Source organism: Wolffia australiana, chromosome 1, assembly GCF_029677425.1.
Source record: "Wolffia australiana isolate 7733 chromosome 1, ASM2967742v1".
NCBI lineage: Eukaryota > Viridiplantae > Streptophyta > Magnoliopsida > Alismatales > Araceae > Wolffia > Wolffia australiana.
In genome coordinates, this window is record NC_135835.1 from 11,358,413 (window position 1) to 11,487,157 (window position 128,745).

The 128,745-nt window shown below is 42.5% G+C and overlaps 4 protein-coding genes across 8 annotated transcripts; 1 reads left to right on the forward strand and 3 right to left on the reverse strand.

Moving 5' to 3' along the window:
* Positions 1-2,041: 2,041 nt before the first annotated feature.
* On the reverse strand, positions 2,042-74,536 carry LOC144706455 (Rab3 GTPase-activating protein catalytic protein). Of its 5 annotated transcripts, none has more exons than XM_078579441.1 (24): positions 74,169-74,536; positions 73,846-73,943; positions 69,148-69,191; positions 68,098-68,161; positions 60,841-60,955; positions 60,685-60,755; positions 48,029-48,126; positions 39,433-39,604; positions 37,805-38,027; positions 34,312-34,438; positions 31,729-31,838; positions 31,560-31,628; positions 30,132-30,257; positions 29,911-30,044; positions 28,912-28,986; positions 28,786-28,826; positions 14,112-14,180; positions 8,302-8,401; positions 8,148-8,219; positions 4,244-4,283; positions 3,643-3,794; positions 2,912-3,089; positions 2,611-2,822; positions 2,042-2,443 (listed from the first exon to the last, which is right to left on the reverse strand). In XM_078579441.1, exons 2-24 carry the CDS (start codon positions 73,897-73,899, stop codon positions 2,147-2,149), a joined length of 2,643 nt encoding a protein of 880 aa, XP_078435567.1. In that variant the 5' UTR covers positions 73,900-73,943; positions 74,169-74,536; the 3' UTR covers positions 2,042-2,146. The 5 variants fall into 5 exon arrangements, with proteins under 5 accessions (XP_078435567.1, XP_078435543.1, XP_078435551.1 ...); XM_078579417.1 differs by having other exon boundaries at positions 3,643-3,911; XM_078579425.1 differs by having other exon boundaries at positions 3,643-3,911; positions 74,132-74,536.
* Positions 74,537-80,652: 6,116 nt separating this feature from the next.
* On the reverse strand, positions 80,653-85,246 carry LOC144706483 (uncharacterized). The gene is made up of 4 exons (XM_078579462.1): positions 84,716-85,246; positions 83,551-84,033; positions 81,803-82,315; positions 80,653-80,890 (listed from the first exon to the last, which is right to left on the reverse strand). The coding sequence occupies exons 1-4, from the start codon at positions 85,175-85,177 to the stop codon at positions 80,807-80,809; spliced, it is 1,542 nt and encodes a 513-aa protein (XP_078435588.1). The 5' UTR covers positions 85,178-85,246; the 3' UTR covers positions 80,653-80,806.
* Positions 85,247-90,891: 5,645 nt separating this feature from the next.
* LOC144706499 (Glutaredoxin family protein) lies at positions 90,892-92,369 on the reverse strand. Its single transcript, XM_078579486.1, has 2 exons — positions 91,480-92,369; positions 90,892-91,143 (listed from the first exon to the last, which is right to left on the reverse strand). The coding sequence occupies exon 1, from the start codon at positions 92,259-92,261 to the stop codon at positions 91,554-91,556; it is 708 nt and encodes a 235-aa protein (XP_078435612.1). The 5' UTR covers positions 92,262-92,369; the 3' UTR covers positions 90,892-91,143; positions 91,480-91,553.
* Positions 92,370-93,124: 755 nt separating this feature from the next.
* On the forward strand, positions 93,125-95,677 carry LOC144706491 (uncharacterized). Its single transcript, XM_078579474.1, has 2 exons — positions 93,125-95,079; positions 95,151-95,677. The coding sequence occupies exons 1-2, from the start codon at positions 94,144-94,146 to the stop codon at positions 95,592-95,594; spliced, it is 1,380 nt and encodes a 459-aa protein (XP_078435600.1). The 5' UTR covers positions 93,125-94,143; the 3' UTR covers positions 95,595-95,677.
* Positions 95,678-128,745: the final 33,068 nt, after the last annotated feature.

Below are 128,745 nucleotides of genomic sequence, written 5' to 3' on the forward strand. Positions count from 1 at the left end.
TTATTTCATCAGATCGTCTGCTTCGATGTTGGTCAAGACCTAAATAATTCAAGATGATCCATTTATCGTCAGCATGACAGTTGACATGAGCTACGATTATCACTGGTGGGACATCCATCTGCAGCAAAATCAAATGAAATTACGTCATTTTCTTGAGCTGCGGGTATATTGACGGTAATAGTGCTCTCTGGCGTGAGGGCCGGACAGATGGCAAAGAGAAGCTATCTCCCATTCGCCCAAGGCTATTTTCCAATGGCTTTCAAGCTTGAAGTGGAAAGTTGAAATCTCTAGTGACGAACACAATCGATAGTCATCGACCCGTTACTCGATTTTTTGAGATTGGTGGAGACGGCTGTTCTACTGGCATCAACGATGATTCCAACTATTCATGAGTCATTGATTTTGGAGAAAGATGCAGTGGCGGGACTGGCCTACAGCCACTGTAGAGCGAACAGCACGCTGAGTATCGTTTTATTCTCTTTACGGTGCAGTCCATACGCATATCAGAGCTTTGCTTTGGTGCCCATGCATCATGAAATTCAGTCAAACGCATGCAAGCAGGAGGCTCGACTTCTCACTCCGAAGGAACCAAATGAACGAAATCTAGAAGGAAGAGAACTATATGTGGTTGTTACTGATAGTTATCCCGAAAACATGAGTTGGTTTCCACTTTATAGAACTGTAACTGCTATAATTTGGTCTACTTAAGATTGAATCCTGGGGCCTAGATTTCATATTACCTAGATTGAACCTTGACCGCTAGCTTTTATCTATATTTTATCCTGTCTACATTTAATCCCATCCACTAGTCTCATAAGAAGTATAGGGTATGTGCTCATTCCTAATGGTGGATGAAGTCGTTGGTGACACTGAACTGTGAGTAAGACCCCATTACACCAATAAAATTAGAGATTCTAATCCCAGAGAAATAAAGAAACGGCCCAGCATTTATTCAACCCATGCGATTCGACGGATATAGATAAATATATAGGATATAGATATAGATAAATAGATAGTTATAGATAAAGATAAATATATAGATATAGATATTGATATAGATATAGATAAATATGTAAATATAGATATAGGTTTAGATGTATATTTATTTATATCTATCCACTGGGTTTTCCAAAATTGATATCAGAAGTAACCATGGTTATCCAGTCTAGGGTGGCAGCAATCTGGGACGATAGACATCCTAGGAAATTCATCAGCATGAGTATATCTGAGATGTATCAGTTCCAAATCACATGTCAGAAATTCTTGACTACTGAATACTATAAAGAAACCCGGGAAAAAAGATTTTTCTTAAAAGAAATAGATTAGGAGATATTGAGAGAGCTACAGTGATACTAATGTAGGTCTAGGCGTATGTACAGTGATACAGAAATACAAAGCAATGGAGATAATGATGAGGATGAGGTGCTGCACATGGACTAAAGAACAGTGGCAGGGAGCTGCCATATCTCTGCCATCATTCATTCATATTTATGTCATCTTTGCCTGCAGATAGAATCTACCTTGTCACGACAGCCATTCAAAGAACAGAGAGCTCTCCCGGCATCCCTTCTTCTTGGACTTGACGGCGCTGACAATAGAACGTGACTTGTGCGATGATCTTAGCCAGATCCTTTGACCGATTGTTCCCTCAAAAGTCTGTAAGCTTCTGTGGGTTTTCTGACCAGACAGCCTCCTGTTCCTTCCTATCTCCACGACATATATATTCATGAATATATGAGCATGAAGTTATATGAAATATCCACTTAGACTTAGTCAGAGTTTCATCCAGAACACCCCATTAAAAAATTTAGTTTCTTTGTTTATTAGTCCCATTAACCCGTCAAAAAAAACATGTAGAATATGTTGGAGGGTTTATACTCATTGCATTACAAAACGTATTCTAAATACTTACATTTGGTTGACTCATTACATTCTATGCAAGTTAATCTTGGTTTAAGACTGGCTCACCTTGTTTTTTAGAAGTTTTCTTTATTTATTGTTGGCTAATTGGGATTCATCATCCAACTCAGGCACAATGATCTAAATGAAGAAAATGGAATGAACTGATTATCACTGACAGGAACCAAGAGGTAATACAAATTTACAATTTTCATAATTATAACACTAGGGATTATAAATAAGACCTTCAATCCCATGATGTCACAGAGAGCGCCACCTTTAAATCGTTAGACGTGCCTCGGACATACATTCTGTGTGTCTCAACATCCGGTTTGGAGTAAGTGACAGCACTGCTTCCATAAGTCGCATGCGTTGCACCACCATAAGCAAGGAATATCAACTCCCTTGTCAGGGGCTCATGGCCATTGAGAAGGTTACCCATACTCAATACCTTCCTCCATGACTGGTTGGCAGACGGCGGGGGGAACAGGCCAAGGACCGCTTCCCTCTCAGTAGTTCTTACCAGTTGCTCACTCTTGAACGACTGTAAAATCAGGCAAAGTTCAAGTAAAATAACTACTTCAAGATGATAAATATTTTGACTATCAAGTAGTAGAGTTGAATCTGAGACGACCCTATCTGGATGCTTTGATCAGGCTCCATAACTAATAAAATGAATAGAGAGTGTACATTTATTTGAGAAGCCTGTACCTCATCGTAGCATATACTTGAGAAGCCTGTTCCCATCTTGGGGAGGTAGAAGTCATAAAAGTCACAGAAAATCGCCTCGCTAAGGCGTCTGGACTCCCTGAGCTTCATGTGGATTGATGTGGAGAACAACAACATCTTCTCTACATGCTCAAAAACAGAAGATAAACGGAGGAGATCGCTGATGAGTTCATCCTTGTCATTCATCTTGTTTCCTGTGGGGCAGAACGAGGGGTCAAGATTCTGTCATTACTCAAAGTAAGTTACGTAGTAAAAGAAAAAGGTCCACGGCATAACCAGATACCTCTTAACGTCTTCAAGCCTGTTGATACTGTCTTATAGAGTTGTTCGATCTTAGAAGTCATTTGTTTAAAATCCCCACCATGAGTCAGACTTAGAGTATCCAGTGAGGCTTTGAATGCAGTACATATCATCTGCTCTAGGAGCACGCGTGGCCTCAGAGTCTCCAGATAGTGAATTATCTGAAATTAGAAAGGTATTGATAACTTATTTGTCCATAGCACAAGGGGTACATGGGGTAAATATCAACTAGAGTTCACTGTCCCCCGACAATTATGTCATCCGCATCCAGTAACCAGCCTTGTCATCATCATCATCATCACAATCACATTTGACAAAAAAGCATTTTTCAAGTTAAACGAGATGACAATACTTAAGAGGATGAGTCTGGATGTTGACTGGATGAAAATTTGAGAGAGGAGAGTCTGAAGAGAGAGGAAGAAAGAGATAAGAGTGATGTGAGAGAGAGAGAGAGAAAGAGTGCCAACTTGCGATAAAGATTCTTCACAGAAATGAGTGATAGAGAAAGACAGACAGTGGAGATAGAGTACAGTGATATGAGGGCAGCTATGATGACAAGGAAGATTTCATCATCGTTACCCTGACTGAAGAATGATGGTGATGATGCCTTCTTAATTGTCTTCTTTATCCCAGAGTGGACTAATGATGAGTAATATGATGATTCACCATCCTTATGTGGGACAGCAAACTCAAAAGATTTAAATTTGGAAAAACCTTTTCCCCTTCACGTATCGGATCCAGAAGAGGCTTCTGTTGTGATGCAGGCAGAGGTGGGGATTCATCCCAAAGAAGTTTCCACGAATTTTCAGGTTCCGACATTCGTGCTGAAAGTCTGCCTTGAGGAGGCCAGTCATCTTTTGAGCTACCTGTCATTAACGAACAATTATCTTCATTTTGAATGCTCTCCCAGTCAGCAGGGGAGTGCCATCGAATGAAATCTTCAAAGATGGCTTCTGGGTTTGCGGCTTTAAAAGCAGACATATCTTGAAATATTTCAAACAAAAAATCACACCATCAGCCATTACTGTTCATAAAAAGCAAGAGAGTATTACTGAAAGTTAATGAGGAGACAAAATAGCAACGAATGGTATGGAAACCATTTTTCCTGAAAACTATTTCATTAATGCCAACAACTACTGAGACACCAATACGACATAAGAAACAAAGTGAGCCAATCGCTTAACGTTAAGATAAAAGATTGGAAATGGTTCTTATTACATTTCAAAAATGATCCTAAATCTTTTTTTTGAAGAATGATCCTAAATATAAGAAAATGAAATGACCAATAAAAGATAAATTATGGGTTTCCCTTAACCTGAAGCCAACATCTCCTTTTCCAATTGGCCAGAAAAGATCTGCAAAGATAAACAAAGAACGGGTGAATGAATAACCAAAATAGTAAGCTGACTAGTAAAAAAATCGGATTCCTCACTGAAAAAATGAGTGGTAATTGACGTGGCACTGATCCAGAAGCCTCTTCTGGATCTGATAGGCACGTGCAAGTCAGGTTGAACGCATATGATGATTTCACCTCTTTTTTGAACTATGATAGGTACATAAAAGAACCTTATCATTGTCAAAAATATGAGCGCGACATGTGCACTACAAAATCTATTTATTCTGAATGGAAACAATTAGAACAGTTGTTTCCTTATAAAATTGGTATTATCTCAACCCATTGCTGAAGAATCAACATGCTTCCATTTTGGAGCTCAGCCATGTTTTCTCAATTTGTGCATTATCCTCACATATCCAAGTTTCTGTTTTTTTACAACAAAGTCGCATGGTTGAGTATTTGAATTTCATCTGTAGATTGTAATTTGTGCAATAAACCCTGTGGAGCCTATATTGTATTCTAAACCATCTTATACTGATCTTCTAAGAACTAGGGCATTTACGTAATACTCTATCAGAGCTCACAATCACAGTTATCCAGGTTTGATCATTCAATTTTTATGGTTTATTCCAATCCTGCATGAGTCAGTCCTGAGACCAAAATATCTCGTTATCGAACAAGGAAACTGCCACACATTCTTCTGATTCTTGTACCTAACACCTGATCTCACCATTGAACAAGACAATTGTCCTCATTTGATCTCAGACGTAAGCTCCATCACACTGGTACCAGATTTGATGCACTTTCTGCGTGATGCTTTCACACCCTCTCCTCCCCATACCATCTGGGGTGTGGTTTGAAACTATCACCAGGTGGTCAGAAGAGCCTTCCAGTGTGTATGATATGATCCTGTGTGGTGGTCATATCGATTTCACGCTGTAACTAGAATTGTACGAGGCAAGTGAGAGGGAGAGATGGAGAGAGGTTCCCGGGGAGGAAGGGAAGAACAGGAATGGTCGGGAAAAGGCCAAACAGGGGAGGTAGGGATTGGCCGGGGACGAGCCGTCTGAAATCGCGATGATGTAGAGACAATCACGAGGATGGGGATCATAGAGGGAGACGGAGCATGGATGTGAGAAGAGAAGTGAGGGGAGGGAAAACCAACAGTCACTTAAGAAACAACTTCCAGAAGGAGGGCTGTGCTATTTAAAGGAAACATGGAAGGCGAGGGGCCTAGATGCCCTTAACGGTCAAAGGATGAGAATTCCCCCAATGAGGGCCGGGGATCCTATCATTGTATGTACAGAACCTCCTCTGGTTGAACCTTTGACAAAATCTTCAGGATTGCAGAATCAAAGATGGGTTTGAGTTTGATATGCAGGCCCCAGAACTTGTTTGAGCAGAGTCATAAAAACAAGGTGAATTTGAAGAGAAGGGGGGGGAGGTGGAGGGAAACTCAAAGCAGAGGACAATCAAGCCAATATGATCCAAGATTGTATGAGCAACAAAACACCAATAATTGTATATCATTGGGTCACATTTTGAAAAAAACTGTCATATTCTACCTAATTTTGCATGCTCCATTATCTTAGTCTCAAACTGGGATGAGATTTTCCTCGAGGATGTTGAAGGTGCTAATCCCAATCTAGGCTTGCTGCTCCTCAATAATCCTCGATAATCCCCTCCTGTGCTTGAGAATTCTACCCAGCGGCAACTAAGGTTTCAGAAGAAGCCAAAACCTACACTAAGTTCTTGTCTGAGATGGTTTAAATACCAGCCAATAAAACACATGGGCAGGGCCCACTCACTTGAGGGACTTAATCCCACAAAAGAATAATTCATTTAAAAAACAAATCATGTGGGCTATTAATACACACATGACCCACTAATCGAGAGTACAAAGAATAGTATCCAGGTAAAACTGGAGTTCGGAAAGAAGATAGAGAACAGAGAGTGAAAGATTGAGAGGAGATTGACATGGAAACTTGCCACTGGTACCCTCCTCTATGCCATTATTGGATTTTATCTTCCTATCTTGATCCTTGACGAAATGGTCCCAAATTCTTAGGTCCTCTTCTCCACTCAAATAAGAACCGGAAAATTTTCTGTGGGATCTGGTCCAGTGCCTAGCTTTCTGAGGGGAAGCAGCAACGGTATCTCCCCAAATAGTATACCTATGTCCGTCTCTTGGGGGATTGCTTAAGATGGATTCTACAACGCATAAATATTCAACATCCTAATGTGCTGGAAAATATCTTATAACAGGTCAATCTATAGATGACATGTTCCACAGGCCTTCCATGTCCTGGCCGGAAAAATGGGTGTCAGGGTAAAGTGAAATGGCATGTTTTGACAATTTATGGCTGTGCTCCTGAGATGTGATGAATTTATTGATACTGATGAATAAATAAAAGATTCAAGCTATACTTAGCATAAGAACAAGGTAAAAAGGTATGGAGAGAGACATTCACAAGTGATTCATGCACAAGAGAATACAGTATAGGCTTTATTTGATGAGACTTCATTCCTGGAGACGAGATATGCCAGTTATGAAGTATAAAGATACTACTCAGGGATAAGTGAAGAAATATAAAGATAGTAAAGTTGGACTGTTATCCTCCCACCCTCAAAATGTTCTCCAACATCAGTTTGGATAGAATAGCTTGAAACTGGAGTGGAAGAAGCTTCTTAACAAAACTGAAGTGCATATCAGCATTTTAATGCGGCAACCCGTAAATGGTCATGAGAAATATTGATGGCCAATACTCATATGAGGCATGCTAGATTAGTTTCTTGTGACCCAAAGTTCATGAAGGATAGCTTCACAAAAACCTTGGGCCACAGCAAACAACTGTCTAAGTACTAGAGTGTGCAACATCAGGTCGATCATTGCTGCTTGAGGTGATAAGATTACTGCCCAGATAAGAGCAATAGCCACTGGACCTACAATAAACGAGAGATCCAGCATACTCATCATCTGTCTGATACTGTGGTCTTTCTCCGCCATTGCCTATACATGGTATTTAAAGACTTCCTTTCTTTTGTCATGTTGACATTGCAACCCTGCGACTTCCTCTGTGCTGTTTAGCAACACCCTCTTGCACTTCACCCATCAGCATACCATTAACTTCTGTCCACTTGTAAAGCCTTCCAACTGTGTGTTGGGGTGCAAATGAGGCAATATGGAAGGAGGAAATTACAAAGGAAAATAAAGGAGGGGAGCATCACGTGCAGAAGCACGTGACAGTTAAATAAATGGTAACCAACTTCCCGTGTGGGTTGGACGGATAAGCAAAGGGCAGACGATGAAAGAAAGGGAGGATTTCCTGGCTTTCAAGAGGAGGCACATGGGAGCACGGCTGCATTCTGCTGGAGCTCTGCGAGTGGAGACTCTAAAAGGAAGATCTCCGGCGATCGAGAAAAGTGGAGGATTGTCGTTCCAGGCGGTGATCTAAATCAGCGAATCAAGTAATGATTTTCTTCTTGAAAGTAATATTTGAATTTCAGAACGATAACATTACTTTTCGTGTTTTGCAATCTACAGAGACACCAGCGGAGTTTTGCACAAGGAGCATAGTGCACATATTATATCTACGATCCAGCTGGACGGAGAATATTATGTATTATCTTGAGGTCCTATCTCTCCATGTATTAAAGGAACCTCGATCCAATAGCTCACCTCAGTGTCAAACTGTGGTTATCTATAGTTGGATTCTCTTGAAAGTTCAAGTCTGATCCTTCTCTAAAAAATACAATATTAAAAGAGCGAAGTACGCTGTTTTCAAATGGTTATCAAACCCTTGCAAATGCCTGAAATGGCAGCAAAAATTTTACCACAATAAAAGAAAAATATTACAAATCCAAATTTCAAAGATAAACTCACAAATTCATCGCCTAATGCTTCGACTGCTTGAAGCCGCTCTTCGTGCATGTCTTCAGTCATAATAGGAGGATCCTAAACTTTCTTAAAAAATAAGTTCGGGTAAAATCATAAACCATAGTGATATTACAATTGTGAAAAGGTTTTAACCACAGACCTGCATGTGGGGAGCATGCATGCTTTGAGGTGATTGCAAAAGCATCATGTTTCCCACAATGCTAGATGATCCCATTCTAAGATGAGCCAAAGAGGGCAGGCTGAAAAAAGTCAATGAAAGCCCTCAGGAGAAAGGTCATAAATATTTTCCTCTTCCATTTTCATATCGTAAAATTATAGCATATCAAGAGTGGCAAGCATACTGGAGCGTAAAAATTTCCTTTTATTTAAGTACATATTTAGTCAGTTTTTCCTTTTACAGTGGTAATTTTTATGGAAAAGTGGGGGAAGATCACCCAAGATCAGTGGTCCTCCTTATAAGATTAATTAATAGAAAGTTATAAAGTTACCCTATGACCCAAGGGTTGACCACACCATATGCTTACCTCCCTTTAAACCAAACTGAGGGCAAGCTCTCCACATCGTACACTATGCTGACCAGCAGCATTGATGGCGAGGACGCCAACATCTCATCGACAAACGCGTCACCACGGTCAACCTGAGTCAACACGCATGCTTTGGACCACGGTCAACCGGAGTTAACCGAAGTCAACCTGCCACGGTCAACCGGCGTCAACCCTAAAGCCGACACGCCACAACCGCCAACTTGCACGCTCCACCCGCGCACGCCTCTACGCGCGTCATGACACGACGCCAAAGGCAGATTCACAACTGCCCTTTGGCGTGACACAGCGCACGTCTTTATTTTCTCGTCTTTACTTTCTCGTCAATTTCTCTTTCCTCCAAGGACTATATAAAGGCCATTGTTTTCAAGAAACTTTTAGGCAGTCATAATTTCAAGAATTGAGTTTCAGTTTAACTCTTCTTGGAGGACTGCCCAGCCTCCCCTACCCCTCCTAACCCTAGCTGTCGCCGCCGCCGCCGCCGCCGCCGCTGCCGCCGCCACCGTCGCTGCCACCGCCTCCACCGCCAGCGAAGTCGGCCTTCCACCCTCTCTCCTTTCTCTCTCTCTTTCTCCCTCTCCCTCTCACCCTCTCTCTCGCCCAAGGCCGCCCAGCCCAGGTAGCCCCGCTAGGGCCACCCAAGCCGCCCCAGCCAAGGCCGCCCTAGGCCGCCCAGGCAGCCCCGCCAGGGCCGCCCAGGCCACCCCCAGCCAAGACCGCCCCAGGGCCGCCCAGGCAGCCCCGCCAGGGCCGCCCCGGCCGTCCATCCAAGGCCGCCCAGGGCCGCCCAGGACCGCCCCTGGTCGCCCGCGCACGCCGCGCGCCGACCGCTTGTCCGCGCCGCACATGCAGCCGCCCGCCACGTCACACGCCGGCCACCAACGTCGTCGAGGCTGTCCAATGGTTCACCATCGACGCGGTCGACGCTTCGAGCCACGCGCGCTACGCGCGCTCCGGGTGCGCTCCGCCTCACTCCGCGCACGCGCCGGCGCTCCGCACGCTCCGCGCACCCTACGCGCGCTTCGCGTGCGCGGGTATTCGCCCATGCCTGACTCTGCGACAACATCATCTAGTCTCAACCAGGGCCATTCAACGCCAGGAGCGCCCAGGATCGTCTCGTCTAGTGGGTCGTTCAACGCCCTGATTTGCCCAGCCTCATCACGATCGGAATTTCCCGCATCCTCTTCACGCAATACGGTGCCAAGGTACGCCTGAACTCTGTGGTGTCGAAGTGTTCTCCGTTCCGTGTTTTCTCGAGAAGTTTCCACCGCCGTCAGAATTAGATTTGGATTGGGATTTTCTACTTCTTCTCCCTCTTTCTCGAGTGTTTCCTCGCGACGTGAATTCGGGTATTGATTTCGATGCTTAGGCATCGTCGCGGTCGGCGAAGACAGTACTCCCGCCCTCGATAAGGGTCGGAGCTGCACCACCAGATTTTCATCGGTTTTAAAGTCCGAAATCGATCGTGTGAATTTCTGTGGATTGTTTTATCCCTCCCTATAAACCCGTCTATCACCCTTTACCCGTCGTCAACCCATCCGTCTCCTCAGTCGCCCTATTCTATAGTCGTCCTACGTCAAACATCTTTCTTCCTTTTAAGATATCCTTGTTGAGGTACAGCCATGTTGCCCATAGCAAAGCAAACAGCCATTTCCGTTCATCCCGCCCACTGGGTACTCCAGCCCTAGAGAGCCCAGGACACCTCTATGGAAACATCCACCCCTGTCATGGATTTGCTGACCCACGCTGTTCGAGCAATCGGGCATTCAAAGACAAGATGGGAACAGTGTTCTTCACCTTCCGTGCACATAACGCACTCAAGCCCTGGGAGAACTAGATGCCCCTCTGCCTGAGATGCCAGGCCGCACCCAGTCCAGCCATGGTCTGAAGTTGTCCCTCACGACCTTGATTTTCATATTCTCCTTCGATCCCATGAGTCACCCCATCCATTTGGTCAAAAAGGCCAGGTTCGTTTCACATCGATGTAGCACCCCTAGCCCCCCTGGTTGATTGGTCTACGTATTACGTCTCAATATAAGAGGGTCATTCCCGTTCCCTCCAACCCTGAGCCTTTCCATAGAAGTCTTCGCATCAAACCTTCCATGTGCTCGCCAACACTGATCAATTGCTTGGAGACTAATGGAGCCCAGAAGCCTATTTCTTGAGGCCCATTAGCAAGTGGTCATCAAGGTGGAGATTCTTCTACAAGCTGACAAGATCTCCAGAAAAGTACCTAGAAATCAACAAGCTTCATTGGCAGATTTTTCTCTGACAGAATAGTAGATTCATCCTCAGACAAGGGTTAAGTTCCACCAGGCCAGGGTCAAACAGGTGGCAGAACCTATGTGGCTCTGACAGAGAAAGAATGGAGGTTGCAAAAGGCGAAAGGCCTATGCTTTGATTGTGATGAGAAACTTAATCTGGGCCACCACTAACAGTGCAAGTTATGGCTCTATTTGGTCCAGAGCGGCGCAGAATACTGCCCCTTGTTTGAGGACAAGGGGGATTTGCCACTGAACTGTACGATGAGCATTCAGTGACAGCTCAAGTCATGTTGAATACCATGTTAGGTCTCGCCTCATAGGGCATACTGAAGATGATGAGCAAACTCCGAGGACAACAAATTTCCATTCTCATTGATGGGGGTGTGATGCACAATTTCATCTGCAAATGGCTGCTCAATGACTTGGGCATTGAGTTGGTTGACTTCAATCCCTATGACATCACTCTCGGCCATGGCCTCGTCCTACAGTGCCATCGGCTATGTTGTGACCTGTAGTTAATGTCAGTCAGAGAGTTGTGTTTTACACTGTTCCGTTTATTCCTTTTCTTTATTTTTTCATCTTTGTCCTTTCTGGTTTGTTATCATGTAATGGACCCAATAATGTTCAGGCCCACTTGTAAACCCAACAAGTATGAGGAGAACCATCGAAGTAGTTAAGTTGTTTTTTGTTCAAACCTTAGTTGTCTGCTAAGTTCGCCACTAAGCAGGCGAGGAAGGAGGCCAGACGGTCGACATGGTATCAGAGCAACTAGGTGGATTCTTCGCCTGACCATACCTCCTCTTGGCAGTCTGGGACTGGCTAGCCAGACCTTGAGACACTACAACCCGTGTCCATTTCTTTATCTTGACAAGTCAGTGTTGACAATCAAGAGGATTTGAAGTCGGACCACTCCTCTTCAACGGAACCCCCATCAGTCAAAGCCTGTAACGGAAAGACTTGTCGCTCTGTTACACCTACAACTTGGTGAAGACCAAGCTTGGTGAAAGTGAAACTGAAAGGGTTTGACAGTTAGCTGAAACCTACGACGGAACAGAGCGCCCACCAAGATCACAGAAGATTGAAGCCAAAGCCAGAGGAAGGTTGCTGATCAAGATGGCCAAAGGCCATTGCAGAAGGCACATCTTCAGCATGCCCAAAGGTGGTTTGGGAAGAACGGGAGATAATGACTCAGGTAGTCTTCCCTGTCGTTCCTGAGGTTGTGAAGTTTAATGGCTTCAATTTGATGGATTGGAGCCAATATGTGGAATTATTTCTGGAAAGTGAAGGATTAGTTCATCATCTCACGAAGGAGGTAGATCCAAGCAGCTTGAAGTATAGAACATGGAAAAAGGAAGATGCTAGTGTCCATGCATGATTGCTGGGCAGCATGGCAGGAAACCGATTCCAAAAATACCTGTCTCTAAGGACCACGAAGGGGACCTGGGATCAACTACACAGAAACAACGTGAAGAAAAGTCACGCCAGGAGAATTTTCAAATTAGTGACTAGAGTTTTTTTTTTTGAACTATAACAAGGGATGAACACCAGACGAATTGGTGAACCTCCCCTCAGGACCTCATAGGCCCTTTACATGCTTATCAGTCACCATCAAAACCTCCCTTCACATCCTGTCGCTCGCAAGGACCATGCTGTCTTAAGTCCTTCTGTTTCATGTATAGCTCCATCGATAGGAGCCCTTTTACCTCTGAACAACACCTCGTTTCTATGTAGCCAGATGCCCACAACACCACTAGTGCTCGGCCCCCTTCCTTGTTTCGTCTGTCCACGTAATTCTATGCCGAATCCAAAAAGGTCTGTTCAGATGTCACCTTCATCCTTGAGAACAACTAGCTAGCCAAACTGTGCGAGCACAGGAGCATTCAAAGAAAAGATGGTTGCAATCTTCTTCCCCATTCAAACATAGCACGCATTGCGACGAAGTATCTGGGTATAACTTTTTGCTAAAGACTCTTATCATTAATCTTTTCCTTGCTAGCAGCTACCCAAAAAACCGCACCTTCTATGGGACTTTTTGGCGCCATATGTACCTGCATGCGCTGACTAGTGTCGTCTTCCTCTTGTCCCACTCGGATCATCGTATAAGCCTTATGGACCGAGAAGGGGCCATTTGTCCATATCCAACTATCTCGTTCTCCATCTTCTGGTCGTAGCTGAAATAGGGATTGTTGCATATCTATTAGTGAATAGAGCTACCACACTCATTCAAGGGGAGATGTCAGTCTCCGAGTTTGCAGATGAACTTTAGGTGTTTTGGGGAGAGATTGATCATTTGAGGCCTACCAAGAACCTAGAAGAATCGCAATCTACCTTACAGGATTGAAATTATGGGACTAGGGCTTCCAAAGTCAGATCCTCAACCTGGAGTGTGTTCCAGAATTGGAAAAAGCCATCCAATTAGTACTGGATAAAGAGGACACCGGATCAGGACTTATGGCTAAGGCAATTTCTCAGACGTACATGAAGGCGCACCTGTAAAAAGTTAGAGAAGGCCAGGAGAAGGTCCAGAGCTGAAGTCTCCAGGGGGTAAATTTCATTACAGGTCAAACCTACATTGTTCTTGTTGCAAAAGAAGGAATCACACCAAAGACACATGATGGTTCCTACATGGGCGAGCTTCCAGGCCAGCACAGGCATACGTCACTGACTCTAAGGAAGGCGAATCATATGTGGAAGAAGCACAAGGGAATGACCCCCCCAAGGTCACTGCTGAAGATTCTATCAACCTGAAATAAAAGTTTGAAAAACTCAAGACAATGATAAGATCCACTTCCATGGCCAGAATTTTTGAACTATCTAACTATTCAAATCATATTTTGTCTGAATGGATGATCGATACTGGTGCAACAGACCATATGACCCCCTACCGTACCAGATTATATAATTAGACTCCTTTGAAAGGAGGTAAATGTATATTCACTGCATGGCAAAGTCTACCTGTCACTAGTACTGGAGATGTGAAAAATATCAAGCCTGGGTCTTATTAAACATGTTCTACATGTACCTGGTCTTAGAGCACAGCTCATATCTCTGCTGAAATATGTTAAAGATTTAAAGCTTGTTTTTTTCTGTGGCGCCTGATGGGATTTTTGTTAATGATAAGGCAAAGAACCAGAGGACTTCACCTTTTAAATTGAAAAATGGGCTCGTCTATGTGAGCGACATCACCGGTAGGAGTCGGACGGCTTGCAATGCTGCAGAAGACATGAAGTGGTGCAGACGAGTGGAACAGATTAATCTTATGCATTTTCGACTTGGGCATCTTTCCTTTGAACCTTTGAAACTCATATTTCCAATCTCTTTCAAAGGTGTAGACATTTCTAATCTCAGTTGTGAGACATGCCAATATTCTAAACATAAACACACATCTTTCAATGGAAGGCGTCAACGGAATGACATGCCATTTGCACTTATCCACTGCGATGTGTGGAGGCCATCCTCCACTACAGCCTTAACCGGAGAAAGATGATTTTTTTATATTTGTTGATGATTGTACTCTGTTGACGTGGGTATATCTCTAAAATCAAAATCTGACATCTCTGCAGTAGTACAGGATTTTTTACGAATGGTGAAGACTCAATTTGATATTCCCATAAAAAAAACTGCATTGAGACAATGCAAGGGACTTCATTAATGAGACACTCTCTTCTTATTTATTTTTTTTGAATAATATAGAAGATCACCCAACTTGGTGACCCTCCGGACACATGGACGTGGACGGGTCTAGGCCAAAAAGCATAAGCCCATCCTTCCCCCCATATCCACCACCTCATCCAGGACCAAACCAACAAAAAATCAGCCTCTCTACATCATTTATAGCCCTTTCCACTGACATTGCCGCCCCCTTGAAGACGACCTTGTTGCGGTGAGACCATATCGCCCAAAGCACCGCGAATCTCATCCCCCGCTCCTTGTCAATCCCATGCTGGTGCCGCGGCAGTGTGGCCCATAACTGCGAGCTCGACGTAACCTCTGCCAACCCCTGGCTAGCCCATAGTGCCCGAGCAAGCCGACAATGGAAGAAAAGATACTCGCACTCCTCCTCTTCCTCCTCCGTACACACAAGGCATAGTGAAGATTCAGCCGGAAAAAACCTTCGCAGTCTCACACGGGCCATTGTCCGCTTCCTGGCGAGCAGCCATGCAAACACCCTGACCTTTCAAGGAATCTTTTGCCTCCATATTGAGCAACATGCCCTTAAGATGATTGGGTCCTCATAGTGGTGTGGTCTCAAACTCTGGTACACACCTCGGCTGGAGAACGGACCCGATGCCCAATGGAGGGGATGAACCCTCCATTGGCCTCCAGTTGTTCAAAGTTTGCTGAAGGCTTAAAAACTCCTCCAACCGCTGACTAGATAAGATGGCCACAAAAGTTGGACACCACACTCCATCCCAACACTCATCTACCAAGGCATGCCGGTGACGGGCAAGGGCATATAGTCGAGGGAACAGATCACAGAGTCGTCCATGCGACGACCAATTGTCCATCCAAAACCTAAAACCGGCGCCATTCCCCAGTTGGGTGCGGAAAAACTCCCTGACTAGTGGCCACACCTTCCTCAGCCCTCTCCAAAAAACCGACTCCCCCCTCACATTACGCATCAACTTCTCCCAATCCAAATTGGATCGATATCTGTCCCTCACCACCTCCTTTATCAAGTCATCCTCTGGTCACACAATCCGTCTAACCCATTTCGTCAATAGCGCCACATTCAGTGTATTTAGGTCAGGCACCCCAAGTCCCCCCTGTATAGTTGGCGTGCAGATGTCATTCCATGAAACCAGCGCCATGACACGTCCTTCCCCTGCATTTGCCCCCTTCCAAAAAAATCTCCGCATGATCCCGCTCAGGCGTTTCTAAACACCCACTGGGATTTTAAACACGGATAGATAACAACAGATAGGGGTAGCCCCAGGTATCTCATTGGCAGTGAACCCACTGGCGTTTCAAGCGCACTGGCACACTGGGTCTCCTCCTCCGTCGTGAGGCCGAAACCCAGAAATTCCGATTTTCCTCTGTTGATGTGCAGTCCCGAACAATCTGCGAACACCCGCAAGAGTGCCAACAAATTCTTGGCCTCCTCTACCGATCCCTTGATGAAGAACAATGTATCATCGACATACTGTAACAAAGGGATGCCCAATGGCTGGCTCGGCGTCTGAAAACCTCTAATACAACCCGTTCCACATAACAAAGAAGTACTTATGGCTAGTACATCAGCTGCCAGAACAAAAAGCATCGGTGCTAGTGGACACCCTTGTCTGTGCCCTCTCTGCGGACTGATCCACCCCCCTTTTGGGCGTCCATTTACCAACACGGCAAACGACTGAGACGTCACGCATCGCTTCACCCATTTGATCCATTCCTCCGTGAAACCCCTCTTTTGTAACGCTGCCCATAGGAACCGCCAATCCAAAGAATCACATGCCTTCGCAAAATCTACCTTCCACATGAACCCCTCGGTTCCATTCTTCTTCCACGAAGCAATAATCTCCCCTGCCAGGACTGCACAATCAACCAGCTGTCTCCCCGGAACAAAAGCAGACTGAAACAGCCCAACCAAGTCCCCAAGTACCCCTTGTAATCGATTAGCCAGTACCTTTGCCACAATAAGATATATGGAGTTGGATAACGATATGGGCCGGTAGTCGCCTACATTCTCTGCTCCTTGCCGCTTCGGTAGTAAGAATAAGAAGGATTTGTTTATCCTTTCCATATTAGCTTGAGGGTTCCTGAGCTCCCCCAATGTGGCCAACACATCATCTTTGACCTCACTCCAGAACTCCTTGTAGAAACACACCGGTATGCCGTCCGGTCCTGGGGCGCCTTCGCCATTCAGCCCTGCCATAGCTGCCCGAACCTCCTCCATATCAAAAGGCCGCACCAGACCATCTCTCTGCCCTTGCGTTAACTGAGACGCCCCTTGTCCCATTATAAGATGGTTAACTGAATGACACCATTATATGATGGTAATTAGGATATAGTTTGTTGGCCATGATGTTGATATAATCCTAATGGTAAACTATGAAGGATGAAAGAAGAGAGACAAAGGTCATTGGACCATGAGCTTCATTGGACTAAGAAGGATGTTGAACATTAGCATTAGGGTGAAGAGGATGGGTCATCACGCCACTCAAGTGATGACTCTGCAACTCCATCATAGAAAGAAAGATAAGACTTTGAGGGGGAGGATCACATGTAGGCATAAGTGGCCATTACCAATCTAATAATAGGTGGGAAGGAACCGAAAGAATTCTCTTTTGGTGGGGTTTGTTGACTAGAGTTTCTGAGGAGACCTGGAGGTTGTATGTGACTGGTCAGCTTGACAGGAGGATTTCTTTGAAAGGAGCTTCTACTGGAGGGAGTGTGACATTGTGTGATTTGTTTGTGTTGTTTCTTGAATCTCTGAAGTGTTTCTTGGATCTTGGATCTTGGATCGCATCTGATGTCAAAGTTCACATTCCCTCATTTGATTATAAATGTGATCTATTCATCTGAGACAGTGCAGCAGCCACAAATAGTAAGGGTTTCTATGAGAAAGAATCAAGCTACTGATCCATGTTTGACCTATAGAATTAAGGTTACATGATTCTGGGGTGGGCTTTGGAGGATATTTACTGAACTGATTGCCATAAAGATATGTGAAGCTTCAGCCTCTTGAACCACCTGCTAGAGCCCCAGCTGCCAGCTAGATGATGAACAAAAAAAAGAAGGCCAGTATTTAATTTGGAGTACATTAGGGTTGGGTCTTGGTGGTCCAATATGTCTTTAGCTGAGAACAGGTGTTTGATGGCCACGTAATGACTGTATTTGTTGAGGCGATCTACCACATTTAGGATAGTGCCAAATCTGCTTGAAAGCGGTAAGCCCCCCACAAAACCCAAGGAGATTTCCTCCCAAATTCTCGGAGGTCTTGTGGAGGCTCAGCCGCCAAATATGGTGGTTGATATTACGTTTCAGGGGCAGGTCTTGTGGAGCCTCAAATGTCAGGGGAAAAGTCGCCTGCAGCTGGTTGCATAATCACATTACATTTCATTTTGATCGTCTGGAAACTCCTGGGACAAAATGGAATTCAGATTTAGGCCACCAAGATCCTGGCCAGTTGTGCGCAGACTGTATTGAGAGAGACATGAATGGGTTGCAATGGAGGGTGTGACAAACTACATCCACACTGAAGCTGAGCATCAAGCGATCATAGTTGGTATTCACCCACCCAAGGCTCCGCAGCCACTGGACCCCAAGGATCTCTTTGATACCTATGTGCTCCGATGGTAAGAATTCCTGAATAATAGAAAGACCTTGCACTGTTAAGTGTCGATGTCCTGGCCTCCTTCCTCTCCCACTTAACAGTGAACTTAGCAGACAACTATGGTTTGAACAAAAAAAAACAACCTAACTACTGTGATGGTTCTCCTCATATTTATGGGGTTTACAAGTGGGCCTGAAAATTATTGGGCCCATTACATCATAACTTACCAAAAAGGACGTAGAGCAAAAATAAAAGAAAATAAATAAACGGAGGAAAAACACAACTCTCCGACTGACACCCCCCTTCAAGCTGGTGAACAAATACTTCTGGTTCCCAGCTTGCTCATCAGTTGATCAAAGAAGGATCTGGCCAATCCTTAAGTGAGAATATCAGCAACTTGACTAGCCCATTTTTGATGCTTTACCTGCACATGCCCTTGGTCAATCTTTTCTCTGATCCAGTGCTTGTTCAGCTCAATATGTTTCGTTGTGTCGTGTAGTACAGGATTATGAGTAATATCGATTGCTGCTTTACTGCCACGATACATAATAGTAGGATTTTTCTGTCTTAATCCAAGCTTTGAAAGAATACTTCTGATCCATAGTGCTTCACTATGCCATTGACGAGAGCCCGGTATTCAGCTTCAGCACTGGATAACACGATTGCAGGTTGTTTTTTACTCCTCTCTGTAATCACGTTTCCACCAAGGAATGAACAGTAGCTGCTGGTAGACCGTCTGTCCACTACTAAGCCTCTGAAGTCTGCATCAGTATACTTCTCAACATGAGTACCACCCTGTCTCGTGAAGATAATGCCATGACCTGATGATCCTTTCAAATATGCCAAAACACGATATGCTGCTCTCAAATGTGAGTGTCTGGGACTGTCCATGAACTGACTCAACAACCTATTTGCAAAAGCTATATCAGGTCGTGTATGGTTCAAGTACATAAGTTTCCCTATCAGCCTCTGTTATTGCCCTTTGTCCATTGTTGTTTCTTCGTCACAGAGACTTAGCCTTACATTTGGGTCAGTGGGTATAGGAGATGGTTTGTACTCACTCATCTTGGTTTCTTCTAGAAGATTAAGGATATGTTTATGCTGTGAGATGAATATTCCCAGAGAAGAGTAAGCTACTTCAATGCCCAGAAATTCCTAAGTCCTCCTAGTGACTTAATCTCAAATACCTCAGACAGTTTAGCACTTAAAGTATATTTTACATCCTCATCATCACCTGTAATAATGATGTGATTTACATATACCAACAAGACTGATACCTTGCCTGAATTGGAGTGTTTCCGTTATGATCCACTAAGCCCACTAGGGGCATTATAGTCTTTCGCACTTCTTCTGCATTTTCCTTTAAATTTTTAGCCCTCCTTGTTGGAGGGCAGGACATGAGTTGCTAGTTGTTATTTCCCTTCAGTAGTCTCTCCCTCTCTCTATGACGTCCACTTCGTCAAGCCCCGCCTCTCTGGTGACGCCCACTTGCCACTCCCCTGCCGCTCTCGTCCCCTCAGCATCATCCACACCGCCAGGGTTAACCCGTTTCTACGAATCTGGCTGGGATCCTATCAATGGTATCAGAGCCATAATGCATCGCTGTCGTCGCACCGGCGCTGCCACTCCTGCCCATATGTCGTCTTCCTCCTCGTCCCCTCTGGCTCCGGCCAGCTCCAGCACCGCCCCGCCACAGACACTGGAAGATTTGGCAACCAAGGTAGCCGGCCTCAAGGTAGCTCAAGCCGCCACCCTGCAAGCCCTCAAGGAAGGCCTCGAGCGCCACTAGAAGGCCTTTTCGGAGCAGCTCAGAGACATGGTAGCGGCCGACTGCAACCAACTGGCGGTCGTCAACGCTCAGCTAGAGTCGGCGATGGTAGTGCACCCCCGACCTCTACCATCGGCATCCCCACTGCCTACGCCTCTACTCTCGGAGGCTTACCCTGCCAATGAGGCATTGCCTCTCCTCATCCTCGATCCCGCAACTGCCACATCTGCACCGTTCTCTGCGTCCTGCCACCTGCAGCCATCGCCGTTGTGCGGTCCATAGCTGCCGCCTTCGTGCCGTCGTCAGCTGGTGGCGCAATGTCAGCATCCACCGCGACAACGGCCGCCGCCCTAGCTGATGCCAGCGGAGACGGTGTCGCCGCGATGGCTGCCGTCGTGGACATCACCAGCGGAGCCGCTACCACCCTGACGAGTGCCGCTCGGGCCTCATCCTGCGGGTCTTTCGACCAGGGGGAGAGTCGTCGCCGCCCCGGCGACCACCACCCTGAATGTTGGTGGTGAAGCCGCCACCGCCCCGCCGGGTGCGGCCCAGGGCTTGCCCTGGGGGCTGTTCGACCAGGGGTTAGCCGCTGCCGCCCAGACGACCTATGCCCTGGGCGTTGCCATTGCTCTGGAAGTAGCCCATATATTTAATACTTCGTGAGAACTTCCCAAACCATACTCTTGGAGACTGCTTGAGTCCATAAAGCGATTTCTTCAGTTTATAGACTTTCTGTCTTGACTCCTCATAATACCCAGGAGGTAGCATCATATAGATCTCTACGCGTAGGTCTCCGTGGAGAAAAGCGCTCTTCATGTCATACTGTGACAGTGGCCATCCTAGGCTTGCTGCCAAAGAAATAAGAATTCGTACGGTGTTGAGTTTTGCAACAGGTGCAAAGGTTTCCCCATAATCAATCCCATAGGATTGTGCGTAGACTTTAGCTACTAGTCTGGCTTTATATCTCACCAAGTTCCCATCTGCTATATACTTCACTCTAAATTCCCATCTACATTCCACTGGCGTTTACCCGGTGATGCTGAGACAATCTCCCACCTTTCAATTTTTATTAATGCCTCCAATTCCTCATCCATAGCCTTCTTTCAATTCAGATCCTTAACTGCATCATAAGTTGAAGTTTCCCAAACTTTTTGCTCTAACAAGGAACCCAACTGCCACAGTCAGCGAATGTTGGGACAGGGCTCGGGTCCCAACCCTCTCTGAGACATTATCAGACCTTCGGTTTGAAGAGTTGTTGGGAATGCAGGAGATCCTCCTATCTCTCAGCCCATCAGCAGATTATTGAGATGGATGGGTATGGTAGGGGCCACCTTTCTCGGTGATGGATGCATACTTGAAGATTCGAGGGGTGGCGAGAGATGACCCAGAAGTCAGGCAGGCATGTCACATAATGCTGAAACTAAAGATTCCTCTTAAAGTGAGAATTTTCGGCTGGTTGTTGAGGAGACGGAAACTCGTCAAACGGGTCTATCGGTGGAGGTGGGCACCAGCGGAGCCCGTCGACTGCCCCTTGTGCGCTAGGGGCGAGGAAGACTGCTCACACCTTTCCTTCACATGTCATCTCGCTCAAGGAGTATGAGCCTCGCAACAGATTTCAGGGGTGAATATCTCCTCACACGACGATTCTTGGGCATCAGTCACGACGGGCGGATACCGGAGCAGAATGGAGTGGGGTGAATTCTCGCAGTACTGTGGGCGGTATGGTTGCACCGAAGCGAAGTGGTGTTCAAGGGAGGAAAGGCTTTAGTCGAGAGTGCCATATTTGACGTTGAGACGCTAATATCTTTTTGGGGGCTAGGGGGATAAAAGCAGGATGTGCGGTCATAACTGTAAAATGATGTGTACATAACTTTGTTTTTTAATAGTATCAGGTGGGCCACCGGTTTCGACGGGTCTGCCCTATTTTCTTCCAAAAATAACAAATAAAAAAAATAATATGTTCTCGGTATAGAGACTGAATTGAGTGCTGCAATAAAGGACCGATAGTCCAATCCCAATTGGTCATAAGCTGCCACATTGGAGAGTGGATATCTGATACCCTGGGTGCACTGACTCTTGCCCCTCCACAAAACAATTGGCCACCCAACATCATCATCTTCATTGACTCCTTGTGGTTGAGGCTCGACTTCATCTCACATTTCACTTACGTTCTCACCCTCTCCATCTAGGACACTTACACTGACTGGTTGTGATTGTTCATCGGTCACTGGTGTCTTCCAACTTCCACGTTCAGAATCCAACACTGGTTCTGACAAGGTCTGCAGGTCATTTAGTGATACATAATGCTCAGGTTGTAGTGCGACATCCTGAGATCCTGATACTTGATGATGGACTCTTTCAGCTGCCTGATCCGTTGCCTTGAAGAAGCTTTCACTTTCATGAAATGTCACATCGGCAAATACAAAGAATTTTCTTGACTTGGGGTGATGCATCTGTATTCCTTTTGGGTTTTTAAATAACCCAAGAAAATATATTTCAAAGACCTGGAACTAAATTTATCTCCAGGATTGTGAACATGCGCAAAGGATGTACACCCAAATGTCCTCAGTGTAAGATAAGTCTTCCAGCGAAGGTGAGGGTAGAATTTCATTATCAGGTCTACAGGGCTTTCATAACCCAACAATCTTGATGGCAACCTGTTAATGATATGTACCACAGTTAGACTAGCCTCTCCCCAGAATCTCTTGGGTACCTCATAATGAATCAGTAATGATCGAGCAGTGGTGGTAAAATGGCCTATCCTCCTTTCAGCTACCCCTTTTTGCTGTGGGGTATTACACACATGTTGACTCATGAATCACACCCTGAACATTAAAATAAGAAGAGAGTGGGGAGAAGTAAGAACGAACAAGAGAGAGAGAGAGAGAGAGAGAAGAGTGTGGGGAGGAATGTGAGAGAAGAAGGGAAGGGGAATTTTTTTCCTTGGATTTGTGTCAAATTTTGTGGTGATTGATCAATTTGGTGATGCTTCCGACGTCGTCGAGAGGGCGACCGCCCTCTGGTCAACGGCCTGTCGCGACATTCTCCCATTATCTTCGGCGAATTGTGAAGGTCGGGAATGGCAGAGTGGTTTCGAAAACGGCGGAGGGGAGTAGCTCGGCGGACAGCGGCGGAGATCGGAGGCTCTCCTTGAAATCGCATTGATCGCTGGGAGATCGGCGGAGGTCGACGCTCTAAGGAAGGGGGTCGGCGGTGAGCGGTGGCGGAGATCGGGAAGAAGATCGGGAGCGGTGGAGTAGATCGAGAGTGGTGGAGGGGGGAAGCTCGGCGGAGATCAGAGGCTCTGTGAAATCGCGTTTTGACCTCTGGGTGATCGGAGGAGGTTGACGACCGAGGAAAGGATAAAAGCTTGAGGAGGATCGGGGTCGGCGGAGGTGATAGAGGAAAAAAAAAAAGAAAAAAAAAGAAAAAAAATAAAAAAAAAAGGAAAAAAAAAAAGCAAGCTTGAGGAAGACCATCGGAGGAGCGCCGGAGAAAGGACGTCGGTGGAGGACCGTTGGAGGAGGATCGGAGGAGGAAAGGACCGTTGGAGGAGGTACAAAGAAGGGCAGCATAGACATGCCGGGGCAAGAGAAGGAGTGGACGGAGGTGAGAAAGCGCTGGGGAAGGCGGTCAGGATGGGCGGAACATGGCAACGGGCGTGGACAGCTATGGCGAAGGAGGAGTGAGGCGGTGGAAGGTAGGGGACGAGAGACGTGGAGTAAATGCTTCAGGTGTCTAGGGTGGGGGCATCATGCACGTGATTGCCGAAGTTCGCTCGTCTGCAGGCGAAGTCGGGGGGTGGGACATCGACAAGCGCAATGCCCCGATGTGGCCGTTGACCATAGAAAGACAAACAAATTAATGGTCGCGAGGCAGGTGAGTCTCACCCAAGCCACGTGCATTGTTGGGCAGATTGAAGCCGGTGAAGTGAGAGAGGAGGAAGTGCGAGAGGCATTGGTGAGGAAATTGCCGGAGATGGAGGGGTCGGAAGTAAAGAGATTGGAGACGGGAGAGATAGTGGTCCGACAAGTTCCGGCATCTGAATGCATTGTAGTGTGTGGGTGGAGGCAGGTGATTGGGGAAGCAAGAGTCATATGGCAGCGCATAATCTGGACAGGGAAGGTCAAGGATAGAGCGTCGAGGCCGGTATTATTGACGTCAAGGGAGTACCAGCTGTATATCGTTCTACCCGGAATATGGAGGCATTAGTCCGATCTTTTGGGAGGCTGTGAGGGGTCGTTACGTTGGGCCTAGAGTCGAGTGACCCAGATCTGGCAGTGTTGGATGTGGCAGTGAAGGAGGATGCGGTGGCGTCGGCGCGGGTTCTGCTGCAAGGTTGAAAATGCACATATAATGTTAGAGTCCTGGAGCGTCAACCACCAGCCCCACCTGATATAGAGGGTCAGGAGCCCCATAATGGGGCGGTCGGAGGCGGGAGGCGAGAGAGGTTGTCTGCAAGGGAAAGGGAGATGGTGATGGATGCGAAGGATGGCGAAGGTGAGGTGGAAGAATGGGAGGGTGGAACCAAGAAGGTGATGGCAAAGGGGAAGAATGTAGCGGAGAGCTCGCGGGTATCGGAGGATATGAATGGAAGTGATGGCATGATGGAGACACAGAGTTCGGGAGCGATCGACCAGAAAGGGGCCAAGACAAAGGGCACAATGCGATTGTCAAGAGGGAGGCGGTTAATAAGGGGTAATTTATTGGGCCGTTGCATTGGTTATGAGAGGCAGCAACTTTATATCAAGAACGTTGACGGAGAGAAGATATGGCTGGAGGTGGGAAAAGGTGGGAGGATGCAGTTCCCCCGAGAATGGATGGCAGTAAGAGTGGGAAAGACAAGGCGCGACAAGACGGAGAGGAAAGCAAACAAATTGAGAAGCAGGGCAATGGAGGAGAGTGTGATAGAGGAGACACTCGAGCCGGAGAGGGAGGCGGTGGTGACCGAGATCGACAATGCGACACGAGATAGAAATGTGGGTGTGCTCTGAGGCTTCGCGGAGACTCAAAAGCACGGAAGGGGTCTGTGCCGGTCTCCATGAGATGCATATCATGGAATGTGCGGGGGCTCCGGGATGCCAAGAGGAGAGGGATTGTGGGCAAATACTTAAGGGAGTGGGGTGCCACAGTGGTGTGCTTGCAGGAGACGATGTTGGAGGATTGTGGGGTAGGGGACTGGCGTGGGGTTGGAGGGAGTCTGCTGGAGGGTTTCGATTCAGTGAATGCAATTGGGCGATCAGGGGGGTGCTGGTTGCTTGGAACGAGGCGGTCTTAAGGAAGGAGGAGGCATGGCGTGGTCAATTCACGGCGGCAGTAAGGTTGACACGGAATGATGGTTTGGGGGTGGTTATAGCTTCAGTTTATGGACTTGTGAGCGCCAGTCTGAGGGAGGGGCTATGGTTGGAGCTGGCGGAACTTGTGGATAAATTTCGAGGGATGCCACTGTTGATTGGGGGGGATTTCAATGTGACCCTATGGGCAAATGATAGGCCTAATGGAGGGGGGGGGCGAGACCAAGGGTCGGAGGAGTTCTGGGCTTTTTTGGCGGAAGCAGGGTTGCAAGAGATGGGGCCAATTGACTGTTGTTTCACATGGAGGAGTTCGGGGAGAGCGGCTTCTAAGTCTCGGCTGGATAGGTTCTTATGCTCAGTGGAGTTGTTAGAGAGATTCCCAGGGGCAGATGTAAGAGCCTTGCCTAGGCGTATATCGGACCATATACCGATCATGTCGCAGTCTCATGAGGGCCATGGGCGGACCACATACTTTAAATTTGACAAGTCATGGTTACGAGAAGGGGGTTTCAAAGAGGAGGTAAAGGACATATGGCGGACAAATTCGGAGCAAGAGCCAGGGGTGAGCAGATTGGCAACTCGCATAGATGGGTCTAGAGATCACTTGAAAAGTTACAGAAGGAGGATAAGGGAGACGAGATGTAAAGTGAGAGTCGAGGCCCTCACAAGAATTAGAGAATTGGATGAGTTGGAGGACGGTCGGACATTAATGGGTGTGGAGATTCAGGAGCGAAAGAAGTGGAGATGTGTGGTGGCAGAGGAGGATAGGAAGGAGGAAATGGATTGGAGACAAAGATCCCGACAGCTATGGCTAAAGGAAGGGGATGCAAACACGAGGTTTTTCCACCTTGCAGCAAATGGCCGAAGATGAGTGAATCAGATATTATCAGTACAGGTCGGATCGCAAAGGGTTATAGGGACACAAGCAGTGGGTTGAGCAATCGCGGAGCGCTTTAGATCGATGTCACGGCAGGGGGGTCGGAACAGTTGGCGGTGGACGGGACAAGGGGCATCTCAGTTAGCGCAAGGGCAAAGAGATGGTCTGGTGCGGCCTTTTGATATGGAGGAGGTTCAGGCAGCTATGGCAGGGTTGAATGGCGAAGGCGCCCCAGGACCGGATGGCATACAGGTATTTTTCTACAAGGAGTTCTGGAGTGAGGTCAAAGATGATGTGTTGGCCACATTGGGGGAGCTCAGGAACCCTCAAGCTAATATGGAAAGGATAAACAAATCCTTCTTATTCTTACTACCGAAGCGGCAAGGAGCAGAGAATGTAGGCGACTACCGGCCCATATCGTTATCCAACTCCATATATCTTATTGTGGCAAAGGTACTGGCTAATCGATTACAAGGGGTACTTGGGGACTTGGTTGGGCTGTTTCAGTCTGCTTTTGTTCCGGGGAGACAGCTGGTTGATTGTGCAGTCCTGGCAGGGGAGATTATTGCTTCGTGGAAGAAGAATGGAACCGAGGGGTTCATGTGGAAGGTAGATTTTGCGAAGGCATGTGATTCTTTGGATTGGCGGTTCCTATGGGCAGCGTTACAAAAGAGGGGTTTCACGGAGGAATGGATCAAATGGGTGAAGCGATGCGTGACGTCTCAGTCGTTTGCCGTGTTGGTAAATGGACGCCCAAAAGGGGGGTGGATCAGTCCGCAGAGAGGGCACAGACAAGGGTGTCCACTAGCACCGATGCTTTTTGTTCTGGCAGCTGATGTACTAGCCATAAGTACTTCTTTGTTATGTGGAACGGGTTGTATTAGAGGTTTTCAGACGCCGAGCCAGCCATTGGGCATCCCTTTGTTACAGTATGTCGATGATACATTGTTCTTCATCAAGGGATCGGTAGAGGAGGCCAAGAATTTGTTGGCACTCTTGCGGGTGTTCGCAGATTGTTCGGGACTGCACATCAACAGAGGAAAATCGGAATTTCTGGGTTTCGGCCTCACGACGGAGGAGGAGACCCAGTGTGCCAGTGCGCTTGAAACGCCAGTGGGTTCACTGCCAATGAGATACCTGGGGCTACCCCTATCTGTTGATAGCCTACAATAAGCAGACTGGCAACCAGTGGTGGAGAAGGTGGAGAGACGATTGGAGGGGTGGAAGCAAAGAGTCTTGTCGCGAGGGGGGAGAATAGTGCTGCTGCGATCGGTATTATCAGCAATTCCAACTTTTTATCTATCTGTGTTTAAAATCCCGGTGGGTGTTGAGAAACGCCTGAGCGGGATCATGCGGAGATTTTTTTGGAAGGGGGCAAATGCGGGGGAAGGACGTGTCATGGCGCTGGTTTCATGGAATGACATCTGCACGTCAACTAAACAGGGGGGACTTGGGGTGCCTGACCTAAATACACTAAATGTGGCATTATTGACGAAATAGGTTAGACGGATCGTGGGACCAGAGGATGACTTGATTAAGGAGGTGGTGAGGGACAGATACGGATCCAATTTGGATTGGGAGAAGTTGATGCGTAATGTGAGGGGGGAGTCGGCTTTTTGGAGAGGCCTGAGGAAGGTATGGCCAGTGGTCAAGGAGTTTTTCCGGGCCCAATTGGGGAATGGCGCCGGCTTTAGGTTTTGGACGGATAATTGGTCGTCGCATGGACGACTCCGTGATCTGTTCCCTCATCTTTATTCTCTTGCCCGTCACCGGCATGCCTTGGTGGAAGAGTGTTGGGATGGAGTGTGGTGTCCAACTTTTGCGGCCATCTTATCTAGTCAACGGGTGGAGGATTTCTTAAGCCTTCAGCAAACTCTGAGCAACTGGAGACCAATGGAGGGACGACAGATGGGTGGGCATGGGCATCGGGTCCGTTTTCCAGCCGAGGTGCTTACCAGATTTTGAGACCACACCACTATGAGGACCCAATCATCTTAAGGGCATGTCGCTCAATCTGGAGGCAAAAGATTCCCTTAAAGGTTAGGGTGTTTGTATGGTTGCTCGCCAGGAAGCGGACAATGACCCCTGTGAGACGGCGAAGGTTCTTTCCGGCTGAATCTTCACTATGCCTTGTGAGTACGGAAGAGGAAGAGGAGTGCGAGCATCTGTTCTTCCAATGTCGGCTTGCTCGGGCGCTATGGGCTAGCCAGGGACTGGCAGAGGTTACGTCGAGCTCGCAGCTATGGGCCACACTACCGCGGCGCAAGCAGGGGACTGACAAGGAACGGGGGCTGAGATTCGTGGTGCTTTGGGCGATATGGTCTCACCGCAACGAGGTTGTTTTCAAGGGGGCGGAAATGTCAGTGGAAAGGGCTAAAAATGATGTAGAGAGACTGGTTTTTTGTTGGTTTGGTCCTGGATTAGGTGGTGGATATGGGCGGAAGGATGGGCTTATGCTTTTTGGCCTAGACCCGTCCACATCCATGTGTACGGAGGGTCACCAAGTTGGGTGATCTTCTATATTAATCAGAAAAAATATATATATATATAATGGTGTCATTCAGCACAAAAAGAAAATTCTTATAAAAAGAAACTTTATAGGAACCACCTTTCATTATCCTTGTGAATGTCCATTCCTTTCAGTTGAATCTGAAAAAATTCATTCAAAAGTTAAAAAAGTTTATCTAATAAGCATGATTACGAGAGAAATAACACGAACAAGTAATAACAGCACCTTCTCAATGTCTGGAACATTGCTAATGCTGCCGACATCAAGCTTATCGCCCTTCTTTTCTATGCATATGGCAAGCTAAATGATGCAATACAAGTATTAGAATAATTCAGGAGGTTAAAGCTAAGTTCACAAGTGTCTTCTGCAAATATACCTGTACATATGATAAAAAGAGGGAGGGAAAAGCCAAAATTATTGTTATACATTCATGATGTGGTACACAACACCCCCATGCAATACATAGAGGAAAATAGGACCATTGTATTCCCATGTATAGGGCCATGCTTAGTTCAGCCCGATACAATCATGCATGTACCACTTACATGAATAGATGAGACAGTCATTTTTGCCCTATTTTTCTTGTTCAACCTGTGTTCTGCCCACTCTCCCCTCTCTCCTTGTCAACTATCAATTATGCTATTAAGTTTCACATGAAGACCACTTCATTCTGGAAATAGCCCGAAGCAAGTGGAAAGCTATTGCCATTGTCACTCTGTTCACATTTAATACCACCATGGCTCCCCCATTCACAAAAAAAAAAAAAATTAAACAGGAAGAAGACATCGTAAGAAGCTCAGCATCATGGAGGTGTGCCTAATGAGACAACTTCTTTTGAAGAAGTAGAGGTTAGAAGAAGAAACTGGAACACACTACAGAGGAAATTTGTGGAAAAAAAACATAATGGTTTAACCTTTTGTCGCATGCTCCTAAAATTATTCTACCGTCTCTTTCTAGGCATACCAAGCGAAATCAAGTTTTCCCAGAAATAAAATGAAATTTATAATAAAGATCATGCGCCAAAAGGCATTCTGGACCACAAATGAAGTAACGAGATTCTGAGTGATTAATTTCGGAGGTAAGAACAATATTCTCTTAGCTCGAACAGAGAAGGGTCCACACGGATCCCTGCATGTTCACCTAGCAATAAAACTCACCTTTTTGGAAGTCATTCATAAAATAAAGTATAGTTTTCAATTAAAAAAAAAACTAGAAAATCATTACCATTTGTAATTTTTGGTGTATTAGGCAAGCTGACAGGTCAATTTTTCGTCCAGCCAAGGTTCTTGGCAATGCTTGTGACTCTTCCCAGTACCAGCGAACTTCACGGACAAATTCAATCCATAGCAGTGCAATCGCTGGCAAGTAGAAGAATTGGAAACATTAGTGTTTTTTCATGAAGAAGATAGGAAGACATAAGAACTATAGAAAATGAATTTAAGTACCTTGAATGTTACAATTTCCAAACCAGAGAGCATTGAGACAAAATTGCCCAAATAATGATTCAAGGGGTGCTCCTTTGATGGCAGAAACAGTGAAATAATCCTCCTGCTTCTCAGGAGCTTGATGTACTGAAAATTTTATCTCAAATGAGCTCCTTGTAACCTATATGAACCTGTTCTTAGTCTTTTAACTGATCAAGGGGGTATTTTCTTCATTTGGCTGATTAGGGCATTTTTGTCTTTTTACCAGTAGAGGTATTTTGGTCATTTTACCTCTTACATTAATTTTCCCTCTAAATATATGTAGCCTTCCTTTGGTCCGAAAAAGTCATTTGAAACTGACTGTTCACTCTTCCTGGCAACGTTTTTCCCATCATCCTCCTAGTCTACTGCAACATCAGTGATGGCCCCTCTTACCCTCATCCAGGTGGCTATCTTAACACAGTCTCTCCTTCCATTGGCATTCTCTGTCCCGAATCAGGGATCCATTTCTATTTGTCAATATTCTAAGGTACATCTAGATAGGATCCCAAGCATGATCTTATCGGAAGTCATAAAGAGTAAGAAATTTGAGAAAACACATAAGGTATTGGAATCTCAAACCAATTAATGATTCAGTGCAACAAAACCAGAACTGAAGAGATTTTGTCATAAACATTTACCTCGGGGTGTTGACTTCAACATTCACCCTAAACACCTAATGATGCCTACACATGACCCACACGCACAGTGCATTGATTCTGGAACTCTGGCATATAACCTTGACTCTGATACTATGCTAGAATCTGAGAGCTGTCCACTGAACTAAAAGCTATTGATAATTAAAAGCATGCCTCTTCTCTTAGCATTTAGACACCATGCTGATCTAGTTGCCGGAGAATCCTCTTCTTGCAGGGAGTGCATCAGTGGCATGTTGAAGGCTTCCAGCTTAGCCAGTTCCCAGCTTGATTTATTCGTAGCCTTCACTAGCAAAAGCTGCTTTTTCGGACAGCTTAATATATACATATATATATATATATATATATGTATGTATTTGTAGCCTTCACTATCTGCTTGATGCCTTTTATCATTTTACATTTAAATATTTATATTCTTGTTATTCTACGTTTCCATATGATATCCAAGTGCCAAGTGATCTTCATTACCGTAATTAATCAATACCCCAGGTTATTGAAGGGTTTACATATGGGTCATTGTTGTCGGCCTGTATGACTAGTCCAAAAATAAAAGGAGGACAGACAGAATAAGGAAAAGATACTTAAGGAAAATTCAAATAAAAGATATGCTCCACTGTTTACAATAAGTCATTGGCCCAATAAATTCAAGTATTACGGACTGAAAATATAACCCAAATATATTTAGGCAAAAATAAGTGAGTCATTTAGGTGAACAAATAATAAAAAATTACTCATATTTAGGTAACAACCTCACCTTCACGAAAAATTTCTTTCATTAAACGATCCAAAACTGATGGAGCTGGCAGATAAGCTGGTTTTCCATCTGAAAGTATTGAACAACAAGTTTATATCACAATAAAGTGATGAAAAACAAAAATCTTGATTCAATGAAAGAAAAGGCTAATAGAAACACTCTTGTAAACCTGTCGTCAGATCTTCAACAAACTTGGCATCCAACGAGGCATCTAATGCCTTAATGAGAGAAGCCAATTGGGAAGAAAATCCAATCATATGGCCCAAAGAGTCATCAGTCCTTCAGATAGAATTGAGATAAAAACTAATCAAATAATTCTTCCTGCTAATCAAATGGTACCACCGTTGAGCTACAAATGAAGAGGCATAAATTAACACATTTGGTACAATTCAAATCAAGCAACCTCATCTGCTAGCTCTCACTGGTCACTGAAGTGTTGAATTTGACAGATTTTTTTTTTTTAATTAACTAATACCCTTACGAAGATCAAAACATAAAACCACAGAATACAGGGTAATTATGGCTATCGAGTGTTTTATAATGAAAACTACGACAAGGATTACCCCCCTCAAACAGCCAACGTTTGGACCTTCTCCTTGTATTTTTCCTCTTCTACTGATTCCATCTTTTTCCTCACATTGACGTATGGTTCTACAACCTTACTTCATCAACTGAAGAAACCTCCCGCTGAGAGATTAACATCACAGAATCATTATAATTTTTTATATAACAAACTGCCAACAAGAAACATCACATTTGCTCTAATTTGACCTACAATCAGGGGGAGGAGAGAGAGAGCGGGTTCTCCTTGCCACCCTTTATGCCTCATCTTTTTCTCTTGTTCTATTATGCATCTAATATGTTAACTTCCAACATTTTATCAGAACTAGTTTCAGTCTGCATGCTCTTCAGATCATAAGATAAGTGAGATACAACCTTCAACTGTGTGACTACCAATACAGACTGAGGTGAATTTAATCCCAATACGAACCTGGATCTTGGCTCGTATCGGAAGGAGGGTAGAGGACGAGGCGAGGTAGAAGTTCCTGGGGTAGAGAGGAGAAAGGGGAATGATCTGAGGACAGGTAACGAATGGGGCAGGGATCGACCAGGGACGAGCCGCCTGAAGACGCGATGAGGTAGAGACAATCACGACGGCCGGGGATCGTTGAGGGAGAGAGGGAGATCAGACCTAGACGAGGAGAGGGGAGACAAGAACACTACTTTCTTCTTCTTCTAGGCTGCTCTCCTAAAGGGAGGGCATTCCTATTTAAAAGAAATACAATGATAGATAAATGACTGAAAGGCACCATTGGTAGAAGCCATCCTTCCCCCAAACAGCACCTTGTTCCTGTGAAACCATAGGGCCTAAAGTGTCACCAGTACCTGCCCCCCTTCTTCCTTTCTTCCACAACTGCAACTCTAGATAAGCCCCAAAAAGCTTCTTCCGAATCCACGCCCACCATTGATATCTTTTGGTTTGCCCAAATCGTGCGAGCAAAAGGATAAGGATTATCTAGAGTTGAATGAAATTATCTACCTGTGGATCAAAGAACAATCCAATCAGCTGTATCCATGCCATGCTATCTTCCACTGCCAGTCTTCTTTCTGCAGTCTTCATCATCCAACAATATTCCTCTGGCAGCTGCCAACAACTCTCACTGATACACCTTGATGGACCCAACTTCAACTAAGCTTCCCATAGAATTCTATTACCCAACTTGAGGTGTGTTATGAGGTTTTCTGTGTAATTTGTCTTCAAGGTGTCTATCACCATGAAAGGATAAGATAAGGGAATGGAGTTTGTTTTTTCCCTTCATTTCTCTGCTCAACTCCTAAAACATTGGAATCCTCTTGCCTCCCTGCCCTCTTCTTCCCCCCCTCAATAATTTTCTCTCATTGCCCTATCTTGATTCCACTATCTATCTCTAATTGTCTATGGACTTCTACACATTTTCAGCCAGAGAATGTCCTCGTGTTTGTAGATAGAGGCACAACTTTGTATGCTAAAAGCTTGATGAAGTTTGTAAAAGAAGACTGTGTGGACTGAAGGCCAAGGATTGCAAAAGTTCCAGGGCTGTGGTTGGTTCTCAAAGTTGATTTTTTTTCTGTGGCTTATCAGATTATTCTCCCCGGAGATCTTATTCTGCGGCAACCATCCTTAATCAATCTTCTCCTCCATGACCAATTGTTGTACATTTTTTCTTCTGGCTATCACTTCCCTTCTGGGATTGATTGGTCATTCAATCCATTCTCTTTTGATGGGCATGTCTCCACAATTGTGACCATTTTCTTCTTATATCTTTCTTCCCAATCGTTCCTTCCTATCATTTGCCGTCCTGTGTCAGGATCACTACATCTGGTGCTCTGGCAACATAATACAATAAGAGAGAAAATTTTGTCATTCATAATAATCCTTGACAAATCGATTAAATCCAAGCAACCACTCATATATGGGGGTGATTACAGAAAGGGAAAAATAATAAAATAAAAAAAGATAAACAAGAGACAGACAGGTAACCAATGGATAAAAATAAGAAAATAAAGAAGGAAAAAGAGGAAATGTGTTGTGCAGAAGGGCGGAGATATGGTCCAATAAAAGTTTTTTGTTAGGTGACAGAACCCTAAGACATGACATGAGAAACCTAAATCACCATTTTTTTTCTAGATAGCTCCTAGCCCTAAAATATTTCCACATCAAAATGCAATAACAAAACTTATAAGACCAGATGCAGATGAAAAAAGTTCTTACAAATTAGGCTGTAAAATCGGGGTAATAGACCACTTCTCTGCATCCAAGACTAAGGCATTTTCTATTTCCGCCATTTCAAGGGAATCGCTGACAGTGCGTTCAGACCAAATGGTGCATAATTTGAAACCTGTTAAAACCAATATGAGAATAAAAACTTTACGCGTAATGGAGCAAAATAAACAAGAATCAATATGGGAAGGGACATATTTGATAAGTGCGAATAAACAAACGGGAAGGGTTCCAAGAAATCCTGTTTGATATGTGAATAATGTGGATCTCCCAAGGATCTGTTCAAATTAACAATTCTTGAGTGATAATTTTTCCAGTCGAACGAATTTTGAAATATCCAAAAGTAAATCCAAGAACGGAATTGAGTTTGATAGGAAGAGAGAGATCGATAAATTTCAGATAATGCCCTATAGTAGGATGTGTTACGATCTACTCCCTCTAGGGGCATTATTGTCTTTCCGTTCTGTCTTGCATTCCCCTTTAAACATGTAGCCCTCCTTGTTGGAGGGGAGGATATGAATTTTACAAGTTAGTGTTTCCTCTATGTAGCTCCTCTCTCTCTCTCTCTCTCTCAACAACGTGCACTCCGTCGAGCCCCATTTCCTCCGGCGGCACCCACTCCTCTCGTCTGTCACCCTCGTCCCCTTGGCGTCATCAATTTCACCAGGGCCAGCCCCCTTCACAATACAATCCCCAGCTGGGATTGCATCAGGACGTCACCAGATCGGCACTCTTCTTGCTGATCTTGGAGAATCTTCACAGCTCCAGCAACTCAAGACCAATCAGGTAAAAAATGTCTGATCTCGTCTTGTGGGGTATTCCCCACATATTTATATAGGAACGGTGCACATGCTTAATTGGGTCGTATGCCTGCTCCCCTCCTGATGTGTGACCTCCTTGAGTACCTCTTGGGAAGGTTCGTATCAGTGAGAATGAAGCCTTATTCAGCAACCTAAAGTGTGGCCTTCAAAGCAGAAAATATTGCGAGAATTTTGAAAAATTAAACATGAAAAACAGGGGTCAGGGGTCAGATTGATGTGATTTTTTGATAGTTTCGAAAAGTTGTGATATATTGCTGGTCACTTAGAACTTTGAGTTTCCAAAACTAGTGATGGATAGCCACCTTTAGAAGATAATACATTTTCAAAATACGAGGCAGTTTTCTTTAGGATTGAACAATAAACCATCGCTTAAATTCCAAAGAAGATAAAATAATATTGTATATTCTGGTCAGTTGCATTGTTGTCTGATAAGCGCCCTTTGCGCACTTATATGTCAAGAAAGAGAAAGGCAAACAGCCTTACACATGTGGAGTAAGCTGCACGTGCAAGAATTTGAATAAAGGCGGGTCTCCGGATGGCGGGAAAGAGATATACATAGAGAAGAGGCTGGCAAGAGGGGGGGGCATCGATCATTCTGCAGAAACTCACGGTCACTTCAGGAGATTCTCCCGCGCCAGGACCGCCGATCCGGCCGTCCAAATTCGTCAATCTCGTATCTATCACTCCGAGATAATATCCTCAATCTCTACTCTTCATCTTGTATTTCTCTCTCTAACTGGATTTTTCTGTAACCGTTCTTGATATAACCTCGCATACTGTGAGTATTCCTGTTGAATCTGCAGTTACTGTCGTACCACTGATTTCAGTCGTGGAATCCTCAAGTGGATTATATTCCGTGATTGTTGCATTGGTTAGGGTTCCTAACATTGTCCTTGTCAGGAGACCTTCTGTCACGTCAACTGTTGAGAAGGTCTGCTAGAGCGCATGTTATATATCAGTATGTTACAGATTATGTGACATACTGAAAAGATAATCTATCACATGTTACCTGTTACACGTTACTACACAGAAGAGAGGAAATATGTTTTCAGAAATATAGATGACCTTTTTTCTCTTGACAATGCAATACTATTGTGGAGTATAAGGGCATGTCGACTTGTGATTTTTCTGAACAGTCCCTGAATTCTTGAAGAAGGTTTAAGTTTTGAGTTAATGAATCCCTTCCATTATATATGTGAAACCATTCAATCTGCGTATTGAAGTGTCAATGAATCATTTGAATGAACTAATGAATCATGGTTGGAACCTATGACTTAGTTTTCATGAGATGAATCCAACTAAAGCAACTTGCAACATCAATAGCAAAAAACCCCATCGAAAGTTAGTTTGTAGAAGGAAATTTGAGCTTATCTTTGTACAGAGATCAAGCAAACACATAAGTTTGGAACATGAAAGATATTGGTAAGCATTCCATTACGTTTAACTTGAATGCCACCAATACCCCCCAACTGGTAGTAAGGTACCATCAGTGGCTTGGACTTTCTTAGTGCAACAAAAGGGTTTATAAGATTTAAATAGTAATTTAAACATTGGGCCCTACCAACTTTGCTGTGATAATAAGTCCACAATTAGTCTGGCCCATGATCTGGTTCAGTATGACAGGACCATGCATGTTGAGATTGACAGCCATTCATCAAAGAAAAGCAAGAGGCCCTGATCCTTTAGGTTGTCTACATCCCCACAAAGCAACAATTGGCAGGTCTCCTCAGTAAAGGTCTTTCCATAGACCAGCATACATTTCTGGTATCCAAGGTGGGAATGCTGGAATGAAAGATATGTGTTCCTCACCTTGAGAGAAGCGTTATCAGTTACATGTTTACTACAAATGTTTCTGGAGAATATATTCTCCCTCTTTCAGAAAAATTGATGATGTCTTTTCATTGGTTTGTTCAAGTGTCTTCTTTCCTCTCTCTCCCATCAATATCACAAAAGGTCACTTGACACTCATAAATCAGGAAGTCCCCGTTTGTCCATCAAGTCACCTTCTCAGAAACTTTTATAAGAACTCATTCAAGTTTCCATTACAAAATTTTCAGATTGTAACACCATAAAATACAAATGCCCATGTAGAGTAAATGACGGTGAAAGAAGAATCAAAGTTGAAAGGCAATATGATCTCAAGTTGGTCCTGTCACAGGAAGAAGGCAAGGACCAAAAGCAGGCCAAATCAGGAGGCCCAGCCCACAAACAGAGGGTCTTAAGGCCTTCCTCAAGCCTGGGAGAAACACAACCCATATTTTTTCGTTCACTCTCTCACTGGTCGTGACTCCTTCCTCTTTCTCAGTATACAAATGACGCAATTATCTGCAAAGCAGCAACCTTCCCTCAGCAATCCATCATCATCCCCCTTGCAATTCCACCTGCAGTCTCTTATCTTCCCTAATACTCCTTTTTGAACCTTGTGAAAATGACTTCTGCTCGGGGTTGTATTCAAAAGGCCAAATATTGCCATTTACAAATTTGGGACAAGCCCTTCACAATATATAAAAGAATAGACATTGAAACAGCTATCAGGAACAATTCTAAAACGTCATGTTTTCAAACAAACACCTAGAATAGGATCATGGGTGGGTCCCATAATAAAACAAATTGATTCATCCAACTAAAAAGAATTATCAGTGATAGGGAAGAAAAATATGCACCCTTAATCGGATCCTCGGCAGAGTACCAACTTGACCAAGGACAATCATCATCCCATACGCTTTTAGCATTTGTCAAACCAGTACTTTTCCCAGATGAAGTTATCTCCTCTTCTTGAATGACGTCTATATCATCATCAGCATCAAATTCAGGTGTCATATATGTTAGTTTCATCATTAGCTTAACATTAAATAAGCTTGCTGAGAAATCCGTCATCTGTATGCCCTGCGTAAGTGAGAATAAATGAAAATATTGATTATTAAAATCTTGAAATAATAAGCAGTTGTGAGCACCTTTTAAATCATATTTCAAGAAAAAGAAATAATAAGCAGTTACCAAAGTTCTGGGTCTTTCCTTTACACGTAAGAAATATAAATTATAGGGTGTTTTTTCAAAAACAATACATTGGAAATAGAAGAGCGTGCACACATACCACGATATAAAAATCAGTTCCCCAAAGTTTATTGATTTGTAAAATCAAAGGAAAATAGAAGAGCATCTCCCCCTTAAATACCCAATAACAAATACAAATGATCCTCCAACCCCCAAGAAAACCTAGAGGTAGACTAAAAAACCCTAATTCAATTTATTATTTCAAAAACACTAATAGTTCATCTTGTAAGTACTAAAACAACACCATGAAAACAAGAAGTGTATGAAGTGTGGCATATAAGAGAGAGAACCGCAGGTTTTCAAGGGGAAGGGGGCCTTTTCTTTATAGGTAGTTAACTTTGTGAGTGTCTCGTGAGAGCCTTGCAAAGTTGGACTACCAGAAAGTGCTCAACTGGAAAGCAGTCAAAAATCTCGCCATGAGACTCAGTATATAGTCTGGACAAGCGGTCTGCAGCCTTTTGTTCATATTTTGTTATTATTCATGTTCAGGGATATATTAATGTAGGAGATGTTGTTTTGGTACCCTAAAGTTTCCCAGATGCTGAATATGCAAGCTATTAGAATTCAGAATCTGTGTTTTCCTCTAAGGGCTTTTGAATTTAACCCTCCTGTTCTGAACATTAAGTTGTAACCCTTTTTAACCTCTACTTTTTACCATTCTAAACGATTTTGGTTTTTAAGATTCAAATCCGCTAGGTAATCCATATAAAGGGGTCTCTCCCTATAGAATAACAATTTTTTTTGGGCAAACGACCCTGTGCGCCTGTGCTACTATTCTTCTCTCTCTTCTCCCTCTCCCCTGGCTCGTTCTCTCTTGATTGTTGATGCTCTAACTGAGCTCATCTGCAACATCTTACAGAAGACAGCACAAGGGAGGTGTGTTCAACAACAGAAGCTTATAGTAAACAATGGCTGGTCTAACTGCCTATGAGCACAGATTACCACGAGAGGTTAAAATGAGTGAAAGAACTTCGAGTTCACAAGGAAGGGTTGTTAACCGGGACATTCCTTTGCAGGCAAGAGCTAGATAACTCTAAGAACCTGTGTTTTATGTTTAGGACAATATATCTTTGACTGCATTCTGACTCAAAAGGTATAATAGAAAACCATTGTAAATAATATTAAGAAAATAATTATTTATATTTTGCAGAACTAAAATCTTCCTCTGTGAGGAAGAAAAACTTATTTCGGTCAAGAGGAATTCAATTTTTTTTCAACATTTACAAGTGAAACTTACAAATTTAGACAAAAAAAGCTGGTATAGTCCTTCCAAATGCATGAGCCTTATGGGGACTTGGCTTCTCATGCAATCGGCATCAAATCTTCGAGTAAAATTTGTCCCCATGTTTTGAATCCCAAAGAATGCTTCTCGTGTTGGATCATGAACAGGAACAAAAGCCGGACAAATGCTGCAATTTGAGGCAGAAAAAATTATACATTCCCATCACGGTCAATCACAAGGGCATTTAAGAAACTTAAATCCTGATAATTTATAAAAATGGAAAGGTTTTCTGAAAGAAATAAGATATGGCAGAAATACTCAGTCAGATTATTGAAACTTATCATACCATGCCAATGGCTCTACCCAGATACATCGTCAGCATGTGTGTTATGCTCAGTAGGGGAAGAAGACTGACAACACCTATTTTTCAAATGCCCTTTTCCTCGCACGATTTGGGCCAGCCAAGAAATGTCAATGGTAAAAGTGGATTCGGAATAAGCTTTTTGGGGATTATCTAGAGTTTCAGGTGTGGAAGAAATGAAGATGACGGGTGGGTACTGGCAGCACTTTGGGCCATATGGTGCATGGGAATGAGGTGCTGTTCAGGGAAGGACGGCTTCAACAGATAGGGCTATCCATGAATTGGAGGGACTTAAGGTAGCCTGGTTTCCTCGGATCCTGGATGGAGAGAGAAGGGTTTGAACATGTTTGGACGGACCAAGAATGTCCCGCAAGGATCTACTGGGAGGGTCATCAACTCATCGAATGATCGTCCTTTTTAATGTTTCAAAACAAATCATACCCTGTCAAAGTATTGTATGTTTTAATTCTTAATTTCTCAAGTAATTTTTTTTTCAAAAACTGATTAGACCCCGAAGGCAACCTGTCAAGACTCAAGTTGATGAAGCTAATGAGACATGGAACATCGAAATCCCAACCCTCAAAAAATGTACGCACTGGTTCAACTGTCAAAGAGGATGCAGCCCTCTCTTAAAAAAATAGCCCATCCTTTGATTCAACAGGCCTAATCTTCTCGAACAACACCTTATGATAAATTTAACAACCACTGGAATAATTATAAAGCAAAAGTCTGACTACTCTCAGTAGTAAAATTAAGTGAGCCATAAGTTCTGGAATATCTAATGTTTCTTTTAGCATGCCCAGATCATGGACTTCAAGATTTCTAACTCCAGGAACTGGCTGTAATCCATCACATGCGTGAAGAAACCCAGAGGAGAAGGATGGGTTGAGAAGAAACTGGAAAATTCACATTAGGTCTCTTGGTTCCATAACGAGAGTACATATAGTGAGTAGACAAGGAGAGAGAGCAACGCAGGGGTACAAACGGGATAAAGAAACTACATATTCAACAGTCCCCCTCAAACTGGTGAGTGGATATCATCCATGCCCAGTTTGCCACACAATTCTTGGAAACGCGGAGCGAACAGGCCTTTGGTAAATATATCAGCCAATTGCTCGGCGGAGGGAACATGTGAAATGTAAAATTGTCGGGACTCGAGTTTCTCTTTGATGAAGTGACGATCCACTTCGACATGTTTAGTACGATCATGTTGTACCGGATCGTGGGCGATGCTGATAGCTGACTTGTTATCACAAAACAGTTGAGTAGGTTGATCACACGACAACTTCAACTCTGTGAGAAGATTGGTGATCCATAATGCCTCGCATATGCCTTGAGCCAGGGCACGAAACTCGGCTTCAACACTAGAGCGAGAGACAACAGTTTGCTTCTTGCTTCGCCATGCAATAATATTCCCCCCAAGGAAGGTGCAGTAATCCGTGGTAGAGCGGCAGTCAACATGAGAGCCTGCATAATTCACATCTGTATAGACATCTAACTGAAGGCCACCTCGACGCTTGAATTGGAGACCGAGACCAACGGTACCTTTGAGATAATGAAGTACACGGTTGACAGCATGCATATGACAGGCCTTTGGTGAATGCATAAATTGACTTAAGACGCCAACAGCATAAGTAATGTCAGGACGCGTGTGAGTGAGATAGAGTAGCTTCCCCACCAAGCATTCATACCGTCCTTGATCAACAGCCTCCTCGTGATCCCCTAGAGAGAGCCGATGGTTCGCCTCAATGGGAGTAGGAAGAGGTTGGGAGTCTGCCTTGCCAAGTTCTTGAAGAAGATCAATAATGTATTTCCGTTGGCAAAGGAAAATCCCACAAGAATAGTAGGCGACTTCAATGCCAAGAAAGTACCGCAGTACACCAAGATGTTTAATGTCAAACTCACCAGCGAGATAAGTCGCCAAGTGAGTCATTTCCCATAACAATAATGTCATCCACGTACACAAGAAGGATGGTGACTCCCCCGGACGGGGAATGACGGTAGAAAAGTGTATGATCACCATTGCACTGAGACTGGCCAAATAAGGTCATAGAGTGCGTGAAACGGACGAACCAAGGCCGAGGAGATTGCTTCAAGCCATAGAGAGCCTTCTTGAGACGACACACCAAGGGAGGTGCCGAAGGGGGAGCCACATAACCAGGAGGCAAAGCCATATAGACTTCCTCATGGAGATCACCATGAAGAAAGGCGTTCTTAACGTCGAACTGCTGAAGGGGCCAATTGTGATGAGCCTCAAGGGCGAGAAGAAGACGAACCGTGTTCATCTTAGCCACGGGAGCAAATGTCTCCAAATTATCAACACCGAATTGTTGAGTATAGCCCTTAGCCACAAGGCGTGCCTTGTACCTCTCAAGAGTGCCGTCGGACTGATATTTGACGGTGTAGACCCATCGACATCCAACGAGGTGCTTGCCAGACGGTAAAGACACCAGATCCCACGTCCGGTTCTTATCCAAAGCAGCTAATTCCTCGTCCATAGCGTGTCGCCAGCTAGGGGAGGCCAATGCTTCAGCCACAGTCTTCGGAATGGCGATGAAATCTAGACGGGTAAGAAGAGCACGGTAGGACGGAGAGAGGCGAGAGGAAGAAAGATAATTGGCTAACGGGTATAAAGGAGTGGAGGTGCATTGGCGAGGGGCTTTGCGGAGAGCTATAGGAAGATCATCACCCGAGGGAGGAGGGATCGGATCAGGGATGGATGATGATGGAGGTGGCAGGGCAGGAACAGGCAAGGGGGGGCGCGGACAGCGGTGGTACGTGGTGCCATCAAATTTAGAGGGAGGAACCAAGGGAGGAGAAGAAGTTGAAGATGGTATAGGAGGTGGAGATAAGGAGAAAGATGGAAGGGGTACAAGGAAGTCCAGGGAGTCAGCACAGGAAGGAGAAGTAGAAGGAGAGGAAGACGAAGAAGAAACATAAAAAGGAGTGGATTCGTCAAAGGTGACATCTTTGTTGACAATGAAGTGGTTGGTAGAAGGATGATAGCACTTATACCCTTTTTGATGAGATGAGTAACCCACAAAGACACATTTGAGCGCCTTAGCGTCAAGCTTGTCGCGAGTAGGATGACGATTAGGGACGTAGCAGGTGCACCAAAAAATGCGGGGAATGAGGTTAGTTTTCAAGGAAACTATGGGGTAGGCATGATGGAGGGCATCAATAGGGGAAACATGAGAGAGGACACGAGAGGGGAGACGGTTGATGAGATGGACGGCAGTGAGAGAGGCCTCCCCCCAGAAAAATTTAGGCATGTCCATGTGGAGAAGGGAACGAGTGGTGTCAAATATATGTCGAAACTTTCGTTCCGCGAGCCCATTTTGTTGAGGAGTGTATGGGCAAGAAGTTTCATGAACGATGCCATTGGAGGTAAAGAAGTTGGAGAGGGTGGAGTTAACGTAATCACGGGCATTATCGGAGCGGAAGCGTTGGAAGGAGGTAGCAAATTGAGTTTGGATTAAAGTGTGGAAAGAGATGAGAGTTTGGGAAAGGTCACCAAATAGCGAGCACCCAAAAGGTATGCCCATGTAACGCGAGTAAAATCATCCACAAAAATCACCAAATAGCGAGCACCCAAAACACTCGGAATAGGAGCAGGCCCCCATAGATCAATGTGAATGAGAGTGAAAGGAGACGTCGAACGTGAAGACGGATCTGAGGAAGGATATGTGGTGCGAGTGTGTTTAGCTAACCGACATGGTTCACAAACAAATCCGTCCACAGGACGTCCATGAAATAAACGAGGAAACATAAGTTTCAAGGTAGAAAAAGAAGGGTGGCCCAAGCGACGGTGAATAAGCCAAAGAGGATCCGACGCCTCCATGGAGAGAGCTACGCCGAGAGTAGGGACCGAAGGAGTGGCGGGTGGAGGACGATGGAGAATGTAGTGACCGCCATGCCCCTTAGCAAGTGTAGTCGTCTGCCCCGACACCTTATCGCGATAGAAGCAGGAATTAGGAGTGAAATAGACATTGTGACCAAGATCTCGGACAAGTTGATGAAGGGATAAGAGATTCAGGGTAAGACGAGGAACATGAAGGACATGGCTAAGGGTAAGGGTGGAATTCAATTGGACACTTCCCACACCGGCCACAAGAAGGAGAGCACCGGATGCAGTACGGACGTGATGAGGCCAAAGAGAAGGAGTGTAGGTAAGGAAACATTGGGAGAAAGGAGACATATGGGCGGTGGCACTGGAATCAACTATCCACTATACATAGGAAGAGGAAGAAGAGGTACCTTGATGAACGAATGAAGTAGAGTCCATGAATTTGGATTGAAGAAGCTGGCGAAGTTGGTCGATTTCATGTCGAAGCTGGGCGACCTTTGAGGATGTGGCTTCTGCAATCGGCGGAGCAGTGGACTGAGGTATCTCAGTGATAGACGTAGGAGGAGGCATGAACTGCCCGGACTGGGGAGGAAGATGAGAGACCAAGTGGCTTTGATGGGCATTCTTCCGTTGGAGCTTGTAGCATGTCTCCTTGGTATGACCACGCTTCTTGCAATAGTTGCAGAAAATAGAGGAATTACCCGGAGCACCATGGCCTGTAGACCCCGATTGTTGGACCGGGGATTTCATGTTTGGTGTCAGCACCTTAGGAGAGGACATAAATGGCAACACCGCTGGAACAGATGTAGGTCGTGAGCTCCCGAGCTGCTTAGCAGCCATCACCGAGGCGGGTTCGGAATGGAAGAGGCCAAGGCGAGTTTCCTTCATCTGAACTTCCACCAAGGCTTCCTTCAGGGTAGGAACCTTCTCCGATGAAGTAATTGACCGCGTAAGGACTCGTATTCAGGATTCAGTCCCATGAGGAATTTGAACACCCGAAGCTGTAGAACATATCCACGGTCAACCGAATGTGGGTCGGGAGGCATGTAGTGGTCCAACTCCGCCCAAAGAGACGACAACTCCAAATGATAGGCCCGAACAGAGCAGGGACCTTGGGTCAAGTTCGTGGAGCGAGTAACAAGGTCATAGATAATGGCCATGTTATTCCGCTTAGAGTGGGATTCTTGAGCAGCGTCCCAGATCTCCTTCGCTGAATATAAGGACAGGAATTCGGCAGCATATGAGGAGCTGATACTGTCGAGCAGCCACCGGTGAACTACACCTTCAACATCAAGCCATTGCTCATAGTGCGGAGCAGTAGGAGACGGCGGAGCTTCCACAAGATGCTTCATGAGCTTCCCTTTCAACGTAATTTGAACATACCGACGCCATTGAAGGAGGTTCAACCCCGTGAATCGGAATTCAGTAGGCATACGTGGCAACGAGTAGTGGATGGAGCTCAATTCGGACGAGTGAGACAGTACTCCCGGAGGAGTGACAGTAGAAGTAATAGAATTAGTGGAGGCCATAGTATATATGAGTTGAATGAACTTTAGTTTATACCAAGGGAGAGATCCTTATAATGAACACCCAAGCAACAAGTAACCCCGATCAACCACAGTAGAATAACCACAAAGAGGTGGTTCACACAGAGATGTGGCGTCCAATGGCTGTCGGAACAAAAGAAGGCTTGGCACGTCAAAGTCGAAGTCGAAGACCAAAAAGAAGTGATTGCAAAATCGAAGGAAGCCTGGACCCCTTGGCACGTTGAAAGGAAGCCTTGGGAAGACTGCCGAGATAAGTCGTCAATGAGAAAGGCTGCCGAGGTCAAAGGCAGAGGTCGCCTATGGGGCGCCTACCCGATACCAAGGCCGTCGTGGTACGCCTAGGGAGGAACAGAGGCTGCTCCGCAGGCAAGGTCGTCGACGCTGTGCTGTTCCGTTCTTCAAAACAGAGATTTGGCTTCTCTGTGGTGGCCTCGGCCGCAAACATAGATTTCGCCCCTGTCAAACGTCGTCGAGAAAGAGACTTGATCAGTGGGTTCAGGGATCGATCACCGAGATCGAAGGCGAAGTCCAGATTAGGGCGAGAGACAAAGCCGAGATCGAAGCTTGGTAAGCCAAGATCCAAGGCGAAGTCGAAGGGTGCTCGAAGTCAAGATCGAAGCCGAGATCTAAGACGAAGTCGAGATCTTCTCGACGGTTGAAAAACTTGACGGAGCAGAAGCCGAGATCTAAGGCGAAGTCGAGATCTTCTCGACGGTTGAAAAACTTGACGGAGCTTGACTGCGGAGAGCTTGGTTGCTATTCTAGCCCAGCCGTTGAAGACCAATTCAAGACTGACTAGGCTCTGATACCATGAAGAAACCCAGAGGAGAAGGATGGGTTGAGAAGAAACTGGAAAATTCACATTAGGTCTCTTGGTTCCATAACGAGAGTACATATAGTGAGTAGACAAGGAGAGAGAGCAACGCAGGGGTACAAACGGGATAAAGAAACTACATATTCAACAATGCGGAAACGATATGTATCTGTACAAGGCAAGGCATACAAGTATGGAACCCTAAAAGTTAAAAAATAATTGTGGATACACGTTCAGTGGATGCAAGGAAGTATTTATGGTCATACTAGGGGATCGGCAATATGGAACCCAAAAAGTCATAGTTTTATCCCCTGAAGGCAGTATGGAACCCAAAAAGTCATAGTTTCAACTTCCTCTCTCAGTCTTACCAACTCATTTCCAGAATTCTTCTTTTATCAGAGAGTATCCGTCAGAGCTCAGTGATGGCCCAGGAGCTTTTGATTTACATTGGCTTATTCCATGTAGCCCCTAGAAACTCTCATTGGCATTACCTTGTTTTACAATAGTTCTACAGCAGCGCCTAGTTCCTCCATTCATGCTACTGAGCCCAACTGAATTCCCAGATTGTTATGTGACATTTTTTGGTTCAAAAATTTTGTTTCCGTTGGTCTTGGACAGGACTCCTGCACTGCCTTCGTCTTAGTAAAAGTTCTCCGCTTAACCTCAGTAGGAACAAGATTCAGACTGCATTAGTTTTCAGTAAAAATATGAATAGCTTCCCAAAAATTGGATTCAGTTCAATAAGGAATTTCTATGGCCAGTCATTATCAATGTCTTTCCTTTCTGCAGAGTCTGTAGTCCACAAAGGCCACTGATAAAACCTAGAATTGAACGAGGCTCAACCTCATATGAGAGATTTAGGGTTCATTACATGGTACTTATAGTGGGGATGAGAGAGTCTGAAATGGGACCATGTTAATTAGCTATTAGATAGACATAGAAGAGAGAAAAGAAAGAAACCCATTCAACAGCCACCAATAGTCTATCGCTATCAATATTTATTTGCCTTCTCAGGACATAAACAGTTCACTCGTGCTTGGTTTCAAAAAATTTCCCCAGCACAAAGACCTGATGACATATACAAAGTAATCACAACCTGATACAAATCTGTGAGTTCTTATTGAGGAGAAGATACCGGTATTATCATTGGCAGAGGGAGGGGAAAGGCCTAGGCAAGATGGACATCACTCAGAGAAGGGTCACCAGCGCGATGGACACTTTCATTTACTCCATGTCTGCTCTCCCAGATGGAGAGCTACAACTATTTTTAGTAAAACAGGTCGAAATGTATAAATGATGAAAATGTCCCTAGAGAGAGAAATTATCAGAATACCCTTAATACGATGGGAATAGTACCACCCCCTTGCATTGTTTTTCAAATACTATCAAAGAGGGGTATTGACCGCACTACTCATTTATGTAGAAAAAAATATCTGAAGAATTCTCAGCGATTGATTACAATCTAAAGAGAAGAAGATAGTACATCTATTTAGGGAAAAGGCGAGCTGGGGAAAGATTCTTGCGGTGCTTTGGACGTTGTGGCTTCACCACAACGAGGTGGTATTCAAGGGGAAAGCTGCGTCACTGGAATCGGTGCTACATGATGTAGGGAGATGTATATCCTACTGTTGCAATAGGACATAACGGGGGAAAAAGGACCCGGTGGGCCGGACATGTACTATGTCACGATCACAATGTTAATAATATTTCTGGGTTGACCACCGAGTTCCAGGTGGTCTTCCCTCTTTTAATTCAAAAAAAAAAATTTATTTAGTGAAAAGAAAGATAAATAGAAAGAAAGAGAATCCAGATTCCACAGTATACATAGCTTCGGTTCTTATCCTTACAAAAATGCAAAAGTTCCATCATCAGTATGACAAATGGTAGCAAATCTCATCTTGCTACATTTTTCTTATATGTAATAACAAAATATTGTTTACCTTGATCATTCAACCTCCAGTTGTTGCCTTGTAAATTAATGTACTTACATTTCATTAAATGGAAACAACACTATAGCAACCACACAAGCAAAAAAGTTTCACCTCCCACAATTAGACAAAGCAATTGTAATAGAACTAAGAAGCTTGCTAGCTACAGGAACATCAAGGACGACTCCACTAGCACTAGCTGGTGCAATCACCTGAAATAAAACAAAAAATCCTGATCAAATTCACTGCTGACTCATATGGTGAAGCTATAATCTATGCAGAAGAAGAGTGGAGAATCATGCAAACCTTCTGGGGATAAAAATGGGAAAATAAATCTTTTTGTTTTCTCAGTTAACAGCTAGAAAGTTAAAAAGGTTTTTTAAAACCATGTCATACACGAGACCATGAGAGATTATGTGAATGACTAATCTGTGGTCTTTAAAATACTTGAGTCCAAAGTGGGGTTGTCCTTCCTCATGCTCAACACCTCTTTTATTTGTCTCTTTTTTACATTAATCCCCCTTAATGTTTTCTCATCAGTTATGTATACTTATGATATGTTGAGAACATGGGCTGACTGAGTACCCCAGAATAAAGGAGAAATGTATCGGGCCCTGTTAGGCCCAGTATCGGGCGTTATATCAAGCCCATCAGACCAATAATGGCTAGAAAAACTAGCTGTTATATGACCGTTGGAACTAGCCGTTATTGACTAGTACAAAAGGACATGTACAGATGTAATGTGATAGTGCTTTTTAGTGAAATAAAATCTTTCTTCTTTTCTTTTGTTTTTCTTTTGTCATGGTATCAGAGCAGGAGTGACCTGCAATGCTCAGTTCATAGTGAAGCCTAGGATCATCCCTCGGGAGGATCTTGTTGTGAAGTTTTGTTGAGCTGTCATTCTTCAGGAAGACTGGTTGTGAAGTTTCTAGGGCTGTATTCAAGTTTCTCTTTCTTCTCCAAAGTCTTCCTATCGGAAGACTAGCTGTGAAGACCCTGCCCCAGCTCGTTCTAAGGGACTAGGGCAGAAGAATCGACCAAACTTCAGGCCCCAACAGTGCCAGCTATTCCTGCAGGGAATCAGCTAATTGTTCCAGATCGATGGCTGACTCATCTTCCTATTCTTGCCAAATGCAATATCTTTAATGGAAGCAATCTTCTACTCTGGGACAGGACAATTCGAGCTGCATTGAAGCCAAGAAAGCTCATCTATCCATATCACTATGAATGTGAGTCCCATCCAGATTACCAGAAGTTCGTCATGGAAGAGGAGTTCGTCTTTGGTTGGCTATTAGACTCTATTTCGTCTGAGCAACTTACCAAATATACTCCTTATGATACCTCTAAAAAGCTATGGGAGGCCATTCATCGAAATCATTCCAAGAAGGATGATAAAAGCAAGATCATCAATCTGATCATCCAGGCTTACACTCTCAAACAAGGGGATATGGATGTCCTCACTTATTCATATAAGTTGAGGGAAATCCATACTGAATTAGATCATTGTCGACCTCCCTCCATCGATCTAGAAGCTAGAGCTCATGAAGCCACAAATCGTCTGTGCCAATTCCTGCAAGGGCTCAGACCAGAATTTGAGCTCATCAGAAGCCAACTTTACAATAGAGAAGATGAGCCTACCTTTGACGAAGCTGTGTCTAAGGCGATGCAGGAAGAGAGCCGTCTAAACACTGCCAAAAGGGTTATTGAAAGCACCGCATATGCAACAAAGAACAATAATCACCAAAAGGGTGATTCAGAGAGGCCAAACAGAGAAGATATTTACTGCACTTATTGCAAAAAGAAGGGGCATATGAAGGACAAATGTTGGAAGCTACATGGCAAACCTCCACAGATAGCTCGGGCTCACATAATGCAGCAAGGAGAAGGCAGAAATGATCTTCCTTCAGCACAGGATTTCCAGAAAATGATGCACGAACTACATAGCCTAAATTTTTTCATCAACTCTGGATCAATCATTGGGTCAACGTCAATGGCCAACTCTGGTAAAGAATATTTATTTTATAATATTGCCTTACTTACCCAGGTTCCATCTAATGCATGGATCCTTGACTCAGGTGCAACCGATCATATGTCATCAAAGCAGGACTTCTTAATGACATATGAAAAGGTTCATCATGGTACGTATGTTCAAACAGCCGACGGCACATTACTCCCTGTAGTGGGTGTTGGCAGTTTAAACATTAAACCTATTGGAGAATTAAAAAATGTTTTGCATGTTCCAAAACTGTTTGTTAGTCTAATATCAGTACAAAAAATTGCAAAATGTGGAGAGTATAATATACTGTTTGATAATCTTGATGCCTATTTGTGTAATAAGGAGCTCGGGTGGAAGACTGGACTAGCCAAAGTTCACCAGGGACTCTACTACCTACCCTGGCAGAACTCAAGACCACCAAGAGGAGATGATTCAAAGGTGGCAACCATAAAGGGATCTCCTGACGAAGTGATCATAGAAACACATCAACGAATGGGTCATCCATCCTACCACTTACTTAAACACATGTACCTAAACATGTTTACAGACGTATTGGTTGAAAAGTTAAATTGTGAAGCATGTCATTTAGGGAAATTTAAGAGAGGGACATACCCTCCCAGTACTACTCGAATGGAAAAACCTTTTCAAATTATTCATTGTGATGTTTGGGGCCCATCTCCCCAAACAGATATACTAGGACACCGATATTTCCTAGTATGTACAGATGACTATAGTAGGTATAGTTGGGTCTTCTTACAGAAACATAAGCACGAAGTTACTAGGAATCTAAAGGGATTATGTAGTCTCATTAAGAGACAGTTTGGTGATTCAGTACAAGGACTACGAACTGACAATGCAAGGGATTTTCTGAATCATGAACTCATGGCTTTCTTTACAAATGAGGGCATTAGACATGAGACCTCATGCCCATATACTCCCCAACAAAAAAGTGTAGCGGAAAGGAAAATAGGAGATATTGTGGATAAAGGGAGAACACTATTGATACAAGGAAATGTTCCTACTAATGTATGGGGTTTTGCTGTCATGACTTCTACACATCTGATCAATCGACTTCCTTCGAGTGGCCTTGGTTTTAAAAGTCCTCTGGAATTACTTGAGTCATATTACCCAAGTGTAAGATTGAAAACTGGACTACCTCCAAAAATATTTGGTTGTGTTGGCTACGTGTATAATAATGCACATAAGCAGAATAAGTGGTCAACAAAAAGGTTAAAATGTGTTTTTTTGGGTTATTCTGTTACACAAAAGGGATATAAATTTTATCATCCTACAACTCGGAAATACATGGTAACTAAGGATGCTGTATTTGATCAGAAATTGTTCTACTATAAACCTCAAGGTAATGAGTCCCATCAAGACATATCACTTATACTCAATGTTGAGCACCCAGATGTCGACCAGCAATCACTTGACCATAGATGTGACCAATATCTAGGAAAGTATAAGATGCTAGATAGTGCGGTTGAAATGAACTCTCAAGACCACTCACGAGGACCAGAACAAGAACAGGAATCCAAAATACCAGATGTGAATGTGGAAAAGGGGGAGTCATCTCGGATTTCCCCATATCCTAAGTACTATCAGAGAAAACAAAAAGATAAGCAAAAAGAACATATGTCTTCAGGTGAAGAGGAAGAGTTATCCCAAGAAGGGGGAGAATTATCAAATGAAGGAGAACAGGCATCTACTGAAGATTCAGCAGATCAAAAAAATGAAGCAACTCATGTTCACACCAATATCAGATGTTCCTAACGACAGTTCAAGCTATACCTATTCACAGATCTCCCCAAGAAGCTATGAAGAGTATACATTGGAAAGAAGCAATGGATGAGGAGATGAGAGCTCTACTACAGAATAATACGTGGGAAATTGTTAATCAACCCAAGGATAAGCGATCTGTGGGATGTAAATCGGTATACACTATAAAATGTAATCCAGATGGAAGCATAGACAGGTACAAAGCACGGTTAGTAGCTCGGGAATACACTCAAACTTATGGAATTGACTACCAAGAGACGTTTGCACCGGTTGCTAAGCTTAATACCATTAGGATTCTAATATCCTTAGCCGTAAACCTGGATTGGCCACTAAATCAATACGACATTAAGAATGCATTTCTACATGGGGACTTAAGAGAAGATATTTATATGGATGTTCCACCAGGATATGAAAATCAGCAAGATAAGGGAAAAGTGTGTAGACTTCGAAAGGCTCTATATGGACTAAAGCAATCCCCTAGGGCATTGTTTGGGAGATTTAATCAAACTATGAAGAAACTAGGATACAGCCAGTGTAATGGAGAACATACTATGTTCCTAAAACATTACAAAAACAATCTACTAACAATACTGATAGTATATGTAGATGATATCATAATCACTGGGAATAACCTAGAAGAAATAAGAATCCTTGAAGAACATTTGGGTGAAAATTTTCAAGTTAAACAACTACGACCCTTAAAATATTTTCTAGGTATAGAATTTGCAAGATCGAGTGAAGGTATCCTAATGACACAACAGAAATATATACTGGATCTCCTGAATGAAACAAAACATATGAACTGCCATGTGAATGAAACACCAATCGAAGTTAATCATAGATTAACAATAAATGAAAATGAACCTAAAGTAGAAATTAACTCATATCAGAGTCTAATAGGAAAACTTTTGTATTTGTCACATACACGACCTGATATATGTTATGCTGTGAATGTTTTAAGCCAATTTATGCACTCACCAAGAAACTCTCATTTTCAAGCTGCTAACAGAATTCTCAGGTATCTAAAGGGAACACCAGGATTGGGCATCACACACAGAAAAACAGGTAAGATCGACCTTATCATATACACTGATTCTGACTTTGCTGGTTCTCGTCTTGACTGCAGGTTCACTAATGGGTACTGCACAATGCTAGGAGGAAACCTCGTAACCTGGAGAAGCAAGAAGCAAAGTGTAGTATCAAAATCAAACACTGAAGCTGAATTTCGTGCCATGTCCAAGGGAATCTACGAGGCAATATGGATCAAGAATCTATTGGAAGACTTGAAAATCAACTTCCTAAGACCAATTATCATCCGCTGCGACAACAAATCTGCCATCAGTATAGCTCATGATCCAGTTGATCATGACCAAAATGAAGCACGTAAATATTGACAGATTCTATATTCAAGATCACTTGGAACAAGGGAACCTACAGACAGAATATGTAAGCTCCGAAGAACAATGTGCAGACATCTTCACCAAGGGTCTACCAATCAAGCAAACTCAATATTTAAGATCCAAGCTTGGAATGAAGAACATACATTCCTACACTTGAGGGGGAGTGTTGAGAACATGGGCTGACTGAGTAGCCCAGAATAAAGGAGAAATGTATTGGGCCCCGTTAGGCCCAGTATCGGGCGTTATATCAAGCCCATCAGACCAATAACGGCTAGACAAACTAGCTGTTATATGACCGTTGGAACTAGCCATTATTGACTAGTATAAAAGGACATGTGCAGATGTAATGAGATAGTGCTTTTTAGTGAAATAAAATCTTTCTTCTTTTCTTTTGTTGTTCTTTTGTCATGATACAATCCCCAACCACTTTGTAGGGGTATTTTGCATAATTTTCCTTTCAATCGGCCTCCATGTCTTTAGGAGGATAGACAAGAAGAACCAACGGAAGATATGAAGGGATTCATCATTCTGTCTCCTTGTCTCCTCCTTGTCTACATCTGTCCCTTGATTCCCTACCCTATGATTATCTCTACATCACTGGATCTTTAGCCGTTTCCCTCTGTATTAATTCCCACCACCTCGGATCTATCCCTCTATTTCATTCCCTCAAGAATAACTCAGTATGTGTCACCCTATAAAGTATTACCGGGTCAGCTTGGATATCTCAAGTAACCCGTATTTGTAAGCAGGAAATCCCACTATGCTTGTAAATAGCAGAAGAACAAAGCGATGTGATTCAATATAGTATCGGCACCTGAGTTTGGTGAGTCCCAAGTTTGATCCAGCCTGTCTGGTTCCTTATTGTCTCTTATTTCCGACTCAAACCACCTCAGTATATCAGCTTTGCAACATAAAAATACACTAACTTGCAGAATGAGGGAGGATTTGTGAAGGGCATCTAAAAGGAAATGTCTTCCATGGGACAACTCATGATTTGGCCAGGGTCCAGCCGCAATGGTACATGTGATTCATCCTGCGCTATGCTTCTCCAGCACTGCCATTCTTCAACCAGAAGCTGCTGCATTGCCACCACAGCTGTGGGCTCACCACTGCGGGGCCACCACAGCACACCGCAGCTGCTGTCTGAACCAGCTTGAGTACAAACTGGAGCTGATGGGAAGAGTGTTGATACTGTTAAATAGGGTTTCCTTTTATGTAATGGGCCTTTGTCTCATGGGCCTCTCTCCCTCTTACTTTCTTTCACTTTCTCTCTCTCTTTTTCTCTATATCCCATCAAACACAACATTTGCGAGAATGAGAATTTTCTTCTTCGACCTATTCTCTTCCTATGAAGGTCTTCATGGTATCACAGCTACACTAGCCTAGCTCAACTGTTCAAGTCTGTCAAGCTTCCTTTCAAGCTCATCAAGCTTCCTTTGGCCACGGAATCTGCCGTCAAGCGTCCTTTGGCCACGGAATCAGCCGTCAATTTTTCGGCCGAGCTCTCTTTGGCCACGGAATTCGCCGTCTATGAAAATTGACGGCAGCCTTCTTTGGCCAGGGGATCTGCCGAGTTGAATGACAGCTCCTACATCTCTCTTCGGCCACGGAATCCGCCGTCTGTGGGAATCGATGGCAGCCTTCTTTGGCCATGGGATCTGTCGAGTTGAACGACAGCTCTGACATTTCTCTTCGCTGTTCCATGGAATCGACGGCAGCTCCTACAGTCACCTTGGCTGTCCTCCGACCGTTATTTCTTGACAGATCTTTGTGTGGATCTCCTCACTGCGGCTCAAGACCCCAACTACAACACCTGCGGTCAATTAGCTAAGATCGAACACCATTTTGGCTGTTCTCTTGGTTCCTTAGCTATTTTTCCCTTGGTTCATTATTACTGGGTTGTTCTTTATGCGGATCTCTCCCTTGGCATTAACTCGAGGTGTGTCAGCTACAGCTCCAGCTTGGATCATTCAATTCATCTATAATATGGCCTCCACCGATTCTTCTACTTCTACTGCCGCTCTGCCCCCGGGGGTGCTTTCTCACTCATCTGAATTGAGCTCTTGGCACTGTTCTTTGCCACGTATGCCCTCTGAATTTCAGTTCATGGGGATGAATCTCCTTCAATGGCGTCAGTACATTCAAATTACATTGAAAGGGAAACTTATGAAGCATCTTGTGGAAGATTCGCCATCTCCTAACGCCCCCCACTAGGATCATTAGCTCGATGTTGAGGGCGTAGTTCACCGTTGGCTTCTTGACAGTATCAGTCCATCATATGCGGCTGCATTTTTATCTCTAAGCTCTGCTAAGGAGATATGGGAGGCTGCTCAAGAATCTCACTCGAAGCGCAACAATTTAGCCATTATATATGAACTTGTGACTCATTCCACTAACTTGGTCCAGCGTCCACGCTCTGTTCAGGCTTACCACCTAGAATTGACATCTCTTTGGGCTGAGATAGACCACTACATGCCACCTGATCCGATCAGTCGATCATGGGTATGTTCTTCAACTCCGGGTGTTTAAATTCCTCATGGGATTGAATCCCGAATATGAGTCTTTACGTGGCCAACTTCTTCATCGGGAGAAGGTTCCCACATTGAAGGAAGCTCTTGTGGCTGTTTAGATGGAAGAAACCCGCCTTGTCATATTCCATTCTGAACATGCCTCGTCGATGGCAGTTCAGTCGCTTGGGGGCCCACGCCCTATATCTGTTCGGGGTGTGTCACCTCCTATGTCCGTACCTCAGAAGTCGGCGACCACAGGACCCGGTACCCATGGAGATTCTTCACTTTTCTATAACTATTACAAGAAAAAAGGTCGATGTCAAGGAGACTTGCTATAAGCTACAACGAAAAAAGGCTCATCAAAGCCACTTCATGACCACTATTCATGCTTCCACCGGGTCGGTAATGACTCCTCCGTCTCTTCCTGAGGCACCTCATCCAACTGCTGAAGCCACACCTTCCACGGCAGACCAGCTCCGGCGTGATGAAATCGAACAGCTCCGCCAGCTTCTCCAGTCGAAATTGATGGATTCCACCTCCCTGGTTCATCAAGGTAAACATTTTTCCTCTTCCAATATGCCATGGATTATTGACTCCGGTGCTACAGCACATATGACCCCTACATCCCGGTGTTTTCTCACCTACACCTCCACTCATTCTCATCATGTCCCTACCACATCCGGTGACCTCCTCCCTGTGGCCGGTGTTGGGTGTGTCCAACTCTCCTCTAAACTTACCCTCCAACATGTTCTTCATGTCCCACGTCTTACCCTGAGTCTTCTCTCCCTCCATCACCTTGTCCAAGACCTTGGTCAAGACTTATTCTTTACCCCTGATTCCTGCTTCTATCGTGATAAGGTGTCGTGGGAGACGACTACACTTGCTGAGGAACAGGGTGGCCTCTACATCCTTCACCACTCTACATCTCCATCTCCTTCGGTCCCTGCCCTCGGCATGGCTCTCTCCACAGGGACGATGGATTCCCTTTGGCTCCTTCACTGTCGCTTGGGACACCCTTCGTTCTCTACATTGAAATTTATGTTTCCTTGTTTGTTTCATGGACGTCCTATGGACAATCTGTTTGTGAACCCTTTCGGTTAGCTAAGCATACTCGGGCAATGTATCCTTCTTCTGCTCAATCTTCTCGTTCCTCTTCTCCTTTCTCCCTCATTCACAGTGATCTGTGGGAGCCCACACCTGTTCCTAGTACTTCAGGCGCCCGATGGTTAGCCATATTTGTAGATGATTTTACTCGGGTTACATGGGCTTATCTTCTCCAGAATAAATATGATCTTCTCAAACTATTACTTCATTCCATGCTCTCATCCAAACTCAATTCGCCACGTCCTTCAAACGCTTCCGCTCCGATAATGCCCGTGATTACGTTAACTCCACCGTTTCCACCTTCACCTCTCATGGGATCGTTCATGAAACCTCCTGTCCCTACACGCCTCAACAGAATGGTCTTGCAGAACGCAAGTTTCGTCATATCTTTGACACCACTCCCTCCCTTCTTCACATGAACATGCCCAAATAATTCTGGGGTGAGGCTTCTCTCGCTGCAGTCCACCTCATTAACTGCCTTCCGTCTCGCGTTCTTTCCCATCTTTGTCCCATTGATGCTCTCCATCAGGCCTACCCTATGGTTTCCTTGAAAACTAATCTCCTTGCCCGTATTTTTGGCTGCACTTGTTATGTTACTCGTCATGATCCTCCTCGGGACAAACTTGATGCTAAGGCGCTCCGATGTGTCTTTGTGGGTTACTCTCCTCATCAAAAGGGTTATAAATGCTATCATCCCTCTACTCATTGATTCATTGTCAGTAAAGATGTCACCTTTGACGAATCCACCCCATTTTACCTTTCTGGCTCGATGTCCTCTCCTTCTTCTACAAATTCCTCTGATGAGTCCCTTGATTTTCTCGTTCCGCTTACACCCCATCCCTTGTCCTCTGTCTTGGCTTCCCCACCCCCTTCTCTTCCTCCTTCGGCTCCTCCCCAAAAATTTGATGGGACCACATACCAACGCCGCCGCGTCCTCCCTTGACTTCCTATTATACCGAACCCTGCTCTCTCTGCCCTCTCTTCTGATGACCTTCCCATTGCTCTTCGGAAGGCCTCTCGCTCCTGCACCTCCAACCCTTTATACCCTTTGGCCAATTATCTTTCCTCACATCGCCTCTCTCCGTCTTACCATGCCCTTCTCACCCGTCTCGATTCTACTACCATTCCTAAGAATGCGGCTGCCGCGTTGGCTTCCCCGGAGTGACGCCATGCTATGGATGAGGAATTGGCTGCCTTGGATAAAAACCAGACTTGGGATCTTGTTCCTTTGCCTTCGGGCAAACACTTAGTTGGCTGTCGGTGGGTGTATACTGTCAAGTACAAGTCGGATGGCTCACTTGAACGGTATAAGGCCCGTCTTGTTGCTAAAGGTTACACTCAGCAACTCGGTGTTGACTATTTGGAGACCTTCGCTCCTGTCACCAAGATGAACACTGTTCGCCTCCTTGTCATCCTTGCGGCTCATCATGATTGGCCCCTTCATCAGTTTGACGTCAAGAATGCCTTTCTTCATGGTGATCTCCATGAAGAGGTTTATATGGCCTTGCCTCCCGGCTATGCGGCCCCTTCTTCGGCGTCTTCCTTTGTTTGCCGTCTCAAGAAGACCCCCTATGGGTTGAAACAGTCTCCTCAGGCTTAGTTTTGTCGCTTCACGCACTCGATGAAGTTATTCGGCTATTCTCAGTGCAATGGTGACCATACCCTGTTCTATCGTCATTCCCCGTCCGGGGGCATCACACTTCTTTTGGTGTGTTGTGGATGACATTATTATTACGGGGAATGACTCGTCGGCCATGGCACACTTGGAGACTCACCTTGCTGGAGAATTTGACATCAAACATCTTGGCTTACTTCGATACTTCCTTGGTATTGAGGTGGCATATTCTACGACTGGCATTTTCCTCTGCCAACAGAAGTATATTGCTGATCTTCTTCAAGAGCTTGGGAAGGCAGACTCACAACCCCTTACCACTCCCATTGAGATGAACCACCGGCTCTCTCTAGCGGAGCATGAGACGGCTGTTGATCAAGGACGGTACCAGAGATTAGGTGGTAAGCTGCTCTATCTCACTCACACTCGTCCAGACATCGCATATGTCGTGGGCGTGTTAAGCCAATTTATGCACTCTCTGAAGGCGTGTCATATGTATGTTGCCAACCGCGTAGTTCATTATCTCAAAGGTACTATTGGTCTCAGTATTCAATTCAACATAACGGTGGTCTCCAGTAGGATGTCTATACACATGCTGATTATGCTGGCTCTCATGTTGATCATCGGTCTACGACAGGCTATTGCACGTTTCTTGGTGGAAATATTATTACATGGCGAAGTAAAAAACAACATGTTGTCTCCCGATCTGTGCCTTGGTGCAAGGTATCTGTGAGGCATTATGGATCACCAATCTTCTTGCAGAGTTGAAGCTTTCGTGTGATCACTCTACACAATTTTTTTGTGATAACAAGTCGGCTATCAGCATCGCCCATGATCCAGTACAACACGAACGTACTAAACATGTTGAAGTGGATTGTCATTTCATCAAAGAGAAGCTGGAGTCCGGACTCTTCTACAGTCAATATGTTCCCTCCGCCTGTCAGCGAGCTGATATTTTCACCAAAGGCCTATCTGTTCCGCGTTTCCAAGAATTGTGCGGCAAACTGGGAATGGACAACATCCACTCTCCAGTTTGAGGGGGGACTGTTAAATAGGGTTTCCTTTTATGTAATGGACCTTTGTCTCATGGGCCTCTCTCCCTCTTACTTTCTTTCACTTTCTCTCTCTCCTCTTCTCGATATGTATCCCATCAAACACAACATTTGTGAGAATGAGAATTTTCTTCTTCGACCTATTCTCTTCCTCTGGAAGTCTTCAGATACACCCCGTTTTATGAAAAAAATGAATAACCATTTCTTACAGTAATACGGGTATGAATAACCGTTTCTTACAGAAATAAGGCAAAGGCAGTGATACACAATTCTTGTATCAAGTCTCTGAGAAGAATGGTAAGAATACATCAAAAATAATATGAATGAACTAAATGTAACACAACTCTCACGTACCTTGTTTCCTCAGTTTCCTCATTGTCCTTGTCTCTTAGAAGCAGAAGATCATCTCGTTGATGAAGATCGGCTCTGGTAAGTCGTTCCCCTTGCCTGTAGATCAAATGCAGCCATCACTCCCAGGAACAACCTCTTATCCCACACCCTTCAATCTTCTCAATGAACCCTCTTCCAAGAAATCAGGAAATACTCAATGACCTTCTCTTCCTGTCCCCCCTCTTATTTATATCTTTGTTCAAACACACCATTTCCCATCAAGATACCTGGCAGTTATTCCCACTGGCGGCACGTGCCAAGACCCCTGCTGGGTAACCTATTTATTGTTGGTCCCTTCTTCCCTCCTCTTTCCTCTTCCTCATATACTTCAAAACTGGTACTGCAACACAGGGTTCTTGTAATAATACTCTTATCCAACAATCTCAAGTAAAAATAAACCATTCCGAAATCCAAGTCTGACAGCTGATCAGTGTTTGAAATTAAAGAAGAAAGTTGAAGTCAATGGCAGGTCTGCCTAGACTCCTCACCTCCAGCCACAAGCACTCCTGCTGCTCAGGCCTCTGATACTCTGACCACGTTCTCTGATTTTCAGATCGGAAAAATATTGATGTCTCCCTTTAGCACACAATGGGAAGTGGTCTTTTAAAAGATGTGTCACACGTGCACCCGTCCCCGCACGTGTCTCTAAAATCGTCCCCTTTCTCTTCAGTTGCCATTCATACATTCCAGTAAAGAATGTATCAGACATCCATCCATCATTTTACTCGTTGAATCTCAGTCTATTCTAATATGTCTCTGTTTGGGAATGTAACTGATTCCATGGAAGCACAATTAAAAAATAATAAATGATTTATGAACAAGGAACGTATGGAAATTTATTCAGTAGAATCTCTCTGACTGAGACTGATGAAAACTAAATAATATCAACAATAAAAACAGATGGGGTCCCTAAAACTACGAAAATACCATAAATTCTTTTACTCCAAACATCAACTGCAGATTATGAAGGTCAGCACTCCATTCAGCAAACTTCTCCGCTGCGTTAAAAAATAGCCGTAACATAGAAGAAAAACCAATATACACATCAAATAAAATTCATGTTCAGAAAGATATGACAGGTACCTCTAAAGGTCGTTTGAAAGTAGTACTCCAGGCAGTACACTTTGGACCCATACTTCAACTCACACTTGACCTTAAAAATATCTTTGAGGGATGGTACAGATTCTGCTCCCTTTTCCTTTGGATAAAAAAAATTACCAAAATTTAGGACTAGCAGCTAATGGCATCATTAAAATATTGTGGAGAAAACTGAGATACTGAGAGTAAAACAGCGATCCATTGCATCAATCATTCACGTGCATAAAATCAAACTGTCAGTGATAAGATACAAGGGAAGAACACACGGAAACCACAATGATGCAGGGGTGAATCTTTATGAAGCACTAAACCATTATGGTACTTCTGGATCACTCAGCCTTTCATAAATGGTGGCTTGGATAGCCAATACAGCATTCTGGTACTCTCTTACTTTACAGTGAAGATTGAAAGAACATAAGATCACCTATCGGGCTGGTCTCCAACTCTTCAGAATGTTGAAACAGCACACTTATCCAGAGTTGAAACCTTTGTCACAGCCATAGCATCGAAGTGTGAGATCATTGAATTTTACAGGATACCAGGTATTAGACGATTCCCAGTATGAGGTGGCTGGAATTTATAATTTTTTTTTGAAGAAATATAATTTTGATTTTATAATTTAATTTTTTTTTGCGTTTAAGTTTTATGAAAAGGCAATCACTTGGGAGTTTTATGCAATTACAATTTTGTTGAATAGGATGCGATGTAGACTTAGGAGAAACCCAACTCCTCAAAAATCAGACTTACAGCCTAAGTCTGCACAAACAAGTTACGGACGAAGCCAAAACCTGTTTTTTAATTTCTCTATGCGAGGAGAGATCTCGAACAAAAATGTTTTTTTTTAACATTTAGGAAGACCACCCAAAACCAGTGGCCTACCTGCTATCATTAACGGTAAAGATTTTGAACAAATAATATATAATCAGGCCCAAAATAGGCTATCTTCTCCCTCCACCCCAAAAAGACATCAACGCCTCCACATCATGAGAGCGTTCTCCACTGAAGCCGCCCTCCCTTTAAACACTACCTTGTTTCGGTGCAGCCATATTGCCCAGAGCACTGTAAGTGAGCGCCCCATTCCAGTCGGCTTCTGTGTCTGCCATCTCAAACTCAAGCCCAAAAGGCGTCGTCCAAGGATATATTCACCCCCCGTAACTGAGATATTCACCCCCCATAACTGCTGCGATGCCCAGACACCCCTGTGCAAACTGACACCTGAAGAATAGGTGGGAGAAGTATTCCTCCCCCCTGTCACACATTGGACAGTTAATGGGAGCCGTGGGGGGCCATCTCGGTTGATAGACCCGTGTGACCAGCCTTCGTTGCCTCAGCAACCAACTGAAGAGCCACACTTTAAGGGGGACTTTGCGTGTCATCAACATGTGGCAGGCCTTACTGGTTATCTCGTCGTCCCTCTATTCCCCTCGGAATTTCAGATATGCATCATTCACCAAGAAAGACGGCCCCCCCACATCCAACCATCGCGAGAATCAACTGACGGTCTGAGTGGTAGAAGTGTCTCTTGCGGCCCCAACAACTCCACGAGCCGTGGCTCTGATAAAGCTGCTGTCAGCATAGGGACCCAAGCCTCACCCCAACATTCCCTGACCGTGGCCTCTAGGTTTCTCGCTAGAGCAAAAAGACTTGGGAACCTCAAATTCAAGGAGCTGTGATTGGACCAGTTGTCAGTCCAAAAATGAAATGTTGCCCCATCTCCCAATCTGGGCTCAAAGAACTCACAAATGCGAGGTATGGCTTGGCGCAGACCGCTCCAGAAAGAGGACTCTCCCCTGACTCTAGCCCAGCGTCTCCTCCAATCTATCTTGGAGTCATACCTGTCTCTCAAGATGTTGAAAACCAGCCCCTCTGCTGAAGTCGCAATCCTTTTCACCCACTTGGTCAATAGTGCCAAATTCATCGATTCCAGATGAAGGATTCCTCGCCCTCTCTGCTTTAGTGCTATGCATAGTATCTCCCACGCTACTAGCAGCAACAGCACCCCTTTTTGTTCATCCTCTCCATTGCCTCCCCGGAAGAACCATCTCATCACCCTCTCCAGTCGGTTTATTGGGATCGCAGAAAGCACCGACCTTAGAAGCACCAGCCTACCTTTTTTTGAAAGTACTTTGTTCTGCCCTCCCTCCAGCCACATTTCAATTTATTCGACCACCGGTTGCCATTTGGCAGCTAGAATACGCCCCCCTGTCAACGGGAGACCCAGGTAACACATCAGGAGCACGCCTCAAGGTGTACCTAAAGCTCTGGCACATTGTGCCTCTTCCTCTGAAGAAAGTCTGAAGCCCACGAACGCAGACTTAGCTCGATTGAGTTGCACCCCTAAGAAGTCAGCAAATAGATCAAGTAATGCTGATAGAATACGAGCTTCTGTCATCCAGCTGTCAATGAAGAACGTGGTGTCATCTGCATATTGCAGAAGTGGGATGCCATCCGGGTTGGCCCGCCATTTGAAAGCCCTTGAGTAGGCCTTGTTCGCAGGCTTTGAGTGTCCAGGTGGCCAGGGTGTCCACCGTGAGTAGAAACAGCAGTGGTGCTGATGGGCAGCCTTGTCGGACTCCCCTTTGTGGGCAGATCCATCCTCCCTCAGCTCGACCATTGATCAAGATCGAGAATGAATGAGACGTGACACATTGTCTCCCCCAAGTCACCCCATTCATCAGGGAACCCGCGTTTGCGCATAACAGACCATAGGAATCTCCAGTCGAGCAATCATACGCTTTTTCCAAGTAGACCTTCCATATGCTTTAGCAATGCCAGAACTCTTCAAGTGTACTCATCACCTCTGACCAAACTACCTCCCAGAATTCCCTAAAGAAGAATATTGGGAATCCATCGAGGCTCGGGGTACCCTCTTCATTTAAACCTTTGATAGCTTAACGCACTTCTTCCACAAGAAATGGCTTCACCAGCTCATATTGTTGGACTTCCGTCACCTTAGATGCACTTCTACCGCTCCATCTCCATTGGTTCCGAGCCCCACTTTTAGTCACCGCTCTGAAATGGTTTGTCAGCGCTCCTCCAACCACTTGTGTCCCAATAAATTCTCGCTCCCCCACTTTCAACTGGAGTATTCGATTCAAGCGCCATCTTCTATTTGCTGCTAAATGAAAAAATCGAGTATTGGTGTCCCCTTCATTTAGCCATAGTTGGCAAGAGCGCTGCCTCCAATCAAGCTGCAGCTTCTTGTCTTCCTCTTCCACTATTCCTCTGCAGTTTTTTCTCTCCGCGCGCTCAATTAAGCCCCATATATCTTCTAGGGCATCCATCTGCTGAACTCGTGTCAGGGCCTCATCTCTACGGTGGTGTCATTCTTCTTGAATTTTATTAGATGAAGGCGCAAGCCTGCCAATTTGATGGCCAATTGTGTCGTGGCTATGCCGTGGCTGGGTTGAGATGACCGCCATGACATCACTTCTTTTCTGAACCCTTTCTCCCGCAACCACGATCTATCCATCTTGAAATATGTGGATCTGTTCTGGCCGACATTATTCCCCCAGATAATTGGGCATGATCTGACAACGGTCTAGGAAGTGCACGCAATTTGATGGCCAACTCGAACAAAAATGTTAAACGGCAGACCTGAGTTATTACAACTCAGGTCTCAGTTTACTCGTCTTTTTTTTAAAACAAGTCTTACACAAAATCAATGTTGGATCATACACGCTCATGCAATTACATGGTGATGTTCACAATCAACCCTCTACTTCAAAAATTTTAAACAGGCACCAATTTGTTTGGATTTTGCATTGGAATATCTACATAATGCATGTTGACATTTCAACAATCATGTCCAAATGAAATATGCCATATGCTTAAGGATGATTTACTGATGTATACTAGCCTAAGTGGTCTGTCATTATGGCTTGAAGGATCATAAAACTTCTGTTTAATCCATTGGATCACAAATGAACCCCCATCTGCACTCAATCTAATCATGGATTGTTTTCCGCCTTTGAGGTTGCAATAATCTCAGACCCGCCTTCACTCATCAGTGATGGGTTCTCCTACAAGTTATATTGACGAGGAGAGTAGAAACCGAGGGAGAGGAAGAGCATAATAGCATTAGTTCACAAATGGCGAGGTCTCCCTTTTATACATATCCTTGGGCATCGTATTCAATATAGAAGAATGAGTCCTACCCATTGTATGGACTCCATGCATAATATAGGCAGCTGTACAAATAAAAAAGTACGATTTTTCCAGAAAATATACATTATAGAAAAAAAATGTCATGAAATCCCCATTTAGCTGGAAGATATTCTTAATGGATTACTTTTATCTTTAATTAAAGTTTAGCCTTCATATATTGGAGTTTTAAAAGTATACTGTATGATCAAGGAAATAATTTGATACGATCCAGTAAGCCCACTAGGGGCATTTTCGTCTTTAGACATTCCCTTTACGTTTCCTTTAAGTATGTAGCCCTCCTTGTGGGAGGGCAGGACATGAGTCATTAAGTTGTTGGCTTCGAGTAGTATCTCCTCTCCCTCGGCGACGTCCACTCCGCCGGTCCTGGCCTGCCGTAGTCCATTTCGACACGCCGACGACCATCCCGGCGCCTTCACTCTCCCTCCACCGTCTTCTCCCCTGTACGAACCGGCAGGTTCCTATCACTGGTATCAGATCTATTGCGTACTGCCATCACCGCACAGGCGCCACCATTCCTGCCTCAATGTCGTCACTTCCAGAGTCTGCCCCAACCTCTACTGGTTCCGACGAAGCACTGCCGCTGACATTGGACGATCTGGCGGCCAAGATGGCCGCCTTAGAGGTGGCTCAGATCGCCGCCCTGCAAGCCTCGAGGAAGGATTTGAGCTTCACCAAGTGGCCTCGCTGGAGCAGATCAAAGCCAGGGTCGCAGCTGCCACTAGCGAGATTGTGAAGAGTATTGCCACTCAGTAGGCGCCGGCCAGGGCGGCACACCAGCCACCGTTGGAACCTCCACCACCCACGCCTCTCCTGCCCTTGGAACCCTACCCGGCGAGCGAGGTTCCGGCGCTGCTCGACCTCGCACCGCCCTCAGCCACCGCCCTCTGGCCGTTGCCGGCCGAGAGGGCACCCGTACTCACGAACCCCGCCGCTCCTAGAGCAGTGAGCAGAGCCGCCGCCCTTCCAGGAGACAACAACCCCGGCAGCGTTGCCGCCCCAGGAGGCGAAAGGGGAGGGGCCGTCTCGATGGCGACCACCGCCGAGGGCGGCATCCCCAACCCCTTGAGGGTCACCGCCGTCGGTCTCGCCCTGGGGACCCCTCGACCAGGGCGTCTGTCCTAGGCTGAATCAGGCCCCGGGGGAGCGCTCGTCCGGCCCGTCCCGTCGTGAAAAGGCCTGCCGGCGTGAGACATGCGGGCCTGTTTTGGGGGAATACGGGCCGGACGTGGGCTTCCTTGCCCTGAACGGCACGGTTCACCCTCAGACGGGCCCGTTCCGGGTGGGCGACCCAGAAGATGGGCCCAACTCGGGGCACTTTCCCTCGGCGGACCCACTCCGGGCCCCCCCAAGCCCAAACCAAGACGGAGGCGCCTTCATCCCCGGCCTCAACAGCCTGGCTCAGGGCCTCCCGCCAGAGGCCATCCCCAGGGGACCCAGGGCCATTCTGTTCCGGGGGAGCGACCTCAGACACACACGACGTGACGCTGTCCACGGTGACTCCCGCCCTGGTGGTTTTGCCCGCACAGAGCTGTCACTGGCGCAGCCCAACTTCCCGTTCCGTCGGACAGGCCAGCCGAGACTCCCAGCACCCCTCGTCTACCCACCGGGGGACGACACCTGCAATACTCGACCACGTCATCAGGGGGCCCGCCAGCAGACTCGTCTACCGTGGACTGGTGCACATCGACAAGGATGACACATGGGGCGACGACAATGAGTTCGACTACCAACACCGAAGAAATCAAGTTCGTGGCCACCGTGGACGTGCCGGCCACCCACCCTCGGGACACCACCACCGCTTGGCCGACCTTCCCACCTTCACAGACGGTGATCCGGAGCGCTGGCTGCGGCGTCTCAAACAATATTTCCAGGCCTACCCGGCGGATGATGCGGAACGGATTCGCTTGGTCTCATCCTACTTGGATGGGACCGCGTCTGCCTAGTTCTGCTACCTCGGCGATCGCATTGGTTCCAGAGTTGGGGGAACTTTAAGCGCCAACTCAATCAGCGGTTTGGTCTTAAACCCCGCGACGCATACTGCCGCCTGGTCAACCTGCGCCAAACGGGCACCGTGGATGAGCTGGTGTCCGAGTTCATGAGTCTGGTTGGCTACCTCCCCTACCTTGCTGAAGAAACGACCATGTACGCCCTCTATGCTGCCTTGCAGCCCAAGATCCGAGGTGAGATCAGCTGATGTGACCCTCAGACCACTGACGACCTCATCGACATTGCATTCGAAGCGGAAGCAATCCTCCAAGAAATCGAGGACTCCCCAACCATCAACTCCGACGCCGGCGCCCTCATAGGACCCCGCCGTTTCAACACCCACGCCGACGCCCAACAACCGCAACCTGTCCAACCGCCCTCGTCGGCTCAACCTGACTGAAGAGGAATTCCTCGCCCGCAAGGCTCAAGGTCTGTGCTATCAGTGCAACGAGAAGCTCTCACCAGGGCATCAATGCTTCAAAAAGCTCAACATCCACATTGTCATGCCCAACGACGCCCCGCACGCCGATGACATCCTCGCCGAACCGATAATGGATGACGACCCACCAGCTTGAGGACAAGCTGTGTCTCGAAGGGGGGAGTAATTGATACGATCCAGTAAGCCCACTAGGGGCATTTTCGTCTTTAGACATTCCCTTTACATTTCCCTTAAGTATGTAGCCCTCCTTGTGGGAGGCCAGACATGAATCACTAAGTTGTTGGCTTCGAGTAGTCTCTCCTCTCCCTCGGCGACGTCCACTCTGTCGAGCTATCCAGCGACGTCCACTCCGCCGGTCCCGCCGTGCCGTAGTCCATTCTGGCACGCCAACGGCCATCCCGGGGCCCTCACTCTCCCTCCACCGTCTTCTCCCCTGTACGAACCGGCAGGTTCGTATCATAATTAGATCCGAATTAGTATATATAAAATGTTAAAAGATAGATGAAAAGACCTTAGTGGTTAAGGTAAACAGGGCAACTAATAAAGCGTTTCCTTCCATCAATCAAACATCTAGACTTTCTCTTCAGAATATTAATTTGCAGAAACTCTTGCTAAACTAAGATTTTTCAAGACACATTAAATATACTAACCAACAAATTTCTTGGACCATCAGCCATCCATGATCGGCAAACGGTTTCAATATCAGATATGAATCTGGAAAAAGATAAAGGTGAGAAATCAGAAAGTAAAAAGAATAAAAAATATAACGCAGCACACAAGGATGTAAAGCTTAGACAAAAAACAAGACCTATCGTTGGGATTTCAACTTGGAGTATTTTAGCATGTTTTTTGTGTCGGAGATATTATGTCAAGCATCAGAACAAAAACTACTCACCATTCAACAGTGTTAAATGGTTAAAAAGTTTAGTGTCCTGGATGATCATCGTTGTAATTGGACTGTCCATCAAGGTTTATTTATGAATCAAGTGATTCGCAAACATAGGAAAACTGCCCAGAATCTACAAAGAATCCCGTCTTCCCTTTTATTGTATGATAGGTACCATTATTACTAATCTCTGGGAGGAATTAGTCTTCTCCCCCAGCTCCTATGAATGGTCCGACCATTGATGGGACTCCGGGTAATGCCTTCTAGTTTATATACAATAGGGTACTTAAATCAGTGCCGCATCAGATACTTATGAGCCGCCTGTATTCCCAAAAAAACCCGATCTTTCTTTGAGTTGCTGAATCTCTGTTTGATCAATCAAAAAGTGATATTCTGAATCCTCATTTCTAATGGAATCACAACAATCACTGGCTTGATCAAAAGATTTTTTCAATTGGCTAGAATGTTACTTGAACAGAAATAGATTCTGTCCAAGTATCTTTGAAATTTGACGATATACCCAATCTAACAGTAGGTTTAAATTTGTTTTGTGGAGTAAACGAATGTTTAAGAGACTCAGGTGCAGAACATTCTTGTGGAATTTTACTGATATTTCAACTACCCCTAAACAAGCAGAAATTGTAGGCCAGAGCAAAAGATTCACCACATCCACACTGAGGTACACAGATGAAAACAGACGATTAAAATTTCACAAAATGGTATATCCCTACACAAAGCATTCCATTCTCAACCTCAAGGAATCAGAAAATCTGAGTTCGTCTCCTAAGGCAGGTATTATTAGTGGCGTCAGTACCTCTCCCATGAAGATGCCACAGTGAAGTCATCGAATGCTTCAACCTACAGAACAGACCAGCATAAAGTTCATTAAGATGGCAATGAAACTTGAAGAAGACAATATAAATGAAAAAGAAAGCTACATGAAGACGCTTTTAGAAAAATAAATTTTGATGACACATCCAAATTCAAAAGGAAATCAGCATTTCTCTGTCAGTTTATTTTTGGCCACTCACATACAGGGGTATCTGTAACAAGTGAAAACCTTTAAGATGCTCACCAGTGGAAGCATTCAAAATAGAGGAATAAAGTAATTCGATTAAGGAGTATCTGTCTAACACGTCAAGGGTGTAGAGGAAGTGCAAAATGAGATAGAAGGGAAATGAGTATGGCGATGAAAGGGCAGAACGGTGGGAGGATCCCCCAGGAGCCGGATGAGGAGGAGAAAACCAAACTTATTTTACATAGGGGCCTCCCCATCTTTAAATAGGAATAGGAAACCCTCAGAGGAATTACACATAAAGCCCTATCTCCAACATTATCTCATAAGAATGGTGTGGTCATGTTATGATCCCGGACGGATCATGATAACAAGAATCGAAAGAATATAATGAATCAAGAAAATAATCCTTTGATGGAATCCAGAAACGTAATATCCCCAAACAATCTGAGAAAAGATAAGAATGTGACCAGTCTCTCATACTCCAAGAACTAGGAGAGGAGAATAAGAATGAATCAAGTAGAAATGGAGACAGAGGCCGAATCGGTTGTCTTCCCCTCCGTAACGAGATTGCAACCTCAACTCCAGCCCAAATCAGTAACTGACTTCTTGCCGCCCCCTTTATTCAAAGTACCATTCTTTATATAATGTTTTGGAAGACAATTTGGTCGATTTCGTTTGACCGCTACGTGTCCGCCTTGGATTGGTGCCGCGGGCCTTGCGTGTTTCCTCTGATACGTCTGTTGCGGCCTCGTATCAGGTCATAGTTGCCTTTCTTTATATTTGATAGGATCCCCATCGTAACTAGGGTATTTTCATCATTTGCTTCCCCAACATGTATACCACCGGAGTTGTAATAAATACAAAACATTGAATAAGATAATCCATTCGGATCCAATATCATGCACATTCAGAGATGGAAAGGTTCAGAGAGGGGTGAGAGACAAAGAGAGAGGTTCCAGGGTAAGGCGAAGAAAAGGAATAGGAAAGGGGATGATAAAGGATTGCCAACAAACTGATTGTTGCTCTTCCGGGGACAATGCCAAGCCTGATGATCAAGAGGGAGAGGAGTTACAACCAAACAAGAGCGAGGGAGGGTTGCGGCTTGGGCAGCTAACGTCTCAATTCCCCCTAGCCCCTCCTAACGGGCTTAAAAAGCCTTATGGCTGATCCATTTTGATGTCTTCATCTTCAACAATTTTTTTTTTTTTTTGAAGAGAATAAGGAAGACCACCCTTAAGTGGTGGCCAACCTGCTACCATTAAAGATGAAACTTATGTACAATCAATATACAGACATGACCAGACCAGTCCACCAATCACCTCTGTCCAATCCAAGAAGACACTAATGCCTCAATAATGTGATTGACGTACTCCGCTGACGCTCGCCTCCCCTTGAACACCACCTCGTTTTGTTGTAGTCATCTTCAACAAATTTTAACGTTTGATCCTGGATCTTCTTCTGATATAAGTGGAATCTGCAAGGATTTTTTACATCTTGCCCAAATTTATCACTACAACGATAACGTAAACCTTGCTTTTTTCGCTTCAACAAGTATTCTTTCTTTGTGAGTAGTAACCTTCTATTGTGCTTTGCGTCACCTTCCATAGTGAGTAGTAATCTTCTGGGACCTTCTGCAGTAAACTATGTCCTTGTCTTCCTTGGTTCTTGAACACCTTACAGGCCAGAAAGCTCCTTCCTCAGGTGCATCAACACCTTTGTTAGATGGCCACTTTGACCCCAACACACCATGGCACAGTCAGATGGACTTCTGTTGAGATGTTGTTAGGGTCCTGATGAGATAACTGATTCTTGAAATCGTAGGGTTATAAATACCCCCTTGTAAGGTCATTGGAGGGACTTTTGATGAATGATCACCCTATGGTTTCTTGGCGCGAGAAGCTGTATCCGGCTTTCATGAGGGTAAGAACATTTCTTGATTTTGTTAGACCTCCATGGGGATCATAACAGATGCATCATATGCTTGCCATTTAATGGCTACCCTTTTCTCAATCTCTGTATCCATCTCCGTAATGTTTTCAATCATTTTAGTTTCTCCCTTAGAATCTCAGCTAGATATTAGGCTTCCGCCCTTTCTAAAAGGTTTCTTCTGAAATATATTCAGGAATTGGGGATGAATGGACAGAGTTTTATTCATCCCATATTCTTTAAATTTGTTGACGATTTGGCCTGAATCCCTTGAGCTCAGCATCAGTAGCAAACGTGAATTAGAGAAGGTAGATAGAAGAGAGAAACTTTCATTCAAGTAGAAGAAAAACGATTAAAAATACAGCTCCTAAGAGCGAGATTTTATACAGGCCAGGAGATGGCCGTTAGCCACTCCAACGGCTAATTCCTGGAGTCTCTAACGGCTAGTTAAACTAGCCGTTAGCCTTGGAAATCGGGCCCGATGAGAAGCCGTTAGGAGCCCGATTATAGGCCTGATTAGGAGCCCGTTAAGGGGCCCGATTAGAGACCTGTGAACCGATTAGAGCATTATCCTTGACAGTTGTGAAATTGTTTTATGATGTTGTCAGATAACTTCTCGTCAAAATGTTTCACAATTTGCACCTTGAAATTGCTCCAATTTTGAAAGTCTAACGATCCTCAGTCTTAAGTAATATTGTACAGATGTTCCATTCCAGCAGGACATCACCTTCAACGACCTGTCCCCTTCTTCAAAGTTGGGCACTCTGAAGTAGTTTTCCATCCCCAATAACCAACCCTCAACATCCTGGCACCTGAATGTGGGCGTCTACACTTTGCTAACGGTGGTATGTGCAGTAATACTAACAGTCAATTTAGATCCCTCGTTTATCTTCACGTTTCCTTTAATCTGCTCTGAAAGATCCCCTCTTTAGCCTTCCCTTTAGTATTTCCTTTTGGTTGCATTGTGTCCATTCAGACGGTAATATCTGTATCATTTGAATAAATGCATCTCTGTTATTAACCCCTGATCTCTGCAAATCCTTCTTTCACTTCTTCATTTCATCCTTCATACTCCTCCGCTCATTCTCCATCTCGGCAAAATCAGTTGTGATCTTATTAATCCTCAATTCCAACTCAACCATCATGGGTGCCAAGATCACTAGTTCTAATATCAATGATATGGCCTTAACATTTTCAAGAAACGTGGCCTTGGAAACAGTACTCACAGAGTAGTGTGTCCATGCCGGCCATATTGATCCACCAACTTTCTGTCCTCATGTCCTCCCCAAAAGGTTAGAGAGATCCCAATCGAGAAATACCTCCACGCACTTCTCCTGCTGAATCCAGCCCCCACTCTCATCTCACTCCCAATGTCAGCCAAATGTCTCTTAACAGCCTTCCACCCTGGGGTTCTCCTTCTATGTCATCAAGAAGCTCTCCCCTCTACTATAGGTCATGTACCATTCCTTAACTCATCTGACCCCCAGGGAGCAGTGACACATGCTGCCTCTTCTAACTTCTCTCATTTCCATCCGCACTTTATATTATTTCTTGTGTACGTCCCCCTTGGTATGGTGTCGGACGCACTGTATATTCCTTCAGTGAAACTGAACTTTGTGAATTCAAAGCTCAATTTTGAAACAACTCTTTTGCTTAGTTTGCATCTTTCCAAAAAGAAAGTATGAGACTAGTTTAACAAAATAACAATGAATTCAATAATTTCAATGCTAAAAGTGATCATATAGTTCAATTCAAGAAACTGAAACCTCTTAAAGAATCTTCAATAGTAAATTAGACTCAGTTTAAAGAATACCACCCTAATGCATACTTCAGTCACATGTTGATATATTTATTCATGAAATTTCTAGGATATTTGAAGAAGAACCCAAGTGCCAGATTCAATTGACGGCCGGGCGAACTAGAACATGATTTGCAAGGGAGAGACCCAACAAAGTATTTTCCTTGTATCTTCTCACACTGACTTGAAAACATCCACGTGAACTTTTTAGAGCATTGCTTCGAACAGTTCGGTGAAAAAAAGTAGTCAAACTTTGCTTGCATGAAACTACATAGCATGGGCCTATTTAGCAATCAACTTGGCATGAAGTCGGTAAACGAAGGGCATTAAAACGGATCTCTCCTTGGGTTAGGACAATTGATCGAGTTTATTATCAAGCGAGATCCAGCCCCTTACAATGTACAAATCACAGGAAATTATAATCATCAATTATAATCTGAATTGCATCGCCTTATAATGGGTAAATTCAAGAAAATAACGAAAAAAAACTGCGAAAGCTTAATCCGAAAGCCAACCTCCTTTAAAGTTTCTTAAAGTTTATGCCACACGAAAGACAGTTAACCACTGATAATCACGGCCAAACTTGTATTGTCGACGAAAATGGAATAGAATTTTAGGAATCCGAATCGTCAACCTCGGGAATAATAGACACTCAACAATATTTCGCCAAAAAATTGAAGATAAATCCGGAGTGAAGTAAATAAGTGCATCCACAAAAAGAGTAATCACTGCAAGAGCAAAAGAACATGCGCAGGAAGAGCCAGACCAACCTCTCCAATGATTTCTTCTTCCTGATCTTCAAAGACAGGCATTCCAAGGTCCATTGCGCTGCAACCCGACGACGTCGCGATGAATCGAATGCTATCGCCTGCGGCGTGCCCAACATATGAGTCAAATAGCAATAAACGATGCAATTAAGCGTTGCATTTGAAAGAAAATTAATGAGTGCACTCGAAGAAAATCAGTTACTGGCCCTAAAACAAAGAGAACGTGCGAAATTAACATGCGGAAATAGTGAACACAGCGGCACCCAGTTCATGAATAAAATCAGCGCACGTAAGCTCAAAGATCAAACATCGAAGATTTGACTTGCGTTTCTTGGAGCTATTATCAATCACAAACGCAGTTCGACATTAGCTCCCGCGAAGGAATTATCGGACGGGTAAAGAGAGGGAGAGGAACGTTGCAGGGCTCTCGTTCTTGTTCCTTTCTCGCATCAGATCTGCCATAGTTCGCAGTTCGGTGTAACAGACGCGTGTTCCCGCCCCTTCTTCTCTCTCTCTCTCTCTCTCTCTCTCTCTCTCTCTCTCTCTCTCTCGCTCTCTCTCTCTCTCTCTCTCTCTCTCTCTCTCTCTCTCTCTCTCTCTCTCTCTCTCTCTCTCTCTCTCTCTCTCTCTCTCTCTCTCTCTCTCTCTCTCTCTCTCTCTCTCTCTCTCTCTCTCTCCCTCTCTCTCCCTCTCACCCTCTCTCCCTCTCTCTCTCTCTCACACCCTCTCTCTCCCTCTCTCTCCCTCTCTCTCTCTATCTGTATATCTCTCTCTATCTCTATCTCTATCTCTATCTCTCTCTATCTCTCTCTCTCTATCTCTCACTCTCTCACCCTCTCTCTCCCTCACTCTCTCTCCCTCTCTTTCCCTCTCTCTCTCTCTCTCCCTCTTTCTCTTAGGCTTCGGGCTAAATTGTTCATTCGAACTTTCAATCGAACACGAACAAAGGGTCTGTTTGATCGAAAGATTCGAACAAATCGTTCGAATAAGCTTTTGTTCGTTCGAATCTGTTGATCGATTCGAACGATCCGATCCGATCCCCAATGCCTAATCTCTCTATATCTCTGTCAATATCTCTCTATCTCTCTATCTTCCTCTATCTCACTCTCCCTCTCTCTTCCAAACTCCCTTTCCCTCTATCACCCTATCTATAACTCTATCTCTCTCTCCCACCCTCCATCTCTCTCTCTATCAGTCGATCTATCTCTCTATCTCTCTCTATGTATCTCTCTACCTCTCTCTGTCTGTCTCTCTATCTATATCTCTCTCTACCTCTCTCTATCTCTCTCTATCTCTCTTCTATCTTCCTCTATCACTCTCTATATCTCTGTATCTCTCTCTATCTTCCTCTTCTTCCTCTATCTCTCTATATCTCTCTCTAGCTCTCTCTATCTTCCTCTTCTTCCTCTATCTCTCTATATCTCTCTCTAGCTCTCTCTATCTTCCTCTATCTCTCTATATCTCTCTCTATCTCTCTCCATCTTCCTCTATCTCTCTCTATATCTCTCTAGCTCTCTCTATCTTCCTCTATCACTCTATTTCTCTCTCTAGCTCTCTCTATCTTCCTCTATCTCTCTATATCTCTCATTATCTCTCTATCTCTCTATTTATCTCTTTCTATCTCTCTATTTATCTCTCTCTATCTCTCTATTTATCTCTCTATCTCTCTCAATCTCTCTATCTCCCTATCATTCTATCTATCTATTTCTCTCTTTATCTATGTATCTATCTCTCTCCCTCTTTCTCCCTCCATCCCTCGCTCTATCTCTATCTATCTATATCTCTCTATCTTGGTGTCTCTCCCCCCCCCCATCCCTCTCTATTTATCTATCTATCTCTCTATGTATCTATCTCTCTCCTGCTCTCCCTCTCTCTTCTACTCTCTCTCTCCACTCCATCCCTCCCTCCCTCTCCCCCTCCATCCCTCCCCCTATCTATCTATCCATCCATCTTTATATGTATATATATATCTCTCTCTATTCCTCTCTCTCCCTCTGACTCTCAATCTCTCTCTCTTAGTAGTAGTAGCAGTAGGGAACTGCAAACATCATGCGTCATCTTCTATCATCTGGCACGATATTATTATTCGTTACTATATCACATTATTTGTCATGGTGATAGATGATGTCATAGAAGGTGGTGATAGTGATGGATGACAGATGACATATTGGTGAGGGAAGAGTGACACGAAGACCCGGTGTAACAGGGACGTCGGCTGGTGGCAGGATGTGAGGCCCACTGATGTGTGATGAAATAGTGACAAATTTCTAAAAACCCAAGGATGTGTGAGATAAACTCAACTTTAGGGTTAAAATTAGGTTGTTATTTATTTTCGAGCTTAATTAAAAAGAGTTATAAAACGATGATTACATTGAAATTCTAGATAGTAGATTAGTTCAGGTAGTCTCCATAGGGCATGAAGCTTAGGGATTTAACGATCTCTACATAGTGATTCAGGTAAGATGAAAAGGAATATGTATAGGATAGGAGGTTGTAAGGCGATGAAGATGAGGATGGAGATGGATGGTGCTGATTATCTATTGAGAAGACGACAGCTAATGAGAGGATAATGAAGTAGGATGATGTAGGAAGTGAGATAGACAAAAAATTAAGCGACAGGGGATGTAGGAGATGCGTGGGAAAGGAAGGAGAAGAAGGCAGTGATCTAGGTTTTATCACTCAACCGGGAAATAGAGTCAGGGATGTGATGGTGATAATGTGAAGGATATGTGATGATGATGAATAATAAGATATTAGAATGGAGGTTAAGAAATGGTGGAGATCTAACTAGTGGATGTGTGTGTTGAAGAATCACTGATGTAAGGCAAGAGACTTACCTATGTTCCCTATGTTCTTTTGGGATCAAGTTATTTTTCTGATGCAGATGAGCCTCCTCACCTTTTTATTGACATTCTTCAAACAGTCAGGACACCAAGAAGCCTCGATGGATCTATAAAAATTTAACTCTCTTTCAATCAGCCTCTCTTGGAGAAAGCGAGTTCAAATTTTTTCTTTACAAATATCTGGGGCTCAATTTATGAATCCAACCTTCATATGGATGAAGGAGAGAAAGACAAAGTTGCCTCAAGTTTTCAGGTTGACCAGCCTTCTGGATTGTCAAAAATCAAGCCCTGAAGTTGGACGGTCCATAACTAAAGATGTTGCCGCTTCTAGGGCTTTTGTATTTAAATCACATTAAATGCAATGATTGGGTCAGATAATGTCAACAAAGAAGTCCTTAAAATACAAATAAATACGTTTTGTCTTAACAAAACTATAACTTTGTGAGTATAATGACAAAAAAAACAAGAAAAATCCAGGTTTTACTGAAAATTATATTTCTTTCAGTATACAATGTCATAAAATTCTATAAAAATACATAAAATTTATAAAATACAAAAAAAAAATTCTAAAAAAAAATTTAATCATTTTAGGGTCGATAACACACATATAGAATAACTTTAATACAAATAAGCATGTAAATTTCACCATATTAAACTATAAAAATGTGAGTTATCATTGTGACAGGATGGGAGGCATCATAAAAACAAGTCACAATTTCTTCCTGTATCTGATATCTGATATTTGGATATTGAATACAATATTGAATAATCTTATATCTGATATCTGAGAAAAATAAGAGTCTCTTCGATGACATAAATCAAGACAGAAATCAGGCATTGTAGCCAATATTGGATATTGCGATAGATATCTCCAATGTGTTGATGGTGTTGGATGCCAGTACCGATATCAGAATCCAATATCCACTTATGAGAATCTGATATCCATACCGTGATCTGATATTTGGATATTGGGTTACAAAATTCAGATATCATACCGGTAAGTAAGTTTGACCCATATTAAGAAAGATAAAAACAACTTTTATGTGTGGAAAGTGAGTGGAGAGACTGGCTTGAGATCCATATGAGTTCATGTGCAAGTCCAGACTGGGCTTTGTTGTCCACTGCTGACTCAAATCATGGTAAGTCTAGCTTCAGTTCTCTATGGCATTTAGCTTTTTCTCTTTAGCCAATGCATACATTGTCCCATACATATTCACACAACCACAAGTCTAGCCTCAGTTCCCATCATCTACTGCTTGCTTTAGCTGTTACATGGGTCAGTTCTCCAGTTTGAAAAGTAGGAAAAGCTCTAATTTTTAAAGTAAGTACTTCTAATTATTCATTATAAAAGTAACTAACTTAAAATCCAATAATGTTAACAAAACAACTCTTTTTTAGTCATGTATCATATTTAGAACATAGATAGATTTATTTATTGTTCTTTTATGTAATGAATTTAGAATATATTGGAAGTAATAAGACGGATATAGGAAAAATCCACATCTACAAACGAAATCTGGTATCGACATCCAAAACTCCAGATGGAGGCTGATGCCGGTATTGGGAAAGAGGAATATTGGATATCAGTACTGTAACAACCTACATCTGATATGGTCATCCAATATCTGCTTTACTTTTTTCCCTTTTGATATCTGATTTGGCATCTTTCCCAAGAGCAAACACAAAGGGGCAGGCGTGGGCACTAGGGCAGGCTGCTTAACACTTCACCCATGTATTATTTTCTGAAATAATATATAAAAGATAAGTCATTATCACAACCCAGTGAGTTGATAATATGATAAATTTGCATTTATGTTTCTAGACTCATTAAAATTTATTTTATCATGGCATCACCTAGATTAACTGAATATTCCTGCATCATATATGAATTGCATTTTTTAACATGACAGAAATTTGAAACTAAACATGCATGACACATTGGAAGTCAAACTGTTTTATCAGTGATGAATGTTTCTAGTTCAATGAGTTTATGCATTTATAAGAATGAAATGGGATAATTATCAAATAGCTGGGGCATTTCTTGGAGGTAATTTATTGAGAAAATGTGGTCTGGGAGTTAAAAGGAGAAATCAGAGATATCTATGGCAAGATCAGATCCACCAAATTAGGCCATAATACTTTAAAATTTAGAAAGAGAAACCATCAACCAATCAATAAACAAGGCAAAATGACAATAATTATCCGTGTCTAAATATTACATTTACATCTCTTATTCCCTCATTAAAGGGGGGTTTAGTAGAGGCTGGCCAGCAGGACATGACACTCCTACATCTATGTTGTAAAACCAACTTAATAATACTTTTGAGAAAACTTATTTAAATCTTTTGCGTTGTTTGGATTGAAAATGCCTGATATTGGGAGAATACAAGGATATAAACTCAATGGGATGCATTGCGCACACATGAGATGATCATTAAGTTTTTAGAAACGTATATCCACTGTTCTCTCTTTGTCAAACACCTTCAATGCATACTTTTCTCTTTCAAAAATCTTGTTTACCTCATTTTCTCTCTCTAGGATTGTCCCTTGTTATCTCTGAACCTTGATCCCTATCCCTAATTTTTGTCCCAAAATTTTCAAAAAATTAACTATTTACACCAGCAAACTCCATTTCCACCTCCATCTCTCCTTCATTAATTTTTACTTTCTGTCTCTATCTTTTCATTTTGCTCACTTTCTCTCTATATAATATGTCCCTTTCTCTTTATAGAATTCCTTATATATATTTCTATTTTATCTCCCATAAGTATTGCAAGATATTCCTCCATTTACCCCTTCAAAAGTAGGATATCTACATCAACTGCATTGGTCCATGCTTGCCTGGGCTGCACACAAAGCAGAAGAGAGGCATGTAGCATTTTACTGATCGATGCCAACATTGAAATTGAAAAGGCATATCTTAATGAAACTTACTAGTATATGTGAACCTACATTATCTCAAGCTAGATAAAAGTATATGTGACTAAATAGTGTGAGAGCATAATAGAGAAGGATATAAAATTAGAGAGATTGAGAGTATGTGCGCATAAGACAGGCTTGGTCTTAGTCTTACATTTTTCAAAAACCCACCTTTATTTAAAGTTGGATCCAGTATCAGTCTTGCCGAGGACTGGTTTGATTCAGCCTTGTTCCGACCAGATCTACTGGTGAATGTCAAACTCGAAGTAGAAAAGTATAAGCACAGTTAAATTTGTTTTTAGAAATCAAGGGCTTAGGCAAACCAACAATTTCTTTGGCAGATAATGTTTCTAGATCAAAATAAAAAGTTCATATAATTAGACAGTGAGACGAGAGCATATTAAATAAGAGAGAGGGAAGGAGAGAGAATTAGAGAGGAGAGAGTGAAGGGACCGAGAAATAAGTCCTAAACGAGGATATGAAGGAGAGAGAGATAAAGAGAGAGAGAGAGAGAGAGAGAGAGAGAGAGAGAGAGAGAGTGGGAGATAGCATCTAGATATCTTCTCTTGTTAGAGTTGATCCTTGTGATATGATGAAGATTTCAGATAAACAATCAATGCATCTCCTAACTATAAGAATATCCATCTTTCTTGTCTTAATTTGTGGCATTATTCATTATCATCGATCATCGTTTATGCTTTTTCTACATTCCGTGTATTGTCGTCAATTCCATGGGGTGTTTTTACTCGTGAAGCTGTCGTAGAATATAAGAAGATGAGAAAATCAAACCATAAATATTTATAGGTTCGAGGAGACTACAGACAATGAATTTAAAGGTTTTACATTAGAAAATATTCAAAAATTTAAATATCGCTTGAATTAAACTTAAAGAACTAGGCTACTTTGAATAACTACAAATTTTCCGTTGTGTATATTGCTCGTAATTTTCATTATGATTAGAACGATATGGATCTTCACCATAACCTTAAAATGTATCCCATCCCACTTCACACTGAAATGGTGATAAAAAATTTTTTGACGGAGGATGAGTGACAAAAGGAACTCCATCCCTAGGCTTCTTCTATAAACGTATCCCTTTTCAATGCCTACCATGCCCAAATGACCAATGATCCTTTATTTGGGGCAAAATTCGCAGTCTATTAAATGTTTACTGACCTGCTGGGTCACGGTTTGCTCAGATCCTACAATGGTGACGAGAAGCTGAACTGCACACCGGACTTGCCATGGTCGTGCTCCGTCTGCTTCAAAACCCGACAGTAGTTGATCTGGAGATACACAAAAACAACAAATAATTATGTAAAAAAGAGGCCCAAGGTCGACCTATCATCCAGAGGAATTGAATTGGGTCGGTTGTGTCTTGGGAACGGCAGCCGTCATCTGTCACGTCACATGTCATGGTGGCGGCAACGTGACGGATGACATTACGGTGACGGTGACGGTGACAAAAGTAGGGGCCCGTGACGGTGACGGATGACAAACTGGGCGAGATGGTGATGCGACGGTGATGGAGGGCTTCGGATGAGTGACGTGACGGGACAGCTGTCACAGATGACGGCCGTGACAGATTTTTAAAAATGACCAAAAAAGCTTAAAAGTCGTTATATTTAAGCTTTTCGATGGCCGAGATTACGCCACGTGGTGTCGCGAACTCGATTTCTTGGCATTTTGCAGAAAAGTCCCTGCATTAATTCGCGCGTTCAACAGGAGGCCGTCCAAAGATAATTGGAGATATGCCCCTCCAATTCTCTCCCCTGCATGGTTGTTTTTCCCGTCACACATGACAGTGATGCCATCCGGTGACGGGGACATGACGAGGATGCCGCAAACCATGACAGTGACGCGAACGTGACGGATTTTCCCGAAATCCTCGAACATGTGATGGGACGGTGACGTCACAAAACTTTCTTCATGTCACCATCCGTCACGGATCGTTATCCGTCCCGTCAAGTCCGGGGCGTCACGTCCCGGATGTGCCGTTCCCTAGTTGCGTCGGCCCGTTATGAATCCACCATCGTCAACCATCTTGTGTGCAAGACAAACGACAAGTTGGGATGAGGTGATGATGAGGCGGCGATGATGACGAGACAATGATGATTTGCCATTCTCATTGTTGGCTCATCATTTTCATCCCTGATGGCAAACCCGAGCACTGACCATGGATGTTATGATGTACCCACCTCTACACGGAAGAGCTTGGTGGGGATGATGACGCCAAACCCGGCAGTGCTTCTCAGAGAGTTGACGAAATGGTGAGGAGAGAAAGAATCAAGGTTGTTCCCTGACAGCTTGGCCAGGTTCCCGGCGCAGAGAAAGGCGTGCCCGTGGATGCCAGCTTCTCTGAAAAGCTTCAGGGGCAGATCGAATGAAAGGTCAGCGAAGGCAGTCGTTGCAAGGTCTCCACCAAGGGCGTCTCGCCCAGGGGAGGTTGTCTGTTCGCCGTCAGATTTGGGGGGAATGAGCCTCCTGGGCTCGGTTGGGCCCAGTCCCCTCAGAGTGAAGCCTAATAGGGAAGTGGGTCCCCCGAGGGAGCAGACGGGGGATGATTGGCCGCCCATGTAGAATCGTTCCGTGACCGGCGTGTCCATGCTCCTGAAGCCTTGGCCCCATGGAAGAATAATGCCAGCCGAGATGCCCATGTTCAGGGCTGTGTTGTAGAAGCCGAGGGGGATGGCACACCGGAGATCGAATTCCTGCCAGGCCAAGAGGCCACGTATTTAAAAATTTAGAATTCTTGAGATGAATTCTCGAAATGCAAGAAATTAACCTTCGAAAAGATGGTATGATAAAAGTTTAATTTTAGTCACAGTAAATAGGAATATATATCACAACACTTTTAAAATGCGAAACAATGACATGGGTGAATGAAGGCAATTGAACCCAGGCATGGTGAAATCACAATCCACTGCCTTGATCCACTTGCAATATCTGCCATTCTTTTGGAACCTTAGTTAAGAATAGCCAAAGGTTACTAACCCAAATCCATTGTTAATTATACATGATTGTTGTATTTAGTCTTTGGCAGGTGTTTAAAATCAATCCAAAAAATAAGAATTAGGAAAAAAGATGCAAATTAAGAAGAGAATAAAACGGCACTACCACGTCCCATTGACATTAAGAATAACATAATACCACCTAATGCAGAATCTTTGAAATCAGAATGATAGTTCAATCTCTATGATCCATAGAGTGAAATATATTTGTTCCAGGTCGGTATGAAGCTAGATGAACCGTAGATTATATGAATACATTAATATAGATAGGATTTAAGACACGAGAAATTCATGAAAATATCATTAAAAAAAAGTCTTTCAAAATATGTTTCAAAATAATGGTCTCTCATAGGGACCATATCAGTGAGACAAGACCAACATACAGACTCTATCGGCAAAGAATATGTGAATAGGATGAGGCATCGCCCAGTAAAAGGATACACATTCCATGATAAAACAATCAAAGCATGCAACTTCCACGATTACCGATTACCAACGTCAGGCCTTAACAATTGTCGAATAAATCTGTAGACTTGATCAAGAAAAATGACGGCTGGGTTATTATTTAACCTATCTTTTACTCTAGTTAAGCAGTGAATTGGCTCACATCGCAAGAGCAAGACAAAAATATAGTATATTTGTTGCTCTGCAGGGATAGCAGCACCGTTTAGCTCCAAACACATTGCAACGCGAAGGCATAATAAAGAGGGATTCATGCGAATAGCCAATGAAATAAGAGTAGCTTCAAAATAAACCCAAAATGGTTTTTACGGAAGATTCGCCATTAGTTGTCATTGAAGTGAAACAACATATTTGGCCCATTTCAGTAAATAAGTTCCCAAACCGGACAAAACATGACCAGCACAAAGGGTTTCATTTAATTCAGGGAAAGAGTAACTTTTTTTTAAGGAATTCAGGAAAAGAGTAATATTTACCTGACGAACGAATCTCAGAAATTTGGAATCACCGAACCCACCAATCTGCGACGTACAAACAAAAGCGTATCCACGGGTGGGCCGCAGATGCGAATCCCGACGATCAACTTTGAATGTGTACTTAAGCGATGATAGTAGGTGATGGCCCAGTTGCCGTCTTATTGATGGCGAAGACATGCGAGATGGATCCGTCAAGCTACGCCACGTCAGATGATAAGCCAAATCATGATACTTCGTTGAGAGTAGGCCAACATAAAGGCCCAGCATGCGCTCTGAATAGGATGAAAACTTCAACCAGTCTTGAGATAGAAGTGATACTCGAGCAGTCAGAGGGGTTGACAGTGCCTTCAATCTTGGAATTCGTACTCCAATGCCCATCTCTGTCGTCTGGTCCCAGCCATAGGCCCCAGTGGCATCCCAAATATCACCATATCCAAGAACATTGTTCCATTTAAGCGACCCCTCAAGCGACCAAGATCTAGCCTAAAAAATAAACCGGATCACAAAACGCAAATCATGAATTCAACATAAAGCGAGAAATCTTTAGAGGAAAAGTAAGTTAAAGAGGTCGATACTTTGCGTTTTTATTAGTTTATTGATGATTCCCCAAGGTATGTTCCGGTCGTTCAGTAGAAATAATAAAATTTAAGAGAAATAAGGTGAACTATTGACATGCAACGAAAAGTTATCCACTGGTGTACCACTTTAAGTGGAAGTGGTGGACTAGAGCGGGTCCTGATGGACACAAAAGAGGGACAATCTAAAGAAATGAATAAAAGAACAACCTGAAAGCTGAAATATGTAGGATGGAAAACGTGAAAGGATGATTCTCGGACAAAAAAAGAATACAGCTCCCTATTGAATATTGGATCAGGAACAAAACACGAACGAATTTCGGAGCATTGTCAAAGGGATTAAAACCTAAAAGATTTGCCCACCACATCTTGCACCTTCATATCTTCAGCATGAACTGTAAAACCTAAATATTGGCAAATACCGATCAAATATACACTTATAGAGCAACTAACTGTTTGGGATCATCAATAATAATCAATCGTCCACAGAGATGACAACAGTCCCAGCAGAAGCTCATTTCCTTCCAAAAATTTCGTTATTCCGCAATAACTGTACAGAATAACACCAATAGGTTATTTCAAATTATCACCTCAGGCTTAGTGAAGATGCCGACGTCCCCAGTGAGGGGGTTCCTGACTTCGACAACTTCAATGATGACATTGGTCGTATTGGGAAGCTCGGGAGGGCCGGCATCAAGGGTAATGGAGACCGAATCGAAAATATCCAGTCTTCGAAGCCTTGCATTGGCAACCGAGGCGGCTTGCAAAACTTCCTGCATCGTCGAGGCCGATCGAAAAGCGTCGATCACTTCGGCCTCGATCAGCGCCTCCCGAGTCTTCACATTACCTTTGATAACGATGTCGTGGACGCGTAGTCCGACGGGATGGGAAGACAAGCGGCGAAGGAATCCAGCCATCTTCTCGCGATCGGGGGGAGAATCGCCGTCCATCCCAGCCCCTTCCTCTTCCTCCTCTTCTTCCTCGTCTTCTTCAGCATCGTCTTCTTCGACGAGATCGCCCATCGCCTTCTCCCTCTCCGCATCCACCGCCATTGGAGCTCCGCGAAATCTACCTTCGACTGGTTTTCTCGCGCAGAAGTACTCCACAGTCCACTACTCTCGGCTGGAAGTTAATCTTTACCAGTCGGAACCCTTGACCTGTAAATCGGGCCGTTATACCCGGCCCAATAAGAAATTGGGCTTCTACCTAAAGCCCAATTGCCAAAATCCGTTCATTTTGGCACGTCCGGATGCCGATGAAGTGTAGAGCAGCATCGTCCAAGTCCGGGACGAAGGACGGAACGGGACGGAAATTATCCCGTCCGAGTCGTCCCTTCCAGACTTCACTCCATCCCAACTATTTTTGTCCTCGTCCTGTCACGTTCTAAACCGTCCCGTGCACTATATTCTCATCCCGTCCGACGTCTGGGACGAAGCAGAGCGTGCGTGAGTATTAGGCCACTCAGAATTTGACACATGACACATCACGTGCGTCGTCAAGCTGGAGCTCAAACGATGAAAAGCATCCAATAACTTTGAAAGAATTGTGGTGGTAAACTATTCTTAGATAAGGAGGGGACCTTGATTTTTCAGGGTAAGAAGGGGTAGAGAAAATGCCTCGAGCCAATGTCAAAGTACAAGGCGCTACGGGCTCAGGGTCCTACTATACTCCCGCGGGTCACAGACATTGTCCCGTCCGTTGTCCAATGACCCAGATGGGACGGTTATATAGTCCATTGACAAAAAAATTGTCCCCTCCTGAGAACAACCAACAATTCTACGTCTCATCATTCATTCGAAATCCTGGACAGGACATTTTTTCATCCACAGATGAAATAACTGTCCTGCCCACGTTGATGCATTGTATGACGAAGTTAGGGACTGTTTAACCCGTTAAACTTGTCCTTGTTATTGAGAAAGTCGTCTACACATCCGTCTGTGTCACGCAGTCAGATATGGAGCTTAGGATAATATTCAGATTGAACACTTGTCAGCCTCAACACTTGGACAGAAATGTTGAGCTGTCTTCATTTGTGCAGCGAAAGTCTCTTTGGAATGATGAGGATTGCTTGGGGGTTAAGGAGAGAGGTAGGGCTAGTCCCTTAGTAGAACATCATGACGTTCTATAAACATGAGCAGAATTACATCAGAGGTTGTAGCCCTTACATGGGCAGATGGCCAATACAGAAATACAGAGATGGGGCGCCGCTCGTGGCATTGGGTAGTGTCTCTCTAGTACCTTGAGACTTGCAGTCACTCGTGTGTGCCTGCAAGCACCACCGCTACAAGCCTGCCCTGGACCGAGGGCCGTGCGCCCATAGGCCATGTCCTTCGAGCGCATCCTACGATCAGTCGTATCACATGCCCTGACATACACCCATAGAAACCCTTTGCTCGGTGCCCAGCCTTGACGCTCCACGTGCCTCTAGCACCCGCGCTGACATCTAATACTTTGGTCCACGTTGGTGCCATTGTGCGCTGTGCCCCAAGCCTTGGTTTCTGTGCATTGCAATACTACACGTAGGGGCACGCTCAACGACCAAGCCATGGTTCGCTCGGTGCCTTAGACTCCTAGGGGATATTGCCCCACCCTCGCGCGAGTAGGGATCGGCAAACATCATCCGTCACGTCACACGTCACTGTGACGGACACGTGATGGCTGACGTGACGATGATGGTGACGGAATGGATGGGGCGTGACGGTGATGGTGACGCGTGATGGGCTGTACGTGACGGTGACATGATGGTGACGTGACGGTGACGGGATACCCCGGACACGTGACGTGGTGACAGGTTCGTCACGGATGACGACCGTGACGGATTAACATAGTAAAATAAATATTATAAATAATAACATAGTAAAATAAATAATATTATGCTTCGACTATGTTTATTAACATAGTAAAAATAAATATTATTATTTCCGTCACCGGTGACGGTGATGGCGTCACGGTGACAGTGACGGCGTCACGGTGATGGTGACGGCGTCACGGTGACGGTGACGTGATGGAACAAGGAAGAAGGGACGTATGACGAGTATGTGACGGAATTTTTCAAAATCCTCAGACGCGTGACGAGATGGTGACGTGACGAACATTTCATCACGTTACCGTTTGTCACGCATCGTCATCCGTCCCGTCACGTTCGGGGCGTCACGTCCCGGACGTGTCATTCCCTACGCGTGTGTAGCACTTGCGGATTGTGGCGCAAGCATCGGCAGCTTGTGCACGCTGCTTGCATAGCCCATGTTAAAACAAATAATTATATACAAATGGAGTTTCACCATAATTTATGTTTTATAAAGATTAAACAACCAGGGAGCCCCCCTTCATGGGATTGGGCCACGACGGTCTCTACTGCATTGAACCGGGACAAGCAATGGGATTTTGAGATAACAAAATCCAAGTAACTTTTGGCATCTCTATCTAGGGCATCAAACTCTCAAAATATTTTTTTGCTCCTCTTGCTGATTGGCTCAGAATCATAAGTTCTCCTTTAATTCTAAAGAAATCCTCAATAGAATTGCTTCAAATTATTCAATCGACTTATGGGGATTGGCTCTTGTCAAGTCATATCTTGGTTTCTCTTATCATGTCAAATTTATTGATGAATATATAGGGTACACTTGGTTTTACTCACCTTCTTCTTCCAACAATTCTCAACCAAAATAAGTTCTCCTAATCTGAATGGAGAGGTGAGTTTCAAGCTCTCCATGAGCACTAAAAAACTTGTAGTATCCAACATCAGGTTTCTTGTCCCGCACGCTAGAGCGAAATGGGGCTGTTGAGTGAAAGCATAGACATGGTATAGAAAAATCTTGAAGCGTGTTGCATCAAGAATCCATACCAATAATTTTGGGATGAAGCAGTGGAGACAGCAACATACCTCATCAACCACATGATTTATGTTGTTCTAGGTAATAAATTGCCTTTTGAAATTATATACATTCTGAACCACTAAATTATCGATTTCTCAAACTTGTTTGCTGTCTTCGTTTTCCTAACCATCAATCATATGGTACTAATAAGTCTTATCCCAGGTCTGAATGTTGCATCTTTGTTGGATACAATCCTCTACCTAAAGGTTACCATTGCCTCTCCTCAGCATTCTATCAACTTTAAATCTCTAGGAATGTTATTTTCTTGAAACTAACTTTCCTTTATGGGATTTAACTCCTACATCTACTGATGGACAATTGAGATCATCACCACCAAGGTATTCTCTCTTGGCTCAAAATGCCATTGTAAATTTGTTTTCAATACCATGTTCAGACAGTCCTCCATAACCGAGGGATGCGATCTCGTCATCTCACAACAATATCAGTCCATCTTTGTCAATGTCTCAACATTCTTCAATGCTGCTTGCCTCTTTACAGTTTCCTGTGGTTTCTCCCTCTAGAGAATATGCAACTTCATCAACACCCCCTTACATATTTACGTTGACTCACAATTGACTGAGTCTTCTTCACTCTATTGATGCACTCGCAATTGAGGTGGTCACACAACATCTTCTCTCTCTGAACCTGAATGCATTTCTCATGCTTTATTGATTCTAAATTGGATAAAATCTATGGATGAAAAAAATTTGGCTCTTCATCTCAATGGCACATGGATACTCATACCTCACCTAGAAGGTGCCAATCTTATGGTTTCCTATTGTGTATTAAAGCATAAAATCAGTGTTGATGGCTCTCTAGTGTTGGAAGGCCAGACTTGTTTACCAGGTTTCAATTATCATGATACTCATATCTTGTGGTCATGGTAACCTAATGTTCGCCCCTCCCGACACCGACTTCAGATTACGGTATCGGGACGGGTGCTAAATCGGATATCGAAAATCACATTTCCTATATCCGTTTTACCGATATCCGAATATTGGATAACGGCATCGAATGTCAATTGCTATAGTGCCGCTATTCGATATCGTTATCCACGATGTCGTCATCTGCCTCTGTCTTTCGGAAAGGATGACAATATCGAATATCGGAGTTGGATATCGGATTTCGATATCCAATATGGAATGGTTTTAAAAATACATTTGTTCATCGAAGCTGTAATCATACAATGGTTTGGAGAGGAAATCTGTTGGCGACCAGGTAAGTAGAGAATTTGTTAAGTGTATAATTACCAAGTTTAATATATGCGCTTTAAAAATTTTGTTTTCTTCCATATGGGATAATATGACTCACCATTTAAACTCCAACTTCTATTATACCATATGGAACAAAATAAAAATTTTGAAGTGCATAAATTAAACGAGGTTTTACTTAAAGATTTGGACGTTGTTAACATTAAACAACATTAACCAGAAATCGGTTCTGAGAATATGATAGCTTAAATGTGATCGGTATCTCAAATTATTATCATGGTATATATTAGTGTCTTGAATTTTTCCACCACGATAATTCTTAGTATAGAAATTTTACATGAAGTGAAATTTAGAAAATACTTTTCTCATTTTAATTAGATTTATAGTAGAAACACTACGACTTACATAACACCGCATTTTGAATATTGCAATTGGATTTATTATCTCGTATGATATATACCCTTCATAATTTTGATTTTCTTCCATATGGGATTACATGATTCCAACCACAACATATCCGGATATTGGATTTTGATATCCAGATACCGGTTCCAATATCCAGATATAGAAAGCCGATATAAGGTAATTCAATATCCGCCTCATCTTTATTTAATATCTGTCCCGATATCCGTTTTACACATGAATGTCGATATCCATTCGATATCCCATATCCAGTATCAGAAACCGTCCTCATTTTTTCTGGATATCGGATGTTGGTTGTCCCATACCGGATATCAGACGGCCATTTACTTCGGTAGCTATTATCAGACTATTCTTATCTACTAGTATTTTACATAACTGGCATATTCAACAGTGATATATCTCCAGTGCTTATCTCCATAGTTACCTGAATTGAAACATATAGATGTGTCCACCTCTAGGCTTTAAGCATCCCCAGTTTCTGAAACACGTGTGTTTACTTAAAATTCTCTCTATGGTCTTCATGAAGCTCCTCATAAGTGGTAACAAAAATGAGTCGCATAACTCACTTATGTTTTCAAGGATAAAAAACTGACACTTCTCTTTTCTTCAAAAACACCTCCCAGGCCCATCCATTTCTTCTTTTGTATGTTAGCGTCATCTTGCTTCTTTTTTCTCATGCTTCTGATGTCTCAGGGACAATTCATGCCTTAAAGAATGAATTTTCTTTGTAACATCTTGGCGCTTCAAAATATTTTCTTGGGATTGAGACTCTTAACTCTAAACAAGGAATTCCTCTTTCTCAGTCTAAATACATATCTTGTGTTCTCCGAGTAGCTAAGATAGACAATTGCAAAGCCACCAACACACCATACAGTCTATCTTCAACTTCTTCTCGTCAACAATTTGGAGAAACCTGATGTGACCCTCCTTTGGCAAATTGTTGGGCGTTTATAATATTTTGACTCTTGAATTTGCAAAAATATGCATGATCCTCACCTCAAAGTTTTTGGGGACTCAGTTTAGGCTGGTGACTCTACTTATTGTCGCTCTACACATGGCTGTGCCATCTTTCTCTGGCCAATTCTTGTCAGCTGGTCTTCAAAGATATCTTTCTATGACTCTCTCCAGCACCGAGGTGGAATATAAACATGTGGCTCATGCCACAGCTGAAGTCATATGGGTCGAATCATTACTTACCGAGCTGCAACTTCACCCAGGTACTCCTACTCTTTGGTGCCATACTTTAGGTACAACATGTCTTGCAAAAAATCATGTGATTAATTCACGTACAAAAAATGTTGAAGTTGCTTTTCATTCTATTTCCACTCACAATCAGCTTGCAGATATTTTAACTAAACCTTTGCCCAAGCATCGTTTTCAGCGGCTTGTTCAAAAAGCTCAATGTGCCTCCCACCTTGGTTTTGCAGGGGAATGTTGCTGGCAATGGCGGAATCCGTGCTCTCGTCTCCTCTTCATTTTCTTCAAATGGACGCCCTTCCCACTTCGCCACTATAAAACATGTATAAACCGACTATGTTAAAGTTCGTGAGACTTTTCTTGTTCTCTACACCATGCACAGCACCCCAGAGTCACTTTATCGTCCATGCACAGCTGTATCCTTGGATTACACGGTATGAATCACTGTAATCCAATTCGTTACATCGTCGGGAGGAAGATAAATAGTTAAATAAAGATAAAAAAGCCACCGACAACAGCCACACGCGCCGCCTCCTCGTTCCCCCACCCCGACCGAGAGTTTACGCGGCATCCTCGCGCGGGTAGAAACTCAGAGAACAAGCAACGATAATCGAGCAATAATTTTCCCAGAATTCCTCACAAACCCACCTCTCAATCGCCGCGAAGAGCCCTTCATTTGATCGTACAGACGCTGATTCCGAGCACCCGAAGTTCTACCGAGCTCAGAGGAGATCAGAAGGGGAGCAATCCGGGCACTTGACGAGGCCGTTCTCGTTGCAGAGCGCGCAACTCCGAAATCCGCCGGACTTGTCGCTGTAGAGTTTACGGCTGCCGCTGCAATTCTCGCAGAGAACGAAGCGGAAGCCGCCGCAGCCATCGCAGATCCCGGGCGCGGCCGTGGGCACCCCTTCCACGCACTTCTTGAGCTCGCCGGACTCGTGGAGATGGCGGATCTCGTCGGCGCCGCCCACGTACCGCCCCCCGATGAACACGATCGGAAGCGTGAGCTGCGACCGCCCGAGAACCCCCTTCACCTCGCTAAGGAAGCCGGAGTCCATGGACAGATCTCGCTCGTCCACGGCCACGCGGAACCCCCGCAGGATCGATCGGACGGCGCTGCAGTCCTCGAAGGTCTTGCGCACCACGCGCAGGCTGGTGAAGTACACCACGATCCGCTTCTCGGCGGCGGGCGGCGGCGGCGGCGACGGCGGCGCCGCGCGCCAGAGGCGGAGGGCGGAGGTGGCGGATCGGATCCGGTGGAAGACGGAGGAGGCCGCGGACTGTGGGGGGGGGTTCGGATCTGTATCGGGTTCGTCGTGGATCAGGGCGGGGACGTCTTTGAAGGAGAAAGAGAAGGCGAAGGAGGGCTGAGCGGGCGGCGGAGATTGGGCGGCGCCGCCGCGAGGGACTGCTCCCCACGGCGGCCACATGGCGGGGAGGAGGAGAGGGGCCGGCGAGGAGGAAGCGCGAGCGAGCTAATTTGAGACGCCAAGGAACCGAAAAGACTGGTTTTTTTTTAACGTTCCTTCCTCTCTTGTTGACGCGGCGGAGGATTTGTATGGACGCGTGGAGGGAGTCCAGTTGTTCGTCGCCGAGTCATTGGGCCACCTGGATGGGGGAGGGGATCAAGAGCCGCGGTCGTGGACCGGGGTGGGGTCGCGTGGGTGGGTTTTGGCGCGCCCGCCTGTCTTGACTCGGTTAGCCGTGGTCCACGCGCGGCCCGACGCGTTTGGCTCGATCTAGCCTCTGGTCCGTGCTGCAACAGGGCCCTGGTAAATCGGTCAGGGTGATCTCTCTCTCTCTCTCTATCTCTCTCTCTATCTCTCTCTCTCTCTCTCTCTCTCTCTCTCTCTCTTTCTCTCTCTCTACTGTCATTCTCTGTATCTCCCGTTTCAGGCTCCTCTCTGCCTAGACTCTCTCCCTCTCTCTCTCTCTCCCCCCTCTTCTCTCTCTCTCTCTTATCTCTCACCCTATATCTCTCTCTCTTCCTCTCTCTCACCCTATATCTCTCTCTCTTCCTCTCTCTCACCCTATATCTCTCTCTCTTCCTCTCTCTCACCCTATATCTCTCTCTCTTCCTCTCTCACCCTATCTCTCTCTCTCTCTTCCTCTCTCTCACCCTATATCTCTCTCTCTTCCTCTCTCTCACCCTATATCTCTCTCTCTTCCTCTCTCCCGCTCTCTCTCTCTCTCTCTCTCTCTCTCTCCCTCTCTCTCTCTCTCTCTCTCTCTCTCTCCCTCTCTCTCTCTCCCTCTCTCTCGCCCTATATCTCTCTCTCTTCCTCTCTCTCCCCCTATACCTCTCTCTCCTCCTCTCTCTCACCCTATATCTCTCTCTCTTCCTCTCTCTCACCCTATATCTCTCTCTCTTCCTCTCTCACCCTATCTCTCTCTCTTCCTCTCTCACACCCTCTCTCTCTCTCCCTCTCTCACCCTATCTCTCTCTCTCTCTTCCTCTCTCTCACCCTATCTCTCTCTCTCTCTCTCCCTCTCTCTCCCCCTCTCTCTCTCTCTCTCTCCCTCTCTCTCACCCTCTCTCTCTCTCTCTCTCTCTCTTCCTCTCTCTCTCACACTATCTCTCTCTCTTCCTCTCTCTCGCCCTATCTCTCTCTCTTCCTCTCTCTCATCCTATCTCTCTCTTCCTCTCTCACCCTGTCTCCCTCTCCCTCTCTCTCACCCTATCTCTCTCTCTTCCTCACTCTCACCTATCTCTCTCTCCCTGACTCTCTCTTCCTCTCTCACCTTCTCTCTCATTCTCTCTCTCCCACTTTTTCTCTCCTTTTCTCTTTCTATCTCTCCCAATCTCACTCTCTCCCTATCTCTGTCTCTCTATATCTTTCTCCCTCACACTCTCTCTGTCCATATCTTCCTCCCTCACTATCTCTCCATATCTCTCTCTCTCTCTCTCTATATCTCTCTCTCTATATCTCTCTCTCTCTCTCCTTATCTATATCTCTTTTCCCCGCTATCTTTTTACACATACATTTACATGCGCTCTTTATAATTTCTCTTTCTCCATGCTCCCTCTTGCTACTCTCCCTCTTTGACGCTATACCTCTCTCTACTGTCATTCTCTCTCGCTCCCCGTCCTGAATCTTTTCGTCTCACCAGACGACACTGCCCAGCCTCTTTCTATCCCCATCTCTCCACTCACATCTCTTCCCATCATCCTATCAACCAATCGATCTCTCTCTATCATCACAATCTATCTAACTCTAATCCATCTAGCGCATCCCTTCTCTCTATGCACTTCCTTATCTTACTTGTCGGAAGGGGGGTGATAGACTTCCAGCCAGCGAGCCGCAAACAGAGATGGAGAGGATCGTGGAGGTGGCGGAGCAGGAGGTGCTGATAGACTTCCAGCCGGGAGTCAAGTGCCGAGCCACGGCCCACATAAGGTCCGTCCACGCCACGGCCAAGGTGGTCTTCAAGGTCCAGACCTCGTCTCCTCACAAGTTCCTCGTCAACCCGCCGAGCGGCCTTCTTCCGCCGCTCGCCGCCGGATCCTTCCAGATCATCCTCAAGCCACAGCCGCACCCGCCGGCGCACCTCCCCCGGCTCGGCTCGGACCGCTTCCTCGTCAAGGCCGCGGTCCTGGACGACGAAATCCTCCCCGCCGGCTCCGACTCCGTCGCCGCCTGGTTCGACGCCCGCCCGCAAATCCCCACCCAAGACGCCAGACTGAAGGTCGCCTACGTCGGGCCGTTCCTCCTCCGCCGGGCCGTCTCCGACGCCGACCCCGACGCCGTCAACCACATCCTCCGCCGTCAACCGTCCCTCCTCTCCGAGCTCGGCCCGGCCGAGTCCGCGAGCCTGTTCCAGACCGCCTCCCCGCACCGCGCCGTCCTCGACGCGCTCGTCCAGGCCGGGCTGAAGCCGCCGCCCGAGCCCAGACCGGCCGCATCCTCCAAGGGCTGGACCCCGGCTCACTCCGCGGCCGCGGCCGGCGCGGACGCTGCGCTGTCTCAGCTAGCCGAGGAGCCCGGGGCGCTTGACCGCAGAGACGGCGAGGGGAGAACGCCTCTCCACTTAGCCGCCGGGAAGGGCCACGTTCGTTGCGCCAAGTTGCTTCTCGAGAAGGGAGTCGACGCGAACGCGCAGAGCAACGACGGCCGAACCGCGCTGCACCGCGCCGCCGCCGCCGGCGACCATGAGATGGCCGCGCTGCTGCTCGACGCCGGCGCGGACCCTTCTCTGCTAACTCACCGCGGCCGCTCTGCTCTCGACATGGCTCGCGATAAGGGCCACGTACGTCTCTCTCTTTCGCTATCTCTCTTCTTAGTTTTTTTCCTGAGATGGGTTTTCGTGTTCGTTTGAAGCATGAAGCGGTGGAGGTTCTGGAGAGGGGGGAGATGGTGCTGACGGCCGCGAGGAGAGGGGATCGCCGGCTGCTGGAGGCTCTCCTGAAGAAGGGGATTGGTGCTAATAGCCGCGACCATTACGGCATGACGGGGCTTCACGTAGCGGCGGTGAAAGGAAACCGCGAGATCGTCGCATTGCTGGTGGAGTTCGGCGGAGAGGTGGAAGGCCAAGACGTGGAGGGTCATACGCCGCTGCACTTGGCCGTGGAGGGCGGCTGTGTTGATACGGTCGCGGCGCTGCTCGACTTGGGAGCCGACGTTAACGCGAAAAGCCACAGAGGGGCAACGCCGCTCTTCATGGCCAAGTCCATGGGCTACGACGCCGTCTCTCAGCTTCTCCTTAGCCGGGGGGCCGCCTCCTCCAGCGCTGCCTCCTCTTCTCCAACCCTCTCTCCTCTGTGAAGTAGAACTATTGGTTATTCGAAAACTGTCGATGTTGAAGCGCCGGGCGCGGAATTTGGAGAATAGTTGAGTTTGAACAAGAACGTGGATTCTCATCTTCTGCCGAACTCGATTTCTGTCACTAGCTTAAAGTTGAGAAGATCTGGGCGTAGTCAGTGTCTCGGTAGTTTTGCAGGATTTTTCTTAGTAATCAGTTAATCTTACGTGAATAAATAGGTTGACGTGAAGCTTCTAACAGTATACTCCTCGAATAGGTTGGATATGATAACGCACTCAGATGCGCACAGCAGAAGAGGTCATTTGTCTTCCAAATATTTCTCATTGTTCTTCGATAAAAACCAACCGAAGAAATCTTAAATCTGTAACCTTCCATCGTTACATTCACCTCTTATAAGGATAAAATACCATTGCCACGATCTCAGGAGAATGCCAGAAGGTTGAGAAGGTTACCATCTCTTCAAGGACATCTGGACTTGAAGAAGATCCTCCGACCAAGAGCCTTTCAACGTGGATAAATGAGGAAATGCAGTGGAAGAGATGGAGAGAGAAGGGAATTTTTTAGAGTATGGCGTTGCTAGAAATGAGTAACCACTGCTGGGGACCAAGTAGAAAGGGATAGAAGAGTGGGGAGAAAGGAGGCACCTCACGGTCGCAAAACCTCGCGATCCATGAATGAAACTCCTGAAAATCAAGTCAAGCACACCATTCACGCGGGTCAAAACAAGGCTTTTAAAAACAACTAAACATTGCCTGACGCATTGCTCACGGTTTGAGGCAGGACCAATCGACCCTCCTTTCCAACATCCTCTCTGTTGACTTATATTTTGTACGAGTCAAGACCTATTTGAATTTAATAACTATTTCATGTATTTTATGTGTTTATTATTTTTATAAGTCAAAAAACATAATTTTGAATCATGTAAATATCTTTAAGGGTTTTTTTTCACTTTTTCCCCTCTTCCAAAATTTGTGCCACGCTGGCAATCCACCGCAAAGATCAAGGAGTGGATAATCTCAGATTGTTGAGATAATTTTGAGGGTAGCTTTGCCTTTCCAACCATCGCATCTAATTTGTAAAGTATTTTGTTCCTAATTTGTAAAGTATTTTGCTCATTCAAAATCCCATTTGGGCTTGTTCTCATCTTTTGAAGGTAAATGATTGGAGGGATGATTCTTTTGAGACACATGAAGAAAAGCACCACTCAGTCTATTGGACACATGACAACGAAGTAAGTGTGATCTTCATAATTTTTGGACATATATCTTCATTCTTTTTCCTAGGTTGTCATCATGAATAGCCTAGGTTTTCAACATCACACACATCACCTCCAACTCTACTGCTCATCAGCACATACCTGCATCCATCTCTATCACCACCTGTGACAATAAAATCTACATCAGTCACCCTGGCCCATCTCTCCCTAGTGTGTATCCATAACCATCTCCTCCACAATCCGCAAAGATGAAACTCATCCGCTTAGCCCATTTATACTAAAGCCATTTGCTCTTAAAGCAGAGCCATTGAAGCTTTGGCAAAGGTATATATTTTGAATTAAATAGAAATTTATATTATGAAATTCAAACAAAATTCCCAATTTTAAATAGGAATTCATTCTCTTGTCATTTTAAAATTATTTAAATGTGCCATTTATTCATAACAAATTAATAAAATAAACTTACTGAATATTCAGTGGCATTGCATTAATCTTGAAAGTATAAAGTGGTCAGAAATGTTGACTTAGTCTTTATAGACCAAGTCATATAGAATGGTTAACCTTTGTAATAATAATTTACATTGGCTAACTTGTGGTCAACACTGTACAATATCTATAGTGTACATTAATATTTCTTGGGACTATTTAAGTCTGAAGATGGATTAAAAGAATATAATTTTATGTAATATCTTTGTGCTTCTGATGAGAAGTTGACCATCGACAGCAAGTTCAACGGGTCAAGCATAGGATACTGGAAAAGTTCAACATTATAAGGTCCATGTGTCTAGAATATTTTTAGTTAGTGTGAAATTGACCTCAATTCTTTTGAAAAGTGAAATAATCTTTCCAAAATTCATATATATATATATATATTGATGGTTCTTTAATAGTTGACTTATTTCAAATTTTATAATATGACAGGATATTTGTAAAAAAATAGTTATGGAAATCAAATTTTTGGATATTTCTTTATTTTATTTTAAAGGAAAATTTAAAGTAACATTTTTACTTTTAGTCTATAGTTAAAAACTAATTTGTCAATTAATGCAAGGTTTTAAGGATATCTCATAATTATGTATCAACATCATTTCATAATTTTGATTATTCAAAAATAAAACTGAATTTTATATAGAAGAATAATACATAAACTTCTATGAAATAATTCAATGGAATTCAGATAATTGTCTCAATCACGGATATCCTTGTCCCATCTTGTGCCTCTGATTCATTCAGCTATTTTTCCTAACCTTCCCTATGATTATTTAAGGGTTCTAGTGAAGCCTGAAGGTCTCCACTATCTAGGATGCAAGGAAGCACTCTTAAATCAGAAAAATATTATCACAAGGTCGATTCAATAAAAATATGGAAAAAACATTTTTTACATAAATATAAGATGTTGCCAATATATTAGAGCGTATGGGTACTGAGAGGACAGTAATCAAAATTTCAGCCCTAACTTTAATCTGTTTTTTCAGATATCGACCCAGAAGTTGGAGCATTATCAACAATTCGATTTCCTTTCTCCCATAAATCTGCTTCATCAGATTCTTTTTTCTGACAAAATTTCAAGTGTGACATTGTTGTTATCTTTAGATTGTCTCTTAAAATAAATCCAATTGACCCAAGATTTGTCATTGCCAACGCATGAAAAATAATTATATAATGCATTAAGTGAATCTCACCACATGTCCACTCATTTTTTTCCTTGATTGTGGCACTTATTCTTGCCTCATGTGTGCAGAACACAAACCCTTATCAAAGCCCATTTTCTGTCTTTATAAGTTATTTTCCAAATGAAGAAATCCATAAAATTATAAAAAAAACACAAGAATCTAGGTAAAATTATGGAATAAAATTTTCTTTACTTCACACATTATAGAGTCCAAATATTAGCTCTAAATTATATCAGTATAGTAATCAATATATTTATGTATGTATAATTTTAATACATATATAATATATGATAATATGAATTTTAATATCACTCAGGTGCATAAAAATGATGAATGACATGTAAAATCTTGATATGGATGGATGTTATAACGGAACTAATATCATTACCCTATCAAAATGGCACATAAATAAATTATTCAAAATTAGAAAATGTTTAAAAAATCTAGATCATCAGAACCTTTGCATCAGGCACATAACCATTCACAATTTGATCTTTACATATTATTATTCTATAATCCTCTCTAGACCTAAACTTGCCAATTTCCCATCCAGTTAGTCATTAAAGAATTTCTCAGTAGGAATTTATGAATTACTCCACCCATATTTTAATTTTAAATGCTCTTTAGTTACTGTAGATATTTATAAGTTAAATTCACAGATCAATTAATTAATTTAATAAAAAATCCAATCTTGAACACACTATTTTGATACTCATAAACAAAGTGGAGGAGTTCTGTCGGTTAACAAATATTCCCTGCAACTATGAGAATGAATCCAAATCACAAATATGCTTAAGTGAGTTTATTATGGTTCACTAAAAGTACAGTAAACTCACATTGGTATATTCCAACCTTTCCGCTCCATAAACCATTGAATTATAAACACATTAAAACAGAAATAATGGAGTAAATCTATGAAGAAATTCAAAAAAATGGTAATACATATGTGTATCGCGGTACCCAAAAATAATTGCCACCAAAACTGATGCTTCTAAGGTCGTTGGATTTTTATTTGATGAAGTTTTTAAATTTATTTGCAATATATCCTGAAAATCAGATTGTCGCACTGAAAGATTAAAGATATTTATTTCTCTTTGCCCATATTTATTTTCTATTCCTATATCCTTATGTTGTATTTCAAGAATATCACTTTTCTATGTTTATTGGCTATATCATGAATAGTATCTATAAATTATTTACCTTTCACAATATATATATAAAATTTAGTATGCCATCGTGAAGGGACTTTGCTGGATTTAATCAAAAGCCTGTGGTTATAAATTTTCAGCTGAAGACAAGAAAGGGGTGGATTGCAATGAGCCCAGGACGAATATCCTCTAACAAGCCTTGCTGTTAAAGATGTACCTAATTTTCATGCAGCTGAGGAAAGGCATGATGAAAGATCGTAGTCTAACTTTTCATTGAAATTACAGGGCTAATAAACATGAAACAGGCGAAAAAATTACATTGATATTATTGAGTCCATTTTAATGAAATCACCAAAATCTTAGATGCTAGTTTAATAATGCATATCTGTGAATACTAATGGAATCCATTGATTATCAATATCGTGGAGGAATAATTTGGGTTTCACACTCTTACCCGTGATAAATTAAAAGAGGGATTGTATATTAGTGAGTAGAGAGCTTATGGAGAGATAGATAATTTATTAGACATTTAGAAGTGAACCAGAAACACCCAATGGTAATGACCAAGCCATGAAAAGCAGCAGAGACTGGAACAAGATAATATCAGTAATTACAGAAATTTAATTTAATGAACACAAAATAACTAAATAAAAAAATACATGAAAAAAGCAGTCTTGGAGACCACTGACTCTACTCGACTAGTCATTTCTAGCCCCTGTTGATGTCTAGCTTTATGACAAAAAATCTTCCCCTAAATCATGGCTCTTATTATTAAATTTAAAATTCCCAGATTAGTTTTCAGTTCAATGAACTTTAATTTCCCTAATGACTTTATAAATATACCCCCAGTTGGTTACTGTAGCTAAAATTCTACAAACTAATCTTCTTCTCGTCATGTCATGAACATAAAAAATGATATTTAATCCCAATGTACTTTGGTCTGGAATGGAATACTTGGATCTTTGACAGGGCTATGGCTGATGTCTTTTCAACCATCAGCTTCAGTGGTATGTATTTTGTGCTCTTGAGTTCTTGAAGAGGTAGCTGCTTTTCAACTTAACATCTTAGCCATATGCTGTGACAAGCAGCAGAGTTAGAGGCAACATAATTACCCTCACAATATAATAAAACAAGAATCTTCCGCTTCCACAAAGTTTCAATAATCACGTCCGAGCCATAGATGCAAACCCAAAAACTCTCTGGTGCTTCACATTTGGCTTCATCCCTATCCAATATACTTAGTGTTCTTATGTATATTAACTGATATTTGGTCGTACGTAGTGTAAGATAAATAAATAGGTCTAACATGGAAGAAGGATGATTATTGATCTAGATAGGACATTAAGAATATGCAGAATACTATGATAGTTTTTTTAATTTTAGAGGGACTTAATTAATTATATTAAGAGAAAGAGTAGTAGAAGATAAGAGGAAGAATAGCATTAATTATCAATTATAATCATTAATATATAGTTAAGGAATAACATATGATAGCATAATATGGTTTATATAAATATATATTTAGCATTTTTTAATAAGAGAAAAGTGAGAAAAAATTGCAAAAAATAGAAAAAATTGTAAGTGCTCGGAGTGTGTTTGTGAAAATGCTTCAAGAAATCCAGAATACAAAGTCCAAAGAGATCTGGGTTCCTAAAGCAATCAACAATGATCTACATTTAAACAAGGACGATAGCAATATCAGGGGAACGATCAAGGGGATTATGAATTTATAGAACACCTGATAAACCCAAAATATGGCATGAAATTATACACATTTGAAAGTCATTTTGGGATCATTTTATGTGCATTATCTTCAATTTTACAAGAATTTTCATCTTATGCACTAAATGGAGAAAATGATAGCACAATGCATTTAATGGAATTTTTACATATTTTATAAGTCCAAGTATTTATTAGTAAAAATATGTTTAAAACATTGTTAGTATTAATGATATGAATTCTTCGTTTAGTATGTCAATCTATGCTTTTGCAGGGAGGAAATCAAAGTTGAAGGAAGAAATAAAATAAAGAATGATAGAAATAATATATATAAGAATAAAAAAATTGGTTTTAAGCAAGCAGCTAGGGCTGAGCTTGGGCGCAATGCCCAAGCCAGCCATAGGTCAATGAACGCAGGGCACTAAAACCCACCTTCAGCCGGCAAGCCTTATTACAGGCACATAAGTCCACACAAGTCCCACAAGCACCCCACCAAGTCCATAATAGGCCCACCATCAGCGGACCAAGTGAAGAGTCAACCAACACACGTGCATAGAGGATCATGTATGTTAATTTAATAAGAGTTGTCGAATGGCATTTACATAGAAAAACTTATTTTGGAATTATTCTATTATCCCCTAATTACTAACTACTTATCTCATCTCACCTTCACTATCTTTAGTACCTTTGTTACTGCTCGTTAATGATAACTCATTTATTAAATTCACATCTGAAGTCCAGTCCCCCGGGAGACGATTTTGCTCCCATTATACATTTGAGCAAGTTTCTATTTTTATCAAATTTACTTGGCTTTAGGCAAATTTAAATTACAAAGAGTTAATAATTAATACGCAATTTACCTTCACCAACACCCTGATTCAAAGAGCAGCAATAGGGGTCCCATTCATCGTCCCCCTAACCTTGGTTTGCGTTGCGTACTCTTCTCCTCAGTGATGGAGTGATTCTGTGGTGTCCTGAGCCATCCTTGATCTTCCTGACGAGCCTTCAAGCAGGTATAGATGTATCACAGTCTCTTCTCAAGCTCCTAGGATCCCTCCAAGAGTCCTCATTCTCCCCTTTTCTTGCGATGAATATTTCCTAATTAGGCATCCAAAATTAAATAATAAGGATCAAGAGAGAAGCTCTCTCAATCCTCCATTAATTGGCCCCCAATCCAATGATTCTTCCAAGCTTTTGGGATCAGGATATGGTTCCCCCGATCACGAACCACCTCTGGTCAACGTACAGGGATGAGTGCGAGGGTGGCAAAGGATGAGTTTATCCCCCGACTATTCGATCTCTGGGAAAATGGGTAAACAATCATGAACCTATTCATGATGGTTCACCCCTTGTGCCACTTCATTGGTCCCCTTACGGACCTTGTTTGATGCTCTGTCAGCATTTCATGCTCTAATTTGCCTTTCCTTGGTCTGGGTTTTATGTCAGAAGTTGTAGCAAATGAAAAATATAAAGAAACAAGTTAGTAAGCATATATGTCCAATAAAGCTCATCGTCAAATCTGATTTAGAGGATTGGATGGCCGAGATTATATTAATGCACTTCAAGAGGCCTGATATCACTCATGCATTGAGCTAGGTTAGTTTAAAGGTCGTTCATTTGAAAAAAATGGGTTAGAGTTAACCCATATTGATAATGTTAAAAAGTGAGACAACTATTTAAATTTAACCAAGGCTTTCATTTGAATAAATACTTCCCCTTTCGCGAACTTCCGCGGGCTATGCAATCTCTTGTTGGCCTCTTGTGCGCTCACTTGTGAGCTTTGTGGGTACTATGTTGGGCTCTATTGACAGGTGCTTAGGCCATGGTGCTTGCTGGCTGTGGGTGGGCTTGAGCACTCCTGCACTTGTCCGCCTACTTTTGGTTTGAGAGCTTCCCTTGCTAGCCGTTGGCTTCCACTAATGAGAATACTTAAGTCCATTAGTATTATAATGTTAAGACATGATTTGCATGATAATTATTGAGCTTATAAAATATGTAAATAAAAGGTATTGGTTTAACATGAAATATTATTTAAGGCATGAACGGTAAATTGGTATAAAAGTAAACCTAATATTAATGAGATGATAAAAAAATGCATTTAATATATGCAATTTTATGTGCCTCATTTTGCATTCATCAAGTATCATCAACTATTAGACCCCTTAGGTATCTGAGTTTGTACTGATGCGCTTGAAAATCTTCGGAGAATTCTTCTCCCATATTCCATTTCCTTTATCATGGAATTCATAACATTGTCTTCCTTGAGTTGTATCCTCTTATTCTGAGGACAGAAGGTGCCATCTTCACCACTAAATTATCTTTGTGTTTTTTTAACTGCACTTGGGATAAAATAATTTAGAATTCAATGAATAGGAACTTGTGGTCAAAGCATAACCATCTATTCATAAGGTCTAATGACTGCGTACACAACAATGAATGGAAATAAATTTGGTTGAAAGCTTTGTAGATGATGCTATTTAATGACTATGAATTAATTTTGTGAACTCTTTCCCCTAAAGAGCATCCACTATTTATTCTAGGTGTCTTTACACTAATTGCTATGGGGTCAGTCATATTCATAATATCAATGCCACTAGATAATCCTACTGTATTTTGATGTTTTGATATCCTTCTTGTGTATCCTTCAAATAGGAAACTTAAGAATATTTTTTGAAAGATTGGTAATATATATATTTAGAATACAATGATATCTCATCGTAATTTACTTAGTTGGACTGTATTGATGGACTTTGCCATAAACATCAACATGCGCTATAATGAATACATTGTATTAATGAACACTGAAGAATGTATGGAAAGTGTGATTGGGCTTGACAACCATATACTTCGATGATGTTTTGTTGGGTTTGGTGTCTTGGTTTGTCCATAAAAAAACACGTTTCCATGGATGCAAAAGTGTGTCGATCGATTCACAATCGATCTTTAAAATCGAACATTGAATGTATCTTATGGGGAACTCGTTCGACTCTTGAATTTGCCACTCCGAGATCGTTCTAAAGCTGTTCATGCGTCCGGCGTCTAGAAGTATCCACGTGATCACTCGGCGTTTGGATCTCCACGTCTTCTTCTTCGACTCTTCTTAAAAATCTAGAAGATCTCCTCACCATGAAGACACTCTTCCTTAGATGAGTAAAGGAGAGAATGGAGAAAGGGAGGAGCTCTCAAATCACGCTTGCATGGGTGCTTAAAATGAGACCCTTTTTCCTCTTTATATTTCCCTTAAGGTTTTTCTCAAAAACCCTACAACGTAAAATATATCCACCAATCCCCTGATGACCTTGTGGGTGTGTCCTTTTAGGCCCATGTATAATTCTAATTAATAACTTTAGTGGCCCAATAATATTTATTGACCAACTTTATTAATTAACTATATCAACATATAGACTAATTAAATACAGATTGATTTAACCTGATCGATAGGTTACGTTTCCAGCCCGTGGGGTGCCAAGGTAGACACTGTGCTCTAAAAGATACCTAGTGGTCTCGAACTCTCTCATGGAACCTTTACCGTCATTGGTTACCGTATATGTATAATCCATCATCTGCGTGAGACTCTCGAACGACTTAGGGTATGGTTTATCGTCAAACCCTCTCTGTCATTTGATTAGTACTGATGCGTAATGGGGATCATTGGAGCACGCCTTCTCCAATATCCTCACTAACTTGGCCATGGATTTTCCTGCATCATTTTTCTTGAGTCAATCTCATCTTATATCGAGGGCGGATGATCCCTTTTTGACCACTCAATCATCTCCGTATGCTTCTTACTACATCAGATCTATACCTTATTTGAATCCCATGATTAAAGGCTCATAAGTCATAGTCAAAACATAGTCGTCACTCACGAGATGTCCTTGGTGTCTCTGGTCAGTGGATCACTTATACAACCGTGACTTGAATCAACCTGATTAACGTTTAGGTATAATACCATTCAGGGATTCATATGGATCAATTCCGTGAACTCTTTCTCCAAAGAGCACACACTATCTGTCCTTAGTTTTGCCCACACTAATAGCCACATGATCATCTATACTTATCGTATAAGTAGGATCCGCTAGTGCCATTCTATCCGGATAATTCGATATCTGTCTTGACTATACATCTAATAGGAATATTTAGAATACATGTTTAAAGACTAGCGATGACTGTATTATGATCTCATCATAATTCACTAAGTCATTGCACGTATTCATAGACTTCATTATAAACATCACACGGAATAATAATGAACACAAATATTTGTAGAATAGTAATAATCAACAAAGATATGTTTGTTGAATTTGATGAGACACCAAGAGGAGAAGTTAAAGTAGGTGATGAAATGTAAGTAAAGATTGAAGGAAAATGAACAATTTAAGTTCAGACTTTAGGAGGAAAGAAGAGACTGTATATTTTGTTCCAAATTTTCATCACAACTTATTGAGTTTGGGACAACTGATGGAGAAAGGAATGAAATTTCACTTTGAGCATAATACATGTATTGTTAAGAAATAGAGGAAGGAGAAGCTAGTCATGTTTATTAACAAAATTGGTAAGAGGATGTTCCCTGCAAAAATAGGAGAGCTTCTCAATCATGCAATGATTTTAGAAAAGATGAATGATGCATGTTTGTGGCATAAAAGGTTTGGTCATTTGAAATTCAAGGCTATAAAGTTTTTGGGTAAATGAAAGCTTGTATATGGTTTACCGTTTATTTCTGAAGAAAATGATATTTGTGTGTGTTGCATCTATGGCAATCAGAAGAAGATAATTTTTTTAAATGAACATCCATGGAGAGGAAGAGCACCCTTGGAATTAGTTCATGCACATGTATGTGGTCCTATGAAAACCTCATCTTTGAGTGGAAGCAAGTATTTCTTACTATTTTTTGATGATAACTCAAGAATGTGCTGGGTTTATTTTTTGAAAGAGAAATCAGAGGTATTTCATAAATTTATTGAATTTAAGTCATGGCTGAAAATATGTGTTGACATGCTTTGAAAATTCTACCTACAAATAGAGGAGGAGAATTTCTTTCAAAGCCATTTGAGGACTATTGCAGAAAAGTTGGAATCCGTAGACAATTGACTGTGAGGAAGAGTCCTCAGCAGAATGGAGTTGCTGAGAGGAAGAACATGACAATTGTTGAATCTGCCAGGAGCATGATGCATGAATAACAATTGCCTACTAAATTTGGGCTGAAGCTGTTGCTGTTGCAACTTATATTCAAAATATTTCTCCTGTGAATGCTGTGAATGATATGACACTTTTTGAAGCCTGGTATGAGAAGAAACGAGTTGTTGGTCATTTAAGAGTATTTGGATGCATTTCTTATGCTTTAATTGATCAAAGTGAACGTGGGAAGTTGGACAAGAAAAGTGAGAAATGCATTTTTGCTGGATATATGAATGAAAGAAAAGGTTGTAGATTATATAAGCCGTTAAAAAAAGGTGATTAATTGAAAAGATGTTATTTTTGATGTGGAAAGATTTTGGAATTGGAGTGAAAAGCCTAAATATCAAGAAGGAGAAAGGAATGCAGAAATAGAAAGAATGAAATGGAGAGAGTATGTTTCTATCCCTAATTCAGACAGAGATTATAGATCAAGAGTAATTGGAGATGAATCCCCATCACCACAAAGAAAGACGAGGTCAGTAAAAGAATTATATGAGACAAGTATTTTTGCACTTTTGTCACATGATGAACTAGTAAGTTTTGAAGAAGCTAAAAGCAAGAAAGAGTGGAAGAATGCAATGAAAGATGAAATTAAGTGTATTGAGAAAAATGACACATGGGAACTTATGTATTTTACATCTTCAATTACACCTATTGGAGTAATATTGGGTTTTACAGAATCAAGCATGCATCAGATGGGAGTATACAGAGGTATAAGGAAAGGTTAGTAGCCAAAGGTTATGCACAAAATTATGGAATTGACTATTTTGAAACATTTTTGACCTGTTGAAAGACTTGAAACAATAAGATTTTTGTTAGCCGTTGCAGCTAAAAAGCATGGAGGGTATATCAGTTTGATGTTTAATCTGCTTTTTTGAATGGTATGTTATGCAACCTGGAGGATTTGTGGTTAAAGGAAAAGAGGACGAATATTACAAGTTGAAGAAAGCTTTATATGGTTTAAAACAAGGACCAAGAGCATGATATGGAATGTTACATTATTTTTGATAAAGTATGGTTTTCAAAGAAGTGAAAATGAACATACCTTATACATCAAGAGGAGCAAAGGTGATGTTATGATTGTGAGTATTTATGTTGATGATATGATTTATATGGGATCGCCTGATTCCCTTATTCAAGAATTCAAGAACCTAATAATGTCTGAATTTGAGATGACTGATCTTGGTTTACTTCATCATTTTATTGGTTTTCAAATATTTCAAGATGAAACGGGAATATATTTCTCAAGTAAGATCTGCGACAGAAATGTTGAAAAAATTTAACATGATATCATGCAAGCCATGTACTACTCCTAAGAATTCAAATGAAAAATTGACTTTGAATGATGGTATGACTTTGGTGGATGAGCAATTTTATAGAAGCATGGTGGGGAGTTTAATGTATTTGACAAATACAAGACCAGATATTATGCTATCTGTGAGTTTGGTGTCAAGATTTTTGAGTTATCCTTCTACTCGACATTTTGGGGCAGTGAAAAGAATTATGATATATATATATATGTGGAGCCAAAGAGTATGGATTACTATATGATCGATCATCTAATGTTCAATTGAGAGGATATGTGGATAGTGATTCGGCATGAGATAGAGATGAATGAAAGAGTACAAGTGGATATATTTTTCTCATCGGCTCAAGAGCTGTTTCATGGAGTTCAAAAAAGCAAGAGACAGTGGCATTATCTTCTTTAGAAGCTAAGTATGTAGTTGCATCAAGTGAAAGCCAACATGGAATTTGGCTAAATGATTTGAAGGATCTTGGTGTAGATCAAGGAAAAGCTTTTATTTTATTATGTGATAACATGTCCACAATTTCTATGGATAAGAATTCAGTATTTCATGGAAGAACCAAACACATAGAGATAAAGCATCATTATATTAGTGAACAAGTCAATGCCGGAGCAATTATTATGAAACACTGTTCATCTCTTGATCAAGTTACAGATGGATTTACCAAGGCTTTGGCTCAAGGAGGATTTGAGAAATTTAGAGATCATCTAAGAGTCAAACAGTCAACATTAAGGAGGATATGTCAGTAATGTTGAATTTTCTAAAGAGTTAAATGTCGGTTACTATGTCGGTTGGAACATAAGTTCCTATATACGTACCTAGTTTGAAAATAAAAAAAGGTTTTTTAAATTCCATTTTATGTGTTGATGTTGTGTTGCATATCCAAGTGAGTAGTGAGATTTGTTCCCAAACTCCAACATATTGGTAAACCTGATTAAGATTTAGGTATAATACCATTCAGGAATTCGTACATATCAATTTAATGAACTCTTTATCCAAGGAGCATCCACCATCTGTCCTTAGTGTCGCCGCTCTAATAGCCACATGATCAGCTATACTTATCGTATAAGTAGGATCAACTAGTGCTATTTTATCTGGATAATTCGATGTTCGTCTTGACTATCCATCAAATAGGAATATTTAGAATACGTGCTTAAAGACTAGCAATCACTGTATTATGATCTCATCATAATTCATTAAGTGATTTCCCCTATTCATGGACTTCATTATAAACATCACACGGAATAATAATGAACGCAAATATTTTATTCAATGAACTTAAATAAACATGGTAGTGTAATTGGCTTGACGGCCACATAATATCCATCAATTTGATAGATAGATGGGTCTTATAGGTAATTATATCCCTATTTCAGAAAAGATGTTTCTTAGTCTTTTGATAAAATAAATAAATATGTATTTTATTCATAGAATTCAATATAATCTTTGCTTAAACTTTAAGATTTTTGAGTGCCAATTTTTGTATCCATATATTAAAATGTAGGAAATATCATAAGAATGATGACTAATATGAATAGATTGATGATGAAAATTATGATGGGTCATTGCCATTTTGATGTCTAGCTAATAAAATATCATGTAATTTTTATGTTCTTAGAGTAATAGAACACTGAAGAGAAGAGATCACAGGTTGTTTTCTAATACCAAATTAATACATTATGTATGTCAACATGATGTTATTAAATAAATGGATGGGAGATATGAAATGATACTACAGATTATGGATACTATGGACATATTGTGTGTACTCTTTAGGGGACAAGTTACTTAATGATATTATACCTCAATGTCAATCAAGTAGGTCTGCGTCATGATCGTATAAGTGGTCATTTGACCTAAGACACAGAAGACATATTGTATATGGGCAGCTATATTTAGACTAAAATTCAGAAGTTTCTGATCAATAGATTCAAATAAGTTTTTGTTCGAATACAATAAGTACTCGCATATGATTGAGTGATCAAGACGAGATCTTTTTGCCTTGGTGTATGAGGATATTGAATCAAGGATGAAGATACATTGAATCCTTATCTAGGGTAGTGGAGATACTAGGGAAGATGTTCTCCAATGATCTTTGTAATTCATCAATACTAATTGGAGTGAAATATTATGATTTGACGATAAAATATAGACTGTGTTTAAGGATTCTCACATAGATCAAGGTTTATAAATACAGGGTAACCAATGATAGTAAATGGTTCAATGAGATATTTTATTTGATGATTTGTATCCTCTAGAGCATGAGGTATAGCTTGGCGCCCCTTGGGCTGTAAAATTTCATGTCAATCGAGTTAATTTTAGTCCTTAATTGATTAATCTATATGCTGATATGTTTAATTAATAAGTTTGGCAAATACATGTTATTGTGACATTAATGTTATTAGTATAATGATACACTGACTTAGAGTGTCATCGACATAAGATCTATGGACGTTGGTAGATATACTAAAAAAATAGGGATATTTTAAAAAGTACATAGATATGAATAAATAGAAGGGTGCACCCACTTTTGGTGCCCATACTAGTGAGAGCTAGGCAACCCCATTTATTTTTTTTATCTTCATTTCACTCACTCAACAAGGGAGACTTGAAGGAGAGGAGACCTACTAGATATTCAAGGAGAGTTGGAGAAAGAAGAATTAGATATCCATTGTTTCATTGGCGGCATGGAATTGTTGTTGAACAATAAAGTTCTAATTCGGAGATAAAAATTGAAAATGTATGTACAGAGTGTAAAGTCGAAAGAAATCTCAGACAGAACTTAGAATCCAATATATGTACGAAGAATAAAAAACTAAATTATTTTTTGGATTTTACTTGGGCACGTGAATCAAATTACAATACTCTTGAAGATCAAATCCTTCTTAGGGCTAGCACATTCTACCCATGACGAGGGTTTTGGAAATAATCTAAAAACAAATAAACTGGACAATAATATATCTACAAATTTTAGCTTAAGATCCAATAAATTTTGACTCTAGAGAAGAATAGTTTTCTTTCTGGCCAACTATATTAGCCTGAGCTTTTGAGTTGTTTTGTCCTATTTTCCATAATTATATAAATTAATTAACCATAGAGATGGATAGAAGGTAAAAGACATAATTCAACCTTTCTTTGGTCCCTATTAGATGGATGGGTCTCTACAGGTCTCCTCCTAATTTAGCATAATCACGAATGTTTTTTGTATCTTTTCTCCACACAATGGATAAATAGGTCTGAATCTGGAATTTTAAAGACAAGTGTCATTCTCCTCATTTTATCTTTCCTACAATTTTGTTCTATTACATGACCCTTGAATTAAAAAATATTTTAAATAAAGCTAGCACATTTATGTTTTTATCATGTTCACTTTTTATGGTTGGATGGGGTAATGGATCCACAAGATAAACCATTCATGATCTTACCTATTTCATTATTTATGTCCATGATTTGTTATTCTTGCGATAACACACATTTTTATATGTGAATATAATGACACTTCATGTTTTTTTGCATGAATTTGATTATTCATGAATGTGATGATGTCGAGAATGATTAAATGTATTTTAGAATGATGTTTTTCATTCTTTGAATTAGAAGTATGTTTGGGATTTGTTATGAGATTATATTCACAAGGAAAAAACATTTTGAGTCAAATATGACTTGCTCTATTTTTTTTCCGACACTATTGATGAATATGTGAATTTTCCTAGCAAGCATATTAATGTTTGTGTTTTTGGAGTTATACTTTATTTTATTAAATTAATCATTATTTTATGAGATAAATATTTGATAACAACATGTGTCATAAAATGAAACACTGACAAGTGACTAATCATTGCCAAAAGTTCTGGTATGGCATCACAAATCACAATGTCATAACATCCAATTAGTAAAGATTTCTTTTCTAAATCATATTGATGATGTTGCCAAACAAAAAAGGTGTGACTTAGTTTAGAATAAATACAATTTTGGAGTAGGAGAGAGAGGAATAAAATTTGCTTTTGACTGTTTGCTATGTGTGGCATCAAAATGTGGTGACACCTAGAAAAATCAACATGTCTTATGTGGCAGTCAAGCCAATCACACTATCATGTTTTTACATAAGTTCATTGAAAGAAATATTTATTCATTATCATTCCAGTGTGATGGTTATATGAAGTCCGTGAATACATTCAATGACCTAGTGAATTGCGTTGATATCATAATACGATGATGACTAGTATTTAAACATGCATTTTAAATATTCATATTAGATGGATAGTTGAGATTGACATCAATTTATCCATATAGAAAAACACTATCTGCTCCTACTTATAGGACAAGTATGAATGATATTGGGGCTCTTTGTGTGAAGCAACTATGGAAAAATGGTGGGTGTTCTTTGGAGAAAGAGTTCATAGAATTGATCCTTGTGAATACATGAATGTTATGAAACCTAAATGTGAATCATGTTCATTCATGTCACTGTGGTATAAGTGATCCATTTACCTGAGATACCAAGGATATCTCCTAAATGGACAACTATGTTTTGACTACGACTTAGAAGTCTCTAACCATCAGATTCAAACAAATATCAGCTTGGACATAATTAGAAGAACATGGAGGTTATTCAGTTGTCAAGATGGGATCATCCACCCTTGGTATAAGAGGAAATTGACTCAAGGCAGGTGATGCAGCTAAATCCTTGGCTAAGATAGTGATGATAGTGGAGAAGACATTCACTAATGATCCCCTTACAAATCAGTACTAATGAATGACCGAATAGGATTTGACGATTAACCATACCCTAAGTCACTTGGGAGTCTCACACGAATGAAGATTCTCGATATAAGGAAGCGGATGACAGTAAATGTTCCATTAGAGAGTTCAAACATTACTATGTATCTTCTAGAGTCCGAGGTATATTTTGGCACCCCACAGGCTGCAAACTTAACCTATCGAGTAGGTTAAATTGATCCTTGGGTAACTAATTTATATGTTGATATAGTTTATTAATAAAGTTGTTTAATAGTTATTATTGGGCCAAAAAATTATTCACTAGAATGATTTATGGGCGTAGAGGGCCACACACACGAGATTACAAGGGCATTGATAAATATATTTTTAATTAATGGATTTTAGGACAAATCTTAAGAGAAGTGAAAATAGGGGAGGGGCATCTGCTATATACAACAGTTTCAGGTTGACTTGGAGAAGAGGAAGTGCAGATCTAAGAGCACCTATGATCTTGTGGATAATTTTGGGGGCCGGACATGTGTATTACTTTACAAAAAATCTTGAAAGGAGTAAATCATGGGTGGAATATGTTCATTAAAGGGTAGACTTCTTGTGTTTTATTTTAGTGACCAACCTAGAATTAATCATAGCTTCCATTGGATAGAGTAATCTTTTATATGCTTTAATCAAATCACAAGAATCCAACAAGGCTAACATGTATATGTGGGACCCATGTGTTGATTGTTTAATAGTGGATGAGAGATATGGTCCAAACATGGCACTTTCTGATGCAACGCCATGTCACACATGTCTTGTTTATTATTCATTACTCCTTTTCCTTTCTCGCAGGACACTTGGGGGGACATGAGCCGTTGATAGAGGAAGACGTGACAAAATTTGGGCGACTAATTTAATTTAATTCCAGCAAAAGACAAAAACCGTAAAATAAATGTGGAGGTGGAGGTGAGGATTATGAGAGAGATAATTTTAGTTGAAATGAATGACAAGGAATCTTCCACCATCAAAGCTTGATATCTGAAGATTTAGAAGGCTAGTCAAGCTGAAATTTGAGGGCAGCTTCATATTTTATCCTCTATCCATTTTTTGAGTGGGATCTATATTTGAGATCCAGCTATTTGTAAGAAAATCTTCAAAGTCACTTCCTCCTAGGGAGGCTTATTCAAAGGGAATGATCCATTAAAGTTTCTTGGTGTGTTTAGTGTTTGAAGAATGCCAACTGAGAACTGGGGAAGCTTATCTTCATCAGAAAATCATATTGATCTTGGTAAGACATAGGGACCAAAGGTTAGTGTCTTGCCTTACATTGGTGCTTCTTCAAAGCATCTACCAACTAGATCCTTTGCAGCGCATCAACCGGTATGATCACATATCCTCTAGGCCATCAAGATTATGCATATTTTCCTATTATATGTTAAAATCTCAAATCCTAAACCACTAATATTCTATATCCATCATCTTCCCTTCATATCTTTTGTCTATCTTACCTCCTCATTTTCATTCATTATATTCATGTCATTCAAGGTGCTTCTTCTCCTATTGAATGTCATGTCTTCATTAAGTAATTAGTACTAACCCTATCATCTTACCAGCTTAATCTCATCACTATCTGCTCACCTTTACCGTTTCCTTCTCATCCTAACCAGATTACTATCCATTCCCTTTGGAGATGATCAATACTCATTCACTATCTAGGATTATTACATGAGTATTGGTTGATAATTTTTTTAAATACAACTATTTTTTGATAGAGTAATCTGTCAGGTTGAGGTTCTAGGAGGGAATAAGTCCTGCTAAAAAAAATTAGAAATAGTTGTGCTCGACCTTCATTACATGTAGACATAAGGCTATCATACAATGTGCAAGGTTTAATGAGAGTGTAACTCTAATATCTTTAATTTTGATTGTCCTAATACTCATGATTTAAATACAGCTATTATTTTATTCTTTATTATTAGTTTGTTTCTTTATATCTATTTGATTTATTTTGTAACATGTATAGTAAGAATAGGTTAAATACTTTAACCCTACAATTCAAAACATATTACATTATTTTCATTATTTTCAAATCAATATTTAATGTTAAATGTTTTCCATTTAAGGCTGACAAGCTCTGCAGCTGGAACATACTTACATTCCCGAATCACATAAAAGTTAGTTTGTACTTTGCTGATTTTTATGTCATTTTAGGTTATTTTAGGTTTTTTTGTTAATGTATTTCATTGGTGTAAGTTGATATGAAATATAGGTAAGGCAGAACATTAAATTGACATAGATAACCTTAATTGATCGAGAAAAAATGTTTAAGAAGAAAATCATTAATATAATCAGAATCAATATCAGTTTATCTTGAAATAGTAATATTTTGAAACAGGGCCAGGGATGAAATGCTCATGAAGAGAAGAGCTTCAAGAATCCTAATTTTAATTATGCCTATTGTGGAATGTATAAAATCCTAAAGGACAAGAATGAGCTTGTCACAATTATCAGAAGCCTTTTAACAAGAGTAGGAGGGGCGTCAAAAACCAATATTTAAAAAAGGTTTAAAGTTTTATTTTTTATTTTGTAGACATTTTGTGGATTCTTAAGGGAATGATGTTGGACAACTAGAATTTGGGGAAAATTTTAATAACGAGAATTTGGGGGAAAAGAAGTACCCCAAAGAATAGATGTTGAGACAAAAGATTGAACATTTGCAAAATTCTAAAAGAGGTTGACTCTGATAAATGTGTTTATAAATTTAGATAATAAATTATAAATAATAGAAGTTGATTTTTGACCATTTTAATTATTTTAGTATTTGTAGTAAATGATAAATACAATAAAACATTTTTATATGTTTAGGAACTTATAGAGCTGTTGTTTGTGCAAGTGTTCCTACAATGAAAGTCTATATATTTATTGTGAAATAGAGTTCCTGCGAGTGAAATTTACATTTTTTGTGAAATTTCACGATCGCCACACTTGCGATAGTTACTGAGTGATATTCCATGATATAAAATCTATTTTGGTTAATGCGGCACTTGCTTATGATTGCACTCAGCTGTTCCAATGTTTCGTTCTGTATCTGTATCCATGTAAGGACCATGAGTACAAGACATTAAGAAGATAAATAAATATTTCTAAGAGTTCTAATACAAACAGTACCTTAACATTTTAGATTTTGTGAAATTTTCTTGTCATACCAGTCATTATTACATATTACACCCTTGTATAATAAGAAATAATTAACAAGTAAATAGTCCACTGAAAATTTCCTGTAGCTCAAATAACAATAAAATAGATTATAAAGTCTACTACCAGTATAAATGTCAGATTATAAAGTCATTGCGGCTGGAAAATCAACATCCGCTGGAATCTATGGGCAACTTTGATCTAAGTTTTTACTTGTTTCTCTACAATCACATCAATTAGACAACTAAATAAAGCTGCCATAATCTGGGGGTATAAGTAGAAGCCATGTGTTTATTCAAATGATTGTCGAAACAACAACCAACAACAAAGGGTTCACATGTCGTGAATAACAGACAACCCACTGGTCATACAAATCGTTGCACATGCATACATTTTTGCTTATTGAAGGGAGTTTTTAAGCGTCATATATTGAAGGGGGAGTGGATGCTCAACAGATCATAAGGATGCTGTCGTAGTGGTGGTGGCCACAGAGACGAGTGTCCTCGTCAAGAAGTTCATACTCCCCATGGCAGTGAGAGTCTACATACAACCTCACCTCTTGATCCTGTGTGAATATAAAGTGGAACTTGCCGTGGAAGCCATGAAGGTAAAATCAGTCGCATTCGTTCACCAGCTCAGTCTTTCCCGTGCACGCACAGCCAGAAAAGGCCGTCAGCATGCTTGCCGAGGCTGCGCCCATAATGACAGTAGCAAACAAGAGTACAAGGAGGTTGGCAACAGTGTATGAGCTGGCGTTAGGCCCCTAACTAGGTGGCATTCCCTGCCTAGAGGCCTGCGTGCTTATTGGGAGGATGTGTTCGCATGAGACTCACAATCTGTAACGACTGAGTCCTATTTAGTGCTATGATGCATTAAGAGTGGTGACACCCAACCTGATCTTTCAGGCCATCGCCCCCGTAGGTGGTGATACACTATAGATGGTGCGTGTGCCCGTTTGCGCTTAGACGAGACAGATCAGGTGAAGTCTATGCGTGCTGGGCGCGAGACGACAGGCGTAAGCGCGCGGGCACCAATGCTTTGCGCGAGCGCTAAGCACCACGCGGGAGCCGAAAGCATCGCGCGCGAGTGCGGGATGCGCAGGCCGGGCCATCATGCTGCGGGTGCAGCATGCGGAGTTGTGCGGGGTGCCATGTAGCTCCCGCGCGCGGGCAGTATGCGCATTGCATGTGCGGGACGCACGGTCGGGAGACATCCCGCCAGAGACTAAGGCTAGTGGCACTCAACGAGCGCCGAGACGGCATGGGGAGCGCACGACGCCCTCACCAGTAGTGCTAGGCGCGTGCCGCCCAGCTTGAGGAGCCTAGCAGGATGGCGCGTAGCTTGAGCAGATCGAGCGAAAGGTGCCAACGCGGGTGGTGTGGTGTGTGTGATCAGCTAGAAGCAAGGCTGGCGTGAGTGATCACCAGGCCCTTGGGCACGCAGCGCCCGGCCCAGGGTATGCATGTAGTGGCGATGCGAGCAGGCGCGCGCATGAGGTTGCGGGCCTCAAGGCCCCGTCGAGGAATAGGGTACCATATTCCTCGACGGGGCAATGTCCCCACACTCTCCTCTAACCCCTTATATGCGATCTTAAGCTATTGCAAAAGACTTCCGCTGTAAGAGATCGAGGCTGCTCAGTGTTCTGCTCCAAGCAGTGAGGCCGGCATGCGCCAGATTCAAGCAATTGACAGAGCTCGGGATTGGACCGCGTGACATCTGGCCATAGAGGGCAAGGGCATCAAAGCAGTGGAATGCTAAGTTTTGCGGTGCAATGGAAGAAATGTTCTTTATCTGGTGGCCTGGTTCGTATCATCCCCTCAAATTATAGTACGATGAAGGCGACCAAACGGTGCATTGAGAGTTATGAAACTACGACCCGGGCAGTGGGAATGCATGGATTATTTTTTTGAGCCTTTTAGACAGGTCACATTAGATGTGGCATGCGTGCTTTCTGTGATACAAGGCTACTTGGTCAGCTGTGTCGGGCAGACTGTTGTATATATTTTTACATCTAGATAAGAAACTATGGTTACAAGTTTTTTTAGGGTTTCTTTTTTTTCCAGCAAATTCAGCCAATGCATATAAGTCTGTGCATCCAAGATGCGAAGCGATTGGGTGTGAACACATGCATTAGTTAATAATAATATCGTAACAAGGATTTTTTGAAAACATGAATGAAGAATTACTTTTGTCAGCCTTTAAAAAATGGTTAAAATAAATAATGAAACTGTCCGTGATAATCAAAATATTGCACTGAGATAGTTTTGGAGAGAAGGAACATGTTTCTCTTGTTGTCTATATTTTTCAACAACCTCATTTACTCTTTGGGGTTAGTCGTTTTATGCTTGAAATAAAGGACGTGGCAGAATAAACAGGAATCATGGATTCCTGAACATTCGTTTTTTCTCTTTGAATAAGTATTTCTTTGAACAAGTTGAGGTTCATGTTGGTCTCTTTACGTGTGACTTAGTCACATTGAAATGACTATATGTACGTTCTACGTGAATAGGTTAAGGGTGATTTTTCACCTTCTCTTCTCTCGTTGTCCATATGTGTCTTTTCTCTAGTTCGGTGTCTGCTCTCTGTGTTGCAGACTCGGCAAAACTCCTTCAAGTGGTATCAGAGACTGATCCAAAAGAACCTGAGAAGATGCCGAGACGTACAGAAGTGGCGTCGATGACACAGCTAGGCGATGGGTCCTCTGTGGGTGTAGGAATTGCTGGCAGTCGTTCACTCAGGACGTTGAGTGAGCCTATCTTGATTTCTCTTCCAGTCCTCTCCAAGAACAACTATTCTTTGTGGGCAATGCGCATGCAGGTGTTCCTGGAGGCTAAGGGGCGTGGGAGACGATCGAAGACAACGATGTGCCAAGAAAGAGGGATCAACAGTCCTTGTCCTTTCTCTTCAGTGCAATATCTGGAGACGTCCTCGCCAAGGAGGCATGGGAAGCTTTAAGAGTGATGAACATGGGCGTGGCTCGTGTCAAAATGGCCAAGGTACAAGCTTTGAAACAGGAGTTTGAAATGCTAGTTATGGTAGAAGAGCCTGTATCAGATTTTGCTGGAAAATTTTCCAGAGTTGTCACTCAGATGAGAAGCCTGTGAGAAAGTTGAAGAAGGAGATGTTGTTGCCCAAATTCTATGAGCATTTCCAAGAAAGTTTGACTCCATTGCTTCGTCTATAGGCCAATTTGGAGACATGGACTCCATGACTCTTGAAGAAACGATTAGTTCTCTGAAGATACATGAAGACAAGCTACGGGAAAGATAGATGTGCAAGGAGGAGCAGGCTTTGTATTCTTGTGGTATGGGAAAATCAAAACACAGAGAAGATGATGTTTTCCTAAGAGCAGACAAAGTTGTCGCGGTCGTGGACGTGGTAGTGACCATGGGAGAAATAATGATGATTGTGGGAAGGCAGAAGAAGTCAGACCACGAGATAAATCCAAAATCAAGTATTAAAATTTCAAAAAGTATGGACATTTTGCATCAGAATGCCACAAAGAGGAGGAGAGAGCTCATCTTTCAAATACCAAACAGAAGTCCAACTCTGCTTTTCTTATGTCAAATTGTGATGATGTTGAGGAGCTTCTTCTTCAAGGTACAGGTGACCAACCTCTTAAAGAAAACATGTGGTATCTTGATAATAGTGCAAGAAATCATATGACTGGAAATAAGAGCTTATTGGAGAAACTTCAAAGCAAGAAGTTTGTTTTGGTGATGGGTCAAAGGTTGAGATCCTTGGAAAAGGTGACACTACCTTAGGAAGTGAAGACAATATGATCTTGAAATTTCAAAATGTTCTTTATCTTCCCAAGTTGAAATCAAATATTCTGAGTCTAGGGCAACTTGATGAAGAAGGATGCAAGGTTGTTCTACAAGCTGGAATGCTTTCGATCTATGATTCACAAGGGAATTTTCTTATATCTGCTAGAAGAACTCAAGGGAGATTATATCCTTTGAAACTATGTGATTCCAACATGTGTTTATTTGCTGATGGAGAAAAATCTTCAGTTTGGCTTTGGCATCAACGTTTTGGGCCCTTGGATTTCTAGTCACTCCTACAACTATCATGTAAGGAGCTGGTGAATGGGCTGCCTCTTCTTGAAGCACCTGTACAAATATGCCAAAGCTGCACTGCTGGAAAGCAACACAGAAATCCATTTTTGTCAGCAATGTCTCACATACCAACAAAACCTCTGGAATTGATCCATGGCGACTTGTGTGGGCCCATCTCTCGATCAACAAGGGGGGAATAAGTATTTCATTTTTGTTGTTGATGATTTTTCTAGATTAATGTGGGTTGCTGTTCTCAAGAAAAAATGTGAAGCTTTTAAAGCTTTCAAAAGCTTCAAGTTGTTAGTTGAAGTAGAAAAGTCTCTTAAGATCCAATGTTTCAAATCAGATCGTGGAGGAGAATTCACCTCTCATGAATTCAGAAAATTCTGTGATGATCATGGAATTTGACGCCAACTGATAGCCCCTTACTCTCCTTAGGAGAACGGCATTGTTGAAAGAAGAAATAGGACCTTTATGTCAATGGTCAAAAGCATGATTAAAGAAAAGAATCTGCCACCAGAATTCTGTGGTGAAGCTTTAAGTACTACAGTTCATATTTTGAACAAGTCACCTTCTAAGAGCCTTGAGGATGCCACTCCGTATGAAAATATACTGGTTCAAAACCAAATGTTGAGCATCTAAGGGTGTTTGGCTCCTTGGTGCATGTAAAGGACTTGGAAAGAGATTGGGAAAGCTTGATGATAGAAGTCAGCCCATGATTTTAATTGGCTATGAAACTGGAACAAAGGTGTACTGGCGTTATGATCCAATTACTTGTAAACTTCATACCAGAAGGGATGTGATTTTTTAGGAAGAAAGTCAGAGGAAATGGGTGGAAGAAAATAAATCTAAGAGTGAAGGTACATCTAAAATTTCTATGTTTGTAAAATTTCTATGTTTCTATGATTTTGAGCAGATTGTTGAAAATGCATCTGAAATGGAGTATGGAGAAAGAGCTGAAGCTGACTTTAATGAGAATCCTACCCTTGAAGAGGATCGGCCAAGAAAATTCTGAGCTGTAGATCAAATATACATTGAAATATCTCAGGTGTATGTTTATCCTAAAACCTGTATGAATGTTGCTGAGAAACCATTGAATCATTCAGAGGTTTATAAGGACGAAGTATGGAAGAATGCAATGTAAGAAGAGATGGATGCAATTTAAAGGAATCATACATGGAAATTTGTTCAACTTCCAGATATCTACAAACCCATTGATCTCAAATAGGTATTCAAGACAAAGAAAAACTCTAGAGATGAAGTAATCAAACACAAGGCACGACTAGTGGTGAAGGGATATTCACCAAGTATGACATAGATTATGATGAAATATTTGCTCCAATAGCAAGGATGGAAACCATCAGAGTGCTGTTGGCTCTTGCATCACGAGAAGATTGGGAGCTACATCATTCAGATGTTAAATCTGCATTTCTAAATGGTGAAATAAGAAATTTATGTCAGACAATGAGATGGGTGTATCACTAAAGGGCAGCGAGCATAATGTACTCAAGTTAAATAAAGTTCTGTATGGGCTGAAGCATGCCCCTCGTGCTTGGTATTTGAAATTAGACAAGTGTTTATCCTCTCTTGGATTCACTGGAAGTGTGCATGAGCATGCTGTCTATTTCAATCTTTCTGATGAATCTCATTTGCTAATTGGAGTTTATATTGAGGATTTGATAGTGACAAGTCCAAGAGTCTGTCATATGCAAGAATTGAAGAACCAGATGATGAAATTATTTGAGATAAATGATCTCGACTTGCTCAATTCTTATATGGGTAAATGTTATTCAAAGTGATTCTCACATCTTGTTAAATCAAAAGGCTTATACATTGAAGATACTTGTTCAATTAGGAATGGCTGACTGCAATCCTGCACTAGTTCATATGGAAGCTCGGGCAAAATTCAGCAGAAATGGAACAGAAATGGAACTTCTGTAAATTCAGCACATTACAGAAGTCTGCTTGGGAGTTTGAGGTATATAACTCACAGACGATCAGACCTTATGTACTCTGTTGAAATTCTTAGCAGGTACATGGAACATGCAACCACTGAACACTTATTTGCAGTCAGGAGAGTCCTTAGATATGTCAAAAGGACACTCAATTATGGACTCTTTTATGAGAAGGGTCAAGCTGAAGAAGGCCTGGTTGGATACAATGACAGTGATCATGCTGGAGATACCGAAGATCGGAAGAGTACTAGTGGCCTCGTGTTTTTTATTGGGTCAAGAACAATCAGCTGGACCTCACAGAAACAAAATGTAGTAGCCTTATCATTGTGCGAGGCTGAGTACATTGCTGCAAATTAAAGCAATGAAGAAACAAAACTGAGTTGTCTGCTAGGGTGTTTGGTTAGCTTGCTTGATTGGTGAGTTAACAGGTGAAGAAACAAAACCATTTAAGTTGATGATGTATAACAAATCGGCCATAAATTAAAGCAAAAATCCAGTTCACCATAATCATTCAAAGCATAACGACACTCGTTATCATTTCATTTGTTCATGTTTTGAAGAGAAAAATGTTGAAATGGAAAATGTGGAGACTGATAAACAACTAGCCGACATGTTTACTAAAGCTCTAGGAAGACTGAAGTTTGCTAGAGTGTCTAAAGTTGGGACTTTGCATCATCAAAGAAGAGAAGCATGATTAAGGAAGAGATTGTTGGGGCTAATTGGGTTTTGCTTGAAATAAATAATGTGGTAGAATAAACGGGAATCGTGAATTCCTGAACATTCGTTTTTCTCTCTTTGAATCAGTCTTTCTTTGAGCAAGTTGAGATCCATGTTTTTCTCTTCACGTGTGACTTAGTTCACACTGAAATGACTATATTAATGTTATACATGAATATATTTAAGTGTGGCTGTTCAAGTTCTATTCTCTCACTGTCCATCTGTGTCTTTTCTCTAGTTCGAGGTCCGCTCTGTGTGTTGCAGACTGGGCAAAACTCCTTCATAGTCATCCTAGAAGGTCTTATTATTAGTAAAGGAAAGGATTGTTCTTATTTCTTTTACCACCCTGAACCTTTCCAACATGACGTCTTAAAGGAGCTCCAACTGGGGAACCTATAAACTTGGTTTACGAAGACCGAGCAAGTGCCGTGTTTGTCCGAGCGTTGGATTTACTACATAAACTCTGGAGGTCGAGTCCATTTCATTCAAGTGAAATGAAACATTGTCATTGAGAAACTAGGTGTAATCCAACGAAAAGAAATGGTTTGCCAAGAATCATAACGTGGGCATGTAAGGAAAGAACCAGTCTACAAGAAATTACAGTGTATCACCACAATGGGACTTTGTTGACTTTATCACAGCTCGATGCAACAAATATTCACTTTACGTCAAATGTTTTTCCCATAATGATTTAAAAGGAATGAAGATGACACTTTGGGAAAATGAATCCAGGGAAGTGGTGATATGATCTGGAAGATTCTTTTCCAGTAACTACTACTGCACTCTCTTCCATGGTCCTTGAAGAGGAGTTACAAACTCGCTAAAGAAGCTTGCGGAGCTGATCTGAACCAATAGGATTTCTAGTAAAGAGTAGCGGCAACTTCTGGACAAGGCTCCGTTGATATTCCTTTGGGAATTATGATCAACTCAAGGTTGAACAACGAGAATTATCAGATGTGGAAGTCCTCCATGCTTCTAGTTTTACACAAGTATGACTTAATGATGTTCATGGAATTAATTTCTCCTCCAATTCGAATTGCAGACGTCCAAGGAAATATGATAGAGAATCCAGAGTTCAAGAGATGCTGGAGAATAGATCAATAAGTTTTAGGGTTCCTCCATCAAACTATCTGTGAATTGGTTCAGCTTTACATAACCAAGGCAAAATCTTCACAAGAAGCTTGGGAAAAATTATAGAATACTTTTTTTGGATGGAATCAAGTTTGAGTCATGGAGCTTCACATACAGTTTCACACCATGAAGAAAGGTACACGATCTGCAGACGATTTGATGGTGCACGCCATCTCAAACCGTCGACGACGCCATCGGCGCTGCTTGCCATGTCGTTGACAGCCGGATGAAACTGCTCGTCTATCGCATTTGGAATTCATCATCCTTTTTTAGTCGAGTTTTGTGTTTTTCGCACTCGTTATTTTGTTTTCTTCACATTGCGACGCGTCCCGTATGTCCATTTTTGTCGTCATAGGAAGGGGTCAAACATTTGGACCCCCTCCCTTGCCTTTCCCTTTCTTTTATTTGTTTTATTCCCCTTCATTGTTGTAAAAGAGGGGGCCCATTATATGAGGGGTCCATTAATTCCCATACTTAAGGGAATAGTGGGTGCCCTAAGAGACTCAGATTTGTTTTCCCTTTGAAATTGTTGATATTTCTTCAAGGAAGACAGGTCTCCCCCTCCTCCACAGGAAGAAGGGAGGGTGAAGAAGGGAAGAGGTGGGCGGAGGAAGAAGAACGACTGGGAAATTGGAGAGGGCTTGGGAGAGACACCGGTGAAGGGGTTCTAGCCGACCACTTCTTCATCTCTCCCTAACCCTCTTATTTCCTTTCTTCCCCCCCTCTTGGACATTGGCCCTACGACAACTCCCCGCTGATCGCACGACGACGACTGACTAACCTAGACGGGCTAATTCACTGCCCCATCTGCGCCTCTGATCTGCTGCTGCGATAGCAGATTGCGATTGACGGACGAAACATCTCTAGCAGACGGTGACTTGGGAATTTGGGCAAAATTGGAGCGGCATTGATGAAAATATCCAAGCTTCTGTCTGCGCCATTGCCGCCGCTAGTTGTGGCGGCAGACGAGCAAGCTCTCAGGCAACCTAATTTGGAATGGTCGAGCGACCATCCAAGACGGCCGACCTCGCCCAGCCTGGCACTGACGCCCAACGGTTGATTGACCGGCTCCCCTGAATTGGAACATGACGATTTATCTGCCCAAGACGGTCGACCTGAACCCCGCCTGAAATTTGACGCTCGTTGATTGTCAAGCTGTCAACCACGCTACATCCTCGTCTCCTCCGGACCGTCTGGCCGCACGAGTTGCGTCTGATAGTTGAGACGTATCATCGCCCACGGCCATCACCGGACCCCATCCACACTGGTCCATAGGGACGTGCTAGCCGGGTCCCACGCCGCTTGAGCTGAAGATTCACCTCACGCCGTCCTCCTCGGTCCCCCCTTCACTCTCCATGGATTGCTCTCCGACTCCACTCCATCGCACCCGCTCTGACCGGCACATCGACGAACAGCCTGCACAATGAGCCGCCCGACGACAAGGTACACTCTCTCTCCGCTGCTTGTTATTGTACCTCAGGCAGTATACCTTCGTCTTGATTCCACCGCGCTCGGGCTAGGTAGGTGAGAGAGGAAAGAATTGAGAGAAGTTACAAAGCAATTTAAGTGTCTCTACCAGTACGTACGAGCCCGTCTGTTATGTGCGAGCCCTACGGATAAATTCTGTTTGGCCATAGATGTCCTCATCGCTCCAACGAGGTTCGAGAGTCCACTGCCACCGTCATTTGACGACCCCGTCCAGCTAAAAGCTCAGCGCCTCCCTCGAGTCAAAGCCTGCACGTACAACACGTAGGATGCATCTTCTTTGCATCATAGTTACATCAACCCGTTAGGGTTCATCCATCAGATGACGACACCGTCGACGTTCGATACAACTATCTATCTCGGTACTGAGCCATCATACGCGGTGACGACTGGACGACGTCCTTGACGATGTCTATCATAACGATTATATAAAAGATTTTAAATATGTGTCGAGTCACTAAAACAAAGGGGTCATCCTGTTAATGAGTCATCTTCTACTTATACATTTCTAAGTACTTATACATCTTCTACTAGGATCAGCATATTCCCAATTTGTGTTTAGCATCAATGCAAACATCAACCATTTCAAATTTGATGAAATTGTTGCTAAACTGAAATCTCATGAAGCATTTCTGGTTTTTGAACAAGAAGATGAAAGAAATCTTTCCCTCCTATGGCTAACAACCTACAGACTCAGAAAATTCTGCAAGGATCCAGCTACTAGAGAAAAGACTGCCGTCAAAATAGATTTTTTTTAAAACAGAGGATGAGGAAGGAGAAGAAATCAAAGGTTTCAACCTCGATGTCAGGTGTGTTCCCAATTTGGACAACGGAGAAAGAGAATGTCCAGAATTATAGAAGAACTTCCAAGATTCTTGAATCAAAATCAACATGCCAATGCCCAAGCATTCATCTCTACCACTTCAGAAAATCAGGGATGGTACCCTGATAGAGGGGCGGCACATCATGTCACAGCAGATTAAAACTCACTAATTCAACCACGTCCTTACCAACAAAATGATCAACTTGAAATAGATAATGGTATAGGTTTGAATATTTTATCAATTGATTCTTCCAAAATTACAACTTCTAATTGGAAACTGTATTTAAAGGATATCTTACATGTACCTGACGTTACAAAGAATTGGCTATCTGTTCATAAATTTACTAGAGACAATAAAGTTTTTATTGAATTTCATGATTTTTATTGTCTTATGAAGGACAAAGCAAACAAACAGATTCTATTCAAAGAGATAGTTAAGGACGGACTTTACTATCTTGAGAAATCAATGTTGCAAAGGCTGCTTTTGTTGGAGAAAAGATGCCATCTGAAATTTGGCATTCTCGTCTTGAGCATCCTCAATTTTTTACTCTAGTTCCCATCATAAATAAATTTTTTCTTCCTATTTCTCAATTAGACAAGAACTTCATATGTGAACCTTGAAATTTAGCAAAATCTCATAATATCCACTTTTCTCCCACTAACCATATCTCAAGTAAATGTTTAGAAGTAATTCATTCTGAATTATGGGGTCCTTCCCCTGTGCTTTCGTGTTCATATTTTTCTTATTATGTTGTCTTTATAGATGATTTTAGTAAATATACTTGGATTTATCCTCTTAAAAAGAAAAGTGACATTCTTACTTCTTTTCTTGAATTTCATAATCGAGTAGAAAATCAACTAAGTTCCAAAATAAAATATTTATAGTCAGATTGGGGTGAGAGTTCTAATCCTCAACTCTGATTTGAAATTAAAAGGCATTATTCATAGGATATCTTGTTCTCATACACCTGAACAGAATGGGATTGCTGAAAGAAAGCATTGTCATATAATTACAACTTCGCTTGCATTGTTAAAGCATTCTCACATGCCTAAATACTTTTGGGATGAAGCAGTTGCTACATCCATGTTTCTCATTAGTTGTATGATAACACCAGTACTGAAAAATGAATCCCCATTTGAAGTTTTGTTAAATTTTTTTCCTGATTATGCTTTTCTGAGAACTTTTGGTTGTTTGTGGTATCCATATTTAAAACCTTATGCTTGCAATAAACTTGAAGACACATCAGAGACATGAATCTTCCTAGCGTTCAGTTCAATGCACGTTGGGTATCAGTATCTTTCTCTTCAATAAGATAAACTTATATAATAGCCATGTAGTATTCTATGAAGATTATTTTCCATTCAAATCTAATCACAATGATTATACACAAGAAATTTTAGGTCCTCATCCAAAAGGTTCATCTACGTCTGATACAACTTTTATTCCCATAAATAGAAATGTATCAACTGATATTGTATCAGCACCAGATTCACACTCGGTGACTGATCATATTAATGATCAATTGTCTTCTGAATCAACTCAAAATCTCAACCCGTTGATGACTCTTCCAGTTAAAAACACATATAAAGACTATCATCATGTTCTTACTACAAAAATATCTGAAGATTGTATCAACCTTTGATCAAACTCCTGAATCAAATGGTCTTTTGAAACAAGAAATTTTACAGAATAAATGAACAAGGAAAAACAGATTTCCGACATCAAGATTTTGTTATTCCGAGAGAATTATTATTTTGTTCAAATAGATACGCAATGCCACAGTGTTTGAGTATCATTAAATCAAATATTTCTGAACCGACTTTATTTACCACTACATCCACAGATAAAAATTGGATGCAGGCTATGACCACTGAATTTAATGCTCTTATGCAAAATAACACTTGGGATCTCGTTCCCTGCGATCCCAGTTTTCATATAATAGGTTCCAAGTGGGTCTATAAATTAACATATAAACCCACTGGCAGTATAGATAAATACAAAGATAGATTAGTTGCAAAAGTATATAACCAGCAAGAGGGTTTTGATTTTAATGAAACCTTTAGCCCAGTTGTCAAACATACTACTATTCGTTTATTGTTATCCTTAGCAATTAGAAAATTTGGAAGATGCATCAATTAAATGTATCTAATGCTTTCCTCCATGGTGACTTACATTAAAAACTTTTCATGGAAAAAACACCAGTATTTAAGGATAAACTATACGCTCATTGTGTATGTTCTTTAAACACATCTGTGTGGTTTGAAACAATCCCCACGAGCATGGTATACAAAACTTACCACTCAACTATAAAAACTTGGTTTTACCGGTTCAAAGAATGGGAATTTATTATTTATCAACTTACATCCTGATCCTCTTTTTATCTTGATTTATGTAGATGATAATCTGATTATGGATCCTAATACTCTTGATATCATAAATATTGTTAAACATTTGCATTCTGTATTTACAGTTAAAGATCTAGGACCGGCACATTATTTATTGGGGATTGAATTTATTAAACATCATGAAGAATATTTTTTAGCTCAATCAGAATATATTGCCTCTATTCGTGAAAGAACTAACATAAAAACTGTAAACCTGTGTCTACTCATACTTAGAATCCCTAGACTTTAGTAATTCACATACGGATGGTACCATCTATAGACAAACAGTTGGTGCACTCCAATATCTTACACTCATACGTCTGGATATTGTGTTTGCAATCAACAGAGCCTGTCAGAAAATGCCCTCACCAACAATTGGTGATTGTCAATTTCTGAAACACTTACATACTTAAAGGTCACTATTTTACACATAAAAATTCATGCTTGACT

Bases quoted from the DNA above. Each gene is read 5' to 3' on its own strand.
- LOC144706455 (XM_078579417.1), bottom strand. From the start codon at position 73,899: ATGGACCTTGGAATGCCTGTCTTTGAAGATCAGGAAGAAGAAATCATT. The intron at 28,827-28,911 runs GTGCTGTTATTA...GAATTTTTTCAG, and splicing joins ATGTTCCAGACATTGAGAAG to ATTCAACTGAAAGGAATGGA. The intron at 3,912-4,243 runs GTTAAGGGAAAC...AAATATTTCAAG, and splicing joins AAAGGAGATGTTGGCTTCAG to ATATGTCTGCTTTTAAAGCC.
- LOC144706483 (XM_078579462.1), bottom strand. From the start codon at position 85,177: ATGGCGGTGGATGCGGAGAGGGAGAAGGCGATGGGCGATCTCGTCGAA. The intron at 84,034-84,715 runs GTGATAATTTGA...TTTATTTTTTAG, and splicing joins GCATCTTCACTAAGCCTGAG to GCTAGATCTTGGTCGCTTGA. The intron at 82,316-83,550 runs GTAAATATTACT...TTGGCCTGGCAG, and splicing joins TTCTGAGATTCGTTCGTCAG to GAATTCGATCTCCGGTGTGC.
- LOC144706499 (XM_078579486.1), bottom strand. From the start codon at position 92,261: ATGTGGCCGCCGTGGGGAGCAGTCCCTCGCGGCGGCGCCGCCCAATCT.
- LOC144706491 (XM_078579474.1), top strand. From the start codon at position 94,144: ATGGAGAGGATCGTGGAGGTGGCGGAGCAGGAGGTGCTGATAGACTTC. The intron at 95,080-95,150 runs GTACGTCTCTCT...GTTCGTTTGAAG, and splicing joins TGGCTCGCGATAAGGGCCAC to CATGAAGCGGTGGAGGTTCT.